Source organism: Medicago sativa, chromosome 1 (genome assembly GCF_051527215.1).
Source record: "Medicago sativa cultivar Bolivia chromosome 1, Bolivia_mono, whole genome shotgun sequence".
Taxonomy (NCBI): domain Eukaryota; kingdom Viridiplantae; phylum Streptophyta; class Magnoliopsida; order Fabales; family Fabaceae; genus Medicago; species Medicago sativa.
The window spans coordinates 19,635,052-19,765,000 of NC_140749.1; the positions used below are offsets into that span (position 1 = coordinate 19,635,052).

A 129,949-nucleotide genomic window follows, 5' to 3' on the forward strand; every position below is an offset into this window, starting at 1 on the left:
TGTTCTTCGTGCACCGGTTCAGCTTTAGAAGAATCACTTTCTTTGGATTTTTCTTCCAACTACACTATAACAGTCTCTTTAGAAGTGCTGTCATTTTTCTGCTCACTTTGCATTTCATTTTCTGCAAAGACTACGTCTCTGCTAACAACAACCTTGCGGGCAGTGGGATCCCACAGGCGATACCCCTTAACATTGTCAGCATAACCCAAGAAGATACATTTCCTGGACTTTGGGTCCAACTTCGTTCTTTCTTGGGAGTTGTACATTACATACACAGGACAACCAAACACATGTAGAAAAGAATAATCTGCTGGCTTTCCTTTCCACATCTCCATCGGTGTCTTCAAATCAATCGCCGTTGATGGTGATCGATTTATTACATAACAAGCGGTTTTCACTGCTTCTGCCCAAAACGACTTGGCCATTCCCGCTGTTTTCAGCATAGCTCTTGTTCTTTCTAGGAGAGTTCTATTCATCCGCTCTGCCACACCATTCTGCTGAGGTGTATGTGCAACAGTGAACTGCCTTACAATACCCTCTTGTTTACAAAATGTTAGAAACTCGCCATCTACATATTCTCCTCCATTATCTGTCCTTAAGCACTTAATCTTCTTCCCAGTTTCAAGCTCTATTTGTGCTTTGAATGCTTTGAATACTGGAAACACATCAGACTTCTTCTTGATCGGGTACACCCATAATCTTCTGGAATAGTCATCAATGAATGATACGAAGTATCTTGCTCCTCCCAGAGATAATTCCGGTGACTCCCACACATCAGAATGTATCAAGTCTAGTATGTGTTTGCTTCTAGTAGTTACTCTAGCAAACTTCAATCTATGCTGCTTGCTTATCACACAGTGCTCACAGAATGGTAAATTTACTGACTTGAGCCCGTGAAGGAGATTGCGTTCCGCAAGGACTTTCAAGCCACGTTCTGACATATGGCCTAGTCTTTGATGCCACATCATTGTTGCTTCTTCTTGGCTTGCCGCTGCAACTGATGCATCTGCCTCTTGCAATGTATCTCCTAGAAGCATGTATAGATTACTTGTGATCTTTTCTGCTTTCATCACCACAAGATTGCCTTTCACTACTTTCAAGATTCCACTTTCAGTGTGGATCTTACACCCGAGATCATCCAATTGTCCAACAGACAATAAATTCTTCTTCAACCCCTTTACATGACGCACTCCTTGTATTTTTCGAACAGTACCATCATGCATCTTTAATCTGATAGTACCGACTCCAGCAATTTCTAAGGCATGGTCATTCCCCATGTACACTGATCCTTCCGAGATAGGCTCATAAGAGTAAAACCAATCTCGGTGTGGAGTCATGTGCCATGTTGCACCTGAGTCCATGATCCAGACATCATTGAGTCGTCTTCCGCCTTTAGAACTGGTTGCTGCTTCGCTATACAGGATTTCCCCGTCATCTGAGGTACTTGCAACACATCCTTGAGATGTTGAAGCTTCAGAATTCTTCTCTCCATTCTTCTTGATATTCCAACACTCCTTCTTTATGTGCCCTCTCATGTCACAACCGTAGCATTTGATATTCTTCTTACTTCGAGATTTTGACCTACCATGATTTTGACTCCCACTGGGGCCACGTTCTGTTGATCTGCCTCTCGTCATCGTCAAAGCCTCTGCTTGCTTTGAACTCTCTGACCTTTCTTCCTTGTTCTTGCGCCTGGATTCTTCTTCAAGGATTGCACCGGCGACATCATCAAAGTGAAGAGTGTCAGCTATGTTATTATTTGTAATATTGATGATGAGTTGATCATACGAATCTGGTAGACTCTGAAGTAGAAGTTCAGCACGCTCATTTTCCGCTATTCTGAAATCAGAAGCTGTGAGTTGAGAAAATAGCGTATTTAGGGTGTTGATGTGATCCGTTACTGATGTGGATTCACCCATTCGAAGAGTGTAGAGCCTTCTCTTTAAGAATATTCTGTTGTGGAGTGATTTGACCTCGTACAATTTTATTAGAGTATCCCAAATCTCCTTTGCTGTCTTCTTTTCAGCAATACTTGACAATACCGAGTCTGCCATTGCAAGGTGCAAATTGGCAACGACATTATCATCCATTTCTTTCCACTTTTCGTCAGTGATATCTGCAGGTCTGTCATCTATTGCGTTTAGGCAATTATCTTTTCTTAAAATTGCCCTTATCTTCAATTTCCACAGGGAAAAATTTCTCCCGTTGAACTTCTCTATCTCAAATTTTGCTGCCATGGTTTTTACACCAAACATTTTTTTTTTCTTCAAACTAGACCGGAATAATAAGAATTCTTTTCTGATGTGGAAGATCAGTTTACACCGCAACCACAGAGCATACTAAGATTTTTCTAATCACACCACTAGTTTATCACAGCGGAATAACAGCTACGAACCAGCTGCTCTGATACCACTGTTGGGTACCAGAGTAACAAAAATATTATCACGCAGCTAAAATAAGAGACGAGAAAAGAGGAACTGAACACACAATATTTTACGTGGAAACCCCTCAACAAATAAGGGGAGAAAACCACGGGGCAAGAGTAGAGAACTTTCACTATGTGGAAGAAATTACAGGACCTCTCTCTAAATACAAGGAGAGTACAATTACCACTCTCTCTTATAAATAAGAGAATACAAACTAACACAACCTAGGAGAAACCTCACAGAAGAAACTATTTTTCTCTCTATATTTTTTCTCTCACTATTGTGTTGTTACTGATGATTTTGGGATGCGCTGCTTGCTTCACTCTATTTTCCTTCACTGCCAAGGCCTCTATTTATAGAGGATTTCCACCGAAATAAAGGCATGGCTGTGCAAAACAATTGTCCACAATGTCTGCATAAACAAATGCACCGAAAGGCTACTCCAACAATGTCTGCATAAACAAATGCACCGAAAGGCTATTGTCATAGGCTTACTGTAGCCATTTTGAAATATTGCTTGCTTTAACATTTGTGGTGGGGGCCAACATGAACACAAACATAATAATAATTTTTTTGTTGTTGTAAATATGGAACATAAAGATTTTGCATCCATTAGATACTGCCACTTTTTAAGTCATACGTCACATTTACCATGTTCGTCTCAAAATAATTGTCTCTTTAGCATTTTGTTACTCTTTCAAAATACTCCCTCCATTTCAAAATGAGTGTCGCTTTAGGCTTTGACACACATATTAAGAAATGGAATGAAATAATCATTGGATATAACGCTTTTGCTAAAGTGTCCTTACTTTATCAGAAAAAGACAAACTTAAAGTTGCATTGAAAATTGTGTGAGAGAAAAGTTTGAGAGGGTAAAGTTGGAAGAAAAAAATTAAAGTTGTATTGGAAATGTAAAGTGACATTCATTTTGAAACAAATTTTTTTGGCTAAAGTGACACTCATTTTAAAACGGAGGGAGTAATTGTTACTCTAGAATAATAATTAATAATTTATTATGATTTTCCATTATTATACCATTATTTATTGAATTCCACTCAACTTAATTGTTCCACTACTGCAATTAATAAGAGCATTTTAATAAATGATACTAATTTTACTATTGAAATCAACATAATGAATCATTTTCATAAGGGAAATGCTCAGTTTCGCGAAATATATTATCGCGAGAGCATCACGAACCATGTGGTAAGGCAACTTGCATGTTTCATTTCTATTTTCCTATGACACATGTTGTACTGAAACGACAATACATGTTGCTTTATCTCTGTTTTCTTCTGCCACCACCGCTTCACCTGTTATAGTTCCAGCACATGTTGTATATCTTACTGAGAAGAAACTTGGTGTGTATGAGAAGTGGAAAGTATATATATCAACATCTAAGAGTAATACTAAATGGTTCATCAAACAAGGGCCTCAATTCCAATACTAGTAGTGGTTCTATTATTAAAAATACTTTTGATAAATAAACAAAAACAAGATTTCGTGAAAATTTCGCTTGAAATGCAGTAGCTATATATAGCACTGCTCTTTTCATAATAATCGTACATAAACCTTAAACGACAAATACTGTCAGACGGAGGGAGCAAAACTTTTCACTTTCCAATTAGTTTTGAACAAAAGAAAAGGAAAAGGATAGAAGAAACACCCAATTTGTTTGCTTCTTCTGATCGTGTCAAGAATGGGGCATATAATCTTAGATTCTTAGTCTTAGCTCAAATCTCAAACTCAAAACCACTATGGCGTATACTTAGCATTCTCTACTAATAAAGGTTTGTATGTATTGATTAACAATAAAAATTAGATCATAAATAAATGTGATGATTTTTCTCTAATAAGTGGTGGATTATTTTCTTAAGATGTAATTCCTGAAAATTTAGTAAAACTGAAAATTTAGTGAGTTTCTTATTTTAAATTATGATTTGGTTTAGAACCTACTATGTGAGCTTTTAGTGGCTGCATGTGAATGACTAAGAATAGGTAATTGAAGGAATGAGAGATTAAAGTCAAGCTTTAATGCTAACAATTTGTAGAATGTGTTGTGAGTATGATAAATCAACTCGTTGAATACTAGAAACTAAATCTTAATTCTTGAGCTTAGAATCCTTTGAATAATCCCTTTTTATGTGAAGTATGCATTGCTTAATGGCACAGGTTAGAGAATGGTAACCATGCAGAAAATTATGCAATTTGATGCCTTAAATATGGACTGAAATTTTACCGGGTTTTGTACGGGTTAAATCATGGCATTTATGCAGAAAAAATTCTGCAATTTAGTGCCTTTATTGGACTGAAAACTAATAGGTTTTGTACATGTTAAAAATGTACAATTATGCAGAAAAAGTTCTGCAATTTCAGCCTCCTTTTACTTCCATGAGGCTGCTGTCACGAGCTTAATATATATATATATATATATGTTTAATTACTTTAGATAGTGATACTATAGTGTTAGTGACTCTAGATATTTTATATATATATATATATATATATATATACAGACTTGATAGAAACACTATATAGGAATATGGCAAGTGAATACTTACTCTTGCAATGAATAGTTTGCTAGTAATTTATATTGTGACATCAAATGTTGGGATTTGATCATTATGCATAAATACACTTGATTAATTATAAAGATGATTACTAGATGCATATATAATTAAGCATCTATGTAGTATATTAATTAATGTTAATAATTGTAAGGTAGATATGGTACTTGATTATGCTAATCGGTCAGAAGAATACTCTGAAGTTATGTTGAAGATGACACTCCATGGCAAACTTGCGCAACAATGGAGATCTAGTGGAAACGCAAATCATGAGTGTTTAGATAAAGTATATGAGATTGTAGGAAAACTTTGGCAACAATGGATACCCGGTGGAAATGCAAATCTTGATTGTTTATATAAAGTGTAAGACATTGCAGGGAAAACCTGAGTATCAATAAAAATCCAGTGGAAAGGAAAATTCAGAGTGTCCAGTTAAAGCGAATAATAAAATTACTTAGAATATGGTAATATGTACTATTGTTTATAGAAATCATTGTTGATTTGGTCATATGAGGAGTAATTTATATTATTTAGCAAATTGATGAGAAGATTTTTCTCCATTCCTAGTACACCAATCACGACAGAGAACATCAAAATACCTTTTATATTCTATGTTACTGAACCTTTGTGCTCACTATGTTTGGGTGTTACAATTTTTTCTGCAAACCACAAGGTCGTGGGACTTCCTAAAACATTAAAAAAAATCAAACTATTGTAGTCATAGATAGCGGAATTTGTAGTCCAAATTACAATAACTTATGTATTATAATTATCATATTGTTGCACTAAAAGTTCAAATTTTTATGTTTCGACCCAAGAAATAGTTTGAAAGCCTGCATATCAAGGAAGCTACAATAACCATCAAAGTTAACCACTACTCTCACTCGAAAAGTTCAAATTTTGTAAGCTCCAAAAACAGCCAATCGAAGATTGCTCAGGAATCTTCAAGAGGAATAGTTATCCATCTAAAATCACCAAAGAATCATATTCAAAAGAGAAGCTACCAGAGAAATTATGCCAAAAAAGTTATCAAGGATGTTAGCAAAGAAGTTTATCCTGGAAGATAGAAGATATAAGACGTACATGCATTGTAATAGTTAGCTATTTCATTTGTCTATACAATGTAATCTCAAACTCCATGTAAAAGAGTTCATTTCCATTCGATAAAACTACGAATACTAGAAATACATAAACCACTCTCAAAGGATAATACTCCTACTCGAAATGTTGAAATAACAATGTATGAATCTCACCCCTTGAATAATACACTTTTTCATTTCACACATTTGCACCTTGTATCTTTTTTTTTTCATATTACATAATAAAAAATCCTTCACATTTCGTCGATCTATAACTTAAATCTTGTTACACGTAAATATGTCAACTAATAACCCCTTTTAAGGATTTAACTTGTATTCCAGATTGTTCGTCGAGTTCATCTGTTGTGAAAAACTGTTTCGAATCAACAACACTTTTTTTAAGTGACTATCATACATAGTTATTTGTTTATTAGTAATATTCATATGTACAAAATATTCATTCCACCTAAAATGTTACATAACTGATTAATTAGAATAATTTATTGTTATTATGTTAATTTGTTTTCTCTTTTAATAAATTTATTTATAAATGTTGTTTATTTTGAGTATCTAAGAACGTTGAACAATATTCTTTTTTATATTGCAGGAAGAAAGGGAAACATGATTAGAAGATTGTAATAACCAACTATTATCTCTCTCTTCTTCACTTCTGTCTCGTTGGATGCTTGCTCGTGGAATTCCCTTAGACTTGAAGGGTGCGATTGATATGCGAAAAGTTAAGTACTGTACAGAAAATACAATACAGGACAACATAATAGAAGGCCGAATAGCACATGACAAACGTTTATGGTATTGAATTTTTGTGTCTTATACGATGTTTGGTTGACAAAAAAACTATTTTGGTACAGTCTCTAAAAATTCCACCATAAGCAGCCTTAGCAGGATTTCTAACCACAGCTCCATCAGTAATAACTTTCATCCAGTGCCTCGTTGGAGGACTCCATAGAACTTCTTTGATAAGTGGAGCTTTATGAGGGTGAATTTGTATGTTGACGGCTTTGAGAATCACAAATTCTATAATGTTGCTGGAAGCAGTCTTCTGAGTTTTGTTTCTTGTGATGACCATGAGATTTTCTTGTTTAGGAATCTATATTGGTTTCACACAAACCAAATGGTGTTGAGAATGTTGATGATACAAGCTTGAATGGCCACTTGGAATTGAGGGTTAGAAATATTAAGAAATTGGTTAGAAATAATGGAGCTGAACTGAAGAGTAGTACTTAAGATATTGGCTAACTATGTCCATAATTTCAAAGCAAATGGACAAAGCAAGAATATATGAGATGTGATTTCTTCATTGGAAAAGCAGAAGCTGTTTACAGAAGGAGATTACAACCTTTTTCCTTTAACTTCTCATCAATGGGGACCCTATCTTGCTTAGTTTTCCAAGCTAGCAATGATTTGGAGGGAGGATTGTTTGTTGACCATACATATTTTGGCTAATGGAGCTTCTGATCAATATGTGCCTTGAACATATATGCTTCTTTGAAACATAAATCTCCATTACTATTTTCTTTCCACATAAACTTGTTTGGCTGAGTAGTAGTGGGGAGCATAACTTGAATTTCTAGTTATTTGATGATTAGGAAGGCTACTTGAACACAGTTAGGAATGGACCGTTCGAAGTTGATGGTAAAATCACCAACTTTTGCTGATAGTTTGTTAGAAATATTATTCAGGATTTGGAGAATGTTTCCAAGATAGTCATGCAAGAAATATTATTTAGGATTCGGAGAATGTTTGCAAGAGTCATTGAAAATTGGAACTCCAAAATAAATGAAAGGCATGGAACCTATGTTGAAGCCTAGCAAGATTAACAATATGTAAAAGTCTTCCTATGTTAATGGAGCCTTAGTAAATTGTTGATTTAGAGGGATTGATATTTTGACCAAACCAATTGGCATATTAAGAAAAAATATCCTTGGCAATGAATTCTAACAGAACATTGATAACATTAATTGAGGAATTTTCATTAGATTACTTGAAAAACAAGTTAAAAAATTATGTAAATATAAAAGTGAAATTAAGTTAATTTTGCAGTTATAAAAAAGATAACGTTATTTCAAGATGAGAAAAGTGAAAAGGTTGAAAGTGGATCTAAAAACCATCTCCCTAAGAGAAAAGGAGTGGGGTATTAGAAAGGAATAAAGGTAATGTGATGTCATTTCCTGACGAGAAGGGAGACTCGACCGTAGCTTCTAAGAATAGTTGCTAAAACTACATGCGCGTGTACATGAGAAATTACCAATGTAGGTCCAACACTTTTTAAATAGCTCATACATAATGTGACGGGACCTACATAAGTTTCACCTAATAATATAGTGGATGTAGAGTGGGTGCTGAAAAGAGAGTCAAGATAGCACTCTTCTAAAATATATATACTCCATTTGTCGTATATGTCCTATTTTAACATTTAAAAAAAGTAATAACAAAAGTGTAAAAATGAAAGAGAGATAATGATATTTTACTAATTTACCCTAATCAAGTATTTTTGTATTCATTTTTATCGTAATTGATAAGTGAATAATATTGACATAGGGATAAACTTGCATTTATTAGAGGTTACAATTAAAAAAAGACGTAAATAACATTGTATTTAAAATGGAAAGCGTTAATTTGTACCCTTATACAAATGGGTCACTTTCATTTAGAGGTACAAATGGGTCACTTATTATTGAAATTGAGAGAGTAATTTTTTTTAATTAATTTTCATACTATTACAAAAATATTTTTTTATCAATTGAAAATATTTCCACACACAGAGAATAGCATACAACATGTAAAGAATTATAAAATTGTTATTAAATTACTTTTAAAAGTTTAACAACCGTACCACACAATATGTAAGCAACACTTTGACCAACACACACACACACATGACCATATTAAGATTTTTTCTCAATAAAATTTACATGAAAAAACTCAATTATTTAAATAATCCCAATTAGATTGGCACTATGTATTATTGATAATTAAAAAAAATTAGGATAGCTTTAACATTTACCAAATAGAAATAAGAACAAGTTGATAAACCACAAAGTTCATTAACTAGAATTAATTATTCAGTGGCACTAAAAACCACAACCCCCATCGAAAAGGTTGAAAGTGGGTCACACAAAATGAATAAAACTAGAGACAGCACATAAAGGTAGCGTGATTAGAACAGGAAAAACCTACAGAAAGGAATAGATGTAGCGTGTTCAATAGAAAAGAATAAAGGTATAACTGTATCGTGATTCCGTGATGAAAAGTGGGAAAAGATTAAAAGTGGCTCTACAAACCATAGCTCCCATAGAAAAGGTTGAAAGTGGGGCACATGAAATGATTAAAATTAGAGAAAGCACATAGAGGTAGCGTGATTAGAACAGGAAAACCTGCAGAAAGGAATAGATGTAGTGTGATTAAATAGAAAGGAATAAAGGTATAAATGTACCATGATTCCTTGATGAGATGTGGGAAAAGATTAAAAGTGGCTCTAAAAACCACCACCCCCATAGAAAAGGTTGAAAGTGGGGCACATGAAATGAATAAAATTACATAAAGCACATAAAGATAGCGTGATTAAAATAGGGAAAAACTTTCATAAAGGAATAGATGTAGCGTGATTCAATATAAAGGAATAAAGGTATAAATATACCATGACTCCTTGATGAAAAGTAGGAAAAGATCAAAAGTGGTTCTAAAAACCACCACCCCCTTAGAAAAGGCTGAAAGTGGGGCACATGAAATGAATAAAATTAGAGAAAGAACATTGAGGTAGCGTGATTAGAACAGGAAAAACCTGCAGAAAGGAATAGATGTAGTGTGATTAAATAGAAAGGAATAAGGGTATAAATGTACCATGATTCCTTGATGAGATGTGGGAAAAGATTAAAAGTGGCTCTAAATACCACCACCCCCATAGAAAAGGTTGAAAGTGGGGCACATGAAATGAATAAAATTACATAAAGCACATAAAGATAGCGTGATTAGAACAGGAAAAACCTGCAGAAAGGAATAGATGTAGTGTGATTAAATAGAAAGGAATAAAGGTATAAATGTACCATGATTCCTTGATGAGATGTGGGAAAAGATTAAAAGTGGCTCTAAAAACCACCACCCCCATAGAAAAGGTTGAAAGTGGGGCACATGAAATGAATAAAATTACATAAAGCACATAAAGATAGCGTGATTAGAACAGGAAAAACCTGCAGAAAGGAATAGATGTAGTGTGATTAAATAGAAAGGAATAAAGGTATAAATGTACCATGATTCCTTGATTAGATGTGGGAAAAGATTAAAAGTGGCTCTAAAAACCACTACCCCCATAGAAAAGGTTGAAAGTGGGGCACATGAAATGAATAAAATTACATAAAGCACATAAAGATAGCGTGATTAGAATAGGGAAAAACTTTCAGAAAGGAATAGATGTAGCGTGATAATATAAAGGAATAAAGGTATAAATATACCATGACTCGTTGATGAAAAGTAGGAAAAGATCAAAAGTGGTTTTAAAAACAACCACCCCTTTAGAAAAGGTTGAAAGTGGGGCACATGAAATGAATAAAATTAGAGAAAGCACATCAAGGTAGTTTTATTAATTAAAACAGGGAAAAACCTACCGAAAGGAATAGATGTAGCGTGATTCAATAGAAAGGAGTAAAGGTATAAATGTACCGTGATACCATGATTAAAATAGGAAAAAAAATCGTAAATTTTTTGAGTAGTTGCTGAAATTATAAGCATACCTGGATGCGAAATTACCAATATGGGTTGGTCTAACTATTTTAAACAGGTCCCACATAAAGTGGTGGGTCCATCTATAACGTGTTATTAGAGGTGGTTTTATGAAAGTATTGAAACTAGAATTAAGGCCTATATAACCTCTATCTTCTTTGTTCTTTTTTCATTCTCGTGTCTTTCATCCTAAATATGAGTCGTTCTCATGAGACATCTTCTTTTATTTCTCTCCCTACTCTTAGTTCTCAAAACGTCCCTCAAGTCATGAACAAGATAAAAGGGATTATAAGTTGTGACTTTACCTTATCCATGTCTGATTCCAACCTAGTGAATAATCTCCAACATATTTTAGACGAGATGGAAACCTTAAAACTCAATCTTGATAGTTTCGAAAGAGGTGTTATGGTCTCTCTTCAGATCTTGTTGAACAATCTGCGTTCTGATATTCCTATTATTGAGTCCACCCTCAATAACTTTAACCAAGCTGAAGAACGACAAAGGCTCACTGATGATCACTTGAAGTACATTCGCAAAAAGATTAAAGACAAAAAGTCTAACATTGTTAGACTTTGGGATGAAGAGTTCCACACTGATCAACACATTTGTTATCTTGAACATGAACTTCAAATTGCTAGGAATAAAAAGGCAGATATTTCAGAAGCCCTTGATATGGAGATGGCCTCTTTCTGGTAGGTGGATGCAGAGTCTAAAAAAGCTCATTTGCTTGTTGAGTTATTGGTTATGAAGAAAGAAGTCAATGATGTAATTGTTAAAAGAAACAACTTGGAAGAAGCATGGAAAGGGATACAATCCCTTTTTGATTTGTAATTTTATTGAATTCCCTTTCTTCTTTTCTTTTTTATGTAATCAATGTAATATCATGTCTTCTAGCCTTAAGTTTATTTTGATTTCATGAATAATTTGTTTATAGTATTTTAAATATGGCCCATTGATTGATATTTCTCGATTACTCTAACAAATATCTCGAATCAAATATGAATATTATTTGAAAAGTATTTTTTCTATGATAAAATGTCTTTCCCAATTTGGGGACCATTTTCCAAAACCTCGAGTCTTGGGGTCACCTGCTAAAACTATTTTCCATACTAAGTCTCCTATTTGAAAATGTATCTTTTTGTCTAATAATGTTGTCCAAAGCCAAAAAATTTCTTCTCTTAGATAACTCAATTGATAATAGGCCATATTTCAATAGTCTTCCACAAGTAAATCATTTGTTATTAGTACTAATAATGATTTTAAGTTCAATTTGATCATTAAAACAACGTTTTCACAATACCTTAATTTAATAACACTACATGGTTATGTGAGTGCGATAAAAATATTCAACTTCCTTTGAATTTCTGGGTATGATACTTACTTCTTGATTATATTCCGCGTTCTACATAATAAAAGAAAGTTAGACGACAATACCAATAACACAAAAAAAGTTGTAAATAATAAGGCATTAGCCTATATTTAAAACCCATGATTACAAGCACGAATCGACAAACTTTTCAACATGGTTGTGAATCACCGAATCATTCTAAAGGATTTTCATCTTTGTCCAACAGCAACCGCAATTTCTAAATTTTGTTGCAATATAAAAGTTTGCAGTTTAACCGCAATCGAAAGCACAATTTCAAACACATGATTTTCAGTGCAGTATATCGTTGCATTTAACAACAATGAAAAATTCATGATATCTAAACCAAGGTAGGCGTTCCCTGGAATCGGCAAAATAAAATACAGGCCTGATAAACCACCCCCCAAAAGCTAACAATCATGCCTGCTAGCTAGGCACATGCCAGATGAAGTCTATTTGCTCTAAAGGATAGCTAAGTTAAGTATATTAGACTATGTATTGTCCTTAGATTGCTTATTTTTGAGCAGTTTAGAATACTTTGTTTCTTTACAAAAACTAACAGTTGTTCATATAGTTCTTCACACAAACTTTGCCATAGCTTGCATATAAAAAAACATTGTTTAGGGAAAATGGGAACAACAAAGCATGACGAAGACTCAGTACAAGAATTTTGGCTTTTATTGGGGGAAATAAACCCTCAATAATGTAAAATATCCATCAGTAACACACATTAGTGGCAGATTGATGACAAAAAAATCCCTCAGTAATACTGTCATCAGTAATGTTACTAGTGGAATGTTCCTTAAGTAGTGGTGAAGCTGTTGTGACAAAGCATTACTGGTGGATTATTCCCTCAGTAATTACTGGCAGAAAAGTCTGTCAATAACTACTGTTGGAATAATGCGTCAGTAATGTTCTTATCAGATTCGTCACATTATTACTGGTGGAATATTACCTCTGTAATGTCTAGACAGATCTGCATTACTTACAGAAATTTCCGCCAGTATTGTACTGCACACTTTTTATTTTGGTGATCCTTCCTACCTTTTAATGCTAATTAAAGAAATAAAATTAATTTAATAAGACAAAAGTTAATTAAACGATATATCATCATAATATTCGTACAATCCATAAATTGATTTTGTACAAAATCATAAATATTTTGATAATATTTGTACAATTTTGAAAACTAACATAATAAGCTAATTATCATAATATTAGGACAAATTTGATCATGTTCTCCCTCCTCATGATTTCCCACTCATATTTCCTCTTCTCCCCCTATTTTGAATCATTACCCATATAATGATTATAGTTTCTCATAAAACTCATCCAAATATTTGTACAAACATCTAGTTTAGATGTACAGAGTCTGCAAAAGAATTTATCAAGAGTGTGTTCGACTCGTAGATATATCCGACATTGGCCCAAACAACTCCTTGAGTAAAAGATAGACATGTTTTGTATCAAAAAAAGACACATGTTTATTGTAAATATAGAGCAATATATGATAAAATGCACATCTATATTTTGAGTGTAAAGTAATTTTGTCACTTAAGTGTAAATTACACTATGAAGAGTTCAAAGTACTTGGGCAACTGATATCCACATTGATTGTATCTCTACATTAAAATATGGCACAAAATACATGACGATATAAAACCAAATTACGATAAAATGCAAAATACAGCAACCATGCAACACACACCAAATTTTTTTATGTGGCTTGAAGAACACACAAACACAAAACCAAACCCATTACACATGCACAACTTACACAAAGCCAACCCCGTAAACATAACCAAATACACGTACACACCAACAATTCATGGGAAAGATGTTACATCAAATTCAAATTACATAGACAGTGAAACATAAAAGATGACAACCACAACCAAAATCCTAAATTTATTAAGTCCAATGCAGCTACAGATATGAGCTAAAAGAAGTTGTACAACCCAAAGGACTTCATTCCCTTTAAGTTTTAACAACCTTGAGTGGCATGCTAGCTTCCAAAAGCAGAAACTTCATAAACATTCTCTCAAGTTTGCATCTCTCAATGTCTTTTCAAATAGAAACAAACCAAGAATTGACAGAAGGGCTATGAATCAGCAAAAATGCTTTTAAGCAGATAATTTCTGCTTGATTTTGTGAGCAATAGGTTGACAATAAGCAGACTTCGGTCTACCTTTGAAAATTGGATCCTCAATGTAAATGAAAGGCAAGGAGCCTATGTTGAAGCCTATCAAGTTAACAATATGTGAAAGTCTTTCTGCATTAATTAAGCCTTAGTAAATTGTTGATTTAGAGGGATTGGTATTTTGATCAGACCAATTGGCATATAAAGAGAAAATATTTTGTATTCATTGTTATCGTAAATGCTAAGTGAATAATGGATCATGGATGATGCTAATCTTTCTGGCAACTCAACTTCTAAGGTATCCTCTTCTGCTATATCAGATTTTGTTATACTAAAGGCTTTCAATGTCAACATTCACGCACCAAAACCTCCTAGTATAATGGAAGTAATATGGCAACCTCCAATTTTTTATTGGATTAAATGTAATTGTGATGGCGCTACAATTGGTTTGAGTGGATCAGCTGGATGTGGAGGTATTTTTAGGAATAATCATGCAAATCACTTAGGGAGCTTTGCTGTCAAAGTAGAGAATGGCAACGCTTTGAAGGCTGAACTCACATGAGCAATAACAACTATTGAGATAGCCCATGAGAGAACTGGAGGAAAATTTGGCTAGAAACGGATTCCAAAGTTGTTGTCCAAGCTTTTAGTTCTAAGTCATTAGCAGTGCCTTGGAAGCTAAGGCAAAGATGGTACCATTGTTTGGAAATTATTAAGTATATGGATTTTTTTGTTCTCATATATATAGGGAAAGCAACCATTGTGCAGACAAACTTGGCAATATTGGCTTGTTTGCACAACAACTCACTATGTTTAGCTATGTCCGGAATGATATTAGGGAGGATTTTGTTAGAAACAAATGAGGGCTTCCTAACTTTAGGTTTGTTACTTAATTGGGTTTTGGTTTATGTCCCCCCCACCTCGATATCGAATCAAAAGCAATCGGCCCACTAGACTCCAAAAACAAATTAGAAGAAGCCCCTAACCCTTGATCCACCGAATAAGATACCATAACAACCCAAAACCAACTTTCAACTAGACACTAACTCACGATCTCGAAGCAAAAGCGATCGGCCCACCAGCATCCATAACACACAGTTGTAAGGTATTCGACAGGATGGACAGTGGTGCACAGATACATCATGTCAGAAAAGGAGAAAAGCTCAGCTCAAAGACCACCCACACTCTAACACCCAAACACAAAAGCAACCCAAACGCAACAAGAGCTAGTGATGGCGGGTATGGACCCAAAACAGAGGCGGCCTACAAAATAAACACCCATATCTCACCACCACCCACAAAAACACCATTAATTAAAAAGTCACCCTCCCTACCTAAACTTCTTCCACCCCGTTTCAATCAGCTCTAGTCCATCGAACATTCCGACGCCGGATCAAGTCCATATTATTCACGAACCACCACCCCATCACCACAATAACTATTAGGATACAATATTTTTACAAATGGGTCACTTTTATTTAGAGGTACAAATGGGTCACTTAGTATTGAAATGGAAGGAGTAATATTTTTAATTAAATTTTCATATTGCTACTAAAATATTTTTTAATTATTGAAAATATTTCCACACACACAATATGTAAAGAATTATAGCATTGTTATTAAACTATTTTTAATTCAATTATAACATTTTTTGTAAAGAATAATAAAGTTGTTATTAAACTATTTTTAAAAGTTTAACAAATGTACCACACAATATGTAAGAATGCTATTCCTCCTGGAATTTTATGGCATCTTAGGTTAGGGCATCTATCTCATGATAGAATGCAATGCATGAATAAAATGTATAGCTACATTCTAGTTAGTTTACATACAACTTGTGATGTTTGTCAAATGGCTAGACAGAAGAAGTTACCTTTTCCTATCAGCAAAAACAATGCCAAAAATATGTTTGATTTGGTTCATTTGGATATATGGGGACCCTTCTCCACTATTTCTATTCATGGTTTTAAGTATTTTTTTGACTATTCTTGATGATTATAGTAGACATGTTTGGGTAGTCATGTTGAAATCTAAATCTGAAGCTTCTGATAAAGTAAAGAGTTTTGTTCATATGGTGAAAAATCAATTTGAAAAGAAGGTGAAGGCCATTAGAAGTGATAATGGGCCTGAGATTTTCTTGAAAGAATTTTATGATACTAAAGGAATTCTACATCAAAGGAGTTGTGTTTATACACTAGAACAGAATGGTAGAGTTGAGAGAAGGCATCAACATATTTTGAATATTAGCAGGGCTCTAATGTTTCAATCCAAACTACCAAAGAAGTTCTGGTCATATGCTGTTTTACACTCAGTATTCTTACTAAACAGAATTCCCACTAAAGTTTTGCACAACAAATCCTCTTATGAAATTTTGTATGGACATGCACCTGATCTCAGCCAATTGAAAGTGTTTGGTTGTCGGAGTTATGCATCTACCCTACATGTTAACAGACACAAATTTGATCCTAGAGCAAGAAAATGTGCTTTTTTAGTATACAAGACAGGAATGAAAGGTTTCATTTTGGTTGATGTGCATTCCACTGAAATATTGATTTCCAGAAATGTGAAGTTCTTTGATATGGAGTACCCTTTTCACTCTTCCACTATTCATACTGTTCCAAATACTCACATTTACTTAGAGACTACAGTTCCTACTTTCTCTAAGCAAACCATTGCACATGAAGTACATGATGATTCACTATCCATTCCAGAAGCTGACACTGCATCAGCAGTTGAGCAACTTGATGCAGTGCCTGGTCTCAATGATGATTAGATTCTCCTGCACCTGTTAGGAGATCACACAGAGTCAGCAATCCTCCTCCTCATTTGAAAGATTACATATGTTCCTCTAAAACATATCCTATTACTAACTATGTAGCATATTCACAATTGTCTCCTCAACATCAAGCTTATGCTCTATCTCTCACTTCTGAAGTGGAACCTGTTAACTTTCAAGCTGCTAGCAAAGATTCTAGATGGGTAGCAGCTATGGATAAAGAAATCAGTGCCCGAAATGAAAATAACACTTGGGAGTTTGTTGATTTACCTCCCAATGTTGTAACTATTGGAAGCAAATGGGTTTACAAGATTAAAAGGCATGCTGATGGAACTATTGAAAGATTCAAAGCCAGGCTAGTGGCACAAGGCTTTACTCAAACTGAAGGTTTAGATTATTTTGAGACATTCTCCCCAGTTGCTAAGTTGACTACTATTAGAGTTCTCTTAGCATTGGCATCTATTCATTGTTGGCATCTAGATCAGTTAGATGTTAACAATGCATTTTTACATGGAGATCTCAATGCGTCTGTTTACATGAGAGTACCTCAAGGTGTGATTTCTCCAAAGTCAGGGCAAGTATGCAAACTCAAGAAATCATTGTATGGACTCAAACAAGCTAGTAGACAATGGTTAGAAAAGCTAACTAAGTTTCTCCTTACATAGGGATTTACTCAAGCAGCATCAGATTATACTCTATTCATCAGATCCACTTCCACATCTTTCACTGTCATCCTTGTTTATGTGGATGACATTATCTTAGCTGGTACTTCTTTGGATGTTTTTGAGGATCTCAAAGCTGCTCTTCATAAAGCTTTCTGCATTAAGAATTTGGGGAATCTCAAATTCTTTCTTGGCCTGGAAGTTGCACGTACTTCTAAGGGCATCTCTCTGTGTCAAAGGAAATATTGCCTTGAGCTTTTGGAAGAAGCTGGCCTCACTTCATGTAAACCTACTAGTACTCCACTTGATCCTTCTATGCGCCTATCACAAGATGGAGGACCTTCCTACACTGATGTTACTGCCTATAGGAGGTTAGTTGGCAGATTGTTATATCTGACAACTACCAGACCTGACATTGCCTTTGCTACTCAGCAGTTAAGCCAGTTTATGTCATGTCCTACTAAAACACATCATAAAGCATCTCTTAGAGTGCTTAGGTACCTTAAGAGATCTCCTGGTCGTGGTTTATTTTTTCCTCAATCTGCAGATTTATAAATTTTTGGCTTCAGTGATGCTGATTGGGGAGGGTGTGTTGATACCAGAAGATCCATATCTGGCTATTGTTTCTTTATTGGAAGCTCTCTAGTGTCCTAGAAATCCAAGAAGCAACCCACAGTTTCATGTTCTTCAGCAGAGGCTGAGTATATGGAACTAGCTTCAGCAACAAGAGAGCTTCAATGGATGTGCTTCCTGTTATCTGACTTTGAAATTCTAGCGCACTTGTTTTAATATGTTCTGTCAGATGTTTTAACGTTTGCGATGTTCCGTTTAATGTTCCAACATCACGTGACAAACAGAAATAAAAACAAGAAAATAAAGGACAGAAAAGTAAAGAACACAGGAAGTTTGTTGACCCAGTTCAGCACAACACGCTTACATCTGGGGGCTACCAAGCCAGGAAGGAAATCCACTAGTGTAGTCCATATTCAATAGCTCTCAGCAAACTCCTCGTTTACACTATATGACCTAGGACCTACCCGTCTAGACTTCAACCTAGGAACTCCTAGATCTGAGATCCCATCTCACTATCCTAATGGTCAGTCACTGCCCCAATGACCTATCAGACCTCAATCAAAACAAAAGTAGAAGTTACCTTCCAACACACTCAACTAAACCTTGTTTCACAACTTCGGTTTAGTGCACAAGAGTATCAATACTCACAAACTCAGTCCTAAACAAGTATCACAGACGACACAAGATAGGTTCACAGTAAAAATTCTAGACTTGCATCACAAACGACACAAGAACAAAATACATGAAGACTCAAACCCTAAAGATCTAAACTTTTTAGTATGACGGCTTGAATGAGCAATTAGGTCTTGGAGTCTTGTTTTTATACTGAAGCAACTTGGGCTAAATAATCGTTGGGCTTCAGTAAACTTGCAGATCGGTTCAGCAAACCTGCAAAACAGAATCAGAAACAATTCTGGAAAGTCCTAATATGTCGGAACCTATTTAAAAACATTCCAGATCGTAATAAATATTTCCTAATACAAAATATCTCTTTTAGTAATATTCCACAGCTGATTCTTATAAGATATGCGCGTTACTTGGTTAGTAAGTAAAGAAAATATGGTTTCCTTAAACAATAAAATACGCGCGTACAGATAAGGCAGAAACCCAGGCACACTGAACCGTGCCAGGATGTTGGAACATTGTATCCAGCATCTTACAGAGCTGCCTAACCACATGCTGGAACATTGGTTCCAACTTGCAGAGCAAGGATATTTGTTTTAGCAACAATGCAGCCAATACAAATACCCAACAAACTTGCATCAAGCTCCCTCTCACTTGCATGTTTTATACTGTGACAATCAGAGTGCATTGCACATCTCAGCTAACCCTGTGTTTCATGAACGCACAAAGCATCTGGACATAGACTGTCACTTGGTACGTGAGAAAGTGCAGGCATGAGTAATGAGATTGTTACCTATTTCCTCTCATAATCAAACTGCAGATGTGTTCACAAAAGCAGCAGGGCCCAGGCAGTTCTATGACTGTATCACCAAGCTTGGGATGGTAGACATCTACCAAACTCCAGCTTATGGGGGGAGGGTATTAGAAGAAGAAGTAGAGAAGCAAGATAACTATGTTCATTAGTTTACTTGGGGCGCAAGTTTCTTAGTTTACATGTATTTTCATTTTCTATAAATACCCTCCTTGTAACAGAATTCAGTTAGATCAATGAATAACATTTTCATTTCATTTTTCTCTCTCTTCTTCCTTGGTAGAAACTCTGAGAGGAAGCTAAGCAATGACACCCATGGAATCTTAGTAGAGCCTCACAGGAGCATCCTCACAGTTAATTGAGTTCTCTAGATAGTTAATAAATCTTGACACATTGTTATAAGAATCATTAACCATCTTTTAAATGTACTTAACCATATTTTTAGACTGTATTAATCATTCAAATTTTTGTTGATCCTATTTTATGAAAAATCAACACAACTCGAATGTAATTAATATCCTTCATAACGAAGACTTTTCCAAATAAAATCCAAAACTCCAAATTATCACTGCCCAATTAAAGTTGAGGTAAATGTGTTTTTGGTTCTCATGAATTATTCAATGAGGAAGTATGCAAACAACAATGAGCCAAATGGCCAAGACAACGAACAAGCCTATCTTATATGTCTTTCATTTAGCTCATTCATCCTTGATATAAGACTAACCACTTATACTTCAATTCAAACAATTTTCCTTTGTCCTTGTGAGGTTAGCTCAGTTGGTATGGACAATGCATAATATATGCAAGGTCTGGGGTTCGAACCCCGACCACCACAAAAAAATAATAATTTAATTTCCCTTGAAATATTGCATGTTTCCTACATCTCGCTCTGTCGTAACTAACCAGCCAAATATATCTCTTGTCTTGACCACTACACTGCCAAAAACACATTCAATACAAAAATTCAATAAAGTAGATTCACTTCCACCGCCTCACCAAGCTGAACTAGACTCTGATATGAGGTGTTGGCGAATTAGATGGAGCGCCAAAGCAAGAACAAATTAAACGATCATAACCATCGTATATTATTAATATACTAATGAGTGTTCACAAATACATATATACATTGATCAAATGTACGTTCATATCATATTTTATTTCTAGAATTAGATGGAGCGCCAAAGCAAGAACAAATTAAACGATCATAACCATCATATATTATTAATATACTAATGAGTGTTCACAAATACATATATACATTGATCAAATGTACGTTCATATCATATTTTATTTCTAGAAATTCTAATGTACGTATTTTTGTCTGTCCGTAATCATGATAATGCATGCTCATTGTCATTCATCATGTAAAAACCATGGATATGCATTAAATCACAAGCAGAAGCAAAGCAAAATCACTCATCGGCTCATTAACAAAGATGTATTTTAAAAAGTTTTATTGGTTAACAATAGTTTCCCTTTAGAAATTTCACGATAATTATTTAAGTCTTATATGTGCGTCATGGTTAGAGATGTTAACGAGGAAGAGAATACTCGACCACCTAAAATATACCTCAACCCCGTCTCCATTTTCCACAACGGAAGTTTTTTTTTCCTTCACTATCTTTGTCCCAGTAAACCTCCATTGTACCCGGTGTTAGAGACTCCATCGACATAAAAAATACCAAATTTATATTCCTTAAAAAAAAATCAAATTTATATTATTTAATTTTAATAAAATTCATAGTAAAATATTTTGACTATGAAGCAATTAGGTAGTGAAATCATTGAGTCTCTTGACCATGAAAAGAGGTTTGAAAAAAGAGTAAAAATTAGGGGAAGTAAACAACTTAAATTTACTCTTTTTGTTGATATGGATTGACATAAAAATTAATCAACCTAAATCATACAAAGAAAACAACCATTACAACATTTAATGTTGTTGTGTAATTTTTCAATTAATGTTGTGAGTTGATACACAACTTGCTTGAATTGATTTTCAAACAGAATATATTAGAAAAGAAACATACCAAACATTTGTGAATATTGTTTTGTTAATTTACATAACAAATAAAATCAATATATAATTAACTTTAAATTAAAAAATAATTTTGAATATTAGATAAATCACACATTATTAATTTTCTCGCATGCTCATGAACTAAACATGACTTTGGCGTAATGTATTTTAATCACAAACAACATCACAAACTACATGTACGAGCCACCAATATATCTTGCAAAAAATACATATTTGTCTCATTTTTCATGTATTAAATATGAATTTTTAAGTCATATGTTTCAGTCACAACAACACCAACTACATGCATGAACCACCAATATATCTTTCAAAGAGTACACATTTATCTGATTCTTCATGTATTAAATAAGTCTCTTTCAGTCTGCATATTTTATGTGTGAATAAATATTATATATGTCAAAAATACAAAGAGATTGTTAATTTTAACTCTTATTACATTTATGTATTATTTTTCTATTTTTTGTTCATATAACAAAATTATTTTTTTATAAATAATTACAAAAATTTAGTAAAGTTCTATTATTATTGGAAAAAAATTATAAGTACATCATTCACCACTTTAAAATTAGACGAAGAATAGACAGACACCTTCTTCTTTCACCCTATAAAAAAAAATAGATACCTTCTTTTTCCACCTATAAGTTTCTTGCGCACCTTATACAGTTTGGATTATAGAATCCGAACGGGCATAAAAACCACATAAAAACCTCCAAAACACGTTAAAATATTTTGGATTTTATAAATCAAATATGGCGCGAGAGAAACTCATAGGATGATGAAAGTAATATATATAGTCAAAAAATATGCATTGTGTCGGGCCGATTTCGTATGGAGTAGTGATGCTTTGCTAGAAGTCACTTCAATTGTTAAGAACGCTTTCTATGGCAATTGATTTTTAGGCACTTCGGAACCACGGGATAGCATCCTGTAGTAAAGCTTCATAGCTTTGTCAATACGACCAATCTTACAAAAACCATGAATCACGGTTCCGTACATAATAACATTGGCGTGGATGCCTTCATGAACCCCTTCTTCGATATCCTTAATGATCTTTCTAGCCTTACGAACACCATACAAATCGTAAATACAATAACAATGAATCAATGTGCCAACAGTAATCTCATTCATTCTAACTGGGATATTCTTCATTGACAAGAAATGGGCAAATTGAAACCCTTCTGAAGGATTGTTGATGGCAAAACCCTTGAGAAGGGTCGTAACCGAAACCGTATCAATTTCAAGACCAGATTTCACAAACAAGGATAAACAAGACACAACATTTTCCACAAACCCTAAACGACACATAGAGTTCATCATGACATTGAGTGTGAATTCATCGTAGCACTTATGATTGTAAATCAGATATTTGCCAATAGTAAAAGCCTTACAGAAGTTGTTTTCTGTAAGACCCGTAATTTTGAAAAACAATAAATGTTAATAATATAATATTATGCTACCTCGTTTATTTTAGTTTACGATCAAATAAAAATAAATAATATCTTTGACGATGAATTTTTATCGCTACTCGAATATTTTGTAGTTTTGTCGCGATAACGACTCATGATAAATTTTTCAGAAAATTTCTCGAGAATTTAATTTTCAGTCTCTTCCACAAACGGAAATTTGATCGCGCTTAATTTTTAAAACTAACTCCGTTTTGTGCGGAATTCTTTGTATAGACTCATAAAATTATTCATGATAGATTAATGCAGTAAAAATAATTTCTCCGTCGGAAATTTTCATAGCAGAAAACGTCGTTTAGAATACTTGGATAAAAAGTTATTTTATCGCTAAATATGATTTTGGACATTTTTATCGGTATCACGTATAACTGTCAACCGCGATCGATTGCGTTTAAAATTAAGTGACGTTTATAGAAATGAAAGTGGAAGAATAATCATGATTAGTTTTTAGAAGTAACTAAGTGTTTTTGGTTAATGGAAATTGTTAGAACTTATAGTAATTAAGGAACCAATTGTAACTAGTGAAGTCTAATGATGATTTGCTTTGCTAAGAAAGAAAATATCTACCTCTAGTCTTATCCTCTTCTTCTCACACGGTTACACCACACACACATACATTATATATTTTAATTTTTACTTGTCTATATAAGTGTATGTTTACAAACCAAAAATATCTCATTTTTCTTCTCTCTCTCGTTACACACTTCTCTCTTCTCTCTAGTTCTTCTCTCTAGTTCTTCTCTCTTCATTCTTCTCTCTTATTTCTTCTTATTACTTCATTCTTCTTTCTTTCTTTGTTATTATTATTTCTTCCATCTTCTACACACACAAGAAATCCTTTCCACCTATATAAACATATACACTACATATATACTAAAAACCAAAGCCAATCAATCTCAAAGGTTGGCTCACTTTTGTTTCTTATTCCTCTTGCTTTCAAATTATTGCTTCATATATTTCATTTTTGATCTTATCCCTTCTTGGTCATTCTCACTTCCCTTGGCATGTTTAATTTTATGACCCTTCTATACTTTCAATAAATTATTAGAAAACCTTCATCCATGACCATACATATATGTTTAATCCTCACACGTATGATATCCTATTAAATACAAATAATAACAATAACTTAGAGTTGGTGATTGAACAAAGTATAAATGAAACCTTATTTTGGCTTTAGATCCATAGCGTTTTTGGAGAAGGTTTTTGAAGAGGAAAGCTTGGTCTTTCTCCTGTGATTATAGTGATATTAGATAAGGTAACAAAACACAAACCCTTCTCCCTTTCCCTCTCTTGACCGAACCAATAATATGTTTTGGGTGTGTTGGGTTTAAAATTTTCTCAATCATAAATTATTGGCTTTGTATTTGTAGTGATGGAAATCTATTTAAGAAGAAAAGAAAAATTTTCTTTGGTTTGCCGTTACCGTGTAATAGTGATAAGTGAAAAGGAAATCTCCTCCAATTTCTTTCCTTGTTTATTTTATGGTTATGCCTCATGATCTCTAAATAAAAAGATTTTAATTTCATGATTAATTTTTGGAAGTGAAACCTTAATTGTGCCTTTGATGCTACAAGAGTATTTTGGAACTAATGTTTCTTCTCTCTTTTCTGATCTAAGCTAGTATTATCACATGACCCCCTTTGTTTAACTTAACTAATGTCTCATTATTTGGGTAAAAATAAAACATACCATATTCTTGTCTTTTCTTTTCTTTATTTATGAAACTCATTTTACGTTTATTTGTTTGAAACAACTTGTTTAAAGTTCTTAACTCCCTTTGTACTTGTAGTAACTTGGTTCTGATTTTCACTCTTTTCTTTTTGTTGTCTACTACTTTAATTCACTTATTATTAAATAAGTTTCACCCTACACTGTTGGAACAAAATGTGTTTAACAATGAACCTTAAAGAGTTTTGATGATAACAAGGTATTAAAAATTGTAAATCGGACTAGCTAATATTTGTTCAAGTGTACAAGACCATAGTTAAAAATTTACATCATATAAAGGTTCTGAAGAACAAAAAGAGAGCTAAGGAATCAAGAAAAGGAAGCTTGAAAGTATCTGAAGAAAAGTGCATCTGAAGACAAAAGTGCTCCTGAAGAATGATGACGTCATCAGAAGCTGAAAGTCATCAGAAGTTGAAAGTCATCAGAAGCTGAAAGTCATCAGAAGCGACTTTATCAGAAGCTGATTATCACCACAAGCTGAAGATTCAAGGATCAACACTTCGAAAGCTGTCTATTGGATTCGAAAACATTACAGAAGACTAGTGGAAATTTGCAACGGTCATTTTGGTGAAAGATTTGAAGGCATTGGATGCTTATCTTCAAAAAGCGTTGACATTGTACTTTGTACGAACTGTACAACCACCTTCTCCACTACTCTGTTTTGTGTCCACGCTACAAGACAAGAAAACAACTCCAGAATAACAGCTATGCCTGCAAAGATGTTCCTTCACAATGGGAATGGATTTCAAATTGGTTCTTCATAGGACAACAACCAAATCAGGCAAAAGATTATTGATGAAAGATCAAGCTTCAACAACGACTCTTTGATGTGCTGGCAATTTCACAACGTCTCTTTCACACCTCTATATAAAGGAGTGAAGACTTAGAGATTTGGTAATGTTGAACGAAAGACTCTCAACATTTTTACAAATGCCAAACCTCTGCTGAAATTGTTCTGCATTCACTTAGAATTTCTGTTTCTCAAGTTCTAGTCTTAGAAATTCTTAAGTCTTAGAGTCTGTATCTAATTGTATTGTGAGCACCTCTGATTGTATATCAAGTGTTCAATCTCAAACATTTTTCTCTGTAATCTTGTTTGTTTAGAAGTCTCTTGCAGTTGTGCTTGAGCATAGAAGTCTCTTGATTGTGTTCTTGAGCATAGGAAGACTCTTGCGAAGTGTGCTTGAGCAAAGGAAGTCTCTTGCTGTGTGCTTGAGCAATTGTAATCAGATATTACATTCTAGGGAAATCTCCTTGGAAGTGCAAGGGGGACTGGACTACTTCCGGATTGTGGAAGGAGCCAGGATAATTGCTTTGTGTCTTTCTTCTCTCTCTCTGTTTTATTCCGCTGCGTTCAGATTCTGATTATCACTTCAGAAGCTGCTTCACCAAGCTTCTGACCAGTGTGTTCAGTTTAGGAGAAACGAAGAATTTTTCAAAACACAATTCAACCCCCCTTCTTGTGTTTTTCTCACCTTCATACACTACATACACAAACTTGGTATAATTTAATTCTGTCTAAAAACCATGACTAACAAGTACAACTATGTAAGCTTAAAACAAAAAGGCTAAGTTGATTTAGTAAATTCTTGGACTTTGGAAAAGACATATATTTTTAGAGAGAAAATAGATTATGGAGTATGATTATATTTTTACTACTTTTGGTGATTTTAAGGAGAACTTAAAATTAAACCTTTGTTACTACCTTTAGTCTAAAATCAATGAGTTAGTTAGTAACTAAAAATAATAGTTATTAGACTCTAAAGATACTAATATTTTTAGAATGAGAACCTTAGAATGAAAGTTTTTACCGGCTAGATTTATTTTCTCAAGGTAACGTTTTAGAAAGTAATAGTTTCATTATGTGTATTTTAGTCCTTTAGAAATAATAATGAATAAATGATTGAATTATGATCTGAATTGATTTTAAAATAATGTAAATTAATGTTTTTGACGTTGTTAATAAATTTGGACCGCCCGTAAAGTTTTAACGTATTTGACGAAATTCAGGAAGTTACGTAAAAATAAAGTAGACTCCGTCGATTTTTCTTAGAAGTTTAACAACAAAAATGTTAAGAATTATTATAACTCAAGGTTGGTTTAGAATAAGGTAATCTTGAATAAAGTTAGAAAAGTTTTCTTGTTTAAGAGTAATTTTGAAGTGTTAATTTATATTTGAAAAAGAAAACCATATTCTTGGTCTTATTCTTCAATCTTCAAAATCGTGTCCTCCTTGGATAAAAAAAGGGTCATGTTTTATTTCTCTTGCTCCCTCTCTCAAGTCAGTTCGTCTCTCTATGCTTCTTTAGTTTCCTTTATCCTTTCTCTTGAATGTTGGTGTCGTAAACTTTAAGAGAAGAGTGAGAGTTGGGGAAATGAGTAAGATAATAAATAAAGGCCTTTACTTGGAGGGCTATTAGTGTGAGAACAAAATTTGGAATATCACCTTTGCGAATGCTATTGGGTTCTTGAGGGTTTTTGACGTCTAAAAGAAATAAAAGGGAAACAACTATTTATTTGGATGAAAAGCTATTCGAGGTAAGGGCACTTTCTTGAAACACTATAATTACTTAAATGCGTGGTTGGTTTATGTGCTTATATCTGTGTTGTTTGTGAATAAACATTTTGAGTAAATATGTTTGCCCAATTAGGGATGATATGCTATCAATTTGATCATGATATGTTGATGTGCTTTGCTTTCAAATTAATTGAAATGCTTGATGAAATTATGATGTTATGCATGATGTTTATGAATATATGTATGAACAAGAATTCTATTGAAATTACATATGCTTTTGAGATATGTAAGTTGTTGCATTAGCATATAAGGGGAATCGTATGCTCATGCATTTCATAGTAAATGTGGCTACCAGAGAGGAGTCACGAGGTGCACACTGGAGAGGTGGCACGGGGTGCGTTTTGAAACCACCTTATCCCGTAGTGGATCATTGAGTCTGATAGATGAGTAGATACTCATCTCCTTAGTGGCGTTGCCACAACCCTCTGCGGAGCGGTATTAATTCCGGAATCATTTGCATGTGATGTCCTGTGATAGGCTTCACACTCATGTAGAGTCTGCATTTTTAGGCTAAATGTGCATATTGTTATAGTTTATTTGTTGAATGTTTATTTTAAAGCCATTTACCATGCCTACATGCAATGCATGTTGTATTTCTGTAATTATGTTGTTTTTAGATCGTGACCCTCTACATTAATTCGTGGATCGGGCTTTGCCCCACATCCAAATAGGGAATCATTAAGCGGGAGTGACAAAGACTTTGGAGGAGTAGCAGTTTGGGAAGTCAAGCTTGAGGTCATCAGTAGGTCTCAAACCAAGTCATAACAGTTTAGAGTTAAGGATCAGCTTTAGGATTCTTTTTAATTTTTAATTAATACTTTTGTTAGGAAACTTTCCCTCTGCGTAGGGATGTAAGTGAGTCTTGTAAATTGATCAGTCGTCATACAAAGCGCTATATAACTCTTAACGTTCATTTTGAAAAGGAATCTTTAATATATTTTGTGAATAAAAGTCTATAACTTGTGTTTAAAAAGGTTTAACACTTTTTTTTGGTTAAAAAAAACATACACAATTTTTGGTGCTAAAAAAACGGGGCGTTACATTTTCTTTCATCAAAGGATGTAGAAACTGGTTGAACTTCTTGATCGGAGGTCTCGGTTTCTTCAAGATCATACTTCGAATCTTGCTCTGGATGACTTCAACTGGTGGAGAATATGAAGATGAAGATGAAGATGATGAAGAAGATGAAGATAAGCTGAAAATAAGCGCGTTTCGGCGAAGAAGAAGAATAAGAAAATAAGCTATGTGTTGAAAAGTGATGAAAATGATGATTACTAATTCTGACTTCAACTTTTGTTGACTCCGGTTATTAATTTTTAATACTATTTTATATTTAAAAAAGCACTCTTGGTGGGAGTTGAACTAACTCTGATCACTTCAACTTATTTTATATTTTTAATATGTATGTAGTTATCTAATCTAATACTTTTATAATACTCATAATAGTTTCGTTTAGGGAGTGAAATTGAGGTGCTAAAGAGCAATTGTATTTTTCTATCGCATATAAATATATGATAATAATAAATATATGATAATAATTTAAGTGTTTAACATTACAAATGGTAGTAGAATCTATTAGGTCAGACACGTATATAGACAAAAATTAATTAGAACACATTTCTCTTCTTTTAAGTTTTCAACAAAAGCAAATCTCTTTGCATTTTTACATATTTCTTCCAAGCACGGTGCCATTTCACTGACTTCAAATCAAATCTAATGATGAGCAATGTTATTTTAACTTAGATTGTTAATGTACAAAGATGATTAATTTTTCGACGCAGTTGAGAAAGGAAAACGAACTAGATGAGAAAATTAAGATATAAGCCTCAATGCAAAATTCACATATATTAGAAATTTTATTGGTAGTGTAGTTAATGAGCTTATCCATTGCACATAAGCCTACAAACATAGGAACAAGGTAAAAATTACTCATTAGATTCGATCAAATCTCTTTTCAAGCAATCACTATTTTTTTTTTTTTTTTAAATTTGTATAGGGTTCATAATCCATATGGTGCAATCAAAATCCACTAAAAAATTATAACAAATGATTATAAGTTGGGCTATAATTTTGGGTTGCATGCAGTTTTTGACTTTTGTAAACAAAATTACTAATTTCAGACCGATGTTGGATCATAGAAACTAAATCAAGGCATTGCTGCAAGGCATGGTTGAAATGCAATACCACATTCGAGGTTTTCCTCGTGCACGTTTCTTTCAAATGACAATCGAACCTTCATCCATTTCCTAGTTGCGTCCAAACCCTAACAATATTTCTTTTATGAATTATGATTGCAAATTCAATTTATTCTAAACCTTCTATATATAAAAGAAGAGCAATGCTATATATCAAGAAAGATTTTATCAAGAAAAATTCAAGAATGACATGGCAAAATATTTTATCAAGAAATTGTGATGAAATTAATGTTAGCCAATAAAATCTCAGCTTGACCGGAAATCATGGGGTGGTGCGGAAATCATGGGGTGGTGGGACTGAAATCTAATGGTGATTATTCTGTCATGTCATTCTTGAATTTTTCTTGATAAAATCATTCTTGATATCTAGCATTTTCCTTTCTTGATATCTAGCATTTTCCATTCTTGAATTTTATCATTCTTGATAAAATCATTCTTGATATCTAGCACTTTAACAATAATCACAAGAATCGTGGTCTGGTGTTTTCGTTTGGTGGTTAGTTGTTGTTCTATTATTTTAGTATTGTTTTAGTTTTTTCTTTGATTTTACTCTGAAGGAGAAGGATTTTTTTTTTTTTTTGTTCCGTTTTAGATTGGCTTGAGTATTTCTTGTGCTCATTTTTGTATTTGTTTGTGTTTTTTTTATCTGTCTGTACTCTTTTGGGAGTTTTCATACCTCACATTAAAAAAAAGAAGATGTAATGACGTGAAAGTTGTGAAGACAATATTAATTTATGGCTAAGATTGAAATAAATTAATTAATATTGCATTGGGAAAGTAAAACGATCCTTATTTTAGAATTTTATTTTTACTAAAACGAAATTTATTTTAAAACAGAGAAAATATATTAGAGATTGATCAAGTAATCTTCATTTCATACCTCACATTTTCTTATTAGAGATTGATCAAGTAATCTTCATTTCATACCTCACATTTTCTCTAAATCTCATTTTTTACAATAAATCCATAGCAAAAAATATTTCAGAAATTTTTAAAATTGAAAATTTTAAGATTTTTCACATTTTAAAAAATGAAGAATTTTTTAGATGAAGAAGCATGGGAATAGCAATGAGCTAAATATGGCCAGGACAACCAAGAAGTCTAAGTATTTCCATCCAAAACTTTAATGCATTGGTAAAGTGAGGCGGTTCTCTTATATGTGTCCGTTTGGATTGGTTTATTTTTGAACTTGTAAAAAATAACTTATGCAAATAAGTAAACTCTTATGTTAATTCATAAGTTCTCACAATCGAAAATTGTATCTTCATAAGCTATTTTTTCATAAACTACATTGACAAGTTTATGAATAATACATAAAAACTTATTTATTTACGTAAGCTGTTTTATATAAGCTATAAAATAAACTAACCACTTGTACTTAAATTCTAACAATTTTCCCCTGAAAATAGTGCAAGTTTCCTACATCGTTATTTTTGCACCGTCGTATCTAACTAACATATTTATCTCGTCTACATCATGGAGCACGAAAGCAAGAATGGACTAAAGGATCAAAACCACATATATCATTAATTTAGTTCATTCTCAGTAGATGTGAGGCTAACCACCCATACTCTAGTTCGAACTGATTTGAATATTATAATGAGTGTTCGTAAATACATATATACATTGATCAAATGTTCATATCGGATTTTATTTCTAGATATTCAAATGTACGTATGTATATTTGTTCCATCCGTAATCATGATAATTAGGGTTGGGCAAAAATAACCAAAAATCAACCCTAACCGGTTAACCGAATCGAACCATACTAAAATTAACCAAACCATTACATTGGTTATCTAACCGAACCATTATTTTAAAGACAGTTTACTAACTGAACCAAACTGCTGTTAACCGCAATTAACTGTTATGAACCGAACCGAACCATTACAACTCAATTAATTCCTTTTCACAAAAATATACATCTAGTTGTTAAGGACATCGAATTCTTCTTAAATTTCTTCTAAACCTATGTTGTCGAAATTCATTCAGCTAGTTTTCACATAGAATGAATTGAATATGTGCATGAATAATTGGTAAAATAAAAATAAAAAAACAAAATAACAACTAATCAAATTGTGATAAACAAACATAAAAAATATTAAGGTCATTGATTAGAATATCACTAAGTATGCAATGAAAGCATGTCTTTACCTCATCTGTATTCCTTTCTTGTTTTTTCACTCTGGCTATATTATCATTGAAAAACGTTTGAATCATGAAACAATAACACAGTTAAAATGTGAAATTACTACAGGCTTCAAATTGAAAATTCATTTATGCATGTTTAAATACATTGTAACTATTATCCATTATAATATATTTGTTGTTTTGAAATTGCATTCAAGATGTGATGATAAACCTTTATCTTTAGTGAACTCATTGAGTATTGTGTGTACATGTCATCCTGTGTGTGAAGTTATTTCATGGCCAAGAAATTCAGGAATTAGAAAGATATCAAGGAGATTTATACTTGTATTTTATAGATATTTGTAATCAGGAAAATATACAAAATGGATGTTCAAGGGATAATGTCTGGAAGTGTATAACTTTTTTAGAGCCTATTGGCATCACTAAATGAATCTGAATACTTTTCTTATAACGAATTCCTAATCTCTCATTGATCGGAGTTTGGAAATGCCATTGTTGTGAAATTGAAGTTAATGCAAACTCTTGAGACTCACTCCAGCTTGGAAATATAAATTTTGGTTCGGTTCGGTTCATAAGTTACGGAACGGTTAACCGAACCATAACTTTGGTTCAGTTCAGTTCGTTCCAACTCTTAAACGGTTTGGTTCAGTTATTCCGAACCATTTCAACACTTCAGTTCGGTTTGGTTCGGTTAATATGGTTAACCGAGATATTAATGCATACTCATTGTCATTCATCATGTAAAAAACCAACGTTATGCGGTAAATCACTAACGAAAATAAAGAAAAATCTCTCCACCAACTCATTAACAAAGATGTATTTTAAAAAGTTTCATTGGGTAACAATGAACATAATTGACCAGCTTAGTTTCAGAAATTTCACGATATAGTTATTTATGTCTTATACGTACCAATTAGGATCTTAACCCTTCTAGTCATGTAACGTACATTAATTGGATCTCTTGTCATCATATGTACATCAAAACTTGCATATGAGAGGTGGACATGCATGGTTCTCAATTCCAGTGCTACCAATTAAAGATCATGTACAAGACCAGGTTGTTATATATCTAATATGATGAGTTCTTTTCACACAATCTGAATGTTGCCGAACCACTTACTAATAATAGTAACTTGGGAAAAAAGATAAGAACAAAATAATTTAATGCACTTATTATTTTTCTGCTTCCCCTTTTTCCTATAAATACCCAACATTCAGCCACTTCATTTTCATCCATCATATACTTATATTGATACACAAAAGTTTCAAAGTGAGTTCTTTTTGAAAATGAATTCCAAGGGGTTACTTTTTCTAGCCATGTTGTTGGCTTCCATCCTTCTCATTTGTGCAGAGTCTGCACCCAAAGACTTGGACAACAAAGATGGTAATTCTAATTTTGTACATCTTGTATAATTTTAATTTCCATCATTACTATTTATTTAGCATAATTTTACTAAGTTTTTTTCATAAAAAAAAAATAAACTTGGTAAAATTATACTAAGTTTTAAAAATAAAGCACCTATTATGGTTTTCTATCTCTAAATAAACTTTGAATTTTTACATGATGAATGACAATGAGTATGCATTAATATCTCGGTTAACCATATTAACCGAACCAAACCGAACTGAAGTGTTGAAATGGTTCGGAATAACTGAACCAAACCGTTTAAGAGTTGGAACGAACTGAACTGAACCAAAGTTATGGTTCGGTTAACCGTTCCGTAACTTATGAACCGAACCGAACCAAAATTTATATTTCCAAGCTGGAGTGAGTCTCAAGAGTTTGCATTAACTTCAATTTCACAACAATGGCATTTCCAAACTCCGATCAATGAGAGATTAGGAATTCGTTATAAGAAAAGTATTCAGATTCATTTAGTGATGCCAATAGGCTCTAAAAAAGTTATACACTTCCAGACATTATCCCTTGAACATCCATTTTGTATATTTTCCTGATTACAAATATCTATAAAATACAAGTATAAATCTCCTTGATATCTTTCTAATTCCTGAATTTCTTGGCCATGAAATAACTTCACACACAGGATGACATGTACACACAATACTCAATGAGTTCACTAAAGATAAAGGTTTATCATCACATCTTGAATGCAATTTCAAAACAACAAATATATTATAATGGATAAAGCACCTATTATGGTGGTGGCCGCGGAGGTTGGGGTGGTGGTTGGCCTGCCGAAAACCATGATGCTTATACTGATGCTGAACCTGAGAACTAAGCAAGAACTTGAGCTAGCGTGTGGGTTCATAATGATAATACTACTACAATAAATAAAACTTCATGTGAAGTGTACTTATGTAGAAAAAGGAAACAAATATAATAAAAGTTAGAATCCTATGATCTATTGTACTTGCTAAATGAATAATACACTTAATTAACCTCTACATACATAAACTTTCTATTTCTTTCGTTTACAAGCCTTGCATTCGGATTTGGATAACCCTAGCTACACGACAACACACAGTGTAGCAACTACAAGATCGTTAGATCAAAGTTGCCATTTATTTCTTTGATTCAACGGTTTGTATTTGTTACACCGCGTATACAACGTTGTAGGCGATTGAATCACCTTATGTTCTCTCATTAAATAGTTTCAGTTAATATCAAATCAATCGACTGGTGCACGTAAATTTCTTATGATTCCATTCGTAAATATAAGCAATCCATAATCACAATTCACATGGTATCAATTGGTCATATATTATAATCTTGACCATTTCATTCATTAATAAGGCAAGCCAACACATTTCATCTTCAAGATTACATGTTCGAGTTGCTGCAATTTTGAACACAAACATAATAATAAATATTTTGTTGTTGTAAATATAAAGATTTTGCATCCATTAGATATTGCCACTTCTCAAGTAATACGTCACATTTACTTCATCCGTCTCAAAATAATTGTCAATTTAACATTTTTCACTCTTTCAAAATAATTGTCACTTTAGAATACCAATGCAACATTTATTATTATTTTCCATTATTATACCCTTATTTATTGAATTCTATCCAACTTAACTGCTCCACTAACTACAATTAATAACAGTATTTTAGTAAATGATAGTAATTTTACCATTGAAATCAACACAATTAATCATTTTCTTAATAATCATGCACAAACCTTAAAGGACAGGTATTGTGAGATGGAGGGAGCGGAACTTTTCACTTTCCAATTAGTTTTGAACAAAAGAAAAGGAAAAGGATAGAAGAAACACCCAATACCCTTTGTTTCCTTCTTCTGATCGTGAAAATAGAGAAGTAGAAGGAGGCAAATTTTGAGCTAGCTTTCAAGAATGGGGCATATAACCTTAGCTCAAATCTCAAATTCCTACTCTTGTAATGAGTAGTTGTTAGTAACTTATATTGTGACATCAAATGTTGGGATTTGATCATTATGCATAAATACACTTTTTTTTTTTTTTTTAGGGTTAATAGGCCTTTACCTCCTGTAATATAAGCCACTTTTGGTTTTCCCCCTGTAAAATTTTTTTGTCAGATTTGGTCCTTGTAAATTTTTTTTGTTTTAGAATACCCCCTAGGCCAGCTGACTGTGCATTTTCCCTGAGGTGGCATGCTGCGTCACCTTTTTCTGATGACGTGGCACGCTGACTGTATAATTATTTTTATTTTTTATTTTTTAATTAGCTACACGTGGCATTTGTGTGTATTTTTTAATAAAAATAATAAAAAATCTTAAAAAATTCTAGAAAAATTAATAAAAATAAAAAAATTTTGAATTTTTTTTTTGAAAAAATACGGAATTTTATTTTAAAAATCTGGAAAAATTAATAAAAATAAAATAATCTGATAAAATGAAAAATAATGAAATTTTTTTGAAAAATTAATAAAAATAAAAAATGATTAAAAAAATAAAAAAACTGGTAAAATGAAAAATAATGAAAAAATTCTGGAAAAATTAATAAAAATAAAATCCGGAAAAGATTAATATATATCAAAATTTTCTAAAAATTAATATATTTAGAAAAAAAATCATATATCCAGAATTTTTTCAATAACGGAAAAATGGAAAAAAATTCATATTTTTTTTTCAAAAGTAAGAAGTTTTATTTTAATCTTTTTTAATAATTTTTTGAAAATTTCAAGATTGATCATTTTCAAAAAAAAGTTTATCTTATCGAAAATTTTTCAAAAATTCATATTTTTTTTATTTTTTATTTTTGAAAATTTAGTTTTTGTAAATATGATTAATCTTTTTTCAAAAATTTGAAGATTGATCATTTTCAAAAATTTGAAGATTAATCATATTTATAAAAATCATGTCCGAATAACAGGATACAATGTATATTGATTGACACCGGTATATAAATCATGTTATACGGTTGAATGACAAGCACTTTCCGAAAAAAAAATATGAATTTTTTTCATTTTTCCGGTATTGAAAAAAATCTGGAAATATGAACTTTTCGAAATTTATTAATTTTTTCCATAATGTTTTCATTTTTTTAATTTTTCCAGATTTTATTTTTTATTTTTAAAATTTTCCAGATTTTTGTTTTCATTTTTATTATTTTTTCCAATTTTTTTAAATTTTTTCGGTATTTTTTTTATTTTTTCCAATTATTTTTTTAGTTAAAAAAATCAGAAATGCCACGTGTATCTAATTAAAAAAATAAAAATAATTATACAGTCAGCGTGCCACGTCATCAGGAAAAGGTGACGCAGCACGCCACCTCAGTGAAAATGCACAGTCAGCTGGCCTAGGGGGGTATTCTAAAACAAAATTTTTTTACAAGGTCCAAATCTGACAAAAAAATTTACAGGGGGGAAAACCAAAAGTGGCCTATATTACAGAGGGTAAAGGCCTATTAACCCTTTTTCTTAACATTGCATAAATACACTTGATCAATCATTATTTTTTTGAATAAACTTGATCAATCATTATTATTACTAGATGCATAATTAAGCATGTATGTAGTATATTAATTAATGTTAATAATTGTAAGGTAGATACGGTAGTTGATTATGCTAATCGGTCATTAGAGTACTATGAAGTTATGTTAAAGATTACACTGCATGGCAAACCTGCGCAATGATGAAAATCTAGTGGAAAGGCAAATCATGAGTGTTTAGATTAAGTATATGAGATTGTAGGAAAAGTTGGGCAACAATGGAAATCCAGTGGAAATGCAAATCTTGATTGTTTATATAAAGTGTAAGACATTGCAGGGTAAACCTGAGTAATAATGAAAATCCAGAGTGTCCAGTTAAAGTGAATAATAAAATTACATAGAATATGGTAATATGGACCATTGTTTATAGAAATCATTGTTGATTTGGTTGTATGTATGATAGGAGTAATAGATATTATTTAGCAAATTGTTGAGAAGATTTTTCTCCATTCCTGGTACACCAATCATGACTGAGAACATCAAAATACCTTTTATATTCTATGTTACTGAGTCTTTGTGCTCAGTATGTTTGGGTGTTATAGTTTTATCTACAAAGCACAAGGTCACGGGACTTCCTAAAACATTTAAAAAAAAAAAAATCAAACTATTGTAGTCATAGATAGCGAAATTTGGCCAGAATTTGAAAGTTTTAATGACAAAGGTATATATATTCGTAGTCAAATCACAATAACTTATGTATTCTAAGTATCATATTGTTGCACTAAAAATTCAATTTATATGTTTGGAGCGAAGAAATAGTTTGAAAACCTACATATTAAGGAAGTTACAATAACCATCAAAGTTAACTGCTACTCTCACTCGAAAAGTTCAAATTCTTCTGAAAGCTCTAAAAAAAAGCCGATCGAAGATTGCTCAAGACTCTTCAAGAGGAATAGTTATCCATCTAAAATCACCAAAGAATCACATTCAAAAAGAAGCTACAAGAGAAATTATAACAAAGAAATTATCAAGGATGTTAGCAAAGAAGTTTATCTTGGAGGATAGAAGATATAAGGTGTACATGCATTGTAATAGTTAGCTATTTCATTTGTCTATACAATGTAATCTCAAACTCCATGTAAAAGAGTTCATTTCCATTCGATAAAACTACGCATACTAGAAATACATCAACCACTCTCAAAGGATAATACTCATACTCGAAATGTTGAAATAACAATGTATGAATCTCACCCCTTGAATAATACACTTTTTCATTTCACACATTTGCGCCTTGTATCCTTTTTTCATTTTACATAATAAAAAATCCTTCACATTTCGTCGATCTATAACTTAAATCTCGTTACACGTAAATATCTCAACTAATAACCCCTTTTAAGGATTTAACTTGTATCCTAGATTGTCCGTCAAGTTCATCTGTTGTGGAAAACTATTTCGAATCAACACAATTTTTTTAAAAGGAACTATCATACATAGTTATTTTTTTATTAGTAATATTCATATGTACAAAATATTCACTCCACATAAAATGTTACATAACTGATTAGTTAGAATAATTCATAGTTATTATGTTAATTTGTTTCCTCTTTTAATAAATTTATTTATAAATGTTGTTTATTTTGAGTATCTAAGGACATTGAACAATATTCTTTTTTATATTGCAGGAAGAAAGGGAAACATGATTAGAAGATTGTAATAACTAACTATTATCTCTCTCTTCTTCACTTCTGTCTCGTTGGATGCTTGCTCGTGGAATTCCCTTAGACTTTAAGGATGCGATTGATATGCGAAAAGTTAAGTACTGTATAGAACATACAATACAGGACAACATAATATAAGGCCGAATAGCACATGACAAACGTTTATGATATTGAATTTTTGTGTCTTATATGATGTTTGGTTGACAAAAAAACTATTTTGGTACAGTCTCTAAAAATTCCACCATAAGCAGCCTTAGCAGGATTTCTAACCACAGCTCCATCAGTAATAACTTTCATCCAGTGCCTCGTTGGAGGACTCCATAGAACTTCTTTGATAAGTGGAGCTTTATGAGGGTGAATTTGTATGTTGACGGCTTTGAGAATCACAAATTCTATAATGTTGCTGGAAGCAGTCTTCTGAGTTTTGTTTCCTGTGATGACCATGAGATTTTCTTGTTTAGGAATCTATATTGGTTTCACACAAACCAAATGGTGTTGAGAATGTTGATGATACAAGCTTGAATGGCCACTTGGAATTGAGGGTTAGAAATATTAAGAATTTGGTTAGAAATAATGGAACTGAATTGAAGAGTAGTACTTAAGAGATTGGCTAACTATGTCCATAATTTCAAAGCAAATGGACAAAGCAAGAATATATGAGATGTGATTTCTTCATTGGAAAAGCAGAAGCTGTAGACAGAAGGAAGACAAAGCAAGAATATATGAGATGTGATTTCTTGCTTAATTTTCGAAGCTAGCAATGATTTGGAGGGAGGATTGTTTGTTGACCATACATATTTTGGTTAATGGAGCTTCTGATCAATATGTGCTGAACATATATATGCTTCTTTGAAACATAAATCTCCATTACTATTTTCTTTCCACATAAACTTGTTTGGTTGAGTAGTAGTGGGGAGCATAACTTGAATTTCTAGTTATTTGATGATTAGGAAGGCTACTTGAACACAGTTAGGAATGGACCGTTCGAAGTTGATGGTAAAATCACCAACTTTTGCTGATAGTTTGTTAGAAATATTATTCAGGATTTGGAGAATGTTTCCAAGATAGTCATGCAAGAAATATTATTTAGGATTCGGAGAATGTTTGCAAGAGTCATTGAAAATTGGAACTCCAAAATAAATGAAAGGCATGGAACCTATGTTGAAGCCTAGCAAGATTAACAATATGTAAAAGTCTTCCTATGTTAATGGAGCCTTAGTAAATTGTTGATTTAGAGGGATTGATATTTTGACCAAACCAATTGGCATATTAAGAAAAAAATATCCTTGGCAATGAATTCTAACAGAACATTGATAACATTAATTGAGGAATTTTCATTAGATTACTTGAAAAACAAGTTAAAAAATTATGTAAATATAAAAGTGAAATTAAGTTAATTTTGCAGTTATAAAAAGATAACGTTATTTCAAGATGAGAAAAGTGAAAAGGTTGAAAGTGGATCTAAAAACCATCTCCCTAAGAGAAAAGGAGTGGGGTATTAGAAAGGAATAAAGGTAATGTGATGTCATTTCCTGACGAGAAGGGAGACTCGACCGTAGCTTCTAAGAATAGTTGCTAAAACTACATGCGCGTGTACATGAGAAATTACCAATGTAGGTCCAACACTTTTTAAATAGCTCATACATAATGTGACGGGACCTACATAAGTTTCACCTAATAATATAGTGGATGTAGAGTGGGTGCTGAAAAGAGAGTCAAGATAGCACTCTTCTAAAATATATATACTCCATTTGTCGTATATGTCCTATTTTAACATTTAAAAAAAGTAATAACAAAAGTGTAAAAATGAAAGAGAGATAATGATATTTTACTAAATTACCCTAATCAAGTATTTTTGTATTCATTTTTATCGTAATTGATAAGTGAATAATATTGACATAGGGATAAACTTGCATTTATTAGAGGTTACAATTAAAAAAAGACGTAAATAACATTGTATTTAAAATGGAAAGCGTTAATTTGTACCCTTATACAAATGGGTCACTTTCATTTAGAGGTACAAATGGGTCACTTATTATTGAAATGGAGAGAGTAATTTTTTTTAATTAATTTTCATACTATTACAAAAATATTTTTTTATCACTTGAAAATATTTCCACACACAGAGAATAGCATACAATATGTAAAGAATTATAAAATTGTTATTAAATTACTTTCAAAAGTTTAACAACCGTACCACACAATATGTAAGCAACACTTTGACCAACACACACACACACACACACACACACACACACACACATATATGACCATATTAAGATTTTTTCTCAATAAAATTTACATGAAAAAACTCAATTATTTAAATAATCCCAATTAGATTGGCACCATGTATTATTGATAATTAAAAAAAATTAGGATAGCTTTAACATTTACCAAATAGAAATAAGAACAAGTTGATAAACCACAAAGTTCATTAACTAGAATTAATTATTCAGTGGCACAAAAAACCACAACCCCCATCGAAAAGGTTGAAAGTGGGTCACACAAAATGAATAAAACTAGAGAAAGCACATAAAGGTAGCGTGATTAGAACAAGAAAAACCTACAGAAAGGAATAGATGTAGCGTGTTCAATAGAAAAGAATAATGGTATAACTGTATCGTGATTCCGTGATGAAAAGTGGGAAAAGATTAAAAGTGGCTCTACAAACCATAGCTCCCATAGAAAAGGTTGAAAGTGGGGCACATGAAATGATTAAAATTAGAGAAAGCACATAGAGGTAGCGTGATTAGAACAAGAAACCTGCAGAAAGGAATAGATGTAGTGTGATTAAATAGAAAGGAATAAAGGTATAAATGTACCATGATTCCTTGATGAGATGTGGGAAAAGATTAAAAGTGGCTCTAAAAACCACCACCCCCATAGAAAAGGTTGAATGTGGGGCACATGAAATGAATAAAATTACATAAAGCACATAAAGATAGCGTGATTAAAATAGGGAAAAACTTTCATAAAGGAATAGTTGTAGCGTGATTCAATATAAAGGAATAAAGGTATAAATATACCATGACTCCTTGATGAAAAGTAGGAAAAGATCAAAAGTGGTTCTAAAAACCACCACCCCTTTAGAAAAGGTTGAAAGTGGGGCACATGAAATGAATAAAATTAGAGAAAGAACATAGAGGTAACGTGATTAGAACAGGAAAAACATGCAGAAAGGAATAGATGTAGTGTGATTAAATAGAAAGGAATAAGGGTATAAATGTACCATGATTCCTTGATGAGATGTGGGAAAAGATTAAAAGTGGCTCTAAAAACCACCACCCCCATAGAAAAGGTTGAAAGTGGGGCACATGAAATGAATAAAATTACATAAAGCACATAAAGATAGCGTGATTAGAACAGGAAAAACCTGCAGAAAGGAATAGATGTAGTGTGATTAAATAGAAAGGAATAAAGGTATAAATGTACCATGATTCCTTGATTAGATGTGGGAAAAGATTAAAAGTGGCTCTAAAAACCACCACCCCCATAGAAAAGGTTGAAAGTGGGGCACATGAATTGAATAAAATTACATAAAGCACATAAAGATAGCGTGATTAGAATAGGGAAAAACTTTCAGAAAGGAATAGATGTAGCGTGATTCAATATAAAGGAATAAAGGTATAAATATACCATGACTCCTTGATGAAAAGTAGGAAAAGATCAAAAGTGAATCTAAAAACCACCACCCCCTTAGAAAAGGTTGAAAGTGGGGCACATGAAATGAATAAAATTAGAGAAAGCACATAGAGGTAGCGTGATTAGAACTGCAGAAAGGAATAGATGTAGTGTGATTAAATAGAAAGGAATAAAGGTATAAATGTACCATGATTCCTTGATGAGATGTGGGAAAAGATTAAAAGTGGCTCTAAAAACCACCACCCCCATAGAAAAGGTTGAAAGTGGGGCACATGAAATGAATAAAATTTCATAAAGCACATAAAGATAGTGTGATTAGAATAGGGAAAAACTTTCATAAAGGAATAGATGTAGCGTGATTCAATATAAAGGAATAAAGGTATAAATATACCATGACTCCTTGATGAAAAGTAGGAAAAGATCAAAAGTGGTTTTAAAAACCACCACCCCTTTAGAAAAGGTTGAAAGTGGGGCACATGAAATGAATAAAATTAGAGAAAGCACATCAAGGTAGTTTTATTAATTAAAACAGGGAAAAACCTACAGAAAGGAATAGATGTAGCGTGATTCAATAGAAAGGAGTAAAGGTATAAATGTACCGTGATACCATGATGAAAATAGGGAAAAAATCGTAAATTTTGAGAGTAGTTGCTGAAATTATAAGCATGTCTGGATGAGAAATTACCAATATGGGTTGGTCTAACACTTTTAAACAGGTCCCACATAAAGTGGTGGGTCCATCTATAACGTGTTATTAGAGGTGGTTTTATGAAAGTATTGAAACTAGAATTACGGCCTATATAACCTCTATCTTCTTTGTTCTTTTTTCATTCTCGTGTCTTTCATCCTAAATATGAGTCGTTCTCATGAGACATCTTCTTTTATTTCTCTCCCTACTATTAGTTCTCAAAACGTCCCTCAAGTCATGAACAAGATCAAAGGGATTATAAGTTATGACTTTACCTCATCCATGTCTGATTCCAACCTAGTGAATAATCTCCAACATATTTTAGACGAGATGGAAACCTTAAAACTCAATCTTGATAGTTTCGAAAGAGGTGTTATGGTCTCTCTTCAGATCTTGTTGAACAATCTGCGTTCTGATATTCCTATTATTGAGTCCACCCTCAATAACTTTAACCAAGCTGAAGAACGACAAAGGCTCACTGATGATCACTTGAAGTACATTCGCAAAAAGATTAAAGACAAAAAGTCTAACCTTGTTAGACTTTGGGATGAAGAGTTCCACACTGATCAACACATTTGTTATCTTGAACATGAACTTCAAATTGCTAGGAATAAAAAGGCAGATATTTCAGAAGCCCTTGATATGGAGATGGCCTCTTTCTGGGAGGTGGATGCAGAGTCTAAAAAAGCACATGCAGAGAACTCTCATTTGCTTGTTGAGTTATTGGTTATGAAGAAAGAAGTCAATGGTGTAATTGTTAAAAGAAACAACTTGGAAGAAGCATGGAAAGGGATACAATCCCTTTTTGATTTGTAATTTTATTGAATTCCCTTTCTTCTTTTCTTTTTTATGTAATCAATGTAATATCATGTCTTCTAGCCTTAAGTTTATTTTGATTTCATGAATAATTTGTTTATAGTATTTTAAATATGGCCCATTGATTGATATTTCTCGATTACTCTAACAAATATCTCGAATCAAATATGAATATTATTTGAAAAGTATTTTTTCTACGATAAAATGTCTTTCCCAATTTGGGGACCATTTTCCAAAACCTCAAGTCTTGGTGTCACCTGCTAAAACTATTTTCCATACTAAGTCTCCTATTTGAAAATGTATCTTTTTGTCTAATAATGTTGTCCAAAGCCAAAAAATTTCTTCGCTTAGATAACTCAATTGATAATAGGCCATATTTCAATAGTCTTCCACAAGTAAATCATTTGTTATTAGTACTAATAATGATTTTAAGTTCATTTTGAACATTAAAACAACGTTTTCACAATACCTTAATTTAATAACACTACATGGTTATGTGAGTGCGATAAAAATATTCAACTTCCTTTGAATTTCTGGGTATGATACTTACTTCTTGATTATATTCCGCGTTCTACATAATAAAAGAAAGTTAGACAACAATACCAATAACACAAAAAAAGTTGTAAATAATAAGGCATTAGCCTATATTTAAAACCCATGATTACAAGCAAAGCGACAAACTTTTCAACATGGTTGTGAATCACCGAATCATTCTAAAGGATTTTCATCTTTGTCCAACAGCAATCGCAATTTCTAAATTTTGTCGCAATATAAAAGTTTGTAGTTTAACCGCAATCGAAAGCACAATTTCAAACACATGATTTTCAGTGCAGTATATCGTCGCATTTAACAACAATGAAAAATTCATGATATCTAAACCAAGGTAGGCGTTCCCTGGAATCGGCAAAATAAAATACAGGCTTGATAAACCACCCCCCAAAAGCTAACAATCATGCCTGCTAGCTAGGCACATGCCAGATGAAGTCTATTTGCTATAAAGGATAGCTAAGTTAAGTATATTAGACTATGTATTTTCCTTAGATTGCTTATTTTTGAGCAGTTTAGAATACTTTGTTTCTTTACAAAAACTAACAGTTGTTCATATAGTTCTTCACACAAACTTTGCCACAGCTTGCATATAAAAAAAAACATTATTTAGGGAAAATGGGAACAACAAAGCATGATGAAGACTCAGTACAAGAATTTTGGCTTTTATTGGGGGAAATAAACCCTCAATAATGTAAAATATCCATCAGTAACACACATTACTGGCAGATTGATGACAAAAAAAAATCCCTCAGTAATACTGTCATCAGTAATGTTACTAGTGGAATGTTCCTTAAGTACTGGTGAAGCTGTTGTGACAAAGCATTACTGATGGATTATTCCCTCAGTAATTACTGGCAGAAAAGTCTGTCAATAACTACTGTTGGAATAATGCGTCAGTAATGTTCTTATCAGATTCGTCACATTATTACTGGTGGAATATTACCTCTGTAATGTCTAGACAGATTTGCATTACTTACAGAAATTTCCGCCAGTAATGTACTGCACACTTTTTATTTTGGTGATCCTTCCTACCTTTTAATGCTAATTAAAGAAATAAAATTAATTTAATAAGACAAAAGTTAATTAAACGATATATCATCATAATATTCGTACAATCCATAAATTGATTTTGTACAAAATCATAAATATTTTGATAATATTTGTACAATTTTGAAAACTAACATAATAAGCTAATTATCATAATATTAGGATTGATCATGTTCTCCCTCCTCATGATTTCCCACTCATATTTCCTCTTCTCCCCCTATTTTGAATCATTACCCATATAATGATTATAGTTTCTCATAAAACTCATCCAAATATTTGTACAAACATCTAGTTTAGATGTACAGAGTCTGCAAAAGAATTTATCAAGAGTGTGTTCGACTCGTAGATATATCCGACGTTGGCCCAAACAACTCCTTGAGCAAAAGATAGACATGTTTTGTATCAAAAAAGGACACATGTTTATTGTAAATATAGAGCAACATATGATAAAATGCACATCTATATTTTGAGTGTAAAGTAATTTTGTCACTTAAGTGTAAATTACACTATAAAGAGTTCAAAGTACTTGGGCAACTGATATCCACATTGATTGTAACTCTACATTAAAATATGGCACAAAATACATGACGATATGAAACAAAATTACGATAAAATGCAAAATGCAGCAACCATGCAACACACACCAAATTTTTTTATGTGGCTTGAAGAACACAAAAACACAAAACCAAACCCATTACACATGCACAACTTACACAAAGCCAACCCCGTAAACATAACCAAATACACGTACACATCAACAATTCATGGGAAAGATGTTACATCAAATTCAAATTACATAGACAGTGAAACATAAAAGATGACAACCACAACCAAAATCCTAAATTTATTAAGTCCAATGCAGCTACAGATATGAGCTAAAAGAAGTTGAACAACCCAAAGGACTTCATTCCCTTTAAGTTTTAACAACCTTGAGTGGCATGCTAGCTTCCAAAAGCAGCAACTTCATAAACATTATCTCAAGTTTACATATCTCAATGTCTTTTAAAATAGAAACAAACCAAGAATTGACAGAAGGGCTATGAATCAGCAAAGATGCTTTTAAGCAGATAATTTCTGCTTGATTTTGTGAGCAATAGGTTGACAATAAGCAGACTTCGGTCTACCTTTGAAAATTGGAACCTCAATGTAAATGAAAGGCAGGGAGCCTATGTTGAAGCCTATCAAGTTAACAATATGTGAAAGTCTTTCTGCATTAATTAAGCCTTAGTAAATTGTTGATTTAGAGGGATTGGTATTTTGATAAGACCAATTGGCATATAAAGAGAAAATATTTTGTATTCATTGTTATCGTAAATGCTAAGTGAATAATGGATCATGGATGATGCTAATCTTTCTGGCAACTTAACTTCTAAGGTATCCTCTTCTGCTATATCGGATTTTGTTATACTAAAGGCTTTCAATGTCAACATTCACGCACCAAAACCTCCTAGTATAATGAAAGTAATATGGCAACCTCCAATTTTTTATTGGATTAAATGTAACTGTGATGGCGCTACAATTGGTTTGAGTGGATCAGCTGGATGTGGAGGTATTTTTAGGAATAATCATGCAAATCACTTAGGGAGCTTTGCTGTCAAAGTAGAGAATGGCAACGCTTTGAAGGCTGAACTCACATGAGCAATAACAACTATTGAGATAGCCCATGAGAGAACTGGAGGAAAATTTGGCTAGAAACGGATTCCAAAGTTGTTGTCCAAGCTTTTAGTTCTAAGTCATTAGCAGTGCCTTGGCAGCTAACGGAAAGATGGTACCATTGTCTGGAAATTATTAAGTATATGGATTTTTTTGTTCTCATATATATATATAGGGAAAGCAACCATTGTGCAGACAAACTTGGCAATATTGGCTTGTTTGCACAACAACTCACTATGTTTAGCTATGTCCGGAATGATATTAGGGAGGATTTTGTTAGAAACAAATGAGGGCTTCCTAACTTTAGGTTTGTTACTTAATTGGGTTTTGGTTTATGTCCCCCCCACCTCGATATCGAATCAAAAGCAATCGGCCCACCAGACTCCAAAAACAAATTAGAAGAAGCCTCTAACCCTTGATCCACCGAATAAGATACCATAACAACCCAAAACCAACTTTCAACTAGAGACTAATTCACGATCTCGAAGCAAAAGCGATCGGCCCACCAGCATCCATAACATAAAGTTGTAAGGTATTCGACATGATGGACAGTGGTGCACAGATACATCATGTCAGAAAAGGAGAAAAGCTCAGCTCAAAGACCACCCACACTTTAACACCCAAACACAAAAACAACCTAAACGCAACAAGAGCTAGTGACGGCGGGTATGGACCCAAAACAGAGGCGGCCTACAAAATAAACACCCATAGCTCACCACCACCCACAAAAACACCATTAATTAAAAAGTCACCCTCCCTACCTAAACTTCTTCCACCCCGTTTCAGTCAGCTCTAGTCCATCGAACATTTCGACGCCGGATCAAGTCCATATTATTCACGAACCACCACCCCATCACCACAATAACTATTAGGATACAATATTTTTACAAATGGGTCACTTTTATTTAGAGGTACAAATGGGTCACTTAGTATTGAAATGGAAGGAGTAATATTTTTAATTAAATTTTCATATTGTTACTAAAATATTTTTTAATTATTGAAAATATTTCCACACACACAATATGTAAAGAATTATAGCATTGTTATTAAACTATTTTTAATTCAATTATAAAATTTTTTGTAAAGAATAATAAAGTTGTTATTAAACTATTTTTAAAAGTTTAACAATTGTACCACACAATATGTAAGAATGCTATTCCTCCTGGAATTTTATGGCATCTTAGGTTAGGGCATCTATCTCATGATAGAATGCAATGCATGAATAAAATGTATAGCTACATTCCAGTTAGTTTACATACAGCTTGTGATGTTTGTCAAATGGCTAGACAGAAGAAGTTACCTTTTCCTGTCAGCAAAAATAATGCCAAAAATATGTTTGATTTGGTTCATTTGGATATATGGGGACCCTTCTCCACTATTTCTATTCATGGTTTTAAGTATTTTTTTTTGACTATTCTTGATGATTATAGTAGACATGTTTGGGTAGTCATGTTGAAATCTAAATCTGAAGCTTCTGATAAAGTAAAGAGTTTTGTTCATATGGTGGAAAATCAATTTGAAAAGAAGGTGAAGGCCATTAGAAGTGATAATGGGCCTGAGTTTTTCTTGAAAGAATTTTATGATACTAAAGGAATTCTACATCAAAGGAGTTGTGTTTATACACTAGAACAGAATGGTAGAGTTGAGAGAAGGCATCAACATATTTTGAATATTAGCAGGGCTCTAATGTTTCAATCCAAACTACCAAAGAAGTTCTGGTCATATGGTGTTTTACACTCAGTATTCTTACTAAATAGAATTCCCACTAAAGTTTTGCGCAACAAATCCTCTTATGAAATTTTGTATGGACATCCACCTGATCTCAGCCAATTGAAAGTGTTTGGTTGTCGAAGTTATGCATCTATCCTACATGTTAACAGACACAAATTTGATCCTAGAGCAAGAAAATGTGCTTTTTTAGGATACAAGACAGGAATGAAAGGTTTCATTTTGGTTGATGTGCATTCCACTGAAATATTGATTTCCAAAAATGTGAAGTTCTTTGATCTGGAGTACCCTTTTCACTCTTCCACTATTCATACTGTTCCAAATACTCACATTTACTTAGAGGCTACAGTTCCTACTTTCTCTAAGCAAACCATTGCACATGAAGTACATGATGATTCACTATCCATTCCAGAAGCTGACACTGCATCAGCAGTTGAGCAACTTGATACAATGCCTGGTCTCAATGATGATTAGATTCTCCTGCACCTGTTCGGAGATCACACAGAGTCAGCAATCCTCCTCCTCATTTGAAAGATTACATATGTTCCTCTAAAACATATCCTATTACTAACTATGTAGCATATTCACAATTGTCTCCTCAACATCAAGCTTATGCTCTATCTCTCACTTCTGAAGTGGAACCTGTTAACTTTCAAGCTGCTAGCAAAGATTCTAGATGGGTAGCAGCTATGGATAAAGAAATCAGTGCCCTAAATGAAAATAACACTTGGGAGTTTGTTGATTTACCTCCCAATGTTGTAACTATTGGAAGCAAATGGGTTTACAAGATTAAAAGGCATGCTGATGGAACTATTGAAAGATTCAAAGCCAGGCTAGTGGCACAAGGCTTTACTCAAACTGAAGGTTTAGATTATTTTGAGACATTCTCCCAGTTGCTAAGTTGACTACTATTAGAGTTCTCTTAGAATTGGCATCTATTCATTGTTGGCATCTACATCAGTTAGATGTTAACAATGCATTTTTACATGGAGATCTCAATGAGTCTGTTTACATGAGAGTACCTCAAGGTGTGATTTCTCCAAAGTCAGGGCAAGTATGCAAACTCAAGAAATCATTGTATGGACTCAAACAAGCTAGTAGACAATGGTTAGAAAAGCTAACTAAGTTTCTCCTTACACAGGGATTTACTCAAGCAGCATCAGATTATACTCTATTCATCAGATCCACTTACACATCTTTCACTGTCATCCTTGTTTATGTGGATGACATTATCTTAGCTGGTACTTCTTTGGATGTTTTTGAGGATCTCAAAGCTGCTCTTCATAAAGCTTTCTGCATTAAGAATTTGGGGAATCTCAAATTCTTTCTTGGCCTGGAAGTTGCACGTACTTCTAAGGGCATCTCTCTGTGTCAAAGGAAATATTGCCTTGAGCTTTTGGAAGAAGTTGACCTCACTTCATGTAAACCTGCTAGTACTCCACTTGATCCTTCTATGTGCCTATCACAAGATGGAGGACCTTCCTACACTGATGTTACTGCCTATAGGAGGTTAGTTGGCAGATTGTTATATCTGACAACTACCAGACCTGACATTGCCTTTGCTACTCAGCAGTTAAGCCAGTTTATGTCATGTCCTACTAAAACACATCATAAAGCAGCTCTTAGTGTGCTTAGGTACCTTAAGAGATCTCCTGGTCGTGGTTTATTTTTTCCTCAATCTGCAGATTTATAAATTTTTGGCTTCAGTGATGCTGATTGGGGAGGGTGTGTTGATACCAGAAGATCCATATCTGGCTATTGTTTCTTTATTGGAAGCTCTCTAGTGTCCTAGAAATCCAAGAAGCAACCCACAGTTTCATGTTCTTCAGCAGAGGCTAAGTATAGGGAACTAGCTTCAGCAACAAGTGAGCTTCAATGGATGTGCTTCCTGTTATCTGACTTTGAAATTCTAGCGCACTTGTTTTAATATGTTCTGTCAGATGTTTTAACGTTTGCGATGTTCCGTTTAATGTTCCAACATCACGTGACAAACAGAAATAAAAACAAGAAAATAAAGGACAGAAAAGTAAAGAACACATGAAGTTTGTTGACCCAGTTCAGCACAACACACTTACATCTGGGGGCTACCAAGCCAGGAAGGAAATCCACTAGTGTAGTCCATATTCAATAGCTCTCAGCAAACTCCTCGTTTACACTATATGACCTAGGACCTACCCGTCTAGACTTCAACCTAGGAACTCCTAGATCTGAGATCCCATCTCACTATCCTAATGGTCAGTCACTGCCCCAATGACCTATCAGACCTCAATCAAAACAAAAGTAGAAGTTACCTTCCAACACACTCAACTAAACCTTGTTTCACAACTTCGGTTTAGTGCACAAGAGTATCAATACTCACAAACTCAGTCCTAAACAAGTATCACAGATGACACAAGATAGGTACACAGTAAAAAGTCTAGACTTGCATCACAAATGACACAAGAACAGAATACATGAAGACTCAAACCCTAAAGATCTAAACTTTTTAGTATGACGGATTGAATGAGCAATTAGGTCTTGGAGTCTTGCTTTTATACTGAAGCAACTTGGGCTAAATAATCATTGGGCTTCAGTAAACTTGCAGATCAGTTCAGCAAACCTGCAAAACAGAATCAGAAACAATTCTGGAAAGTCATAATATGTCGGAACCTATTTAAAAACATTCCAGATCGTAATAAATATTTCCTAAAACAAAATATCTATTTTAGTAATATTTCACAGCTGATTCTTATAAGATATGTGCGTTACTTGGTCAGTAAGTAAAGGAAATATGGTTTCCTTAAACAATAAAATACGCGCGTACCGATAAGGCAGAAACCCAGGCACACTGAACCGTGCCAGGATGTTGGAACATTGTATCCAACATCTTACAGAGCTGCCTAACCACATGCTGGAACATTGGTTCCAACTTACAGAGCAAGGATATTTGTTTTAGCAACAATGCAGCCAATACAAATACCCAACAATCTCCCCCTTTGGCAAATTTTTGGCTAAAACAAATCAAGGCCAATACTTATGAAGCAGAGGGATACAAAAATACCATTCCTCCAAGTGCATGAGCACACACCAATGAAGAAACAGCTAGCACACAGAATCCAAAGAGACACCATAGATACACTTCCTCAAGTCATCACGAACACAATTCAAGAAGAAGAAGTAGCAGATAGTATCACTCTAGAGAAAGCAAAAGTGTGCATACATAGAATACCTCACGTATCTTCAATCTCAGCTTAAGCTGGCAGAGGTATTACACTGGATCAGAGACATGCAGCAGCGGACCAGATTAGTAGCATAGTCTCCAGAGCTAAGGAAAAATAAATTCCTAAGCTACAACTAGGGAACCTAAGTTCTTGTACAGAGAGAAGCAAGTTCTCTTAAGAGCAGAGGAAAAATAAATTCCTATGCTACAGTCAGGGAAAATAAATTCCCACACAGAAGTGGAGAGAAGCAAGTTCTCTCAAGAGCAGAGGAAAACCAAGTTCCAATGCTACAGACATAGGATGTTCCAACATCCTTCAGAGCGTCAGACAGGAGTACCTGCCACACATAGAGGCAAGGGAAAAAATAAATTTCCCATACCTACAGAGTACTGTCACCAACCATAGAAGCACATCAAAATGAATTCCAACACTTACATGTGACATACTTGGATGTCTTCAGAGAACTATCACCAGCAGCATAAAGAAGTCAGGAAACACAAATTCCCAAACTTACAAGTGATAGATACAGATGTTTAAACTTCTGAATCAACATCCTTCACCCAGCTTGGATTAATCACAAGCACACATAGAAGTATCACTCCCCCTGAATATAAGATCTCATGAGTGACTACTTACAGGAATATTCCATTACTCCCCCTGAATACATGCATACAAAAAATCTGAACAGATAAACTCCTAATGCATAGACATAAAAGATTCAGGATCTGGACATAGACATTCAATGAATATTCACAAACTAGCAACCATCAGCAGATACATGCTAGCAGACCTATCAAAGGTCACACACAGAACTTAGACTTCAAGAAGTCATCAGACATGTTCCATAATATAAGAATTAGCAGGAAACATGTACACTTAGAATTCTAAGAAAAACCAGATTCTCAGAATTACATCAAGATGTTGCAGCTGAAGTGCCAACATCTGCACAGAGTCTCAGAGACATATTCCGACCTTGTATAGAACCTTTTCAGGGAACATGTACAACATCTGAGAAAACCAGAATCTCAAAAGCATAGAGATGTTCTAGCACAAGTGCTAACATCTACACCAGTCTTCATAGACATGTTCCAACATATCAGAGAATGTCAGCAAGGAACATGTACAAACAAAATTATTGAGAACAGATTCTCAGATTAACATGAAGACCTACAAACCATCAAGATGTTGCAACATGACCTGAAATAGTTGCAAAATAAATGCAACAACAGTCATACAATCATACACACAGGTCATAAACACACAGGCATACACACAGAAACATATAAATACATGCAGAAGAGCACATATACAGAAAAGGAGTACAGTCAAAGAAACATCAAATTTTTCTCCCCCTTTTTGGCCACAAAATATGCCAAACAGACAACAGACATCAAGGGTATCCACAACAGTGCATACCATACCAACAGTGCAGGAAAATTTCCAAAGAGCAGAAACAAAAATTAGACAGATAAGATGTTTCAACATCATCTGACACATCATTAGGCAAGCATCAAAACAATACTTCCGCTAACATACAAACATCTACTTCCAATGGAATGACAGACAAACTAATCAAGCAACTTCACAGCCATTAAGAGAAAACTTCATAGGCAAATCAAAAAAGAATGTTTCAACATTAGAGACAACATTAGAAACATACCACCATTCTGCTAAAAACAAAATCAAAGTAGCTATCTACTCCCCCTTTTTAACCATAAATTCTGACAAACTAAGGAGAAAACTCCACACACTTGGGTCATTACCAACAGACACATTATTACCATCCTCATGATCATAAACCTTCTTACTTTGGAATTTTTCATTATTAGAGGCTGACTCAGTCACAAACTTTATTTTATCAGGTTGAACCAGGGATGTTGTAACATCGGACGCAACATCTGGTGCAATAGCAGTTTTAAAAGCAGACACATAAACACTTTTATCAACATCAGCAACATTCAAACTAGACTGAACAAGGTTGCCAGACTTAGTTAAAACAGATGGAACACTAATCGACACAGAGGGAGTCACAGAAGAACTTACATTTGGAGTTTTGGGTCTCCATTCTTTCCTAGCTTGAGCAATTTTACCACTGACCTTTGGTTGAACATGAGACTGAGGATATCCATACAATTTATAACAGTACGACCTTATGTGACCATATCTACCACAATGGTGACATATCCATGGTGATTTCTTTTTGTTTCTTGGTTGAGGGTTCAGATGTCGGACAGGATGTTGTGGCATTTGATCCAACATTACAAACTCAATCTTCTTTTTAGGAGGAACAAACTTCTTTGTGGGAATTTTGATTTCTTTGTTCACAGATCCATAGTCAAAGCCTATTCCTTTCATATTTCCAGATGACTTCCCAACTTGAAGTATTTCATCTAACACATTAGAACCATTGTTCAACATCCGAACAGATTTGGTCATGTTTTCTAATTTTGATTTTAACAAGATGTTTTCCTCTTGTAGACCAGTGGTAATATACATAAGTTTCTCTTTTTCAAGAAAAAAATCATTGATAGTTTTCTTCTGTTTCTCTAGATTGGAAGATAGAAGAGTTACCTCATTTTGAAGGTTAGATTTAGCTGACACTAGTTTGTTCTTTTCAGCCAGCAGTTGAGCTATCACCTCTTCACTTCTGGCATGAAGCTCTTTGTAGGAATTAGATAGCTCTTCATAAGTTAATTCTCCATCACTTGATTCTTCATCAGAATTATATCTTCCTATTAATGCTGTCACACGATTGGAATTTTCATCAATTTTATCCCTTCTTTGTGACTCACTGTTTCTGCTGATGTTGAACGAGATGTTCTGAACATTTGGCCTCGACTTTTTGTCAATCATCTCCAACACTCTGTTAAATTCTCTACCAAGACGCATAATTGCATCTAAAATAATTTCATCAGTCTCCATTTCAGATTGAACATCTTCCTCATCGGTGTTAGAAACGAAAGCTATGTTTTTCATCTTATATCCTTTGGCTAATTCAAGAGTTTGAAGTGATCCTATTAGCTCATCAACCTTCATACTAGAGAGGTCTTGTGTTTCTTCAATCGCAGTCACCTTCATATCAAATCTCTTTGGTAGAGATCTGAGAATCTTTCTGACGAGCTTTTCATCAGACATCTTTTCTCCAAGTGAGTCAAAGGAGTTAGCCATGTCAAAGACATTCATGTAAAAGACATGTATGTTCTCATCCTCCATCATTTTTAGATTTTCAAACTTGGTAGTCAGAAGTTGAAGCCTTAACATTTTCATTTTAGATGTACCTTCGTGTGTAGTTTTGAGAATTTCCCAAGCATCCTTAGCCACAGTGCATTGCTTGATTAATCTGAACATGTTCTTGTCCACTCCATGGAATAAAGCGTTCAAAGCCTTTGAGTTTTCAAGAGCTAATTCATCTTCGTTCTTGGACCACTCTTCTTCTGGTTTTAGATCAGCTGTCTTGTTTCCATCTTTGTCAAGCACAACAGGATGTTCCCAGCCCTTCAGATCTGCTTTCCATGTCTTGTTATCTATGGATTTGAGGAAAGCACTCATGCGTGATTTCCAATCGTCATAGTTCGAGCCATCCAACAAAGGTGGTCTATTCACAAATCCTCCTTCCTTGTCCATAATGCTAGAATGTATCTTCTCTGGATCTCACCCTAAAACAGGCAGGGTGCCTGCTCTGATGCCAATTGAAATTCTAGCGCATTTGTTTTAATATGTTCTGTCAGATGTTTTAACGTTTGCGATGTTCCGTTTAATGTTCCAACATCACGTGACAAACAGAAATAAAACAAGAAAATAAAGGACAGAAAAGGAAAGAACACAGGAAGTTTGTTGACCCAGTTCAGCACAACACGCTTACATCTGGGGGCTACCAAGCCAGGAAGGAAATCCACTAGTGTAGTCCATATTCAATAGCTCTCAGCAAACTCCTCGTTTACACTATATGACCTAGGACCTACCCGTCTAGACTTCATCCTAGGAACTCATAGATCTGAGATCCCATCTCACTATCCTAATGGTCAGTCACTGCCCCAATGACCTATCAGACCTCAATCAAAACAAAAGTAGAAGTTACCTTCCAACACACTCAACTAAACCTTGTTTCACAACTTCGATTTAGTGCACAAGAGTATAAATACTCATAAACTCAGTCCTAAACAAGTATCACAGACGACACATGATAGGTACACAATAAAAATTCTAGACTTGCATCACAAACGACACAAGAAGAGAATACATGAAGACTCAAACCCTAAATATCTAAACTTTTTAGTATGACAGCTTGAATGAGCAATTAGGTCTTGGAGTCTTGCTTTTATACTGAAGCAACTTGGGCTAAATAATCATTGGGCTTCAGTAAACTTGCAGATCGGTTCAACAAACCTGCAAAACAGAATCAGAAACAATTCTGGAAAGTCCTAATATGTCGAAACCTATTTAAAAACATTCCAGATCGTAATAAATATTTCCTAAAACAAAATATCTATTTTAGTAATATTCCACAGCTGATTCTTATAAGATATGCGCGTTACTTGGTCAGTAAGTAAAGGAAATATGGTTTCCTTAAACAATAAAATACGCGCGTACAGATAAGGCAGAAACCCAGGCACACTGAACCGTGCCAGGATGTTGGAACATTGTATCCAACATCTTACAGAGCTGCCTAACCACATGCTGGAACATTGGTTCCAACTTACAGAGCAAGGATATTTGTTTTAGCAACAATGCAGCCAATACAAATACCCAACAATCTCCCCCTTTGGCAAATTTTTGGCTAAAACAAATCAAGGCCAATACTTATGAAACAGAGGGATACAAAAATACCATTCCTCCAAGAGCATGAGCACACACCAATGAAGAAACAACTAGCACACAGAATCTAAAGAGACACCATAGATACACTTCCTCAAGTCATCACGAACACATATTCAAGAAGAAGAAGTAGCAGATAGTATCACTCTAGAGAAAGCAAAAGTGTGCATACATAGAATACCTCACGTATCTTCAATCTCAGCTTAAGCTGGCAGAGGTATTACACTGGATCAGAGACATGCAGCAGCGGACCAGATTAGTAGCATAGTCTCCAGAGCTAAGGAAAAATAAATTCCTAAGCTACAACTAGGGAACCTAAGTTTTTGTATAGAGAGAGAAGCAAGTTCTCTTAAGAGCAGAGGAAAAATAAATTCCAACATCTTACAGAGCTGCCTAACCACATGCTGGAACATTGGTTCCAACTTGCAGAGCAAGGATATTTGTTTTAGCAACAATGCGGCCAATACAAATACCCAACAGACTTGCATCAAGCTCCCTCTCGCTTGCATGTTTTATACTGTGACAATCAGAGTGCATTGCACATCTCAGCTAACCCTGTGTTTCATGAACGCACAAAGCATCTGGACATAGACTGTCACTTGGTACGTGAGAAAGTGCAGGCAGGAGTAATGAGATTGTTACCTATTTCCTCTCATAATCAAACTGTAGATGTGTTCACAAAAGCAGCAGGGCCCAGGCAGTTCTATGACTGTATCACCAAGCTTGGGATGGTAGACATCTACCAACCTCCAGCTTATGGGGGGAGGGTATTAGAAGAAGAAATAGAGAAGCAAGATAACTATGTTCATTAGTTTACTTGGGGCGCAAGTTTCTTAGTTTACATGTATTTTCATTTTCTATAAATACCCTCCTTGTAACAGAATTCAGTTAGATCAATGAATAACATTTTCATTTCATTTTTCTCTCTCTTCTTCCTTGGTAGAAACTCTGAGAGGAAGCTAAGCAATGACACCCATGGAATCTTAGTAGAGCCTCACAGGAGCATCCTCACAGTTAATTGAGTTCTCTAGATAGTTAATAAATCTTGACACATTGTTATAAGAATCATTAACCATCTTTTAAATGTACTTAACCATATTTTTAAACTGTATTAATCATTCAAATTAGGCATGGCAATGAGGCGGGGTGGGGACGGGTTTTACCTTCCCCGTCCCCATACCCGATTTGAATATGCTTACCCGTTACCCTACCCATACCCAACGGGGATGAGAAATTGAATCCCATCCCCGTCCCCGACGGGTTCGGGTATCCCCGCCCCATCCCCGTCCCCGCATTGAATTTTTTTTTTTTAATAAAAAATAGAAGTTTTTTTTTCATCCCTAAGAGCAACGTTTTAATACATTATCCAACAATATGCTCACTATAACATTTGTTAGACGGATTAATTTAGTTGATCCTTTAAATATCAATGGTATTTTTTATTAAAATGACAATTGTCAAATAAAATAACATCACATATCATCATAAAGTAATTTTTTACAATGGGGACGGGTTTGGGTATGGGTTCGGGGTGGGTACCTATATACCCGTTACCCATCCCATACCTGTGTTTTGAAATCGGGGAAAACCCATACCCATACCCAAACCCAGTCAAAACGAGGAAAACCCGTCAAATTGGGTTTGGTTCGGGTGGGTAACCGCGGGTATGGGTTTTGTTGCCATGCCTAATTCAAATTTTTGTTGATCCTATTTTATGAAAAATCAACACAACTCGAATGTAATTAATATCCTTCATAACGAAGACTTTTCCAAATAAAATCCAAAACTCAAAATTATCACTGCCCAATTAAAGTTGAGGTAAATGTGTTTTTGGTTCTCATGAATTATTCAATGAGGAAGCATGCAAACAACAATGAGCCAAATGGCCAAGACAACCAACAAGCCTAAACATCTCCATCGAAAACTTTAATGCACTTGTATAGTGAGACACCACCTATCTTATATGTCTTTCATTTAGCTCATTAATCCTTGATATAAGACTAACCACTTATACTTCAATTCAAACAATTTTCCTTTGTCCTTGTGAGGTTAGCTCAGTTGGTATGGACAATGCATAATGGTATGGACAATGCATAATATATGCAAGGTCTGGGGTTCGAACCCCGACCACCACAAAAAAATAATAATTTAATTTCCCTTGAAATATTGCATGTTTCCTACATCTCGCTCTGTCGTAACTAACCAGCCTAATTTCCCTTGAAATATTGCATGTTTCCTACATCTCGCTCTGTCGTAACTAACCAGCCTAATTTCCCTTGAAATATTGCATGTTTCCTACATCTCGCTCTGTCGTAACTAACCAGCCAAATTATATCTCTTGTCTTGACCACTACACTGCCAAAAACCATGGTAATCATTAAATCACAAGCAGAAGCAAAGCAAAATCACTCATCGGCTCATTAACAAAGATGTATTTTAAAAAGTTTTATTGGTTAACAATAGTTTCCCTTTAGAAATTTCACGATAATTATTTAAGTCTTATATGTGCGTCATGATTAGAGATGTTAACGAGGAAGAGAATACTCGACCACCTAAAATATACCTCAACCCCGTCTCCATTTTCCACAACGGAAGTTTTTTTTTTTTTTTTCACTATCTCTGTCCCAGTAAACCTCCATTGTACCCGGAATTAGAGACTCCATCGACATAAAAAATACCAAATTTATATTCCTTCAAAAAAAAATCAAATTTATATTATTTAATTTTAATAAAATTCATAGTAAAATATTTTGACTATGAAGCAATTAGGTAATGAAATCATTGAGTCTCTTGACCATGAAAAGAGGTTTGAAAAAAGAGTAAAAATTAGGGGAAGTAAACAACTTAAATTTACTCTTTTTGTTGATATGGATTGACATGAAAATTAATCAACCTAAATCATACTAAGAAAACAACCATTACAACATTTAATGTTGTTGTGTAATTTTTCAATTAATGTTGTGAGTTGATACACAACTTGCTTGAATTGATTTTCAAACAGAATATATTAGAAAAGAAACACACCAAACATTTGTGAATATTGTTTTATTAATTTACATAACAAATAAAATCAATATATAATTAACTTTAAATTAAAAAATAATTTTGAATATTAGATAAATCACACATTATTAATTTTCTCGCATGCTCATGAACTAAACATGACTTTGGCGTAATGTATTTTAATCCCAAACAACATCACAAACTACATGTACGAGCCACCAATATATCTTGCAAAAAATACATATTTGTTTCATTTTTCATGTATTAAATATGAATTTTTAAGTCATATGTTTCAGTCACAACAACACCAACTACATGCATGAACCACCAATATATATTTCAAAGAGTACACATTTATCTGATTCTTCATGTATTAAATAAGTCTCTTTCAGTCTGCATATTTTATGTGTGAATAAATATTATATATGTCAAAAATACAAAGAGATTGTTAATTTTAACTCTTATTACATTTATGTATTATGTTTCTATTTTTTGTTCATATAACAAAATTCTTTTTTTATAAATAATTACATAAGATTTAGTAAAGTTCTATTATTATTGGAAAAAAATTATAAGTACATCATTCACCACTTTAAAATTAGACGAAGAATAGACAGACACTTTCTTTTTTCACCCTATAAAAAAAATAGATACCTTCTTTTTCCACCTATAAGTTTCTTGCGCACCTTATACAGTTTGGATTATAGAATCCGAACGGGTATAAAAACCACATAAAAACCTCCACAACACGTTAAAATATTTCGGATTTTATAAATCGAATATGGCGCGAGAGAAACTCATAGGATGATGAAAGTAATATATATAGTCAAAAAATATGCGTTGTGTCGGGCTGGTTTCGTATGGAGTAGTGATGCTTTGCTAGAAGTCACTTCAATTGTTAAGAATGCTTTCTATGACAATTGATTTTTAGGCACTTCGGAACCACGGGATAGCATCCTGTAGTAAAGCTTCATAGCTTTGCCAATACGACCAATCTTACAAAAACCATGAATCACGGTTCCGTACATAATAACATTGGCGTGGATGCGTTCATGAACCCCTTCTTCGATATCCTTAATGATCTTTCTAGCCTTACAAACACCATACAAATCATACATACAATAACAATGAATCAATGTGCCAACAGTAATCTCATTCATTCTAACTAGGATATTCTTCATTGACAAGAAATGGGCAAATTGAAACCCTTCTGAAGGATTGTTGATGGAAAAACCCTTGAGAAGGGTCATAACCGAAACCGTATCAATTTCAAGACCAGATTTCACAAACAAGGATAAACAAGACACAACATTTTCCACAAACCCTAAACGACACATAGAGTTCATCATGACATTGAGTGTGAATTCATCGTAGCACTTATGATTGTAAATCAGATATTTGCCAATAGTAAAAGCCTTACAGAAGTTGTTTTCTTTCATCAAAGGATGTAGAAACTGGTTGAACTTCTTGATCGGAGGTCTCGGTTTCTTCAAGATCATACTTCGAATCTTGCTTTGGATGACTTCAACTGGTGGAGAATATGAAGATGAAGATGAAGATGATGAAGAAGATGAAGATGAAAGAAATCGTTTAACTAGATGGAAATGCATTGTTCCACCAAGAAGAAGAAGATGAAGATAAGCTGAAAATAAGCGCGTTTCGGCGAAGAAGAAGAATAAGAAAATAAGCTATGTGTTGAAAAGTGATGAAAATGATGATTACTAATTCTGACTTCAACTTTTGTTGACCCCCCGGTTATTAATTTTTAATACTATTTTATATTTAAAAAAGCACTCTTGGTGGGAGTTGAACTAACTCTGACTTCAACTTTTTTTATATTTTTAATATGTATGTAGTTATCTAATCTAATTCTTTTATAATACTCATAATAGTTTAGTTTAGGGTGTGAAATTGAGGTGCTAAAGAGCAATTGTATTTTTCTATCGCATATAAATATATGATAATAATAAATATATGATAATAATTTAAGTGTTTAACATTACAAATGGTAGTGGAATCTATTAGGTCAGACACGTATATAGACAAAAATTAATTAGAACACATTTCTCTTCTTTTAAGTTTTCAACAAAAGCAAATCTCTTTGCATTTTTACATATTTCTTCCAAGCACGGTGTCATTTCACTGACTTCAAATCAAATCTAATGATGAGCAATGTTATTTTAACTTAGATTGTTAATGTACAAAGATTTCAAATCTAATGATGAGCAATGTTATTTTAACTTAGATTGTTAATGTACAAAGATGATTAATTTTTCGACGCAGTTGAGAAAGGAAAACGAACTAGATGAGAAAATTAAGATATAAGCCTCAATGCAAAATTCACATATATTAGAATTTTTTTTGGTAGTGTAGTTAATGAGCTTATCCATTGCACATAAGCCTACAAACATAGGAACAAGGTAAAAATTACTCATTAGATTCGATCAAATCTCTTTTCAAGCAATCACTATTTTTATTTTTATTTTTTTAAATTTGTATAGGGTTCATAATCCATATGGTGCAATCAAAATCCACTAAAAAATTATAACAAATGATTATAAGTTGGGCGATAATTTTGGGTTGCATGCAGTTTTTGACTTTTGTAAACAAAATTACTAATTTCAGACCGATGTTGGATCATAGAAACTAAATCAAGGCATTGCTGCAAGGCATGGTTGAAATGCAATACCACATTCGAGGTTTTCCTCGTGCACGTTTCTTTCAAATGACAATCGAACCTTCATCCATTTCCTAGTTGCTATATTGTATGTAACCATACAATACATATTATGCAATTCAAGAACACAATAGCAAGCCTTTGTTTCCTAAACAAGTCAAGTCAACCTTACTCCTGCGAAATTCCAAGAACACCTTTCTATCAACCTCATTCAATAAAGCCATTTTCTGCACCTCCCATATGCATACACACATAGCATAATTCTCCCTAATCAGCCCCAAGCATGATTCAGTCCGTCAGACTCAACCAGTTACAAGTTAGACCAATTCAATGGCACTTGGATCGAGTGTTGCGTCCAAACCCTAACAATATTTCTTTTATGAATTATGATTGCAAATTCAATTTATTCTAAACCTTCTATATATAAAAGAAATACATGATTTTTACGTAGTTTTTTTCCCTCTAGTTTATCCTTCATTTGAACTCTTTTATTTATAATTTTTATCGTTTATCTAATTACAAAGTTGGATTTAATCCTAAATTATAATTTGAATAAAATAACATTTGATCTAATTCTAGTTTAAATTCTATATCAAAAGACTATTGTCATGTATTTACAGTAAAGGGAAATATTGTCATGTACAATATTTGATTGAAAAAAGAAACTATTTTGGTATTTTAAACAACTTGTGAATGAGATAAAAAGTTTTGTTGTGGTTTGATGAGGGACAAAGATTTCAGTTTTTGTCTAGTCTCTTGTCCTCCAATATGTCCATTTCCGGAAACAATTTTACAATCAAACAATGAAGAAGTTGGCTTCTAGTCATTTAGTTTTTAGCAGATAAAACACATCCTAAATGTTACATCATCAATGACAACTAAAATTTTTGAGAATTTTTTTAATAGTCTTGCTAATGAGTGTCCTTAGTCACTTTTTAATATTTCTAAGGCTTAATTACTCTTTTGGTACCTTAACTTATTTTTTGGTTTCGTTTTGGTCCCTTAAGTTATTAACGTTACAATTTGGTCCCTTAACTTACTTTTTGGTTTCGTTTTGGTCCCTTAACTATTAAAAGTTTCGTTTTGGTCCCTTAACTTATTTTTTTGTTTCGATTTGATCCCTTAACTTATTTTTTGGTTTCGTTTTGGTCCCTTAACTTATTTTTTGGTTTCGTTTTAGTCCCTTAACTCTAATACATTCATCCTAACGTAAAGGACCAAAGTGGTTGACGGAGGAAGAGTTAAGGGACCAAAACGAAACCAAAAAATAAGTTAAGGGACCAAAACGAAACCAAAAAATAAGTTAGGGGACCAAAACGAAACTTTTAATAGTTAAGGGACCAAAACGAAACCAAAAAGTAACTTAAGGGACCAAATTGTAACGTTAATAACTTATGAGACCAAAATGTAACCAACAAATAACTTAAGGGACCAAATCATTAATTAAACCTATTTCTAATTATAGAACTTATTTATTCAAAAAGTTAAATAAATCAATTTTCAATGTATTTAACACAAACTGTACATAAAGACTTTCTATGATAGATCTCTAAAGAGTGTCCCAACGCCTAACGGTACTCAATAACATTCTCCATTTTTTAATATTAAATGTTTTTTTAAAGGATTTTTTAATATTTCTTTATTACCGATTTCCTTATTTTATGTGTGCCTCTCAAACCAATCCATCTACCTTATATTCCCCTCTGTTTGAAACTTGACTTCATTTCATGATAATTTTTGTCTGTACTTAATATTTTCCTGATACATATCAAATTTAACTCATAACTCTTCTTTATCACTGATTTCCTTATTTTATGTGTCTCTCTCAAACCAATCCATCTACCTTATTTTCTAAAATATTTTTTTAAGAAGCAAATTTTAGAAAGTTAATAGTTATACTAGTTTCAGGGTTTAAGGTCCTTGTAAGTTTAATTTAGTTGGTAAGGACAATGTATAATATATGCAAGGTCTGAGGTTCAAATCCCGACCACCACAAAAAAAAAGTTTTAGGGTTTAAGCTCTAAATCTCGTTCTTAAAACACTCTTAGTGTGTGTTAACTCATCTGCGCTACCTGCTAGTGATGTGTAGAAGTTGTTATTGATATAACATTGCAATATTGACATTAATTTTTCATTTTATTTATTTATTTTTTGCAGATAACATTGAAATAAACCGTGTAGATTTAAGTAAATATAGCTACGGGTGGGGTTGGGGCTATGGTGGTCCCGGTCCATGGCGTGGTGGTCGACATGGTCATCACCGAGGTTGGTGTAGAGGCTACGGATATTATTTACTTTTTGGTTGTTGCAGTCGTTACACCTACTATGGAGGCTGTATCCTTGTGAACACCTTAAGGCAAATGTTGGATGTTGAATCTCACAAGTCACAACTAAGTACAACGTTCTTCTAAAATTGTGTTACTTGTAATTGCTATGAATAGAACTTCATGAGAAGTGTAGTTATGAATATGTAATAATAAGTGAAATATTTGCATAGTGGTAATTCATACCCTCTTGCTTATAAGGTTGAAATATTTAACTCTATTCAAGCATTTCTAGTTTAATTATAGTTTTGGTCCATTTATTTTGAAGCATTGTAATTTCGTCCCCTTTAATGATTTTTAAGTAATTTTAGTCTCTCAACTTTAGAATTGTTTTTTTTTTTTTTTTTGACGGTAAACAATAGCTTATCATTTCATAAAATAGAGAATATTACAAACATCTAGTGTTAATATTGAAGGGGTATTTCCCAACAATTTTAAAGAGCCAATACAAGAGAAAAAGACTACTAAAGCATGATTTGCAATACCCAGAAACTTTGCAGACCAGTATGAGGATTTAAGCCAAATTTCATACTCTAACAACCAAACCATCAACAACTTCCATCTTCTATGTCTGACAAAGGAGATGTGAGAATCCAGAGTCTTTTTATCTATCCAATTACGGATCATTTTTTCAACCACATCACGCTCATTTCGACTACACTTGGTCTCGGATTTTTTCACTTTGTCATTCTGGACAAAAACCAATTGATAGAGGGCAAAGGCAGTGAACCTGGATTCATCCTTATAAAGGACAATAAAACTTGTGGGATACCAGCACATCAACCTCAGATGATACAAAGACTTACAACCAACTAAACATAAAAACATAACACAACACACAAAACAACGTAAAAAACACACAAAAAGAAAGTTACTAACATTAGGGCCTACAAGCACAAGATCAACTGAAGCCAAAGATTGACTAAAGGCTGAAATATTGCCACTAAACCAACGTCTAAAACCGAACTCCCTGCATTGAAAAATCTTCTGATCCATGACAACAAAGAGAAGAGAATCCACAATCTTTTTATCTATCCAGTTACGGATCAAAATGGCTACTGCTGCAAGCACGTTTCGATTACAAGTGGTCTCAATAATTTCAACTTTGATCAAAAAATAAAAAGACAGCCAAAACATGAAGAGGTTGCAGAAGCTGATTACAACACAATAAGGACCTAGCCAAATCTTAGTTTTCCACATGACCCATCTCTGTAGTGACATTCCAACAAACACATAGTGTGCTATTTTAACTTTGACAGCTTGGAAGCCCCTAACACACCAAAAAACTTGCACAAAAACAAAGAGAATCCTAACCGGCAGAGAAAAGCCATAAAGCTTACCACTTTTGTCTGGCGGCTTCCGGGGAGGCCGTACACGGCTGAGCAATGATGATGGATGGGGAACAAAAACCAGCTGTTGGGTAGATGGCGGTAGCAGATCCATGGGGCCAAAGGCGGATAACTGTTTAACATGAGGTGGCGGCTCCGGTGGAGGACGTGCGATCGAGAGAGAGAGGGTGGCCTTCTGGATCGGAACCTCAGAGGAATGGTTTAGATCCAGATCTGATTTTCTTAGTGGGTATCGAGAGTGATAGAGATAGCCTCCCATTGATGTTGTTGATGGAGGGATCTGGTGGATATGGGTAAAAAGCAAGAATAGAAGAGTAAATATCCAAATAATTTATAACAATTATACAATGTGTGACCCAACACAAACTATGTTGTCAAATAAATACCATTTTTTTTAGACTCATGAAAACGACTAAATTGGTTTCTCCGTGGTGTTTACTATAATGATCCCGATTTTGTTTGAAAAAGGGACAAAATTAATCTCTAAAGGTGAGAAAAACACAAGAGATTTGAAAATAGTTTCCAAGTTAAAAGAACTCAAATGATAAGAAAAGTAAGCAGAGAGAGAAAAATCAACACATATATTTATCCTGATTCACCTTACAACTTGGGATTACGTCTAGTCCCCTCAACTTAAGTGATTTTTCCATTATAATCAACATTAATTACACAAGTCTAAAATTTCCTACATCTCCTTGATGACTTCTTACAGTTCAACATGATCAGAGTTTACAACAAATTGATGTTTGTTTACACTTCAGAATCAAAGAGTGGTAAACCAATTTAAGCTCAAATGACCTAAAAACACTTGAGAAATTCGAAGATGAAGTTTGTAGGAATTGTTTTAAGTGTTTTTGTGCAAGAAATTTAATGAGAGTTTTGGTATTATTAATTGCGTGTAGTTAAATTATCTTCTTCAAAAAATCAATGTCCTTTTATATGAGATTTGAATACAGTTCAGATTTTAAATCTGTCTGTTAAGGACAATTCCATTGAACACCACTTCATAAATCCATTTCTTCTTTTGAAATGATCTTTTGTATCCAATCTATTTTTAAAGAGTTGTCCGTTCCTGCAACGTGTTCTTTATTTAGGATAATGGTTATGCTAACCAGTGCCCTTAGGGCAATGGTTAAGGAAACCAAAAAAAGAAAGTTTTAAGTTGAAAATACCACTTTTTAGACTTTTGAGGAGTTGAATGCACAAGTTCCAATGCAAGATTACTATATTTGCTTCCTTAACCATTGTCCTGAGGGCATTGGTTAGCATTTCCCTTAGGAACAAAAGATGTAATTTGCCAACCCTTTTTATAAGATTAGTTTTAAAAAAACACGGGTATTAAGAAAAGTTGTTGAATTAATAAATTTGTCACAAATGCATGTATGTTTTACCAAATTGTCCCTTGTGTATAAATATATTTAATGTTAACTTTTCATATTTCAAGATACAATGAGGGGTATGTTTGAAAAAAGAGTAATAAATACATATAAAAATTTGTAGACAGTCTTGTATTTAAGGACAAAGATCATTTTTTATTTTTTCGTAAATAGTCTTATAATTAAAGACAAGGAGAGTAGTTTAATAGTTTATGTCTTATTATCTCCTATTATGTCATGTCATTTTCCACACCCAAAGTTTCAGACTCCATGCTAAATTCATGATTTTTATTATATACACCCTCCGGAGCTCTCTGTCTTTTTCATATTTCTTAAAAAAGTTGTTAGTATAATCAATGTGTCTATTTTGTAGGTAAATATTACTAAATTGTCTTTTATTTTTATGTGTATTAAATTTGACTTTTTATATTTAAATACAAGTTAGTAGTATTAATTAGAGGTTTGTTTAGGGAAAAAATAAATAAATAAATCTAGTAATTTGTATAAAGGTTTATATTTAGAGACAAATTTTTTTCTCAAAGAATATTTACAATCAAGGACGAAAGGAGTATAAGTCTTAATGGTTAATTTGTTAGAAGATATGAATGCTCTATTCACGAGGATTGATTCCTTCAACTTCCCAACTTATAAGTCCTAACATTTGACTACACACTCCAAGAAGAAGTTAAATGAATTTCTTGTCGCATACTCAACCAGTCTAAAATTAGGTGTCATCTTTTTTTTTTAAACTTTTTATGTCTCAAACACAATACCAATAATACAACATTTTTTTTTCTACGAACATACCTTTACTTATTGCATTTCAATAGTCTAACTACTCCATTAACCATAATTAGTAAGGGTATTTTAGTAAATAACACATATTTAACCATTGAAATCAACACTATTAATCATTTTCTTAATGAGTAAATAGGCAATTACCCCCCTGAAATTGTAAGTTTCGTCAATTACCCCCCCTGAAATTAACAAAACTTCAATTACCCCCTTGAAATTGCAGAACGTTAATCAATTTACCCCCTCCGTCAAATTCTTCTGTTAGTCAACATGATGTTTTGCAAATACCCCTCCCCCCCTGAAGTTTTGCACTTATGTGCAAAATGGCCCATGAACTTGAAAATTTATATATTTTTTCTTATCCTTGACTCAAAAGATATTAAAGGCAAACAATTAACAATCAACTTAGGCCATTTTCATTGTTAAATATCAAAATGAAATATGGAACTAGAAACAACATATGGAACATCTTATTAGGCCATTTTCATTGTCATTTTCACCACAAGCCTCACATCCACCGTTACCTCCTTCAATGTCATCAATCATTTCACAACAATGAAGCAATTTCTCAAGCTTCTTGTCATCATGAAGTTTCTGAATTTCCTCAACTCCACCAATGTAAAGAAAGAAATAGTTAATACATGTGTAAAACTCAAATGAGACATATAATATGAGACATATGAAGTATACATAAAAAAAGTAAGGTCATGCTAACAAGTGCCCTAATAACAATTGTTAAGGATTTAAAAATAGAAATGATTGATTCCTTCAAAAAAAAAATAGAAAAGATTGATAAATTTATATAAAAAAGTTACTATTTATTGTTTCAATGTGTTGAATGCACAATTTTTAAAATAAAGTTTTCACTTTAAACTTAAAGAGCATCCCAAAAAGTATTTGCAGTTCCATCGATCCCTTGACCTTTAAGGGTGATATTGATTATTGATATATATATATATATATATATATATATATATATATATATATATATATATATATATATATATATATATATATATAATATATATATTATAATTTATAGTGTTCATATATTTTTGCTGGTTGTGCTTTAAATTTTTGTTGTCAAGAGATATAACACTATTAACTCCATAACTATGATGCTGAGCTAACCGTTAATATAAATATATATAAACATATATGTGAAAGAGAGGAAAATGAAAGAGGAAATAACATGACAATTATATTTTTAGATGGTTTAGTAATTTACAAGCAACGTTTTCCAGTTTTATTATATATCTATTACAACTAAATACACTTGATATTCTCATGAAGTTTTATTCATACTTATTATAGGCCATATTCTCTTAGATAACTCAATTGATAATAGGCCATATTTCAATAGTCTTCCACAAGTAAATCATTTGTTATTAGTACTAATAATGATTTCAAGTTCAATTTGACCATTAAAACAACGTTTTCACAATACGTTAATTTAATAACACTACATGGTTATGTGAGTGCGATAAAAATATTCAACTTCCTTTGAATTTCTGGGTATGATACTTACTTCTTGGTTATATTCGGCGTTCTACATAATAAAAGAAAGTTAGACGACAATACCAATAACACAAAAAAAAAAGTTGTAAATAATAAGGCATTAGCCTATATTTAAAACCCATGATTACAAGCACGAAGCGACAAACTTTTCAACATGGTTGTGAATCACCGAATCATTCTAAAGGATTTTCATCTTTGTCCAACAGCAACCGCAATTTCTAAATTTTGTCGCAATATAAAAGTTTGCAGTGTAACCGCAATCGAAATCACAATTTCAAACACATGATTTTCAGTGCAGTATATCGTCGCATTTAACAACAATGAAAAATTCATGATATAACCAAGGTAGGCGTTCCCTGGAATCGGCAAAATAAAATACAGGCCTGATAAACCACCCCCCAAAAGCTAACAATCATGCCTGCTAGCTAGGCACATGCCAGATGAAGTCTATTTGCTCTAAAGGATAGCTAAGTTAAGTATATTAGACTATGTATTTTCCTTAGATTGCTTATTTTTGAGCAGTTTAGAATACTTTGTTTCTTTACAAAAACTAACAGTTGTTCATATAGTTCTTCACACAAACTTTGCCATAGCTTGCATATAAAAAAAACATTATTTAGGGAAAATGGGAACAACAAAGCATGACGAAGACTCAGTACAAGAATTTTGGCTTTTATTGGGGAAATAAACCCTCAATAATGTAAAATATCCCTCAGTAACACACATTAGTGCCAGATTGATGAAAAAAAATCCCTCAGTACTACTGTCATCAGTAATGTTACTAGTGGAATGTTCCTAAGTAGTGGTGAAGCTGTTATGACAAAGCATTACTGATGGATTATTCCCTCAGTAATTACTGGCAGAAAAGTCTGTCAATAACTACTGGCAGAATAATGCGTCAGTAATGTTCTTATCAGATTCGTCACATTATTACTGGTAGAATATTACCTCTGTAATGTCTAGACAGATCTGCATTACTTACAGAAATTTCCGCCAGTAATGTACTGCACACTTTTTATTTTGGTGATCCTTCCTACCTTTTAATGTTAATTAAAGAAATAAAATTAATTTAATAAGACAAAAGTTAATTAAACGATATATCATCATAATATTCGTACAATCATAAATTGTTTTTGTACAAAATCATAAATATTTTGATAATATTTGTACAATTTTGAAAACTAACATAATAAGCTAATTATCATAATATTAGGACAAATTTGATCATGGTCTCCCTCCTGATGATTTCCCACTCATATTTCCTCTTCTCCCCCTATTTTGAATCATTACCCATATAATGATTATAGTTTGTCATAAAACTCATCCAAATATTTGTACAAACATCTAGTTTAGATGTACAGAGTCTGCAAAAGAATTTATCAAGAGTGTGTTCGACTCGTAGATATATCCGACATTGGCCCAAACAACTCCTTGAGCAAAAGATAGACATGTTTTGTATCAAAAAAAGGACACATGTTTTTTGTAAATATAGAGCAACATATGATAAAATGCACATCTATATTTTGAGTGTAAAGTAAATTTGTAACTTAAGTGTAAATTACACTATGAAGAGTTCAAAGTACTTGGGCAACTGATATCCACATTGATTGTAACTCTACATTAAAATATGGCACAAAATACATGATATGAAACAAAATTACGATAAAATGCAAAATACAGCAACCATGCAACACACAACAAACTTTTTTTATCTGGCTTGAAGAACACAAAGACACAAAACCAAACCCATTACACATGCACAACTTACACAAAGCCAACCCCGTAAACATAACCAAATACACGTACACATCAACAATTCATGGGAAAGATGTTACATCAAATTCAAATTACATAGACAGTGAAACATAAAAGATGTCAACCATAACCAAAATCCTAAATTTATTAAGTCCAATGCAGCTACAGATATGAGCTAAAAGAAGTTGAACAACCGAAATGACTTCATTCCCTTTAAGTTTTAACAACCTTGAGTGGCATGCTAGCTTCCAAAAGCAGCAACTTCATAAACATTCTCTCAAGTTTACATCTCTCAATGTCTTTTAAAATAGAAACAAACCAAGAATTGACAGAAGGGCTATGAATCAGCAAAGATGCTTTTTAAGCAGATAATTTCTGCTTGATTTTGTGAGCAATAGGTTGACAATAAGCAGACTTTGGTCTACCTTTGAAAATTGGAACCTCAATGTAAATGAAAGGCAGGGAGCCTATGTTGAAGCCTAGCAAGTTAACAATATATGAAAGTCTTTCTGCATTAATTAAGCCTTAGTAAATTGTTGATTTAGAGGGATTGGTATTTTGATCAGACCAATTGACATATTAAGAGAAAATATTTTGTATTCATTGTTATCGTAAATGCTAAGTGAATAATGGATCATGGATGATGCTAATCTTTCTGGCAACTCAACTTCTAAGGTATCCTCTTCTGCTATCTCAGATTTTGTTATACTAAAGGCTTTCAATGTCAACATTCACGCACCAAAACCTCCTAGTAATATGGCAACTTCCAATTTTTTATTGGATTAAATGTAACTGTGATGGCGCTGCAATTGGTTTGAGTGGATCAGCTGGATGTGGAGGTATTTTTAGGAATAATCATGCAGATCACTTAGGGAACTTTGCTGTCAAAGTAGAGAATGGCAACGCTTTGAAGGCTGAACTCACATGAGCAATAACAACTATTGAGATAGCCCATGAGAGAACTGGAGGAAAATTTGGCTAGAAACGGATTCCAAACTTGTTGTCCAAGCTTTTAGTTCTAAGTCATTAGCAGTGCCTTGGCAACTAAGGCAAAGATGGTACCATTGTCTGGAAATTATTAAGTATATGGATTTTTTTTGTTCTCATATATATAGGGAAAGCAACCATTGTGCAGACAAACTTGACAATATTGTCTTGTTTGCAGAACAACTCACTATGTTTAGCTATGCCCATAATGATATTAGGGAGGATTTTGTTAGAAACAAATGAGGGCTTCCTAACTTTAGGTTTGTTGCTTAATTGGGTTTTGGTTTATGTCCCCCCATCTCGATATCGAATCAAAAGAGATCGGCCCACCATACTCCAAAAACAAATCAGAAGAAGCCCCTAACCCTTGATCCACCGAATAAGATACCATAACAACCCAAAACCAACTTTCAACTAGACACTAACTCACTATCTCGAAGAAAAAGCGATCGGCCCACCAGCATCCAGAACACAAAGTTGTAAGGTATTCGACAGGATGAACAGTGGTGCACAGATACATCATGTCAGAAAAGGAGAAAAGCTCAGCTCAAAGACCACCCACACTCTAACACCCAAACACAAAAGCAACCCAAACACAACAAGAGCTAGCGACGGCGGGCATGGACCCAAAACAGAGGCGGCCTACAAAATAAACACCCAGAGCTCACCACCACCCACAAAAACACCATTAATTAAAAAGTCCACCTCCCTACCTAAACTTCTTCCACCCCGTTTCAATTAGCTCCAGTCCATCGAACATTCCGACGCCGGATCAAGTCCATATTATTCACGAACCACCACCCCATCACCAAAATAACTATTAGGATACAATATTTTTACAAATGGGTCACTTTTATTTAGAGGTACAAATGGGTCACTTATTATTGAAATGGAAGGAGTAATATTTTTAATTAAATTTTCATATTGTTACTAAAATATTTTTTAATTATTGAAAATATTTTCACACACACAATATGTAAAGAACTATAGCATTGTTATTAAACTATTTTTAATTCAATTATAACATTTTTTGTAAAGAATAATAAAGTTGTTATTAAACTACTTTTAAAAGTTTAACAACTGTACCACACAATATGTAAATAACACACACGCACGCGCGTGCGCACACGCGCACTGATAGGGCCAAACCGCAAGTGCACGGCCTATCGAAGTAATAGTAGTAAGTAGAGTTATCGTTCCGCTAGGGAGTTGGTCATTCCAATTAGCTTTTAGAAATTGATTAGAAGAGAAAGAAATAAGAAGTTGGAGAGTGCAGTTTTTGAAGGTAAATAACAATAATATTAAAAAGCCTTGGGATCATTGGTTCATCATAATAACGAATCTTTTCACAAGCAAGCCTTAAACTTATAATTAAACGTTAATCCTAATTACTAAGGACAAGTTTCTCTTTAGCATATCACAGCTCCTCTCGAAGTCAGTGAGTGTATCCCTCCAACAACCACACCTATTCTCATGGGTGATTGCCTTTGGGGACCCTTGAAGATCGAAACTTTATGTGTCCCAAGGTTTGCTAGACTATTCTCATGTTTCGCAAACCTTGTCTAAATTCACTTGTTCGGATATCAAAGCTCCGCGTTCGCTTTATGAATTGATATATGTGATGATGAATTAACCATTATCAAACCCTCCGCGTTCGCTTCCACAGTTTGATAATAATTAATTCATGTTAAAACGGTGAATTTAGATTAGGAATTAGGGCAACAATTAATTAGGGTTTAAGACTTGGCTTGATCCGGATTACGTCATTAGACTTATCCAACGATCCCAAGACAAAGAAGTCTACTCACTCATGTTCATCGTAGACATGGGGGAAGAAGAGAGAATGTGATAAAAGTAAATTGCAAAGAAGAAAGTAAAACGAAATAAAGACTTTATTGAAATAGCAATTGAAATAAACAAAGCAAAAGATGATTGTTTATGGTGGAGAGCTACTCTATTTATAGCTTTACAATTGACTTAGAAACTAAGCAACTAAAAGGGTAAAACAGTAAAGCTGCAACAGGGTAACTTGGGCCCGAAGAAAAAGCAGCAAAAGAGACTCCTGGAGGTGGCACGGCCGTGCCACATGTTGGCACTGGCCGTGCCAAGCTTCTGACTTGGTGGGAACATATTTTTGTCCCGTATCTTCGTATTTTTGTGATGTATTTGCTCCAGTCCTCTTTCTTTTGCTCCAAGACACCTTCCACCATATATTTATTCCTAGAATAAAATAAAACACAATTTGAAGTAAAATATTCTAAACTAAAATAAAATGCAATAAAATAAAATCAAATCTAAAATAAAACTAAACTAAATAAGGCAATAAATAATACTATCTATGACTCATCAAACTCCCCCACACTTGAATCTTTGCTTGTCCTCAAGCAAAAGGCAGCAAACATAGCAGCAACAAAAGATTTGATTATGGCAATATTAAGAACAAATGTCTCAAAAGAAAGGCTTTGCCTCCAGTACACTAATTACAATTTCAAATACTTCTCATGAACCTATTCTACCCAACATCAAGTCTCAAGTGAGTGTGTGTGTGCAGTCCAACCCTTTTCTTGCTCCTGTATGATGACAGATATTATGAGGAATAGGTTCTATCCTTAGTGCTAAAGTAACCGAGAAAAGTCCTTTCTTCATTTCATATAAGAGTGATGGGAATTTGAGTTAAAATTAAATTAGATTTAACAATTAAGCACAAGGGGCTGCAGATGCTTAGGGGCTATCTATCCTCATAGGAAGTCTTCTCGGATGTAATTGTCCTTTCCCCCTAGATTCAAAATCACCCTAAGAAGTGCTGCAAAATTATTGTTTGTTTCATCTCCGCGTAGGAAGTCTTTTTGGATGTAATTGTCCTTTCCCCCTAGCATTGATGAATTTGTTTCACTTTAGGTTCAAATTAGGGAGTCACCACCACAATTAGGAAGTTAGGGATTGTCCTTTCCCCCACATGTTGGTGCCATTCTCCCGCCCCATTTAACATTAACAAATTAATAAGAATATAACAATTATGAACAATTTGATTAATTTTCCCACACAACCTTATACTACTTTTACTCTTAAGACTTTAAAGGGTCTAAGTTAACACTAAAGATAGAACGTGTTCCTTAAAATACCTATTCATACATTTGCTCAAGGATTGCAACCGGGTGCTTTTCTCATTGGAGAATTTCACAATAAAACATGACATGGGTATAGCAAGAACATAAGAAACACAAGAAACTATTTTCATGTACAAGAGGCGACCTAAAGAAGAGACAAAACAAAAATTTTCATGCCATATTTACATTAAAAACAAGCTACTTAGTTATGCCTCTTGCTATAAAATCAAAACAAAAGAATAAAGTTCAAGGGAGTTTGGAAACACTACGACTCTAGACACTTTATTAGCCCCCCCCCCCCCCCCCCCCCCACACACACACACACACACACTTAGGGGAAGCATTGTCCTCAATGATTCAAAGAAAAAGAAATTAAAAGAGAAGAAGAAGTAGAGGAAGAAGAAAGAAGGAGTAGAAGAGGAGGAGTAGAGAGAGAGTAAGGGAAGAGAGGAAGAGGAAAGCTCACATGTTATTGAGGTCCATAAGGAGGACCTTGAAGTTGGAGGTGTTGCATCATCCGACGGAGCATCTCATTATTTTCATCATTGACACGGTTGCCCCTTTGAACTTCATTGCGAAGGCCGGAGATCTCAACACCTTGTCTTTCTTGCTCGGTGCTCATCCTCTCGATTTCATTGTGAATCCATGACCATCTTTGATTTTCATTAAGCTCACCGGTTTCATGGCCATGGTGCCCCTCTTGGTGCAAGTTAGCACCTTCTCCTTCATCATGGTGCAAGTTAGCACCTTCTCCCTCTTCATCATCTTGCTCACCAAGAACATGCACATCATTAACATACAACCAATTTTCTTCCACCTCGGTGGTAGTCCGAGATGGGTTAGGCAATAAAAACACGATTGGCAAATTTAGCTTAAGTTGGTAATGGAGCGGTGGATGATGTGTGATGAAATTCATAGCAATAAGGGTTTCTATATTAAGCCTATTGTTTCCCTCAATTGGTTTGATCCCCTCATCTTCACCCACTCCAAAACATCTAGCTATATATGTAATGATGCCACCCACCACTATGTCTCCTCTACCGGCCGGTCTAGTACCGACAAAGTCTAGGTAATCAATCAAATAAAAACAAGTATTGACGGGGTGGTTGTGGAGCATTGCCCATAGCATGAACAATTCGTCGGTTCTAGTGTTTCCTAGCTCGGTTCTACCCCAAATAGTGCAAGCCATTACCCTTTGGAGGTACCTAAGTACGGGGTTGTGGATGTTGCTAGCTTTGTTGGCTCTAGGAACATAGTTGGAAACGCCGGTGATACGTGTCCAAAAGGCAGCTGGGTCATAGTTATCCGGTTTTAGGCTAGGATCCCAATGATCATGAATATATCCTTCATTTACAAAACCTAAGGCCTCACAAAAGTGCTGAAGTGACATGTCATAATCAATATTCATCAACCAAAAAACAACTCTATGGTTAGGGTTATCAAAATTCAACTTATCTTTAGTGAAAACAATTGAGCTTAAAAATTCATAAGTGAAGTTTTCATAACCCCGCATAGGTTTCAGCAAATCAGTCCAACCTAACTTTCCTATCAACCTAGAAACATCATCAAACAGCTCTAGCACATCTAAAGTGTTGGGATCAGGATAACGAGAAGGATGCAAGTGTTTAGAGATTAGAATTTTATACCTGTCCCTTTGCTTGTTGTTTTTGAAGCTTATTCCATGATTCTTCACTTGTGCTTGCTTCTTTGGGGGAGGTCCTCCTTGAGAGCTTGCTGGTTCTTTACCACTTCTTCTTGAAGCCATTGACCCTTGTTGGAATTGGTTTTGAAGGTTTAGGGTTTGGGAGGATTTTTGGTGGAAAGGATTGGTTTAGGGTTGGGGTTGATGTTCAAGGAAGGTTTGTTGGTTTGGATGTGGAGATTGGTTAAGGTTTTGTGGTTTTTTGGGTTAGGTTTTGAAAGATTAGGGTTTTGGTGAATTATTGGTTTGGGTGGATGAAAGTTGTTTTTGATTGTTGGTTTTTGTTTTGGATGAAGTTTGTGATTGATTGGTGAAAGAATGGAGTAGATTGATGAAGACCTGAGTGAGATATGGAGGTTTGAAGGTTTGAAGGTTATGGAGGGTTAGAGAGAAGTTTGAAGGTAGAGAGAGGTTTGTGGTTTGAGAATGAATGGAGAAGAAGAAGAAAAATTGGTATATAGTGGGCTAGAAGTCGGGCACGGCCGTGCCACCCTTGGCACGGGCCGTGCCAACACTCTGGTAAGGAGGCTTCAAAATTTTTTCAATTTCATGATTTTTCTCGAATCACACTTGGACAAATACCTACAAAACAAATTAAAACAAAGGAAAACAAAACAAAAGCTATTAAATGCGTGGGTTGCCTCCCACGAAGCGCTCTTTTAATGTCATTAGCTTGACGGTTAGAAAGAGTCCTTAGAATGGATCAAAGATATCATGTTGTGTAGATGGCGCTATAAAACGTTCTTTCACAACATGGTCGTTAAGCATGCAACAAGAGTAAAGAGCGGGACCCTTCATAACATTTTCCAACTCAAATCCTACCATCTTATCACTCACTTGAAAGACTATCCTACCAAGTTTAACATCGATGAGAGCTCCTGCAGTTGCAAGGAAAGGTCTACCTAGGATTATGGGGACGTCATTGTCCTCTTCAATGTCAACGACTACAAAATCAGTTGGGATGTATATCCCTTCTATCTTAACAGGTATGTCCTCGACAAATCCTACAAGTTTCATGGTAGAACGATCAGCAATTTTTAATTCCATCTCGGTAGGTTTCAACTCTCCTATCCCTATCCTTTTAAGAAGAGACAAAGGCAGCAAACTAACACTAGCTCCTAAGTCACATAAGGCTTTGTTTATGGTTTCATTCCCAATTTCACATGGTATGGCAAAGCTACCTGGATCTCTAAGCTTAGGGGGTGCTTCTTGGATGATTGTACTAGTTTCCTTAGCCAAGGCTATTGTCTCATTATGCTCTATAGCCCTTTTCTTTGAAAAAATTTCCTTTAAAAACTTGGCATATAGAGGCATCCTAGACAAAGCTTCAGCAAAGGGAAGTTTAATGCAAATCTTCCTAAGTATGTTAACAAATTTTTCAAATTTACCCTCTAGTTTAAGCTTTTCAGGATTTAAGGGGGATGGAGTTTTGTTTTCTTCAAGTGGTTTTGCTTCTTCTATCACAACTTTATCACCTAAGGGCTTGACATTTTCTTTCCCAATGTTTTTAACCTTAGCAAAAGTTTCGCCTAACTTACTACCCCTAAAAGATATAACATTAACTTGGGCTTTGGGATTGGCTTCGGTTTGACCAGGAAAGACTCCCGGTGTTTGGGAAGATGTAGCCACTTGTTGGGCTATTTGAGCGATTTGAGTTTCAAGCATTTTAGAGTGAGTAGCAATAGAATCAACCTTGGTATTGAGCTTGGAAAGAGAATCATTCAGAAATCCAGTTTGGTTTTTAAGTTCTTGAAGTTGTTTGTTTTGGTTGGCAATAGAGTTTTCCAACAAAATTTCCAAATTGGATTTTTGAGTGAATCTTTGGTTGTTTTCATAACCGGGTGGTGCTACTTGTCCATAGGGATTTTGGTTTTTATAGAAATTTTGATTTTGTCTCATCCCTTGGTTGTATTGAGCATAATTCATTTGCTCAACACCGTTAATAGCACTACCTAGTTGGCAATCAACACCAGCATGACCAGTTATACCACATATTTCACAAGAAGGAGTAGAAGCAGAATTGATAGCACTAACATTGAGTTTTTCAAGTTTTTCAGTTAGTGTATCAATTTTAGAAGCAAGGTGATCATAGTTAGAGACTTCGTGTATACCTGCCTCCTTTTTGGAGGGTGAAGAACTAGTGATGGCTCTTTCGTCGGTCCACTTGTAGTGATTTTGAGCCATGTCTTTGATCAAGGCATACGCCTCCGTGTAATTCTTTTTCATAAGTGCTCCACCTGCAGCTGCATCAACAGACATCTTAGTGGTATAAGACAAACCATTATAAAAAGTGTGGACTATAAGCCACTTCTCTAGGCCATGGTGGGGACAAAGTCTTAGCATTTCTTTGAAACGCTCCCACGAATCATAGAGAGATTCCCCATCTTTTTGGTTGAACCGCGTAATTTGGTCTCTAAGTTTAGCGGTTTTAGATGGTGGAAAGAAGCGGGCAAGGAATGCTTGCCTCATCTGATCCCATGAAGTAATGGAACCGACTTCGAGGGAATGGAACCAAGCGCTAGCTCTATCCCTTAAGGAAAAGGGAAAGAGATGAAGTCTTACGGCCTCTTGGTTCTCTTTCATGGTTCCACTAATTCGTAGGAAAACAGAGATGTGGAGATTGGGATCCTCAGTGGGGGATCCCGAGAATTGGTTTTGCTGCACCAAGTTAAGTAGGGCAGGCTTGATTTCAAAGTTGTCATCCTCAACCGTTGGGTACACAATAACAGCTTGTGGCTCAGCTGTAGACGGCGTTGCATACTCTTTGAGAGTGCGATTGGCCATGGCGGTGTTATTTCGTGCGTCTCTCTTTCGTTTATGCAAATACCTTTCGATCTCGTTGATTATTACAACTCGATTTCTGGTTTTTCGCATAAAAAAATTGAGAACCCAAGAAGTTAATAATGACAGAAAAATAAAAAGTTAAAAATAAAAAGAAAAAGAAAAGAGAAAGAAGAAGAGAGAATTCTAATCACTAAGAAAAAGCTAATTAAATTAGTTAACTCCCCGGCAACGGCGCCAAAAACTTGATAGGGCCAAACCGCAAGTGCACGGCCTATCGAAGTAATAGTAGTAAGTAGAGTTATCGTTCCGCTAGGGAGTTGGTCATTCCAATTAGCTTTTAGAAATTGATTAGAAGAGAAAGAAATAAGAAGTTGGAGAGTGCAGTTTTTGAAGGTAAATAACAATAATATTAAAAAGCCTTGGGATCATTGGTTCATCATAATAACGAATCTTTTCACAAGCAAGCCTTAAACTTATAATTAAACGTTAATCCTAATTACTAAGGACAAGTTTCTCTTTAGCATATCACAGCTCCTCTCGAAGTCAGTGAGTGTATCCCTCCAACAACCACACCTATTCTCATGGGTGATTGCCTTTGGGACCCTTGAAGATCGAAACTTTATGTGTCCCAAGGTTTGCTAGACTATTCTCATGTTTCGCAAACCTTGTCTAAATTCACTTGTTCGGATATCAAAGCTCCGCGTTCGCTTTATGAATTGATATCTGTGATGATGAATTAACCATTATCAAACCCTCCGCGTTCGCTTCCACAGTTTGATAATAATTAATTCATGTTAAAACGGTGAATTTAGATTAGGAATAATTAGGGTAACAATTAATTAGGGTTTAAGACTTGGCTTGATCCAGATTACGTCATTAGACTTATCCAACGATCCCAAGACAAAGAAGTCTACTCACTCATGTTCATCGTAGACATGGGGGAAGAAGAGAGAATGCGATAAAAGTAAATTGCAAAGAAGAAAGTAAAACGAAATAAAGACTTTATTGAAATAGCAATTGAAATAAACAAAGCAAAAGATGATTGTTTATGGTGGAGAGCTACTCTATTTATAGCTTTACAATTGACTTAGAAACTAAGCAACTAAAAGGGTAAAACAGTAAAGCTGCAACAGGGTAACTTGGGCCCGAAGAAAAAGCAGCAAAAGAGACTCCTGGAGGTGGCACGGCCGTGCCACATGTTGGCACTGGCCGTGCCAAGCTTCTGACTTGGTGGGAACATATTTTTGTCCCGTATCTTCGTATTTTTGTGCTGTATTTGCTCCAGTCCTCTTTCTTTTGCTCCAAGACACCTTCCACCATATATTTATTCCTAGAATAAAATAAAACACAATTTGAAGTAAAATATTCTAAACTAAAATAAAATGCAATAAAATAAAATCAAATCTAAAATAAAACTAAACTAAATAAGGCAATAAATAATACTATCTATGACTCATCACGCGCGCACACACACACACACACACACACACACACACACACACACACACATATATATATAACCATATTAAGATTTTTTCTCGATTAAATTGGAAAAGAAACTCAAATTATTTAAACAATTCCGATTAGATTGGCACCATGTATTATTGATAATAAAAAAAAATTAGGCTAGCTTTAACATTTAACAAATAGAAATATAAACAATTTGTTAAACCACAAAGTTCATTACACTAGAATATATTTTCAGTGGCTCTAAAAACACCAGCCCCATAGAAAAGGTTGAAAGTGGGGCGCATAAAATGAATAAAATTAGTGAAAGTGCATAAAGGTAGCGTGATAAGAACAAGGAAGAACATGCAAAAAGGAATAGATGTAGCACGATTCAATAGAAAGGAATAAAGGTATAAATCTATTGTGATTCCTTGATGAGAAGTATGAAAAGATTAAAAGTGGCTCTACAAACCACAACCCCCATAGAAAAGGTTAAAAGTGGGGCACGTGAAATGGATAAAATTAGAGAAAGCACATAAAGATAGCGTGATTAGAACAGGGAAAAACTTGCAGAAAGGAATAGACGTAGCGTGATTCAATAGAAAGGAATAAAGGTATAAATGTACCGCGATTCCTTGGTGAGATGTGGGAAAATAATAAAAGTGGTCTACAAACCTCCACCCCCATAGAAAAGGTTGAAAGTGGGGGCACATAAAGGAATAAAATTAGAGGAAGCACATAAAGGTAGCGTGATTTGAACAGGGAAAAACCAGCAGAAATGAATAGATGTAGTGTGATTCAATAGAAAGGAATAAAGGTATAAATTTACCGTGATTCCTTGACGAGAAGTGGGAAAAGATTAAAAGTGGCTCTACAAACCATAGTTCCCATCGAAATGGTTGAAAGTGGGGCACATGAAATAAATAAAATTAGAGAAAGCACATAAAGGTAGTGTGATTAGAATAGGGAAAAACTTTCAAAAAGGAATAGATGTAGCGTGATTCGATATAAAGGAATAAAGGTATAAATATACCATGAATGCTTGATGAAAAGTGGGAAAAGATTAAAAGTGGCTCTAAAAACCATAACCCCCATAGAAAAGGATGAAAGTGGGGCACATGAAATGAATAAAATTAGAGAAAGCACATAAAGGTAGCTTTATTAGTTAAAACAGGGAAAAACTTGTATAAAGGAATAGATGTAGCGTGATTCAATAGAAAGAAGTAAAGGTATAAATGTTCTGTGATACCATGATGAGAAGAGGGAAAAAATCGTAGATTATGAGATTAGTTGCTGAAACTATAAGCATTGTGGATGAGAAATTACCAATATGGGTTGGTCCAACACTTTTAAACAGGTCCCACATAAAGTGGTGGGTCCATCTATTACGTTCTATTAGAGGTGGTTTTCTGAAATTATTGAAACCAGAATTAAAGCCTATATAACCTCCTTCTTCTTTATTCTTTTTTTCATTCTCGTGTCTCTCATCCTAAATATGAGTCGTTCTCGTGAGACATCTTCTTTTATTTCTCTCCCTACTCTTAGTTCTCAAAACACCCCTCAAGTCATGAACAAGATCAAAGGGATTATAAGTTGTGACTTTACCTCATCAATGTCTAATTCCAACCTGGTGAATAATCTCCAAAATATTTTAGACGAGATGGAAACCTTCAAACCCAATCTTAATAGTTTTGAAAGAGGTGTTATGGTCTCTCTTCAGATCTTGTTGAACAATCTGCGTTCTGATATTCCTATTATTGAGTCCACCCTCAATAATTTTAAGCAAGCTGAAGAACGACAAAGGCTCACTGATGATCACTTGAAGTACATTCACAAAAAGATTAAAGACAAAAAATTTAACCTTGTTAGACTCTGGGATGAAGAGTTCCACATTGATCAACACATTTGTTATCTTGAACATGAACTTCAAATTGCTAGGAATAAAAAGGCAGATATTTCAGAAGCCCTTGATATGGAGACGACCTCTTTCTGGGAGGTGGATGCAGAGTCCAAAAAAGCACATGCAGAGAACTCTCATTTGCTTGTTGAGTTATTGGTTATGAAGAAAGAAGTCAATGATGTAATTGTTAAAAGAAACAACTTGGAAGAAGCATGGAAAGGGATACAATCCCTTTTTGATTTGTAATTTTATTGAATTCCCTTTCTTCTTTTCTTTTTTATGTAATCAATATGTAATATCACGTCTTCTAGCCTTAAGTTTATTTTGATTTCATGAATAATTTGTTTATAGTATTTTAAATATGGCCCATTGATTGATATTTCTCGATTACTCTAATAAATATCTCGAATCAAATAAGAATATTATTTGAAAAGTATTTTTTCTATGATAAAAGGTCCTTCCCAATTTGGGGACAATTTTCCAAAACCTCGAGTCTTGGTGTCATCTGGTAAAACTATTTTCCATACTAAGTCTCCTATTTGATTTTTTTTTTCTTTTTGTCCAATAATGCTGTCCAAAACCAAAAAAAAAATCTTCGCTTAGATAACTCAATTGATAATACATCATATTTAAATAGTTTTCCACAAGTACATCATCTGTTATTTGTAATAATTATGATTTCAAGTTCAATTTAACCATTAAAACAACATCTTGACAATACCTTAATTTAAAAAGGAATGGTAGTGGTAATTTCTTTAGGAGAATTTCGATATGCCTAGAGTATCTGATTTAAAGTCTCATGCCAACTTCGAGGTTTTTGATTAATATAATTTGTTATTAAGTTAATCAAAATTTTGTAAATAGCTTTAACTTGTCCAGCATAATATGGAGTTGATGCTAACAATTTGATGTTCCTAGATTCAACATTATCAAACAATTTTTTCCTGTGAAAATTGTTCCTCTGTCTGTAGTTAGGGTTTGAGGAATTCCAAATTTCCAGACTATATGGTCTTCAATAAAATAGATAACATCTTTCTTTGTGACATTTTGGAGTGGGGTTGCCTTAAACCATTTTGAAAAATAATCAATAGACAACAAGATGTATCTATAGCCTTGCGAGGAAGCCGGTGAATTTGAAAAATCAAGTATTGACACATTGAATATTATCAAGTTTTTCACATTCTTCACATCCTTTGGCAAATTTGAAACAATCTTTGACCATCATAGGCTATAATACATTTTTTCTTTTCAAAACCCAAGTCATTTTATTACCAGCTTGATGTGAACCACTATTTCCTTCATGTACTTCAGCTAAGGTTACATAAACATCTTCCTCGCTCAAGCATCTCACTAAAGTCCCATCCGAAATCTGTTTGTACAATTCATCACCTAGTATGGTGTAAAATAAAGCTATGTACTTAAATTTCTTACTATGAAGACACATTCTCATAGTGTTGATGTTCATAGTCCTGAAATCACATTCTCATATAGTTTTTCAAACTTCAATTATATTTTGAAAATGTTTCCTTTATATGTCATGTTCTAACTTCTCAAGAGTCTTTTTCTACAACTTTCTTTCTTTAAATTTTTTTTTTTTTTTATGATTTTATATTGGATAGTGTTGCAAATTATTATTTACAGGGTGATAGTATTACTAGTTGTATTTTTTTAGGGGTATTTGGCTGTTTTTATTAATGTGTAATTTTGGTTCTATTACAGTGTTATGGAATCAACAGCGGATAATTTAAATATTTTCTTTCAACAATCTATCTGATTTAAAATTAAGAAGTCAAAATTATTTAAAGTTGTGATTTTTTGTCCTTTGGAAGCAATAACTCATGCTCATTGGTCACTCTTATTTTGCACTGATAGATCTCCTAAAGCTTTTTTTTTGAAGAAACTAAACTTGTCCAGAAATTGACACATGGAAGAATCAAACCTAAGATTTTAAGAGGAGCAAACTCTAAAGTACCAAGTCAACACTACCACAATATCTACAATATTTTTAGTTAATGAATATTTTTTGTCAAGATCGATTCAACAATGTGATAGCTAGATTAGTCTTTTAGTTAATGAGTATTTTTTAGTCTTTTCAAAAGCTTTATATATGATAATGCAATTTCAAAAATATTAATCGTTAATTATAATTAACTTTCCATATATCTCACGGGTTCAAGGACTAGTTATGATCATTGTTGTCAAAATCCCGACTTAAATTCTAAAATTCAGGATTTTGCGACTTTCTTCACCTTCAACGACTTAAATCCAAAGTAGAATCCCAAAATAGACAAAATCCATCGATTTTGATTGTCATTTTACAATTTCTTATAAACGAAGTCATTTATGACTATATATCATTAATAACATATATTTAGTATTTTTTTTGTTGTAAAATACATCGATTTTGATTGCGATTTTACAATTTCTTATATCGATTCTACAATCTTTCGATTTTGGTTGCGATTTTACGATTGTTGATTTTGCTCTTCTCTTTCGACCTGAAGCAAAATCTCGATTTTGACAACCTTGGTTATGATTAATAATTCAATTTTTAGTGCGAAGATTTGAACAGAGTCAAGGGTAAATTTGGCCAAATATTAACTACTTTGCATAATAATTTCAAATTATTGAGATACCGTTCAAATGGATATCAGTAGATTATTACTAAGACAATCTCAACAATGATCTCTACTTACATGTAGCATCCCTAGTCAGAATTAATATTAAATCAATCATGTATCATACACTAATTGAATTCCATGTTTCATCAAAACTTTCATTAGCAGCTATAGTTATATTATGAGAAGTGAACATTCTCGTTCTCTATACATATACTAGCAAACAAAGATCATGTACATAAGCATGAGACCAGCTATATTCTTTTCATACAATCCTCAAAACAAAACAAAATTCTCTTCATACAATCTGAATGTATGTCGTCGATCCACTTACTAATAATAGTAACTCAGGAATAAAGATAAGAATGAACTAAAAAAATATCAACAAAACAATTTAATGCTCTTATTCTATATTTCTGCCTCCCCTTGCCTATAAATACCCAACATTTGGTCACTTCATTTTCATCGATCAATACTTTTCCGAGATACATATAAGTTTCATAGAGAGTACTTTATAAAAATGAATTCAAAGGCTTTACTTTTCCTAGCCATGTTGTTGGCTTCCATCCTTCTCATATGTGCAGAGTCTGCACCCAAGGACTTGGACAACAAAGATGGTAATACTAGTTTTGAACATTTAGTATAATTTCCACCCATTATATATATTTAGTATAACTTTTTTTTTTGGTACAAATATTTAGTATAACTTTACTAAGTTTAATAAAACTTATTATTTTTGCTACAAAAAAAAAACTTATTATTTGTACGTTGTATATATGAAAATAAGCTAGATTCACTCATAAACAAACTTGAAATAGCGACATAAATTTAGAGATAGAAAAAGAATGAAAAATCAAGTGATTAATAAAAAAAAATCCATTTATAGTTTTCCTCTTAATACTTTTTATAGTAGCTTTCTAAATGCTGTGAATTTTACTACAATCTGATTGTATATATTTCTCTTGATTTGCAGAAAAAATTGACACAAATGGATATTATGGAGGAGGTTATGGTGGTCCATGGCGTGGTGGCGGCTATGGCGGTTGGGGTGGTGGTTATGGTGGTAGGGGTGGATATGGTGGATGGCGTGGGGGTTGGGGTGGTGGTGGTTGGCGTGGGGGTTATGGTGGCGGTCGCGGCGGTTGGGGTGGTGGTTGGCCTAACGAACACCATGATGCTTATCCTGACGCTGAACCTCAGAACTAAGCAAGAACTTGAGCTGTTAGGGTTACTACTACAATAAATAAAACCTCATGTGAAGTGTACTTAATAGAAAAAAGAAAAAATATATAATAAAAGCTAGAATCATGTGATGTATTGTACTTACTAAATAAATAACACTTTTGTGCTACTATTTCTTTCGTGTTAATGTCTTGTGTTCCTATTTTGTAGAACCCTACATTCCAACACACAGTGGCAACTGCAGGATCCTTAGATCAAAGTTTCAATTTATTTCTTTGATTATAGATCCTCCCTTACATGCATATCTCTCCAAAAAAATATATTATGAGACCATATACAGCGCTAGTATCAATTTATCATGATCATCATCTTAACAAAACTAAGCCAATTTCCAACCACAATTAAATATATGCATGCTGTGATACCAATTGATGAAATTGCTAAACTCGGTCAATACAATTTATAATCTTAAATTGCAACAAGAACAAATCAATAATTATTATCGTAAAATTAGAGTCTGTAAGGATTACTTGAATATGCAGATGCTAGTGATTTTGTCCTTGGGTGTGTTTCTGGAAGGATTACTAACTGTATTACAGTCTACAACATTTTGTGTGAAGTCACATTCCCATTATAGTAAGTCCATACAAGGTCATCCACATCAGTCTAATAGAAAATAAAATGAAATGTTTTTCATTAATAATCTCAAAAACGCAGTATGATAATTGATAAAATCATATAATTGATATTAACAATATATTCCAATATTTTTGACATAATTAATATGAGTATTACAATAAAACTAACTATGCTAGTCCACAATAAAACGATCCAAAAAAATCAAATTCGAGCTATATAAGCAAAAAGGTGATAACAATGCAATCAAGCAAGTATCGTTAGGCATGTATCAAAGATATACCATATTAGGGTTTGCTACAACTTATTTAACAACGACTATTATCAACAGGGAAATGATCTATAGACACCTCTTTGACACATTGAGCGAAAAAGAATTAAAATGAGTGATATGATACATGTAATATCTTCGTAATATGATGAAGTGTTAGATGAGTATTGAGAACTTTGGGATGTACAAATATAAGAGCTAGTCCCTAAAATATATATATATATATATATATATGGCTAAAATATGGTTTTGGTCCCTGCAAAATAGGCCAGTTTTGGTTTTAGTCCCTGCAAAAAATTTTTATAGCTTTTGGTCCCCGCAAAAATAGGCCAGTTTTGGTTTTAGTCCCTGCAAATTTTTTTTATAGTTTTTGGTCCCTGCAAAAATATGTCAGTTTTGCTTTTAGTCCCTGCATATCTTTTATAATTTTTTTTATAGTTAAAAAATTCTGGAAAATTGAAAAATTAACAAAAAAATTAAAAAAATTCTGGAAAAATTAAAAATTAATAAAAAATTGAAAAAAATTAAAAAATTATGGAAAATCGAAAAATTAATAAAAAAATTTTAAAAAATTCTGGAAAAATTAAAAATTAATAAAAAATGGAAAAAAAATTCTGGAAAATCGAAAAATTAATAAAAAAATACTGTAAAAATTAAAAATTAATAAAAAATAATAAAAATTTCGGGAAAATCGAAAAATTAATAAAAAAATTAAAAATTAATAAAAAATTGAAAAAAAATATTAAAAAATTCTGGAAAATTGAAAAATTAATAAAAATGAAAAAAATTGAAAAAAATTAAAAAAATCTGGAAAAATTAATAAAAATAAAAAATGATTAAAAAAATAAAATAATCTAATAAAATGAAAAATAATGAAAAAATTCTGGAAAATAAAAAATATTCTGATTATTATATATATCGAAATTTCGAAATTCTGGAAAAAATGTATTTTTCGAAATTTCAAAATTTTGATTAGTATATATGTCGAGCTTAGGTTTTTTCAGTGTATTTTTTCCCTTATTTTCGGTTTATAAATACACAAAAGTTCCCGCTTTATAAATACACAAAAATTCCCGGAAAAAATACTAATGAAAATTTCGAAATTTTGAAAAATACATAAAAAACCTAAGCTCGGTTTATAAATACACAAAAATTCCCGGAAAATTTTTGAGAAATACTAATGAAAATTTCAAAAATTTCGAAAATTTTTCATTAAAATTTCATTTTTCCAGAATTTCATTTTTATTTTCAAAAATTTAAAATTTCATTAAAATTTATTTTCCAGAATTTCATTAAAATTTCGAAAATTTCATTTTTCCAGAATATTAATTTTTTTAGGAAATTTTCGAAATTTTATTTTTTCCAGATTTTTTTAATTTTTTCCGTTTTTTTTCATTTTTATTAATTTTTCAATTTTCCAGAACTTTTTAATATTTTTTTCAATTTTTTTATTGATTTTTCATTTTTCCAGAATTTTTTAATATTTTTTTCAATTTTTTTATTAATTTTAAATTTTTCCAGAATTTTTAAATTTTTTTATTAATTTTTCGATTTTCCAGAATTTTTTTATATTTTTTTCAATTTTTAATTTTTAAAGAATTTTTTTAATTTTTTTATTAATTTTTCAATTTTCCAGAATTTTTTAATTTTTTTTCAATTTTTTATTAATTTTTAATTTTTCCAGAATTTTTTTAATTTTTTTATTAATTTTTCAATTTTTCAGAATTTTTTAATTATAAAAAGAAAATTATAAAAGCAGGGACTAAAAACAAAACTGTCATATTTTTGCAGGGACCAAAAACTATAAAAAAAATTTGCAGGGACTAAAACCAAAACTGACCTATTTTTGCAGGGACCAAAAGCTATAAAAATTTTTTGCAGGGACTAAAACCAAAACTGACCTATTTTTGCCGGGACCAAAAGCTATAAAAAAATTTTGCAGGGACTAAAACCAAAACTGACCTATTTTGCAGGGACCAAAACCATATTTTAGCCTATATATATATATATATATAAAAGCTCATTATCAACATCTTATCGATTATAATTTATTCATATTTATAGATACTATGGAATCATAGTATTACTTTTAAAAGTGGGAATCACTCTGGTCACATAGCAATTTCATAGTATCCTATGAAACTCAGATACTTCAAAATGAATAATGTATCATATCCTCTGTGTATCCTGCACCGATAACTGTCCTATACTTCCCGATACGTATCAGGTACCACATGCTTCCAATTCACAACTCTTACCACCAGGGCACTAATGTTTTTGATGACATGTGATATCTTCAATGTTATGTATTCAACACAAATCTTGGGTCCTATTTCTTTCAATCTCATAATCCCTAAATCATTTCTCACCATCATGCAATTGAACCTAATAACAATATCCTCACCCTTTTTGGTGGGCCTAATTAACTTTTATGAGAAAAAAAAAGACTGCAATGAATTGAATCAGGTAGAACATGAAAAGTTCATTTTTTTAAAAAGTTACTAACACCGTTGCAATTTTTTTTTATAGCAGTTCATTTTCATTATTATTTTTTCTTTCAATTCCCACATAACGGTTCCTTTTTAATATTATTTTTTCTTTTGGTTACCATATAGTAGTTATTTTTCATTATTATTTGTTTCTTTCGATTATCACATAACATTTTCTTTTCATTTTCATTTTTATAGATTTAATGGTCTTTGCGGTTAGGACCAATTTTTTGGTGAAGACTTTTGTTTATATTTTTTTTCTTTTGATTTGTGTTTTTTACTGCAGTCCATCTTTTGTTTTTGTTACTTTTTGAGGTAGTTTAATAACATAATACTGAATATAACAATAAAAGTAATAATATAGTAAATTTCATTGTAATATATGAAGCTCTACAAAACCAATGTAGAAAGAGATTAATTTATTTTTTCAATTATCCCATTTATGCATATATCCAATTATCCCACTAACAAAATATTTTATAGATCATAATGTGCCTCTAATTTCCAAGTAAAAACTGAAATTTGAAAAGAAAGATGGATGAGAAACAAACCAATGAAATAAAAAATTTATCCTCAAATCCTAACTCTCTAAGAACAAATATTTGGATGAAATGGAAAATAATGGATGAAGAGTGGGAGAAAAACAAATGATCAAGAAATGGAATGGAAAAGGAAAGATGAGAAAGAGGCAAAAAAAAAAAAAAAAGAAGAAAAATAAATCAGAGAGAGAAACTGAATCATGATAAAGTGATACGTGGAAGAGAGGGAGATGGAACTCAGATGTCAAGGAAGAGTTTTCGATGGGAATCAAGGTTGTAATGACCATTAATAAAAGTCAAGGACAATCACTTAAACATGTCAGAGTATATCTTTCAACACCAATATTCTCATATGGTCAATTATATGTTGCAATTTCAAGAGTGGCCTCAAGAAAAAGTTTGAAGATATTGATAACCAATGAAGCTGGTAAAGATGATACCGTTACATCAAATGTAGTTTACAGAGAAGTTTTTAGAAATGTGTAATAATTTGTATCTAATTTTAGATTTTAAATTGTTTTCTGTTGTTTATGTTTCTCACAGACTATAAGTTCAATATGAACAACAACATTAATATTTTCATGAATAGTGAATCACAATATAGTATTAAGTATTACATCAAACCCGACCCGTGTGTCGCACAGGTGTAGGTCTAGTGTTATGATACATGCTCTTAGTTTCATGCAAAGCACTCGTGCACCGAAAATTAATTGAAATTATTGTCTTCATATTACTTAAAAACTTGCATCGTAGAAGTGGTCATTCTCAATTCGAATGCTACCAATCAAGATCATGTAGTATATGACCTTCATTATCGACCTCCATAATAGTTCTTGCAATCTGAATAACACTCTTTTGTCTACTTTCTAATAATAGTAACTCGAGAATGATCACGTACGATCAAACAAAGGGAAAAGATAAGAATGAATTTTAAATAAAAAATGTCAACGAAAGAATTTAATGTTTTTTGTTCTATTTCTTCCACACTTGCCTATAAATACACAACTTTCAGCCATTTCATTTTCATCGATCAAATATACAATAGTTTCAAAGTAAGTTATAAGAAAATGAATTCCAAAGGGTTACTTTTTCTAGCTATGCTCTTGGCTTCTATTCTTCTCAGCTCCGCAGCTGAAAAATCCGACAAAAAAGATGGTAATAAATCTGTTCTCAATTTTTCCAACATTAATTATATACTGCATGATCTTACTCTAGTCTTTATTATAAGAAACAATTGACTTTTTAGGTTCATTGAATAATTAATGTATTATGTCTTTTTTCTTTTTGGTTTGTAGGTAAAGAAAATGGGATGGACGAAAGCAAGTATGGCTATTATGGAGGTTGGGGTTACGGAGGTCCATGGCGAGGAGGTTGGGGTTACGGCGGTCCGTGGCGTGGAGGCTACGGTTGGGGAGGTCCATGGCGTGGAGGCTGGGGTGGTGGCTATGGTGGCTGGCGCGGAGGTTGGGGTGGTGGTTGGCCTAAAGAACATAATGATGCTCATACCAATGCTCAACCTCATAATTAAGCTAAAAGTTGAGCTAATGGGCTCATTTTACTATAAGTATCACAATAAATAAAACTGCATGTGAAGTGTACTAGAAATGTAATAAAAAGGAAGAATCTTTTGCTGTATTGTACTTATTAAGGAATAAAATGCACGAGTTTTGACATATATATCTCATTTTCATTTTAACTTTTATACGCTTGATCTTAATGGATATGGCCTTTTGAGAAGTTTCACATAGTGTGTGCAAGTGATTATCATAAAACATACTGAAGATATAAAGCAATCTAAGACGTTATAATATTCATGCAAAATAAAAGTTATTTTTTTGAACTAAGGTGGTTTTTATAATTGAATAAACATAAAGTAGTTATTTGCACAGAAATCTCAAAAATAAAATTAAATATTAAATTAACTATATCATGATCATATCGAACTGTTCTTGTCTTTGTTTTGCATGCAAAATTATATTGGAACACAACTTGAGAACACAACATTGTATTGTACTGTTAAAAAATACATGATTTTTCTTTTTCGTAAAACAAATAAAATAATGTGACACTGCTCTCACTCCATTCTCCATCTTTACTAACCCTACCCATTCATATCATAAAGTTGTTAACAAAAGAGAAAAAAGAGGGTTTAAGAGAGAATAACAAAGAGATTAACAAAAATGACTACGGTTTCATAGAACAAAAGTGACTACCAAAGATGGCTACTAGGGTTTTATAGAATATCAATAACTTAGTATTACAAAAAGTTACAAGATAATATATATAAAATCTAATGGGCTACTAACTTAGTAATTTAAAGGCTCAATAACTTAAGCTCAACTCAATACTTTATTATCTAACACCTATTCTCAAACTCCTGATGATACATCAACAAAATATGAAAACATACTACATAATATAAAGTTCTAACACTACCCTCAAGTTAAAGCTTAGTTAGGCTTAAATTTGTTACAAATTAACCCATAAAATAAATCAAATCAACGAATAACATAACCAATGAAGAGCAGTAACCAAAGTGAGTTACAACGTAGTGGGAGTATTAAGAACCATCAACCAACCAAAGAGAGAAATCATCCAAGCAAAAAAAACCATTTCAAACTAGACCAAACAAGAATCGGTAGGTAGAAGCAACCATACAAAATAATTGTGTGTGTGTGTGTTTGTGTGTGTGAGAGAGAGAGAGAGAGAGAGAGAGAGAGAGAGAGAGAGAGAGAGAATCAGGGGGGGGGGGGAGTGCAATCAATCAGAAGAATAAAAAAATGCAATCAACGAGAAGAATCAAAAGTAGGAGAAGTGCAATCAATCTGAATAAATCAAAAGTGTAATCAATCATAAGAATCAATAGAGAGAAATGCAATCAATTAGAAGAATCAATAAGGAGAAGTTCAATCAATAGAATCAAGAGGGGGGAGTGCAATCAATGGAAAGAAGTGAAACCAAACAAAAAATTCAAACGGGGGAGAAGCAATCAATAAGAAGAATCAAATAGGGGGAGAATTGTAAGCACTTGACTTACCGACAAACCAAATTGTAAGCACTTGACTCATCAAACAAACAAATTGTGAGCACAAACTCACCAACACAATCAAATTGTAAGCACTTGACTTACCAAACAAACAAACCAATTTGAACATTATATATCTCTGACTCACTAAACAACCATAACCGAACGAAACAAGCGCCGCAAAAGCCGCCATAAAAACACTTCAAGATTCAAACATCCTTCAAATCAAACCAAAAGAAAGCACAAAGAAAAAACCAAAATACCATTTGCTTCTTCCAACAAAATAAATGACAAATGTTTGCAAATTGAATATTACGATATTCCTTCTAACCGATGGAAATTTTCAACCAATTAAAAAACCCCTCTCAAAGATAATTATTTCCATGGGTTAAGAAATGGTGGGACACAGAATCAAAACGAAATTGCACGATCAACATGGAAATGAAGAATCAAGTTATGGTGATTGTTTTATCTTGGTTTTCGGGTGTCAAACATTGATTACGTTTGAACCTTTTTAACCGGTGATATCTTATTTTTTCTTGGGAAGGGAAAAAGTAAGCAAAACCCTTGAGAATCGAGGTCCGGGAGTTGTTTTCGCTACGGGAAGGTGTTAGGCATAGTATCCTATAGGAACCGTCTTTACTTTCTACGCGCGCGCTTTATTTTTAAATGCTATTTGAAAATGATATTTACACCTAAAAGTTTACTAAGTCAAGAATTGGAGGGAGAAGAATGTGTTTGAATTTTTATTTTATTTGAATTGAAGGAATTTTGATTCCTTGCCTACGTACCCGTTTAAGGGATCAAATCCACCGTAGTTCTCTCTCAAAAATATTTTTGTTTTTGTTGGTTGATTTTAAGTTTGAAAATTGGGATTTGAAGAATGAGGAAAAGAGGCCTTAAAGGCATGAGAGTTGTGAAAAGAGTGAGGTGGAATTAGTTAATTGCAAAAGAAAGTCTAAGTATGATTAAGATTCATTAAGATTTTGTTTAAGAAAATGAAAGGAAAATCAATGGGATTTTGATCCCAAGGTTTATTAGGAAAAAGAGTTGAGTGATGTTATTCATGTTTTTTTTGGAAAATGATTTTTCTAAGTGTAAAGCCTAGGCATTCATCTAAACATACAATCCTAAACATACATCTAAACATGCATATCCTAGCCATACATCTAAAATATCTATGTGATGTGTGTGCATGTGTCGGTGCTTGTGTCGGTGTACATCATTAGAGTCCATAGTCCTTTACATCATTGGCCTAGATACATTCTATGGTCTTGCAAGAAATTAAAATTGCATAAAAGTAAAGTACAAGAATCCCTAGGTTTTACATTCTAATTTTTGCATGGATTTTAAAGGGTGAGAAAGATAGAAACTAAGAATATAAGATGGAGGATGAAATGCCTTATGGAATGCATGAAACATGGAATGGAGGAATTAGTAGCACATGATAATATCAAGAAAGTAAAGCAAGTAAAAGTTACTATAACAAAAGCAAAGAAATTACCACAAAACATAGCAAAAATGATGCAAGGCCTAGCCTAAATTACACCACAAAATACAAGGTCCACATGACTCATAATCCTCACATTTTAGCACATTTTAAAGACATGAACTCAAACTTCAAAATAGGACCAAAAAAGATGTGAGAGACCATGTATTTTAATAGTGAACTTAAGCATATTTTTTCACCATTTATTCACAAACAAAACTTGCAAGCCAAGCAACTAAGCACAAGGCACACACCCATAACAAAAAACACATTCAAACAGCAACAAAACCTTCACAAATCATGTATCATGAATCAAAACCCTCCATCAAGAGTTAGGATTGAAATTGAACAATTTTCATAGGGTTTTTTACATAAAATTTCACAATTAAAGCAAGAACACATCATACTATTTTTTTTATCAATTTTTCAACACAACAATTATCACAAAAGGACCACAAAATATAAAGAAACATGCATGAATTTTATAAAATTTTCCATGGATTTTTAGACTCAAAAAAATGCACAAAACTTTTCACGAATTTGTCACAAACACACCACATAAGCAAGAAACTATTACACACATTTTTATTATTTTTTTTTTCATGCAAAACCACCACAAACATCACAAACACATCAAAAAATATTTAGGAATTTTTATGGAATTTTTGTGAGATATTTTGGATCAATCAGAGGTGCAAGTATCAAAAATTATGTACAAAATAGCAAGAAATAAGGAGGGAACGAAAAACTGCAAAGAAAGAAAGTCCAGGCCCAAAGGGAGATGGATCCTGGATCATCCAAACGCACCAGGAGCGTTGGATTGATCCAGGAAGCCAAAACCCTAGATCCAACGCTTCAGAACATGGGGAACATGGCAGGAAGCATGGACACGCGCGCGTGGGATACACAGGCATAGTATAAAAGCCATTTCCAGAGAGAGACACACATATTACACATATATTTCTCTCTCTAGGTTATGTTTAGAGAGAGATGCTCTGCAAGTGATTGAACGGAGAGGACGAACGGCGTGGTTTTCCAGTGCGGTGGCTGCCGGCGGCGCCGCCGTACTGGAAAACGAAACTTATCTTTTCCTTAAAAATTTTATATCAAAACAAACCTCTTCTCTTCCTCTGTTCGAATTTGCAAGAAATTTTTGGGAACAATCACACAATTGATCTAGATCTAACAATTTAAGTTGCAAAAAATTTGAAAAGAGAGAGAAGAAAGGAGTACCGGTTCACTTCGCCACTCCGCAAAGACGTTGTTAACGTTCTTGCTTCGTTCAGCCTTGCACATTCTTCTTCGTCTTTTGGCTTTCTGGAAATTGCTTTAACCTTAGCCTCTTCGATCCGTGATAGGGCCAAACCGCAAGTGCACGGCCTATCGAAGTAATAGTAGTAAGTAGAGTTATCGTTCCGCTAGGGAGTTGGTCAATCCAATTAGCTTTTAGAAATTGATTAGAGGAGAAAGAAATAAGAAGTTGGAGAGTGCAGTTTTTGAAGGTAAATAACAATAATATTAAAAAGCCTTGGGATCATTGGTTCATCATAATAACGAATCTTTTCACAAGCAAGCCTTAAACTTATAATTAAACGTTAATCCTAATTACTAAGGACAAGTTTCTCTTTAGCATATCACAGCTCCTCTCGAAGTCAGTGAGTGTATCCCTCCAACAACCACACCTATTCTCATGGGTGATTGCCTTTGGGACCCTTGAAGATCGAAACTTTATGTGTCCCAAGGTTTGCTAGACTATTCTCATGTTTCGCAAACCTTGTCTAAATTCACTTGTTCGGATATCAAAGCTCCGCGTTCGCTTTATGAATTGATATCTGTGCTGACGAATTAACCATTATCAAACCCTCCGCGTTCGCTTCCACAGTTTGATAATAATTAATTCGTGTTAAAACGGTGAATTTAGATTAGGAATTAGGGTAACAATTAATTAGGGTTTAAGACTTGGCTTGATCCGGATTACGTCATTAGACTTATCCAACGATCCCAAGACAAAGAAGTCTACTCACTCATGTTCATCGTAGACATGGGGGAAGAAGAGAGAATGCGATAAAAGTAAATTGCAAAGAAGAAAGTAAAACGAAATAAAGACTTTATTGAAATAGCAATTGAAATAAACAAAGTAAAGCATGATTGTTTATGGTGGAGAGCTACTCTATTTATAGCTTTACATCTGACTTAGAAACTAAGCAACTAGAAGGATAAAACGGTAAAGCTGCAACAGGGTAACTTGGGCCCGAAGAAAAGCAGCAAAACAGGATTCTGGGGACGGGCACGGCCGTGCCACATGTTGGCACGGGCCGTGCCAAGCTTCTGAGTTTGGGGGAACTTATTTTTGTCCCGTATCTTCGTATTCTTGCGCTGTATTTGCTCCAGTCCTCTTTCTTTTGCTCCAAGGCACCTTCCACCATATATTTATTCCTAAAATAAAATAAAACACAATTTGAAGTAAAATATTCTAAACTAAAATAAAATGCAATAAAATAAAATCAAATCTAAAATAAAACTAAACTAAATAAGGCAATAAATAATACTATCTATGACTCATCAAACTCCCCCACACTTGAATCTTTGCTTGTCCTCAAGCAAAAGGCAGCAAAACATAGCAGCAACAAAAGATTTGATTATGGCAATATTAAGAACAAATGTCTCAAAAGAAAGGCTTTGCCTCAAGTACACTAATTATAATTTCAAATACTTCTCATGAACCTATTCTACCCAACATCAAGTCTCAAGTGAGTGTGTGTGTGTGTGCAGTCCAACCCTTTTCTTGCTCCTGTATAAGACAGATATTATGAGGAATAGGTTCTATCCTTAGTGCTAAAGTAACCGAGAAAAGTCCTTTCTTCATTTCATATAAGAGGGATGGGAATTTGAGTTAAAATTAAATTAGATTCAACAATTAAGCACAAGGGGCTGCAGATGCTTAGGGGCTATCTATCCTCATAGGAAGTCTTCTCGGATGTAATTGTCCTTTCCCCCTAGATTCAAAATCACCCTAAGCAGTGCTGCAAAATTATTGTTTGTTTCATCTCCGCGTAGGAAGTCTTTTTGGATGTAATTGTCCTTTCCCCCTAGCATTGATGGATTTGTTTCACTTTAGGTTCAAATTGGGGAGTCACCACCACAATTAGGAAGTTAGGGATTGTCCTTTCCCCCACATGTTGGTGCCATTCTCCCGCCCCATTTAACATTAACAAATTAAAAAGAATATAACGATTAAGAACAATTTGATTAATTTTCCCACACAAACTTATACTACTTTTACTCTTAAGACTTTAAAGGGTCTAAGTTAACACTAAAGATAGAACGTGTTCCTTAAAATACCTATTCATACATTTGCTCAAGGATTGCAACCGGGTGCTTTTCTCATTGGAGAATTTCACAATAAAACAAGACATGGGTATAGCAAGAACCTAAGAAACACAAGAAACTATTTTCATGTACAAGAGGCGACCTGAAGAAGAGACAAAACAAAAATTTTCATGCCATATTTACATTAAAAACAAGCTACTAGTCATGCCTCTTGCTTTAAAAACAAAATAAAAGAATAAAGTTCAAGGGAGTTTGGACACTACGACTCTAGACAATTTATTAGCCCCCCCCCCCCCCCCCCCCCACACTTAGGGGAAGCATTGTCCTCAATGATTCAAAAGAAAAAGAAATTAAAAGAGAAGAAGAAGGAGAAAGAAGGAGTAGAAGAAGAAAGAGGAGAAAGAGTGAAGAGAAAGGAAGAGAGTGAAGAGTAAAGCTCACATTCTATTGAGGTCCGTAAGGGGGACCTTGGAGATTGAATTGGTGCATCATCCTTCGGAGCATTTCATTGTTTTCTTCCGACAAGCGGTTGCCCCTTTGGACATCATTTCTCAGCCCCAAAAGTTCTACACCTTGCCTTTGTTGCTCGGTGCTTATCCGCTCCACCTCAGTTTGCATTCATGCCCATCTTTTATCATTAGTAAGTTCTCCGGCATCATGGTCATGGTGCTCTTCCTCATTGTGCAAGTTAGCACCTTCTCCTTCATCATGTTGCTCAGGTACCTGTTCATTATCAACATACAACCAATTCTCCTCCACCGCGGTGTTAGTCCGAGATGGGTTAGGAAGCAAAAATAGAATAGGCACATTGAGTTTAAGGGCATATTGCATGGGTGGATGATGTGTAATGAATTTCATAGAGATTAATGTCTCTATGTTAAGCCTATTGTTGCCCTGAATTTCATTTATCCCCTCCTCCTCTCTCACTCCAAACTTCCTAGCAATGAACGTAATAACACCTCCCACCACTATGTCAGCTACAAGATTAGGCTTAGTTCCTATTGATGCGAGGTAGTCAAGCATGTAAAAACAAGTATTCACGGGATTATTAGTAAGCATAGCCCAAAGCATAAAGATTTCATCCGTCCTACATGTTCCTACTTCTTTCCTACCCCAAATGGTACAAGCCATTACTCTCTGAAGGTACCTAAGAACTGGGTTGTGGATGTTACTAGCCTTGTTGGATCGTGGAACATATTGGTTTCTACCGGTGATGCGTGTCCAAAAGCTAGCAGGGTTATAGTCTTCCGGCTTTAGAGCTTGATTCCAAGAGTCATGGATGAACCCCGCATTTGCGAAGCCCATTTCATTGCAAAAGTTTTCAAGTGACATCTCGAAATCAATATTCAAAAGCCGGAAGGAGACTCTATGATCGGGGTCATCTAAATTCAACTTATCTTTCGTAAATTGGATGGAACTTAAAAACTCATAAGTAAAATTTTCATACCCCCTCATAGGACTAAGCAGCTCACCCCATCCTAATCTATTCAGCAATTCAAAAGCATTGTCCCTAATCCCTAAAGTAGTCATAGTATGAGGATGAGGGTACCTACAAGGATGCAAAGGTTTAGAGATAAGGATTTTATACCTTTCTTTTTGGTTGTTATCCTTGAAGGTGATGCCATGATTCTTTGCCGGTGCTCTTTTCTTTGACGGTGGTCCTCCGGAAGATGTTGCCGGTTCCTTGCCACTCCTTCGTGAAGCCATTAGACCTTTGACCTTGATTTGACTTTGGGGTTTTGGTGAAGGTTAGGGTTTTGATGAGAATTTGAGTAGAAAGGGTTGGTTTTGGATTGGGGTTGATGTTTAAGTGAGGTTTATGGTTTTAAATGTGGAGATTGGATAAGGTTTGGTGGTTTTTGGCGTTTGGGTTAATGGAGATAATGGTTTGGTGAATTATGTGGTTGAGTGGGTGAAAGATGTTTTTGATTGGTGGTTTGTGTTTGGAATGAGGTTTAGAATTGATTGGGTGGAAGAATTGTGTGATTTGGTTGAGTTTTGGAGGAGATATGAAGGTTTGAAGGTTATGGAGGTTTAGAGAGAAGTTTGAAAGATGGAAGAGGGTTGTTGTTTGTGAATGAGGAAGAAGAAAGAAAAATTTGTGGATATATGGGGTATAGAGGTCGGGCACGGCCGTGCCACCCTTGGCACAGGCCGTGCCATCTTTCTGACTTCAACCATCATTTTTGTGCTTCAAAACTTGGCACGGCCGTGCCATACCTAGCACGGGCCGTGCCACCTTTCTGGTCCTGGGGCTTCAAAATTTTTCCATCTTTTCGAATCAACTCGGACAATTACCTACAAAACATCTTAAAACAAAGAAAAACAAAACAAAAGCAGTAAAATGCGTGGGTTGCCTCCCACGAAGCGCTCTTTTAATGTCATTAGCTTGACGGTTAGAAAGAGTCCTTAGAATGGATCAAAGATATCATATTGTGTAGATGACGCTATAAAACGTTCTTTCACAACATGATCGTTAAGCATGCAACAAGAGTAAAGAGCGGGACCCTTCATAACATTTTCCAACTCGTATCCTACCATCCTATCACTCACTTGAAAGACTATCCTACCAAGTTTAACATCAATGAGGGCTCCTGCAGTTGCAAGGAAAGGTCTACCTAGGATTATGGGGACGTCATCGTCCTCTTCAATGTCAACGACTACAAAATCAGTGGGGATGTATATCCCCTCTATCTTAACAGGTATGTCTTCGACAAATCCTACAAGTTTCATGGTAGAACGATCAGCTAGCTTTAGTTCCATTTCGGTAGTTTTCAACTCTCCTATCCCTATCCTTTTAAGAAGAGACAAATGTAGCAAACTAACACTAGCTCCTAAGTCACATAAGGCTTTGTTTATGGTTTCATTCCCAATTTCACATGGTATGGCAAAGCTACCTGGATCTCTAAGCTTAGGGGGTGCTTCTTGGATGATTGTACTAGTTTCCTTAGCCAAGGCTATTGTCTCATTATGCTCTATAGCCCTTTTTTTTGAGAAAATTTCCTTTAAAAACTTGGCATATAGAGGCATCCTAGACAAAGCTTCAGCAAAGGGAAGTTTAATGCAAATCTTCCTAAGTATGTTAACAAATTTTTCAAACTTACCCTCTAGTTTAAGCTTTTCAGGATTTAAGGGGGATGGAGTTTTGTTTTCTTCAAGTGGTTTTGCTTCTTCTATCACAATTTTATCACCTAAAGGCTTGACATTTTCTTTCCCAATGTTTTTAACCTTAGCAAAAGTTTCGCCTAACTTACTACCCCTAAAAGATATGACATTAACTTGGGCTTTGGGATTGGCTTCGGTTTGACCAGGAAAGACTCCCGGTGTTTGGGAAGATGTAGCCACTTGTTGGGCTATTTGGGCGATTTGTGTTTCAAGCATTTTAGAGTGAGTAGCAATAGAATCAACCTTGGTATTGAGCTTGGAAAGAGAATCATTCAGAAATCCAGTTTGGTTTTTGAGTTCTTGAAGTTGTTTGTTTTGGTTGGCAATAGAGTTTTCCAACAAAATTTCCAAATTGGATTTTTGAGTGAATCTTTGGTTGTTTGCATAACCGGGTGGTGCTACTTGTCCATAGGGATTTTGATTTTTATAAAAATTTTGATTTTGTCTCATCCCTTGGTTGTATTGAGCATAGTTCATTTGCTCAACACCGTTAATAGCACTACCTAGTTGGCAATCAACACCAGCATGACCAGTTATACCACATATTTCACAAGAAGGAGTAGAAGCAGAATTGATAGCACTAACATTGAGTTTTTCGAGTTTTCGGTTAGTGTATCAATTTTAGAAGCAAGGTGGTCATAGTTAGAGACTTCGTGTATACCTGCCTCCTTTTTGGAGGGTGAAGAACAAGAGATGGCTCTCTCGTCGGTCCATTTGTAATGATTCTGAGCCATGTCTTCAATTAGGGCATACGCCTCCGTGTAGTTCTTGTTCATAAGTGCTCCACCTGCAGCTGCATCAACAGACATCTTAGTGGTATAAGACAAACCATTATAAAAAGTGTGGACTATAAGACACTTCTCTAGGCCATGGTGGGGACAAAGTCTTAGCATTTCTTTGAAACGCTCCCACGCATCATAGAGAGATTCCCCATCTTTTTGGTTGAACCGCGTGATTTGGTCTCTGAGTTTAGCGGTTTTAGATGGTGGAAAGAAACGGTCAAGGAATGCTTGCCTCATCTGATCCCATGAAGTAATGGAACCGACTTCGAGGGAATGGAACCAAGCGCTAGCTCTATCCCTTAAGGAAAAGGGAAAGAGATGAAGTCTTACGGCTTCTTGGTTCTCCTTCATGGTTCCACTAATTCGTAGGAAAATAGAGATGTGAAGATTGGGATCCTCAGTGGGGGATCCCGAGAATTGGTTTTGCTGCACCAAGTTAAGTAGGGCAGGCTTGATTTCAAAGTTGTCATCCTCAACCGTTGGGTACACAATAACAGCTTGTGGCTCAGCCGTAGACGGCGTTGCATACTCTTTGAGAGTGCGATTGGCCATGGCGGTGTTATTTCGTGCGTCTCTCTTTCGTCTATGCAAATACCTTTCGATCTCGTTGATTATTACAACTCGATTTCTGGTTTTTCGCATAAAAAATTTGAGAACCTAAGAAGTTAATAATGACAGAAAAATAAAAAGTTAAAAATAAAAATAAAAAGAAAAGAGAAAGAAGAAGAGAGAATTCTAATCACTAAAAAAAAGCTAATTAAATTAGTTAACTCCCCGGCAACGGCGCCAAAAACTTGATAGGGCCAAACCGCAAGTGCACGGCCTATCGAAGTAATAGTAGTAAGTAGAGTTATCGTTCCGCTAGGGAGTTGGTCAATCCAATTAGCTTTTAGAAATTGATTAGAGGAGAAAGAAATAAGAAGTTGGAGAGTGCAGTTTTTGAAGGTAAATAACAATAATATTAAAAAGCCTTGGGATCATTGGTTCATCATAATAACGAATCTTTTCACAAGCAAGCCTTAAACTTATAATTAAACGTTAATCCTAATTACTAAGGACAAGTTTCTCTTTAGCATATCACAGCTCCTCTCGAAGTCAGTGAGTGTATCCCTCCAACAACCACACCTATTCTCATGGGTGATTGCCTTTGGGGCCCTTGAAGATCGAAACTTTATGTGTCCCAAGGTTTGCTAGACTATTCTCATGTTTCGCAAACCTTGTCTAAATTCACTTGTTCGGATATCAAAGCTCCGCGTTCGCTTTATGAATTAATATCTGTGATGACGAATTAACCATTATCAAACCCTCCGCGTTCGCTTCCACAGTTTGATAATAATTAATTCGTGTTAAAACGGTGAATTTAGATTAGGAATTAGGGTAACAATTAATTAGGGTTTAAGACTTGGCTTGATCCGGATTACGTCATTAGACTTATCCAACGATCCCAAGACAAAGAAGTCTACTCACTCATGTTCATCGTAGACATGGGGGAAGAAGAGAGAATGCGATAAAAGTAAATTGCAAAGAAGAAAGTAAAACGAAATAAAGACTTTATTGAAATAGCAATTGAAATAAACAAAGTAAAGCATGATTGTTTATGGTGGAGAGCTACTCTATTTATAGCTTTACATCTGACTTAGAAACTAAGCAACTAGAAGGATAAAACGGTAAAGCTGCAACAGGGTAACTTGGGCCCGAAGAAAAGCAGCAAAACAGGATTCTGGGGACGGGCACGGCCGTGCCACATGTTGGCACGGGCCGTGCCAAGCTTCTGAGTTTGGGGGAACTTATTTTTGTCTCGTATCTTCGTATTCTTGCGCTGTATTTGCTCCAGTCCTCTTTCTTTTGCTCCAAGGCACCTTCCACCATATATTTATTCCTAAAATAAAATAAAACACAATTTGAAGTAAAATATTCTAAACTAAAATAAAATGCAATAAAATAAAATCAAATCTAAAATAAAACTAAACTAAATAAGGCAATAAATAATACTATCTATGACTCATCAATCCGTTCGCAAATTCAACATTCTTTCCTTGTTGACCTTTGATTCGGTGACTTTCGAAACCATAGGGTTCGGAATCAGCTTGAATTGAAGTTTGATTTGGTTTTTTGAATGCTTTCGGTGTGGCTTTGACGAAGCTGGTTCAATCTTTGATGAACCTGTTTCTTCTTGAGTTCAATTCGATATTGATGCTGGTTTTCTTGATCCTCTTCTTCTCTCCCTCAATCCTTCTCTTGTGATCGCATTCGTGCTCGAATTGCAAGAGGAAGGTTCGATGATGATGATTCTCGCAAAGAATTACTGAGAACCTTCGCAGCTTCGATCGAATTTGGTAGATTTTGTTGAATTAGAATCTGGTTTGATGAAATGATTGTTGAAATGAATTTGTTTGTGGTTGAATCGATGAGAATTGGTATAAATTCGAAAGGATTTGGAGGAAATGTGATTCTGAAAAAACGGTTAGGGTTTGAAGGTGATGAAGTTGTTCATCGTGTTCTTGAGTTCTTTGGGTTCGTGATCTGTGATTTTGGAGAGAGAAATTGAAAATGTGTTTGTGTGAGTTGGCGTGTAATGATTGTTGATCTTGACTTTGACTGGTGAATTGGCTTTTATAGCTGATGATTGGGACAATTGGACCAATGGACTAATGACACGTGTCACTGGACTTGTAACAAACTCTTGTGGACAAATGGAAAGTTGACATGTGGACTGGACTGCAAACTTGGACCAAAAGGACTAATCTGCAAAATAATAAAAGACAAGGACCAAAATGCAAAATGACACACAAAAGGACTAAAATGCAAAAATTAATAAAATTGAATTTAAAAAATGTAATTTGAAATAAACGTAAAGTGAAACGATTAAAAATGACAAAACGGACTAAAACGAACCAACTACTTAAATGAGGTACTTTAAAGTAACCTCTCTCTGTCGAAATTTCGTGTGAAAATACCAAAATGCCCCTGGGGACTAAAACGACTCAAAATGATTCAGATTGGAGTTTTAAAATGGTTTTTTGACAAGGAATTAAAGCAAGAGTTTATACAAGCGAATTAAAAGACTCAGAGACAATTTTTAGAATTTAAACAGGGCTTTAACACATGAAAAGACTAAAGTGCCCCTAGGGGCTAAACTGACTCAAAATGACTTCAAATGCAATTTTAAAAATGGATTTTGACATAGAATTGAAATAAGGACTTATTCAAACCAGTTGAAAAGACTCAAACAATTTTTCAAAGATTGAAAGAAATTTTAACATAGGAAATGACTAAAATGCCCTTTTTCATGAATTTTGCAAACAATATTGAAATAAGATGCAGAGAAAGATGCAATTGATCAGAGACAGTTCAAATGACTTGAAATGCAAGAAAAGAAGAATTGAACAAGTATTTTTAGGTCCAAAATTAGGGTGTAACAGCTGCCCCTATTTAAGTTTCTTTGTCCGGAGAGTCAAGAGACGAAGTCTTTGAGTTGACAGGACGAAGATACTTAAATATTAACATTTGCACTGTTTTTGGACATAAAAATACGCTCTCGGATTTTCAGAATCATGGATGTCATGCAATATTTTGATTATGAATGCAAGACAAACAACTGGAGTCTATGGAGCATGTCATGTCACTGGGGATTCAGGTGGACACTGACAGGGTAGACACACCAGGGGATAGAAAATAGGGTACAAGCTGTTCTTTGGATCGAACTAGCCACTTGACCAAGGAATACAAAACAAGAGATAGGTACAAGTTGTTCTTGGGATCAAACTTGGCACTTGACCAGAAACACAGACATATAGGCAGATACAAGCTGTTCTTTGGATCGAACTTGACACTTGATTGAAAATACAAACAGATAGGCAGGCACAAACTGTTCTTTGGATCGAACTGGCTGTTTGGATGGAGATATAGACAAAAGGGTTGATACAAGTTGTTCTTCGGATCGAACTCGCCGTTGGATCATCACCACATCATGTAAGTAGGTGCAAACTGTTCTTTGGATCGAACTTGTCGTTTGACTGATAACAAAGCATAAGCTGGGTGCAAACTGTTCTTTGGATCGAACTTGTCGTTTGTCCGGAAGTATAGGTATATAAGCAGGTACAAGTTGTTCTTTGGATCGAACTTGCCACTTGACCAATAACAAGATACAAATTGGAAATGGGATTTAGAAAGATGCAAATTGAGAGTAAGTTGATATTGACTTGATTTGAAAATAGACATGACCATTTTTGTTGGCCCAAGAGCAAATTGAGAACGGATTAACATTGACAAAGACATTGAATTGAAAGTTTTGAGATTGAAAGAGGGATTGGAATTTGAAATTGATCAGAGACATAGACATAGACATTGAATTGAGAGTTGAAATTGAATTGGAGATTGGAATTGAATTGAATTGGAGATTGGAATTGAATTGAATTGGAGATTGGAATTGAATTGAATTAAATTGACATTGAAATTGGATTGAAGGTTGAAATTGAATTGTATTTGACAGTTGAAATTGAAATTGTGATTGGATTGAAATTGGAGATTGAAATTGAGTTTGACAGTTGAAATTGAATTGAGTTGAAATTGAGATTGAAGATTGAAATTGGAAGTGAGTTAAATTTGACATTTAAAATTGAATTGAACTGAACTTAAGATTGAAGATTGAGTTGAGTTGGAAGTTAAAATTGGGTTGAATTTGAAGTGGAAATTGAACTGAATTGAAAATGGAAATTGATTTAGATTGAAAGTTGAAATTGGAAATGCAACATGTATGTATGGTATAACAAGATTATTGAATGTATGAGCACATAAAATGCATGATTATGCATGTATGAATGCTTGAAATGCATGATTGGTTTGTAGTTTGACAGAGAAATTTCACAGAGGCAGACGAAACATTGGAAGATTGGCCACGTAGTGGCTCGTGCTGCAACATATTCACATAGAAATCCACTTTGGAGAGATCGTCGTTGAGAGACGTATCGAAACCATGGATGAGGGCAATAAAACTTGTAAAGGAGGGACCCTTGGAAAGTTCTTGGATACAGGTCGCCGTTGCTAGGCGTGTCAGTGCTGGGTAAACATTGGGTGTTCGCATCTGTGGTCAATGCTTTTATATTTCATTCTTTCATTTATCAATCCCATTTTTGCCTGAACCGCCCTTTCGGGTTTTCGATTCACCGGGGAATAAAATTCTTTTCATTGCCCCATTTTTACCTGAATTGCCTTCATAGGTTGTCAATCAGCGGGGTGCTCATTTTTGCCTAAGCCGCCCTTTCGGGTTTTCAACTTAGCGAGCTTTTTATTTCCATTTTTCATTTTCATTCTGTTTTTCATTCTTGCCATTGACCACAGATCATCCTGGGGGGTAACCTGCTTGTAACATGTATTGAAATAGACATTGACACTCATTCATTCATGCATGTTTCATTGAAATATACCCTATTGCTCAGGTTTGTTTTCAAAATAGACGGAAAAGGTTTTTCAATTTTCAAAGATGCTTGTTTCAGACATTAACATTATCAAATAGAAGAAAGATATTTTGTATACAGCATTGAAAGTAGAAAGAAAAATAGAGTTTCAAACAAATAGCACAGGCTCAAATTGATGTAGAAGAGTGAAAGTCAGCCAAAGGCATGACTTCACGGATTTACAAAGCTTGGAAAATGGTAATTTTATTGGTTGGTGATACATTGAACACGATGACCGCTACATTTCATAGAAATTTTGAATTCACAAGTACCAAAGCTTCTGATGAAGAAAGTCATTGACAGTTGCAGATGCCCCAAGGGGTGATGGTGATTTGCCAGATATAGTTACTTGTCTTTTATTGTCAACCTCATTTTTGCATGAACCGCCCTTTCGGGTTTTCGGCTCATCGAGGCGCTCATTCTTGCCTGAGTTGCGTACAATCTCAGCGAGCTTTCTCATATTCATTTTTTTTTGTCCCTAACTTTTGCCTGGATCGCCCTCTCGGGTTTTCGATCCACCGGGAAGCGCATTTTTGCCTAGGCCGCCCTTTTGGGTTTTCGACCTACCACGCTGTTCTTTTCTTTTTAGACAAAGTATTTCTTGACTATATCGGCATTAACAGGATTTGGGAGTTTAACACCATCCATGTGTGTAAGAATCAAAGCGCCACCAGAGAAGGCCTTCTTGACAACATAGGGACCTTCATAGTTAGGTGTCCACTTGCCCCTTGGGTCGGGTTGCTGACTTATTCTTCTTTTCAATACAAGTTCGCCTTCCTTGAATTCTCGAGGTCGGACTTTCTTGTCAAAAGCATTCTTCATTCGCACTTGATACAACTGTCCATGAGCCATAGCATCCATATGCTTCTCTTCAATCAGATTCAACTGATCATACCGACTTTGACACCATTCAGGCTCAGTTAATTTTGCTTCCATGATCACTCGAAGAGATGGAATCTCCACTTCCAGAGGGAGAATTGCTTCCATGCCATACACAAGAGAGAAAGGAGTTGCCCCGGTTGAACTACGCACTGTAGTACGGTAACCATGCAAGGCAAAAGGTAGCATTTCATGCCAGTCTTTGTAAGTAGTGACCATCTTCTGAACAAACTTCTTGATGTTCTTGTTAGCGGCCTCAACTGCACCATTCATCTGAGGTCTATAAGGAGAAGAGTTGTGATGTTCAATTTTGAATTCTTCACATAAAGCTTGCATCATGCTATTGTTCAGATTGGAACCATTGTCAGTGATGATCTTGTTGGGAACACCATAACGACAGATGATGTTATTCTTGATAAACTTGACAACCACTTGCTTGGTCACATTTGCATAGGAAGCATCTTCAACCCACTTGGTGAAATAGTCAATTGCTACTAGAATGAAACGATGTCCGTTGGAAGCTTTTGGCTCAATTCTTCCGATCATGTCAATGCCCCACATAGAGAAAGGCCATGGGGAAGATATAACATTGAGAGCATGTGGAGGCACATGAATCTTGTCAGCATAAATTTGACATTTGTGGCATCTTTTAGCATGTTTGTGGCAATCACGTTCCATAGTTATCCAGTAATAGCCGGCTCTTAACAGTTTTCTTGACATGGTGTGACCCGAAGCATGGGTCCCAAAAGTACCGTCATGTACGTCATGCATCAATTTCTCAGCTTCTTATTTGTCAACACATCTTAACAAGACCATGTCATAATTCCTCTTGTATAAGATTTCTCCGTCCAGAAGGAATTTGCTAGCCCATCTTCTCAAGGTCTTTTTATCCCTGTTGGAAGCGCCAGGTGGATATTCATGATTCTGCAAGAATTGTTTGATGTTGTAATACCAAGGCTTTTTGTCATTCACATCTCCATCAGCCTGATCTGGCATATTTTCAATAGTAAACACATGAGCGGGTCTATCAAGACGTTGTACTTTGATTACGGGCACGTCATTCCAATGATTCACACGAAACATGGAAGACAGAGTAGCAAGAGCGTCAGCCATCTGGTTTTCATCCCGAGGGATGTGGTGCAGCTCAACCTTTGTAAAGTATGTCAACAGATGTCTGGCATAGTCACGGTAAGGGATCAGCTTCTCATGATGAGTCTCCCATTCACCCTTTATCTGATTAATAACAAGTGCAGAATCTCCATAGATGTCAAGGTGCTTAATTCTCAGGTCCATAGCTTCTTCGATGCCCAGGATGCATGCTTCATATTCAGCTATATTGTTTGTGCATTCAAAAGTTATTCGAGCGGTGAAAGGAATGTGGTGCCCCTGCGGCGTTACAATGATGGCCCCAATTCCTCTACCATAAGCATTAACAGCACCATCAAACACCAATCCCCAGTTGCTATTGGGATCCGGCCCTTCATTGATCAGTGGTTCTTCACAGTCTTTTGCTTTCAGATACATGATCTCTTCATCAGGAAAATCAAATTTAATCGGCTGGTAATCATCAAGAGGTTGATAAGCAAGATGCTCAGCAAGGATGCTTCCCTTGATTGCTTTCTGAGCTTTGTACACAATATCATATTCAGACAACAACATTTGCCAACGTGCAATCTTTCCAGTAACAGCAGGCTTCTCAAAGATGTACTTGATCGGATCCATTCGGGATATCGACCAAGTTGTATGATTCACCATATAATGACGCAGGCGTTTGGCAGCCCAAGCTAAAGCACAACAAGTCTTTTCAAGCATTGTATACCGAGTCTCACAGTCGGTGAACTTATTGCTCAGATAGTAAATAGCATGTTCTTTCTTTCCGGTCTCGTCTTGTTGACCGAGGACACAGCCCACAGAATCATCTAACACTGAGAGATACATAATCAAAGGCCTTCCTTCCACTGGCGGGACAAGGATAGGTGGTTCCAACAGGTATTCTTTAATGCTATCGAAAGCTTCCTGGCATTCGTCATTCCACACAACTGGCTGGTTCTTTCTGAGCAATTTGAAAATTAGTCCACATGTAGTAGTCATGTGAGATATGAATCTTGAAATATAATTCAGACGTCCGAGGAAACCTCTGACTTGCTTCTCAGTTTGAGGGGTCGGCATCTCTCTGATGGCTCGGACTTTGTCAGGATCAAATTCAATGCCTCTCTGACTGACAATGAAGCCTAGCAACTTTCCAGATCGTACACCGAATGTGCACTTGTTAGGATTCAACTGCAGCTTGTACTTTCTTAATCTTTCAAACATCTTTCTCAAATACACAACATGCTGCTCTTCATCACTTGATTTCACAATCATGTCATCAACATATACTTCAATCTCTTTGTGAATCATATCATGAAACAGAGTTGTCATACCTCTTTGATAGGTAGCACCAGCGTTTATCAAGCCAAACGGCATCACTTTATAACAGGACGTTCCCCACGGAGTGATGAATGACGTCTTTTCTCTATCTTCAGGAGACATTCATATCTGGTTGTAACCGGAGAAACCATCCATAAAGGAGAACACTTTGGATTGAGCAGTGCTGTCAACAAGCACATCAATATGAGGTAATGGGAAATTGTCTTTCGGACTGGCTTTATTCAAATCTCTGTAATCAACACACATTCGAACTTTCCCATCTTTCTTTGGCACTGGTACGATGTTGGCAATCCACTCAGGATATTCAGCTGTCATGAGGAAACCCGCATCAATTTGCTTTTGCACTTCAGCCTTGATTTTAAGAGCCATGTCTGGACGAGACCTTCTCAATTTCTATTTGACAGGAGGACATTCAGGTCTTGTCGGTATCCGATGTTCCACAATCTTGGGATCTAGACCCGGCATATCTTCATAGGACCATGCAAAGACATCTGGATAATCATGGAGAAGCTGAGTGATCTTCTTTTTCACTTCTGGCTCAAGTGCAGCACCGATCTTGATCTCTCGCTCGTTTTCTTCAGTACCCAGGTTGATAAGCTCAATCTCTTCCTGGTGAGGCTGAATGGCTCTTCTTTCTTGCTCAAGCAGTCGAGTGATCTCATACGGTATCTCTTCATCACCCTCCTCATCTTCAGCTTCATATACAGGGAATTCAAAATTTGGAGGAACCATAGGGTCACTGTGTTCAACGGGTTTATTGTGGTTCAATCTGCATAATATGATTGAAATGATTTTTAGGAAAAGTATTTTTCATGCAGATTTTTGAAATTAATAAGAAAATACAGATGTTTTGGTTTTTTCTGGCATTACCATTATTTCCAAGAAAAAGGCACTAAAAAGTAAAAAACAAAGAGTCGTGAGAAAGACGACAACTTTTATTGATAACGGCAATGCCGAAACAAACATGCCCTTACAATGATATCACTTTCGCCTTGGGCAGAGCGAAAGGATTGTTATTTTGAAAACAAAGAAAAACATGAGCAACAAGACACATTACATGGAAGCATGCATGACTAAAGGAACATCAATGGCCTCCCAATTTCTCACAGTGCCTCCTGGTACAATAAAGGTAGGCACATAACTACTTTCAGCAGCATCTTCAGCAATAGCATTGATAAACCCAACACTGTAGAAAGTTCCGGTTGAAACACTTGAGGTCGGGGAGAATCCCAGGCCCTCTTTACGCTTGTTTTCCAAAATCTGTATCACTTTGCCCCAGCCAATAGCTTGCCCTTCTTGAACAGCTTTCTGGGCGTCTTTCAATGAAGCCATACTAGCACTAGCTCTCCGGGGTTCTGCACCTTCAACAGTCAAGCCTTGAAATGACGTCCCTTCAGCGGACCCATTCCTCACAAACTTGAGTTTCTGGTGTAGAGTAGAAGTTACTGCCCCAGCATCGTGAATCCACGGTCTTTCGAGGAGACAACTGTAAGAAGCATTGATGTCCATGACTTGGAAAGTAATTTGGAATGTCTCAGGACCAATGGTAATTGGCAAGTCTACTTCCCCAAGAACATCCTTGCGAGATCCGTCAAAAGCCTTAACCAAATAGCTACTTCCCCTTAGAGAGATTCCATGATGACTCAACTGTCTCAGTGTAGACTCAGGCATTACATTTAGGGATGATCCAGTGTCCACCAACACATTGGATATCATGTCAGACTTACAGTGCACCGAGATATGCAGAGCTAAGTTGTGGTGTTTTCCTGCTTCGGGGAGCTCATCATCACCAAACCCCAAGTTGTTGCAAGCAGTAATGTTACCCACTATTCCATCAAACTGATCCACAGAGACTTCATGATCAACATAGGCCTGTTCAAGTACCTTCATTAACACTTTCCTGTGAGCTTCTGAGCTCAAGAGCAGAGACAAGATGGATATTTTTGATGGAGTTTGCAGCAGCTGATCAACAATTTTATAATCGCTCTTTTTAATAAGCCTCGGAATCTCGTCCAGATTAGACTCGTTAATAGATTGGCCTGTTGGGCCGGGGCTCTTGTCAACAGGAGGAGCAACTGATGGAGTTATTGTGGCAATAGGTGTAACCACCTTCTTTTGGAACAATGGTGGACGGACTTTTCCGCTTCTCAGAGTTGTAATTTCACTAGCAACGTTATCAACTGTAGCTGGGGATACCAGAGGCACCTCCACTCCATTCTCAATCATGGTTGCATTGTACTTGTAAGGGATTGCTTTTGTAGAGGCATAAGATACTGGACCAGGTAACCTGATCACTAAGGGCTCAACATTCCTTGTCTGAGATGCAGTTTCAACAGGAGAATCATGAAATACTGGCACAATCACACATACATCACTGGCAATCAAGTGTTTGTCATCCATCAGGCTCTTTATATCATCTTGCACCACACAACAGCCCATAGGATTTTGAAGACATTCTGAACAAGAAGCATGATCGTGATCGAACAAAGAAGCCTGGCAGAGTTTGACATGTAGCGGTACCAAGGGAGTAACGACATTGCGGACATCCAACATGGGATCCTCTTGAGGAACGGGAACTCTTTCGAAAGCCTCGATCATGTTAACAGCAGCATGGTTTGGGAGTGGATTGTCAAGAACATGAGGAACACTATTTTCAAAAGTCAACAGTCCTTTTTCTATCAGGTTTTTTACAATATACTTCAGAGCATAGCAACCTTCAACATCGTGGCCTTGAGCACCCTGATGGAATTCGCATGCGAGATCCTGTCGGAACCTGGGAGGCAATGGTGTAGGCGGAGGCTTGCCTGGCCTCGTGACACAGTGTCCCTTGGCAAGTAAAGTTGGGAGCAGCATAGCATACCGCATTGGTATTGGTGGAAAAGAAGTTCTGGGTCGGGGACCCTGTTGTTGCTGCTGTTGTTGGGTAGGAGGTTGTTGTTGTGCTTGTTGAGCAATGGCATTAACGGGCACTGGTGGTTGACCCGGCGGCAGAGGATATTGCTGGTAGAATGGCGGGAAGAAAGGATGTTGATAGTACTGCATGTATTGGTAGGGCAGAGGTAATTATGTAGCAGCTGCAGATGGGTTACCAGATACCATCCCTACTTCGGATTCTTTCCTCTTATGGTGGACATTACCATACTTCTTTGGTGCACTGGCTGAAGATTCACCCTTTTCAAGGACAATGATACCCTCTCTGACAGCTTCCTCTAGACGAGTTCCCATAGTAACCATGTCGGAGAAGTTGTTTGGTGCCGAGACTATCATTCTTTCCTTGTATTCCTTCTTCAGGGTCTTCAGGAAGGTCTGTGTTAATTCTTCCTCATCAAGTCGAGGAGAAACACGGGCAGCTGCCCCTTTCCATCTCTGGGCATACTCACGGAAGGTTTCATCTGATTTCTGAGACAAACACTTAAGAGAGTCCCTATTTGGCTTTAAGCGGGTATTGAACTCATAATGACTTTCAAAAGCAGCAGCAAGGTCCTCGAAAGTATGGATATTGTCTTTGCTTAAACCAGTGTACCAATCTGCCGCATCTTCTGCTAGGATGTCTTGGAAGCAGTGTATCATCAGTGCATCATTATCTGCATAATTGGCCATCTTCCGGACGTACCGAATGACATGGCTATGTGGACAAGAAGATCCATTGTATTTGTCAAAATCTGGCACCTTAAACTTCTTAGGAATCTCAAATCGGGATACCAAGCATAGATCACGAGCCTTAGCAGAGACATTGTTTCCACGGCTAGCCTTGACCTCACGGAGTTCTCCAGCCAACTCCCTTAACTGTCTTTTCATAGCTTCCATTGCAGGGTCTTGTCCACGCGGAGTGTCAACATCAATCACCTGTTGCACAGTGTGTACAATAGGGTCGGTAACAACAGTAGTCACTTGAGGCATAGAGGTGGATACAGGGATCTGTCCTTGACCAGCAAAACCGGAGACACCAGCGGCAGTATTAGGAGAATAGAAAGCTGAGAGCCCATAAGGACGTCCATTGGGCATAACAAAACGAGCATCAGAAGCCACAGTAGCCAGTGGGATAGACGGAATTGCTTCAGTAGAAACTGGAACAGATGTGGCTGGTTGTTCTTGTGCAGCCATCATAGTGGACATAGCGTCATGAGCCTTAGCCAAGTCTTCTTTCATAGCAGCCAATTCGGCACGGAGCTGAGCATTTTCTTCTTCAAAGTTATCCATGATTCTTCTCTTGTGAAATCTTGTTTGATGAATTCTATCTGGTTGGTAAACTTTGCGAGCACGAGCCACCTTTCAGACTGCGGCGGACAAAACCAGGAGGCAATGAGCACGAGAGAAGTCTTTTGTGACCAATGAATGCATATGATGCATGAGATGTGTTAATGCATATGCAAAAAGACTCTTTTTGTGTTATCGAAGGGTTTTAGACGAATTGGAGTTCTTGTAAACATTACTAAACAACAATTAACATAAACGGGAAACAAACAACCAACATATAGTTTTACAAGACGATTCCCTTTGAAATGCTAAGCCAAGGGATAGACTCCGAAACATAAAACAACATAAACAAATGGAAATAACAACAGGAAATGGAGATCCTCAAGCATAGGAAGTGGAAGCATCATCCTCAGACTCAGACTCATAGCTGCAGTATCGTGCATAGAAGTTACGGGCACCCCTAGCCCTCTTAGAGTCTCTCATAAGCAACCTATCTTTCTCTTAAATCTCTCTCTTAGCCTTAGCTAACTCTTCCTTCAGTGTCATCACCTCATGGGTCTTCTGCTCATCCTTTCCATCCAAAGTCATGATCAAGTTCTCAGCCTCATAGTATCTAGTCTTCCACTGATGCTTCTCCCGACTCTCCATAGCTAGATGCTCCTGATACATTTCCTGAGTAGGTGGGAGTAGAGGCAAAGGCATGGTAGGAATAGATGCAGACACATATCTCATAGAGGGGTAAGGCATACCAATCTCCTCAGCTTGGTTTATCACCCACTGTGTATAGGCCTCATGAGCAACACCGGACCTTACACCCATATGCTTCACCTCTTTCTTTCGAAGCTTGGACCAAGCTTTCATGAAATCCTCTCTTATTCCCGTGGGAGCATTGGAGTAGTGGAAGAAGTAAGGAGATGTAGCAAGATTGATGGGCTTATCTTTCATCGGGAAACCAAATTGTCGCAAGGCGAGCTCCGGGTTATAGTTGATTCCACCCCGGGTACCAAGGAGAGGTACATTAAGAAACTTCCCACCACCAAAGATAATTTCCTTGACTCTAGAAGCTGGAGTGAGCCAAACCACTTCATTAGGAGTGAGAGCCATAATCCTCTGTGAAATAGACCAATTCTCCGGATTGTCGTGGAAAGACTTCAGAAGGTGCGAAATAAACCACCTATAGAGGAGAGGTACACAACAAAGAATATATCCACGACCTTTGCCGGATCGATCGTGAATAGCATGGTATGTGTCAGCTAGCAAAGTGGGAACCGGATTCTTGGAGTGGAAGATCATAATAGCATTCATATCCACGAAGTCATCAAGATTTGGAAAGAGAATAAGCCCATAGATGAGGAGTGCAAGAATAGCTTCAAGAGTGTCCTGACAAGTGGTCTTGAGGTTGGCTTTCTCAAGTAGATACTTCAAAGTGAACCCTCGGATGCGAGCCTTAGTGACAAGATTCTTGGAAACATCGGAGGTTGTAAGATGGAGATCCTTAGCAATAACCAAAGAAGTAGGAGGATGCTCAAGTCCCGCGAAGGGTACCCCCTTAGCAATAGATAGACCCATCAAGCAAGAATGAGCCTCTAGAGTAGGCATCAACTGAAAGTCAGGAAAAGTAAAGCACCGATACTCCCGATCATAGAATTGCACTAGAGTGTGCACAAGCTTCTCATCCACATTAGTCTGGAGAATAGTAAGTAAAGCCCCGTAACGGTGTCGGAAACCAGTCGGATCCTCGACCTTGAGTGCCAAATCTTTCAAACTAGCCAAATCCACTTCCTTGAACTTGTAGGACTTAGTCTTCCCCATTCCTACAATGTTTACAAATTCAAATTGTCTAAGCCCTTCGATAACAATGCATGGAAAAAAGTTTATGCATGTATGCATGAATGCATGTATGCATGATTATGTTCAAGTTCGGAGAAAACACGGTGGGTTGGAATTTCAAAGTCAAGGAGTCATGGGTGGACACGGTGTCCGGTGAAACTAGGGCTTTAGGATAATAGTAACCGGGTTCTAAAAAGGTTCCCAAGTTGCAACCTCTCCGACGTATATCATGGTGCCACGAGACAACACTCGCTCCATGATTATACATAAGAAGGTCTAGCTTGAGTGTAGTATCGCGTGACGTCTAAAACTCGAGACAACACTCGGTTTAGCCTCCGCACTACATCCTAGAAAATGGCCATGGATGGGCTCGGTTATCTACGGTTCATAGCGTCATAGAACAATTAGAAGTAAAGTGCCTAAACGCGACAACACGCGCCGACAACATCACTTCCAAAATGCCTTAGCTATGTGGGATTGATCGCATAATCCAAAACACGAGGCAACCCCCGGAATGAATTGTCGATTATATCCCTCCTAAATCCTAAGTTCACTCAGCCCGGGTGCAGGACTTTTGATATTCTCACCCCACACGTTTGCAAGAAATTAAACATTTATTCACATAGGAAAGCAAGTAAGTAAAAACGAAGCGCAAGCGTGAAAATAAAGACTAGGCGTAACTCTCGAATCTCCCCAGTGAAGTCGCCAGCTGTTTTATCTTGGTTTTCGGGTGTCAAACATTGATTACGTTTGAACCTTTTTAACCGGTGATATCTTATTTTTTCTTGGGAAGGGAAAAAGTAAGCAAAACCCTTGAGAATCGAGGTCCGGGAGTTGTTTTCGCTACGGGAAGGTGTTAGGCACCCATAACGACTATAGTATCCTATAGGAACCGTCTTTACTTTCTACGCGCGCGCTTTATTTTTAAATGCTATTTGAAAATGATATTTACACCTAAAAGTTTACTAAGTCAAGAATTGGAGGGAGAAGAATGTGTTTGAATTTTTATTTTATTTGAATTGAAGGAATTTTGATTCCTTGCCTACGTACCCGTTTAAGGGATCAAATCCACCGTAGTTCTCTCTCAAAAATATTTTTGTTTTTGTTGGTTGATTTTAAGTTTGAAAATTGGGATTTGAAGAATGAGGAAAAGAGGCCTTAAAGGCATGAGAGTTGTGAAAAGAGTGAGGTGGAATTAGTCAATTGCAAAAGAAAGTCTAAGTATGATTAAGATTCATTAAGATTTTGTTTAAGAAAATGAAAGGAAAATCAATGGGATTTTGATCCCAAGGTTTATTAGGAAAAAGAGTTGAGTGATGTTATTCATGTTTTTTTTTGGAAAATGATTTTTCTAAGTGTAAAGCCTAGGCATTCATCTAAACATACAATCCTAAACATACATCTAAACATGCATATCCTAGCCATACATCTAAAATATCTATGTGATGTTTGTGCATGTGTCGGTGCTTGTGTCGGTGTACATCATTAGAGTCCATAGTCCTTTACATCATTGGCCTAGATACATTCTATGGTCTTGCAAGAAATTAAAATTGCATAAAAGTAAAGTACAAGAATCCCTAGGTTTTACATTCTAATTTTTGCATGGATTTTAAAGGGTGAGAAAGATAGAAACTAAGAATATAAGATGGAGGATGAAATGCCTTATGGAATGCATGAAACATGGAATGGAGGAATTAGTAGCACATGATAATATCAAGAAAGTAAAGCAAGTAAAAGTTACTATAACAACAGCAAAGAAATTACCACAAAACATAGCAAAAATGATGCAAGGCCTAGCCTAAATTACACCACAAAATACAAGGTCCACATGACTCATAATCCTCACATTTTAGCACATTTTAAAGACATGAACTCAAACTTCAAAATAGGACCAAAAAAGATGTGAGAGACCATGTATTTTAATAGTGAACTTAAGCATATTTTTTCACCATTTATTCACAAACAAAACTTGCAAGCCAAGCAACTAAGCACAAGGCACACACCCATAACAAAAAACACATTCAAACAGCAACAAAACCTTCACAAATCATGTATCATGAATCAAAACCCTCCATCAAGAGTTAGGATTGAAATTGAACAATTTTCATAGGGTTTTTTACATAAAATTTCACAATTAAAGCAAGAACACATCATACTATTTTTTTTATCAATTTTTCAACACAACAATTATCACAAAAGGACCACAAAATATAAAGAAACATGCATGAATTTTATAAAATTTTCCAAGGATTTTTAGACTCAAAAAAATGCACAAAACTTTTCACGAATTTGTCACAAACACACCACATAAGCAAGAAACTATTACACACATTTTTATTATTTTTTTTTTCATGCAAAACCACCACAAACATCACAAACACATCAAAAAATATTTAGGAATTTTTATGGAATTTTTGTGAGATATTTTGGATCAATCAGAGGTGCAAGTATCAAAAATTATGTACAAAATAGCAAGAAATAAGGAGGGAACGAAAAACTGCAAAGAATGAAAGTCCAGGCCCAAAGGGAGATGGATCCTGGATCATCCAAACGCACCAGAAGCGTTGGATTGATCCAGGAAGCCAAAACCCTAGATCCAACGCTTCAGAACATGGGGAACATGGCAGGAAGCATGGATACGCGCGCGTGGGATACACAGGCATAGTATAAAAGCCATTTCCAGAGAGAGACACACATATTACACATATATTTCTCTCTCTAGGTTATGTTTAGAGAGAGATGCTCTGCAAGTGATTGAACGGAGAGGACGAACGGCGTGGTTTTCCAGTGCGGTGGCTGCCGGCGGCGCCGCCGTACTGGAAAACGAAACTTATCTTTTCCTTAAAAATTTTATATCAAAACAAACCTCTTCTCTTCCTCTGTTCGAATTTGCAAGAAATTTTTGGGAACAATCACACAATTGATCTAGATCTAACAATTTAAGTTGCAAAAAATTTGAAAAGAGAGAGAAGAAAGGAGTACCGGTTCACTTCGCCACTCCTCAAAGACGTTGTTAACGTTCTTGCTTCGTTCAGCCTTGCACTTTCTTCTTCGTCTTTTGGCTTTCTGGAAATTTCTTTAACCTTAGCCTCTTCGATCCGTTCGCAAATTCAACATTCTTTCCTTGTTGACCTTTGATTCGGTGACTTTCGAAACCCTAGGGTTCGGAATCAGCTTGAATTGAAGTTTGATTTGGTTTTTTGAATGCTTTCGGTGTGGCTTTGACGAAGCTGGTTCAATCTTTGATGAACCTGTTTCTTCTTGAGTTCAATTCGATGTTGATGCTGGTTTTCTTGATCCTCTTCTTCTCTCCCTCAATCCTTCTCTTGTGATCGCATTCGTGCTCGAATTGCAAGAGGAAGGTTCGATGATGATGATTCTCGCAGAGAATTACTGAGAACCTTCGCAGCTCCGATCGAATTTGGTAGATTTTGTTGAATTAGAATCTGGTTTGATGAAATGATTGTTGAAATGAATTTGTTTGTGGTTGAATCGATGAGAATTGGTATGAATTCGAAAGGATTTGGAGGAAATGTGATTCTGAAAAAACGGTTAGGGTTTGAAGGTGATGAAGTTGTTCATCGTGTTCTTGAGTTCTTTGGGTTTGTGATCTGTGATTTTGGAGAGAGAAATTGAAAATGTGTTTGTGTGAGTTGGCGTGTAATGATTGCTGATCTTGACTTTGACTGGTGAATTGGCTTTTATAGCTGATGATTGGGACAATTGGACCAATGGACTAATGACACGTGTCACTGGACTTGTAACAAACTCTTGTGGACAAATGGAAAGTTGACATGTGGACTAGACTGCAAACTTGGACCAAAAGGACTAATCTGCAAAATAATAAAAGACAAGGACCAAAATGCAAAATGACACACAAAAGGACTAAAATGCAAAAATTAATAAAATTGAATTTAAAAAATGTAATTTGAAATAAACGTAAAGTGAAACGATTAAAAATGACAAAACGGACTAAAACGAACCAACTACTTAAATGAGGTACTTTAAAGTAACCTCTCTCTGTCGAAATTTCGTGTGAAAAGACCAAAATGCCCCTGGGGACTAAAACGACTCAAAATGATTCAGATTGGAGTTTTAAAATGGTTTTTTGACAAGGAATTAAAGCAAGAGTTTATACAAGTGAATTAAAAGACTCAGAGACAATTTTTAGAATTTAGACAGGGCTTTAACACATGAAAAGACTAAAGTGCCCCTAGGGGCTAAACTGACTCAAAATGACTTCAAATGCAATTTTAAAAATGGATTTTGACATAGAATTGAAATAAGGACTTATTCAAACCAGTTGAAAAGACTCAAACAATTTTTCAAAGATTGAAAGAAATTTTAACATAGGAAATGACTAAAATGCCCTTTTTCATGAATTTTGCAAACAATATTGAAATAAGATGCAGAGAAAGATGCAATTGATCAGAGACAGTTCAAATGACTTGAAATGCAAGAAAAGAAGAATTGAACAAGTATTTTTAGGTCCAAAATTAGGGTGTAACAGTGATTTCTTTCTTTTTTTCGAGAACTTTGATTTTTTTTTTTTGAAAAAGCTAAACTAGTCCACCTAAATTGACATCTGGGGAATCAAACTTGAGACATCAAGAAGGAACACACTTTCATATCGCAAACCAATACCACTAAACCAACGTCAAATGGGTTGAGAACTTTGACTGAAGATAGACAAATATTCCACATTGTGGCTTTATAAAAATCCAATGAGAACCAATAAAAAATTGTGAATGGAGCAACAAAGGAATATAACAATCCAATCAAATCCAAATAACACTAACGGAATCACCGAATCCAACAAACAAACAAAAAATTAAACGAAACACATTCCTAAACATTTGAGAACTCGATAACGAAACAACGACAATTAGTTTAAGGCGGATCGAACCATGCTCAAAACCAAATAAGGAGGAGGTACACTTTCCACCACACCTAGCTCTTAACTATCATGCCAAATGAAGAAGAATAAAAAAATGCAATCAATTAGAAGACTCAAAAGGAGAAGTGCAATCAATCAGAAAATCAAAAGGGGGGAAGTGCAATCAATCAGAAGAATGAATAGGGAGAAATGCAATCAATTAGAAGAATCAATGAGAAGAAGTTCAATCAATATAATCAACAGGGAGAAGTGAAAATACCATTCCCTGTTGACTATCACGCCAAATAGCATCCCACCACCCCCCACCCCCCCCCCCCCCCCCCCCCAAATCCTCCCCGTAGGAAACTAGGAATCAACATTGGAGTTGAACAATCTTCTTCCACACCTTCACTGACATGCATTTACATATAGGAGAGAAAAAAGGTGGACACAAATTCAGCACCAAATTAATCAACACCACCCTCCTCTCAAGACTAATAAGCCTACTATTCCACGAGCTAAGTGTGCTAGAGATAGTATTGACTGGGGGTTCCCAGAAATCAAAAAATAAAATTCCACCATGCAATTTAATTTCTGACACCGTGAATTCCAAATTTTGGTAAATAAAAGAAAACAATAGTTTATAAATAACGCATCAGCTCAATGGAGTAGACATTTGATTTATTTTTCAAATAAGCTCGAAATGCCACATTTTACCCGATACATTTATTAAATATTTGTACAATATTTATTACTTTTCTTTAGTGTTAACTTATTTCTTAGTCCTCGTGAGCTTATCTCAATTGGTATGGACAATGCATAAAAATATGCAAGGTCCGGAGTTCAGGCCACCACACAAAAAAAAAAAAAAAAAAAAAAACACTTATTGTGCACATGTATTTCTTAAATAGTTGCACATGTATTTTTAGGTTAGTAATATATGAGGGTGCAATGATATTCTAGTCCTAACATATTATTCTGAATTCAAAATTGAGAACACAACATTATTGTGCATTACCTATTTACTATAAACGCAAATTTCTTAACACGAGGAAGTACAACGGATACTCCGTCATAATACATCAAAGATCCTTGTTTACATTAAATAGATTCCAAACAACTTAATGAAATTCTACACCAATCGACATAAATCCAATTTGAATTTATGTTTCTTTTTTATAAATAAACAAGTTATCCTTTTCATGATTAAAAAGCACAGACTATAAAACCACAAAGAGCAATTCGATATCTGGTTTTGCTAAGTCTTTTGGTGCGCGTAATACATTTGTTGCTGAATTATGGGGGGTGTTCGAGGGTTACAGTTGGCTCGGTTGAAAGGGTTTCGGGTTGTGGAGCTTTGTTTCCACTCTGAAGCAGTAGTAAATAATTTGAGGGGAGGCCCACCACAAGAAAAAAATTGATTTGGGTCGGAAATTTCCGTCGTACCGTAGTGTAAATTTTCGTCCTAATTGAAATTTGGGACGTAATTTTGGAAAAAATATGTTTGTCGCAATATTTTGGGGATGAAATTTCATCGCCCGTCGTCGCACATTTGGACGGAATGCAGGTAATTCCTAGGTTCTCCTCGTGATCCAATGTGAACAAGAGTCTGTGTTGTTACTTTGACCCAAATACAAGGGTTCCCCCGACTCCTTGGAACCCAACATCTTTCTTCTTTACCTAAATCATGCTGCAAAAATTACACCAAAAGTTAAACGAGACTGATACCTTTCACCTTTGAGATGATAATTACAATTCCCTGAGTTTCATGTAAGCAATCGTGCACCGAAGGTTAATTAAAATTCTTGTCATTATATTACTTGAAAACATGCATATGAGAAGTCGTCATCATCATCCTTCTCAATTCGAATGCTACCAATCAAGAATTCAAGATCATGTAAAATATGACCTTATTTTATTTCTAATTAGTATTGCAATCTGAATATTAACAATATTGTTATAAATGACATCCACTTACTAATAATAGTCACTCGAGAATGATCACTAAGGTCAAATAAAGGAGAAAGATAAGAATGAAATTATAAATTTTAATGTCAACGAAGGAATTTAATGTTTTTTGTACTATTTCTTCCTCATCTTGCCTATAAATACATAACTTTCAGACACTTCATTTTCATCGATCAATACAATAGTTTCTCAATAAGCTATAAGAAAATGAATTCCAAAGGGTTACTTTTTCTAACAATGTTGCTGGCTTCCATCCTTCTCATCTCTGCTGAGAAATCTGATAAAAAAGATGGTAATATTTTATTTTCGAGTTTTAATTAGTTGTGCCACTTTTTCCTTGTGCTTAGGTGAATTATCCATTGTATTTTCCTTTTCAAATTTAATTTTCATTAAAAAACTTGGTTGTTCCACTTGATTTTAGTTTTTTATTTGTATGACCACTAGATGGTAGTTTAAGAATTTGATCAAATTTCAATAGAATTTATTCATGTTAACATATAATTTTGGGGCGTCTAATATGAACATGGTTTAAAAAGTGGGTTCAATATTTTTGTTAAATTTTAATAAAACTAGAATTTTACCTTGACCAAAAAAAAAAAAAAAAAAACTAGAATTTTACCAAGTTTAATCAAGCCTTTATACGGGTTAATTCCCAAGTCTAGCCAAGCCCTTACATAGGGTTAATTCCCTAAATTAAGAAATTCATCCTTTATTTTAAGAATATTTTTACGTTTTATTATTAGCCATTGTGGCAAGCTTTTTTTTTTTTATTGTTTTTTCTAAGGGGAAGTGTATTTATTGTTATTTACACTTTTAAATCAATGATATATTGACCTAGTCACGATATGAAGATAGTAGTACATATTTTGTATAATGTATTTATTTTATTATTTTTATTTTTTGTTGTAGATAAAGCAAATGGGGTAGATGAAAGCAAATGGGGTTATGGAGGTTGGGGTTACGGTGGTCCATGGCGTGGCGGCTATGGTTGGGGTTACGGCGGTCCATGGCGTGGTGGCTATGGTTGGGGAGGTCCATGGCGTGGCGGCTGGGGTGGTGGTTATGGTGGCTGGGGTGGTGGTTGGCCTAAAGAACACAGTGATGCTAATACTGATACTGAACCTCATAACTAAGCAAGAAATTTAGCTGAAGAGTGGGCACTTGTTCTACTATGTATCACAATAAATAAAACTTCATGTGTGAAGTGTAGTTTTAAATATAATAAAATGGTTAATCTTGTGTTGTATTGTACTTACGAAGGAATAATATACACGAGTTTGGACATATATATTTTATTACGGGAAAATTACATTGACTTCCCCTGAGGTTTCTCTAAACAACATGAACATCCCCTCTAATTTTTTATTAGACACTAACCTCCCTTCAAGTCTATTAAAATGGATACTCATCTCCATTAGTTAGCCACTGTTTGTCCCGTTAGTTAGCCCCGTTAAAACTATAAACATCTTTCTGTTGATGAAGAACATCTTCCACTGTTTGTCCAAATTTGGCTTTAGAGTTGCAAAGAAACAATAACATAACATCAATAGTAAGTGTAACTAGAATCTGGAAGAATTATTTTATTATTATTAATACAAATCAACAATAACGAGTCAATCCGGAAGAATTATTAGAATTTGTGGTTTTGATTTGGTGAATTAAACTCCTACATGCCTCTACAATTAGCGAATTAAGCTCATAATCTTTACTTTAAATAATTGGGTCTCTATCCCTTTGTAATAATTCCACATCTTGTTCCACTTTATAAAAAAATCATCCTCTTCCATCTTCGCACCCATCCCAAGCAGAAAATTAAGTGGTGACTTTACAATCAGCAAAACCTATGTCTTTACTTGATTTTTTTTCCTGTCTACTAACTTATGGTGGTAATGATATACTTTTCCTTTTGTTGATAGACTCTATATAGGTGGTAATTTGAAGACATCATAAGGAAGATGGGTTGTTAATTAGTTGTTGTCCACGAGGGTACGGGCTCTGATACGGGTATTTTTTACAAATGCGGGTATGGGGATGGGTACTATAGTACCTACCTATTGGGTACCCATTGTCATCCCAAATTGCCTTAAAGTTTTGGGTGAAGATGTGATGTCTAAGTTTTTTAGTGGTTCTAGACATCAGACTCCCCAACAAATAAAAAAGCGGGAACAGAGTACCTTATTGAATGCTAGTAATTATAATGTAAAACAAAATTTTAATATAAATATATATTTATGATTATCTTCTAATTGTATCTTTGGTTTATAATACTATATATATATATTAATGATGCAAATTTGTGACATATCCCCTATAAAATTATTAACTTTTTTTATGTGGCTATTGCCACATTGAGCCATATGATGGATTCGTCCTGCATATGGGCTGCATATAAGAGGGGCCCGATTTCAAATCACAATCACGACATTCAACCTAACAATTCAATTTCAATAATTTTGTCAATTAAACTAAAACTTCAAAACAAATAACTTAAGAAAATTATACAATTACTAAGGGTGTGTTTGTTTCAAGTTATATTTGTAGATTCTTGGGAATAAAATCATAAAAATACATATGCCTATGTTTGTTACAAGTTTACTAAATTTTATTCCCGGGTATAAAATGTTCCTGAGAATAGAAAAGTTTTCCCAAAGAAAAGGGTGGGAATAAAGTTCCCATGAAGTTGAGAATAAAATTATGTGGAATTACCTATTATAATCTCTATTTTTAAGGTTCCTTGAAATATTATAAAGTTAACCAAACATATTTTGTCTAAATACCTTAAAATAAAATTCTCATCTTTATATTCCAAGGAATGTTATTCCTAGAAATAAATTTGGTAAACTTTAAACAAACACACCCTAAGATAATATTAATCCTTTATTATAAACGCCTAACTTGATGTGCTGGCAGCTTAGCCCTAATATCTCCCATCTTTCCCTCCTAATCAGGTATTAAATGCTAAGCTAATCTGCCAACCACCCATTAAGTCCCAGCCGTTGTTTACATGACCTTTCATGTAACTTTTTTGGTTCAAATTCTTCACCTCTCGGGAAACTGAACATCACTACATCCATTCCCCCAGATTCTCTCTTCGCCTCTCTCTCTCTCTCTCTCCATGAATCCCTTCTTCTCTCACTCTACATCAACGAAATCAGGCACACCTTTCCCACATCTCCTCTTTGTCACAATCGCCTCTCATCCTGTAACTTCTCCATTTTTCTGTGTATGATTCGTTTCAAGCGAAACTGAATGCCTCTTTGATGGCGTCTGTCAGTCGCTACTTTCTCTTATGGTAATTGTCATAGGTTTGATTTCTTCTTCCTTTCACCATTTCTAATTTTAGGGTTTTTTGTATTTTATTTTTGGTTTTTGTTCTTCCTGGTTGTTGTGCAGGTGCAGGTAGAATCAGAGAAAAAAGGCTTTTGACCTTGACACTATGTAAGAAACCAATTTCTTTTTTTAGTTTAAGTTTTTATTTGATTTTGTCAAAGTTTTGAATTTTTTGAAGAAACAACTCTGGGGTGTTCAGGATTCATTTCAATTTATTTTTTGTAAATGCATTCTTTATGATTTTGCATTGGTCATAGTCTTGGTCTTATCTGCCCCATCATTTAAGGTGAGAGTCCAAGAAATTTTAGTCAGTTGACAATGCTCAATATATGCTTTTTATGAGGATTTAATATGTTCCAATGTTTTAACTCCTGCAAATTGAATGTATTTGATGATTTGGTGGGTATTAAGTGATCTCTAACACAAGCTGCAATGCAAAGGAGATGCATGTCAATCATTATTTAGCAAAAGCAGTCTATTAAATTTGCGAAATTAAAATACTCAAGTACTGCACTATTTTCCTTAGTAAATTCTTTCACTTCTTGATGGTTTAGCAGATACATGGCTTACAGGTAGCATTTGCATCAGCATAGTGATGCGATAGTTTGTACTCCTTTCAGAAGGCTTATATGCTGGGTGGCATTTTTCATATTGCATAGTAGTTTTTGTCGAGCATGCTCGAATGTAGTATTGCATTTTTATACATCTTTGTACAAGTTGCAGGCTCTTTTTACTTCGGCAAATGCATCCTTATTACGTGATTTACGCGTATAACTGTTTAGTTAATTATATGCCACTTTTTCTGTCATATTTGTTTTTTGTTGTTGTGTTGTTTCATTACTAATTAAACTGATCCTGAAATTCCTACTACACGTGTGATTATGGATGCCAGTTAATTCATCCGTTGTTGTGTGCAAGGCCGTGAAAAGTGACTTGATGAAGTCGAGGACGCACATGGGTAGTTCAGAAATATTTCCAAGTTTGAGGTGAAAGTGGAGAAGAAGAATGGTAGAGTTTATTTTACTGATGGTAAGATTCACACCTCTCTAATTCAATATCTTAAGTTTTAATTAATTAAGTATCTTAAGATTTATAATTGTTGTTGTTCATTAACATAAAAGCATTTTCATCTGGTATTTTTTTTGTGCAACCAGAAATTGTTCCAATCATGTAAGTGCATATTAAACCTGAATTGATTTGAATTTGTTTTATGAGTTAATTTCCCTTTACCTCAATTATCATGTTTTACTAACTATTTTAAAGTGCGCCTCTAATCATGTGTTTTTCTTCTTTAAGAGTGTAGATAGAAAAATTGTGTCTTTTAAGTTTCAAACACATGGACATGTGTGCTAATACCAACCTTTGTAATTGAAACATTTCAATGACAATTTTAAACTGATTTATAGAGTAGAGCTTCGGTTGTTGATATGGTTCAATTTTTATTATTTTAATTGTATGCCTTAAAATGCTCATTCAAATTTTGATTGTTGTTGCTATTTTCGTGGATGATCCTCACTGCGTGCAGGTGGCTGTTAGGCGTGATTAGTTGCTGGTCTGGGGTCTGATGCACTGATTCATTGTCTCATGAGGGTGATTTTGAGGCTTCTGTATGCGCAGCTAGGCTTAGAAAGGTTCTGTTAGTATGGCATTTATATGGCTGATAGTAACATTGCTTTCTTTTTCCTTGGATGCATATTTTAGCATCAGAATTTTATTTGGGTCAATTGTACTAGGCCTTTTTCTTGGGCACTGTGGTGTGCAGGTGTTCCGTATATATGCGGCACCTTTTGTATGTCCCGCGTTTATTGTTTTTATCCGCGAGGGGTACGGTTTTTTGTACAACTCGACGTGAATAAATTTTAGCTGATTAAAAAAATGTAATTGTTTTTATTTTTGTACACTGTCTAGCAAATGAAAGGTTGATTTAAGACTTATGTTAGGTTATCACATGATAAGATAAGGTGTGATATAAGAACAAAATCAAATCCTTCAACAAAGCTCAAGAACTCATGGCTAATTTCCATACATTTGGACTTCATGAGTGTCTGTCTTGGCATACACTTTTTCTTAGTGTTTTTGTTAGGCA

At 34.7% G+C, this 129,949-nt stretch overlaps 3 protein-coding genes, 1 long non-coding RNA gene and 2 other non-coding genes across 8 annotated transcripts; all 6 read left to right on the top strand.

Moving 5' to 3' along the window:
- Nucleotides 1-33,130: 33,130 nt before the first annotated feature.
- On the top strand, nt 33,131-87,343 carry LOC146953421 (uncharacterized). Of its 2 annotated transcripts, none has more exons than XM_085709721.1 (2): nt 33,131-33,301; nt 86,963-87,343. In XM_085709721.1, exons 1-2 carry the CDS (start codon nt 33,205-33,207, stop codon nt 87,193-87,195), a joined length of 330 nt encoding a protein of 109 aa, XP_085565847.1. In that variant the 5' UTR covers nt 33,131-33,204; the 3' UTR covers nt 87,196-87,343. The 2 variants fall into 2 exon arrangements, with proteins under 2 accessions (XP_085565847.1, XP_085565840.1); XM_085709714.1 differs by lacking the exon at nt 33,131-33,301 and adding an exon at nt 86,449-86,606.
- On the top strand, nt 79,553-79,659 carry LOC146953422 (small nucleolar RNA R71). Its single transcript, XR_015025154.1, has one exon. It is a non-coding gene; the product is annotated as a small nucleolar RNA R71 (small nucleolar RNA).
- Nucleotides 87,344-92,118: 4,775 nt separating the features above from the next.
- LOC146953423 (uncharacterized) lies at nt 92,119-92,781 on the top strand. Its single transcript, XM_085747655.1, has 2 exons — nt 92,119-92,261; nt 92,402-92,781. The coding sequence occupies exons 1-2, from the start codon at nt 92,174-92,176 to the stop codon at nt 92,632-92,634; spliced, it is 321 nt and encodes a 106-aa protein (XP_085603781.1). The 5' UTR covers nt 92,119-92,173; the 3' UTR covers nt 92,635-92,781.
- Nucleotides 92,782-102,979: 10,198 nt separating this feature from the next.
- Nucleotides 102,980-103,086, top strand: LOC146953424 (small nucleolar RNA R71). Its single transcript, XR_015025104.1, has one exon. It is a non-coding gene; the product is annotated as a small nucleolar RNA R71 (small nucleolar RNA).
- Nucleotides 103,087-124,666: 21,580 nt separating this feature from the next.
- Nucleotides 124,667-125,819, top strand: LOC146953425 (uncharacterized). The gene is made up of 2 exons (XM_085709731.1): nt 124,667-124,825; nt 125,443-125,819. Exons 1-2 carry the CDS (start codon nt 124,741-124,743, stop codon nt 125,664-125,666), a joined length of 309 nt encoding a protein of 102 aa, XP_085565857.1. The 5' UTR covers nt 124,667-124,740; the 3' UTR covers nt 125,667-125,819.
- Nucleotides 125,820-127,316: 1,497 nt separating this feature from the next.
- Nucleotides 127,317-129,739, top strand: LOC146953426 (uncharacterized). 2 transcript variants are annotated; one of them, XR_015027995.1, is made up of 4 exons: nt 127,317-127,825; nt 127,927-127,971; nt 128,756-128,892; nt 129,389-129,739. It is a non-coding gene; the product is annotated as an uncharacterized LOC146953426 (long non-coding RNA). The 2 variants fall into 2 exon arrangements; XR_015027993.1 differs by having other exon boundaries at nt 128,782-128,892.
- Nucleotides 129,740-129,949: the final 210 nt, after the last annotated feature.

Bases quoted from the DNA above. Each gene is read 5' to 3' on its own strand.
- LOC146953421 (XM_085709721.1), top strand. From the start codon at position 33,205: ATGAATTCCAAGGGGTTACTTTTTCTAGCCATGTTGTTGGCTTCCATC. The intron at 33,302-86,962 runs GTAATTCTAATT...CTTGATTTGCAG, and splicing joins AGACTTGGACAACAAAGATG to AAAAAATTGACACAAATGGA.
- LOC146953423 (XM_085747655.1), top strand. From the start codon at position 92,174: ATGAATTCCAAAGGGTTACTTTTTCTAGCTATGCTCTTGGCTTCTATT. The intron at 92,262-92,401 runs GTAATAAATCTG...TTTGGTTTGTAG, and splicing joins AAAATCCGACAAAAAAGATG to GTAAAGAAAATGGGATGGAC.
- LOC146953425 (XM_085709731.1), top strand. From the start codon at position 124,741: ATGAATTCCAAAGGGTTACTTTTTCTAACAATGTTGCTGGCTTCCATC. The intron at 124,826-125,442 runs GTAATATTTTAT...TTTTTGTTGTAG, and splicing joins GAAATCTGATAAAAAAGATG to ATAAAGCAAATGGGGTAGAT.